We start from the raw sequence: 144,179 nt of genomic DNA on the forward strand, positions 1-144,179 counted from the left end.
TGAATAGGGGTCGACAAGAGGTTTTCGAACTTACACCATACATAGCTCAAACAGCTCATTTTTGAGCCAAAAATACCCTTTTTGAATCAGAAGAATTACCCCACAAAATAATACCATATGACATAAGCGTATGAAAATATGCAAAGTATACTACTTTTCGTGTTGAAATGTCACTTATTTCAGATACTGTTCTAATGGTAAGTAAAGCAGCATTTAGTTTCTGAACAAGATCCTGAACATGGGCTTTCCACAACAGCTTACTATCTATCCGTATGCCTAGGAACTAGAACTGTTCCGTCTCGCTTATAACATGCCCATTCTGTCTGACTAAAATGTCAGTTCTTGTTGAATTGTGAGTTAGAAACTGTAAAAACTGAGTCTTACTGTGATTTAGCATCAAATTATTTTCCACAAGCCACTAACTTATATCATGAACTACATTATTTGATAATGTTTCAATATTACACACAAGATCCTTCACTACCAAGGTGGTGTCATCAGCAAACAGAAAAATTTTTGAATCACCTTGTAATACTAGAAGGCATATCATTTATATAAATAAGAAACAGCAGTGGCCCCAGCACCGACCCTTGGGGAACACCCCATTTAACAGTGCCCCATTGGGACTGAACATCATTACCACTCTCAATATTGCGGAGGATTACCTTCTGCTTTCTGTTCTTAAAGTAGGAGGCGAACCAATTGTAAGCTACTCCCCTTACTCCATAATGTTCCAACTTCTGCAGTAATATTTTGTGGTCAACACAGTCAAAAGCCTTCGTTAAATCAAAGAAAACACCTAACGTTCGCAACCTTTTATTTAATCCGTCCAAAACCTCACAGAGAAAAGAGGCTATAGCATTTTCAGTTGTTAAGCCATTTCTAAATCCAAACTGTACATTTGACAGCAAATTATGTAAATTTAAATGCTGCAGTAACCTTGAATATACAACCCTCTCGATAACTTTAGCAAACACCGATGGCATAGAAATAGGTCTATAATTGTCAACATTATCCCTGTCTCCCGTTTTATAAAGTGGCTTCACTACTGAGTACTTTAATCGGTCAGGAAACCGACCACTCCTAAAGGAAAAGTTACAGATATGGCTAAGTACTGAGCTAACATACGTGGAACAATACTTCAGTATTCTGCTAGATACCCCGTCATATCCATGAGAGTTCTTGGTCTTTAGTGATTTAATTATTAACTCAATCTCCCTCTTGTCAGTATCATGGAGGAGCATTTCAGGTAACAGTCTCGGAACACTTTTTTCTAAGAGCGCTATATGATTCCCTGTTGGGACTAGGTTTCTATTTAGTTCACCTGCTATATTCAGAAAGTGATTATTAAGAACTGTACATATATGCGACTTATCAGTAACACGGACATCCCCACTACGCACTGATTCTATATTCTCGACCTGTCTCTGCAGACCAGCCACTTCCTTTACGACTGACCATGTGGTTTTAATGTTATCCTGAGACTTAGCTATTCTATCTGCATACCACATACTTTTTGCCTTCCAAATAACTTTTTTAAGCACCTTACAATACTGTTTGTAATGGGCTGCTGCACTTAGATTTTGACTGTTTCCAACGTTTTGATATAATTGCCACTTTGTTCTACAAGATATTCTTATCCCATTAGTCAGCCACCCAGGCTGCCTGTTTGTGCTAGTACCCTGTTTTGAACATTCTAATGGAAAGCAACTTTCAAAGAGCACGAGAAAAGTCTTGAGGAAAGCATTATATTTATCGTCTACTGTATCAGCACTATAAACATCTTGCCACTCTTGTTCCTTGATAAGGTTTACAAAAGTCTGTACAGCAACTGGATCAGCTTTCCTAAAAAGTTGGTAACTATATTTAACATGCGTTGCAGCACAAGAATCTTTTAGACTTAAAATTTGTGCATCATGATCTGAAAGGCCATTCACCTTTTTGCTAACAGAATGCCCTTCTTATAATGACGAATGAACAAAAATATTGTCTATGGTTGTTCTACTGTTCCCCTGCACTCTCATTGGAAAGAATATGGTTTGCATAAGATTATATGAATTATCACTTATACAATTAATATTGAAGTCACCACATATAACTAACTTCTTGTATTTCCTATAAAGTGAACCAAGAACCTCCTCTAGCTTTAGCAAAAATGTTGTGAAATCGGAGTCTGGGGATCTATAAATAACAGTAGCAAGAAGTTTAGCTCCACTAAATTTAACCACACCTGCACAACATTCAAACACCTTTTCAGTGCAGTACTTTGAAACATCAATTGACTCAAATGAGATACCATTTTTTACATACATGGCTACTCCCCCACACCGCAAAGAGCTCCTAGAAAAGCTGCCAGCCAACCTGTATCCTGGTAAAGGAAGCCTCTGAATTATCTCCTTATTTAAGAAGTGTTCAGATATACCAATAATTTCAGAGTCAACATCTATAAGCAGTTCACTAACTTCATCTCTAATACCTTGTATATTTTGATGAAATATACTAACTCCCTCATTAATCGGATACCCAAGCTTTGTAGAATGTGGTTTCTTTGTTAGAGAGACTTCCATTAAGCAGAAATACCTACCAGTTGACTTCAATCTAAACAAGGTTTGACCTCCATTCTACAAAATTTTTTCAAAGAGCGAACCAATTGGGGAAGGGCACCTTACAAGGCGTATCGTGTCCATCATGCATTGACATCTTTAGCACACTTTCTTGTCGTCGCATTGCAGTCCTGCCCATTCTCCATCTCATGGGAGAGGACACCTTCCTGCGTGCATTTTCCACAATTCACTATGCAGCATCGATTTCTGCATCGACAATGAACATGGACTTCTTTGCACCTGATAGCCAGCATGGTAGCCAGTCCGTAGTGGTGGGGCCACCATGTACCCTGTTTGTTGTAGTCCCCTGACCACACAGTGATTGCTCTGCTGATGATGCCTGTGCCGTTAACTCCCTGTGTATGCCAAGGGGTAGACGCCCAGCCCCCTGGGGCAGCAGGACTCCCGATAATGGCCATCCTGACAGGTGGCCTTTGCTGCAGCTAGGCGGTGCCCATGGGGAGGGCCCCTGGTTGGAGTGGGTGGCATTAGGGCAGATCACACGTGATGAAGTGTAGTCCATCATCTCTTGCTGGTGGTGAAACACCAGCAGTCTCTAAGCGATGACGAACTCGATTAAATGCACAGAAGTATGACCCCAAATCATTCCCCTCCCTGGCCACACCATGGGAGGAACATCAGGCTAAAGATGGCAGCGGATTTTATTCGCCCCGGTACCTTGTATGTTCAAGAGCTGATGAGGAAACTTTCATGACGATGAAGCCTCAGTTTTTTGTTGAGCATTTAGAGGACAAGTTCAGGGAGGTGGAGGGCTTAAATGAGATCTGTGTCAGTCTTGATCAAAACAGAGTCCTCTGCCACGTCACGGGAGTTACTCACTTCTGACATGGAGGGGAATGTTTCTGTAGCCATCGCGCCCCATAAGAGCTTAAATATGGTCCAGGGTATCACAGATACCTTCTTTTGCAGTCCAACGATGAGCTGCACGCCAATTTAGAGCAGCGAGGTGTATATTTCATCCAGTGTGTCCACTGGGGTTGGAAGGATAATCAGGTTGCCACCAGTTCCTTCAACTTGGCCTTTGAGGGTGATATGTTGCCCGAGAAGGTCAAGGTGATGGTGTACCGGTGTGATGTAAAGCCCTATATCCCTCACCCAATGCGGTGCCTTAAGTGCTGTAAGTTTGGTCATGTGTCTTCCTGCTGTACTTCCAGCATAACATGCCAAGATTGCGGACGCCCATCACATCCCAATATTCCATGTGCCCCGCCTCCCATCTATGTCAGCTGCAGAGAGCACCATTTGCCTTGCTCCCCTGACTGCAGGATTCTCCAGAAAGAAAGGAAAATCATGGAGTACAAGACCCTGGACCAACTGACCTACACTGAGACTAAGAGAAAATTTGAACATCTGCTGCCTGTGCGTATGACATCGTCTTATGCTGCCGCTACAACAGTTTTGACACCATCAGCTCCGCCAACCCAGGTCACCTCTCGGAGCCAGAAGAGTACACCTGCCCCCTTGACAGTGGGGGGCATTTCTGTCCCAGTTGCTCCTGCACCACCTACTTCAGGAGCAACACCCCCTCAACCATCAGGGACATCCGTCCCCATTTCTAAGCTGGAGGAGCGTAAGTCGTCTTCGGGTTCTCTAGTGGGAAAGATGACACCCGCCAGTGTCTGAAGATTCCAAAAGCAGCTGGCTGTAGGGCTTCATGCTCATACCCAGTCCCGGAGACTGAGCCAGTGAAGTCCTCCCAGCCAGGGAAACCCAAGGAGCAGCGAGAGATTTCCAAAATGAAAACTCCCAAGACCAAGGAAACTGTGGTGGCACCCAAACCACTGCTACCTACAAGCTCTGTGGCTGAGGATGGGGTGGAGGTTTTGGTGTCTGCTGAGGACCTAGATCTCGCCAGAACCTCAGACACAATGGATATAGACTGCTCAGGCAATAAATCAGAGGCAGCGCATGACTCTGAGGCGTAAACTGCCTCATTAAATGTTCCATGCCTTCCCAGTCTCACGATGTCATCCTCCAGTGGTGGCAGAGCTACGGCAACTGTTGCACTTTACACCTGCTACCTGCATTGCTCTCCAGGAAACATGGTTCCCAGAAATGCAGATTCCTGCCTTCCACAGATATAAGGGATATTACATGAACCATAGTGACTACAATAGTGTCAGGTGGAATTGGCATTTATGTCCTAAACTTGGTCTGTAGCTGAAGCTCTGGCTGTCAGAATAAGGATGATGTGGGAAATAACTGTCTGCAATGTATACCTTCCTCCAGATGGTGCAGTACCCCTGAATGTATTAGTTGCACTGATTGATCAACTCTCTAAACTTCTCCTACTTCTGGGAGATTTTAATGCCCATAACCCCTTGTGGGTTGGTACTACGCTCACTGGCAAGGTCAGAGATCTCAAAACTTTACTGTTGCAATTCGACCTCCTCCTCTTACATACTGGGTCCACCACACATTTCATTGTGGCTCATGGTAGTTACTCGGCCATTGATTTATCAATTTGCAGCCCAGGACTTCTCCCAGCTATCCACTGGAGAGCGCATGATGGCCTGTGTGGTAGTAGTTGTTAGTTGGTCTATGGAGGAACGTGTTAGTGGAGTGGTGATAAGAAAAAATTGTTCCTAGCAATTAATTTCAGTTTGAAAAAGGTTTTTTGTCCCTATCAGGTGGACTTTTTATGTGCAATTTTAAACCCTGGACATTAGTTTTATTTGTAAATTTATTTCCTACGGAGATTGTATAATTTTACGGGATGTAACACTCACTACTCTAACAGTCTCATTATGTGTACTATTTAAATGAACCACACAAAATTATATGCTTTTGTGTGATGAATAGTCAAATGCTGCAGGCTTTGTTTAGTGCAGTAAAACAAACTAGAAGCATTTAGACAACACTTATTTAATTGTAAAAATAAATGTTATGTAGCATAAATTAAAAATTTCAAATCATTTTTGCCTTGATCCCAGTTTAAACATCGGGCTCCCAGAGACCCCTCCTTGTGGTATGAAATGGAAAAAATTTCCCATGCTTCATGACAGAGCATATGGGAACAATGCAGGAGACCTGCACTGCCATACTAGGCAGGGTCCTAATGGAGGTGGTTTGCCATTGCCTTCCTCCAACTGTAATGGGGAGATGATGATGATGATGATGATGATGATGATGATGATGATGATGGGGACACAACAACACCCAAACATCTCGGGGCAGGTGAAAAATCCCTGACCCCGCCGGGAATCAAACCTGGGACCCAATGCTTGGGAAGTGAGAACGCTACAGTGAGACCATGAGCTGTGGAGCTCGTGGCATACGTTACAGAAAAGTCACCTCTTGAGTTACGGTTTAAATGACTTCCAGCTGTTGATACACTACCAAATACAGCAGCGGCCTCGTTTGTACTGTGCGTACAGTTACAATGCAGTGAGGCCAGTACACTGATGCTAGCAGTCAAATATGTGTTGTTATGGGTGAATACTATCGATGGCCACTTGGAGGGGTGTGTCACCATGTTTTAAGTATGTTTGTAGTTGGCTGTAGGTGTATGAACTTGCAATAGTTCCCATGTCAGTAGTGAGAGGTTGGCTGTCATCAGTATGCTCTGATGACTGACTGTGCCCTCTGGGAAGCTCTTCATAACTGTATTACGCTGTAAAAAATCATTTACACACATCTTTGTCAAATTACTTTGAAAAAATTACTTCACTACAGTCTTGACACTATCGTATAACATTTCATTGTAGTTTCTTTGGAAAGGATGTTGAATAGTTAACTGTCTACTCAGCAGAATTTAATGTAATGCTGGTGGTGAGCATTGCTTGAAAACTGAGAAACCAAAATGAAGGAGAGTTAAGGCCTAGATAGCAACAAGCTCAGTGTGCTGACCAGAATTTGCTTAGTGAGCTACAGTGCGAGAACAGAAAGATTAGGGAATGGTTCAAGAATGGACAAACCAACATTTCAATTTGTCTTTGTGACAGTAATCTCACATTTTTGCTGGTAAGTAGTGTGGGATAGGGTAAGGATGACCTGCTAACGTGGAAAACACCAAGGAACGCACAGCCACATAGTTTGTCGATTGCAAACATAATTTGATATCTAGTGGGGTTATACAACGTGATGTCCAGTCAGAGCTGGGTGCCTGGTGTGGCGGCTAGAGTCTCGCAATCTACTAACCACTGCACAATGTGAATTTCCAACACACCATCCTACAGTTGACCATCTCATAACCTTGTCAACCCGTGTCATTTCTGCGGAAATAACACTGTACGTGCATTTTTTGACCCGGAGAAAATGTAAAATACTTGCTTGAGGACTGGTATACTCCGTACTCTCTACACATGGGGCTTCTGAGGCTGCCTGCACCATTCCCTTCAGGAATTTTTAAAAGACAACTTTCAAGGTACATAAGGGTTTTGCTTGTCAACCCCATTTATCCAGGAAAATGCTGTGCCTCAGGGATCCGTCCTGAGTGTTGTCCTCCTTGCTGTCACCTTTGATACTGTTATGGCCTGTATCTCGCAGGGCGTATCGGGCTCCCTTTTCATTGATGATTTTTCGATCTATTGCATTCTCCCACAGACTGGTCTCATTGAGCAGCGTCTTCAGTGATTGTCTTTACTCACGGAGCATTGACAAAGGCTTTTGTTTTTCCACTGACAAAACGGTTTGTAGGAATTTCTGACAGTGCAATGGGTTTCTTCCACTGTCTTTACATCTTGAGCCTGTTGCTCTTCTGTCTGCTGAAACTGTGAAATTCCTGGGGCTCATGCTTGATAGGAAATTTTCTTAGTCCTCCCACATCTTACTTGGCTGCCTGCTATACCCTGTCCCTCAATGTCCCATCAACAGCACTTCCTGGGGAGTGGATTGGACCTTCCTCCTCCAGTCCAACAGATCCCTTGTCCATTCAAAACTAGGCTATTGGTGTTCTTTTTATGCATCCATCTTGCACCATCATGGCATCTGTTTGGCTGCTGAAGCATTTTACGCTAGCCCAATTGAGAGTATGAATGCAGAAGCTGCTGAATTACCACAGTCATACTGGTGTGATGTTCTCCTCAACAGGTGCACATGATGTTTGTCTGCCATGCCTGGCTACCCATCCTCTCCCCTCTTTCTTGATGATTCTTTTCACCACCAGTGTTAGGTGCATCCTTCTTCTGTTACTTCCCTTTTGGCTGCTGCTCCAGCATGCTTAAATACATGCTACCTGACACTTTACCAACCTCGGCTTCTTGCGGCAGCCTGTGTTCACTCCAGACTTCATAAGAACACTAATCCAGATTTGATCTATTGCATAAGTTTCTCAACCTTCGCACAGAACGTAGCAATAGCACATTTGTGTACACTGATGGCAGTAAGACTGACTGTGGTATCACGTGTGCCTTTGTCATTTGCATTGACAAATTTCGGTACCAGCTTCCAAAACACAGCTAAGTATTTACAGCAGAGCTCTTTGTTCTGTATCAAGCCACGCATTACATTTGGCAACACAGGCTTTTCAATTGTTATCTGCTCCAGTTCTCTCATATCCCTTCAGATCCCCAGTGCTGCACAAGGTCCATCCCTTAGTGCAACTTGTTCAAGAAAGCTTCCACTTGCTCACTCTTTATGGAGCTACTGTGATGTTTATGTGGGTACCTGGTCATGTCGGTCTGATCAGAAACGCAGCTTCTCTTGTTGCTGCCAAGGCAACAGACTACCTCAGCCTGTTAGTTCTTCCATACCGTCTGATGATCTCTGTGTTGCCATCAGTCCGCAGGTGGTACCCTTGGGCATCACCACTGGTCCCCCCTTCATGGGAACAAGCTCCAGCAAAGTCCATCTGCTTGTCATCAGCCTTTGACAGTTTGGCATTTCCTGACAGAATTCCCTTTTTTCAACCACTTATCTTCTCATTTATGTTTGCTGCCTGAGTTATTACCCATTTTAGCGAAAGCTCCACAGGCGGTTGATCCTGTCTTACCTTTAATCTATCGTAGCAATACAGCAAATGACATTTAATATTTAGTTCAGGACCTCTGTTGTCTCTATGGAAAATTTTATGCAACTTTCTCCACAAGGAATTTTTCAGTTTTAACTGTCTCTCTTCTGTAGATTCGACTTAACGTGCACTTACTTTTAACTTCTTTTTTGTCTTAGTTTTCAGATGCTCTGACATGGGCACATATGACCTTAGTTGTTCTTATGCCCTAGAATAAAACAAATAAAACAATCAAAGTGTTAAGAACATACTTGATGGGGTTTCTAAAAACAAATTCAAATTCAAATTGAATTTAATGAAGATTTCAGATGTGGAAACCTTTTGCAGCTTTGACTGGGCTCCCTTTATGAGTGCTGACAGGAAATGCACAATTGGGTTCTTTAGAAGTGAAGCAGTGTTTCTTCATGTATAAGGAACTATTGAACTCAGTGTCCATGACTTGAAGTGAAAACTGAAGTGATTTGTGTAATCTGATATAACAGAACCCTGGACATGGGACAAAAATAGTTAATGTAGCTGATGTAAATCAAATAAAGTAATTCCATTGGCACCTTTTGATCTGTATTTTCAGAACCTTCTTGCCCCTTTGTGGCCATAACTTATGGCTTAAAATCCTTTTACTATAACCATTTTTTAGGGGAAGAGTAAAGGAAAAAATATGTGAATGATGTACTTGGCTAAATGACATACATAGATAATTTAAAAGTAAAATAGTTCATAAACTGAAATAAGATATTTGTTCTATTACATTGTAGTGGTAAAATTGAGCAAATTGGAATATATTTTGCAATAAATATTTAATTATCAGTCCTTTGCCTTTTAACAACGACAGTATTGCTGAACAGCCTTGAATTCTCTGCATAACAGTTACTCTTGACACATGCACTGAAGACTAAGTTTATTATAAATCAGCATTGTACTGTAAGTGACAGTTGCATGGCATTAGATTGTTAGCCATCTGCCTCCGGGCCACCCCTCTTACAGACTTTCAGGAAAACCAAGCAGATCTATGCTGATCCATCTTACTTCTTCATCACAATTGGACTTGTAGCAATATAACTGATTTTAATTCTGAATATTGTCTTTTTAATGAATAATATAAGATGATTTGAATTACTAGCACATTAGTAAATCCACAAAACATTAATTCTTACTGCAAAAATGTGTTTAGTTCGTATAAGTTGTTAAGCTTGGATATATTCATTCAATGGTGTCATGTTTCTCTAACTAAGATTCAAGAAATTGAAATTCCTTTTCAAACTTAGTGAAGAGGCAGGACATTGAAAGACAGTAAGTACCATCATATAAAATCAGTGTCTCTGACAGGATTTAGATCTTGTTTTCCTGTCAGCTCTCTCACACTACCTGTTTGTTGTTTTACTCCTCCATTTGGCCTCCTGTCTCTCTTCTGCATTCAGATTCTCATCTGAGATCATGAAAACTTTGTACTGCCTGTCCCAATTTGTCATTGGCATTGACTGAATTTTTAAAGATGATTTCAATATTTCATTTATATTTACTGATTTAGCCTATATGACGACTGCAGGGTTGTCTTACTGACCTCCAAAGTGGGAGATAGTGCCACTTTCTTCCAAGGTTGTCTTCAGTGTGGCTATTGTGTGAGGATGAACACTGTGAGCAGCAACATACCTTCCAGCAGCAGGTCAAACATGTTCTTTTATGCAGTTCATATTGATGCTCAAGCTAACTGACTATGTGCTAGATTGCCATGTGAAATGTATATTTACGTGATGAGCCTCATATGATTGAATTTTGTTGCAAGAAGAATGAAATAGTCACCTACTGCTCCAGTGTAAACTTAGAGGTGGACTGTGGTGTGTCTTCCAAAATGTGGAGTTTCAATGGAGTAGTTAAAACACCGTAGGATAGAAGAGCTCATGTCAAAGAATTGGATAAGTAGTTCACTGTGACTTTTCATATTAGAGCACAAGCATTACACATGCACCTAAAATTAAGTAGCTTGTCCCCAAGTTGACCTGGAAAGGAAAGTTGCTACTCACCATTAAACAGAGATGCTGAGTTGGAGATAGGCACAACAAAAAGACTGTCACAAATATAACTGGTTATAGTAGTTACAGGCACTCCTTTTAGGGTATGCAGTACTGTAGTCCAATGTAACACAAATGAATATTGACAAATACTTAACACAGGTTTGTGTATGCTTTTACTTCCAGTTCCAAGAACATCTACCAGCCAGTGCAAGCAGCTGCTTTTTATGCCGTGAAGTGGTGGGAATTACAGGGACTCCCATGACTGCCCTCACCAACACCAGCAGAATTAGCTTCAGCCAGAGGCTGGCTGAAATTATACATATGAGGAATGTAGAAATTGACAGAAAAGGAATGCTCTGTGAAGCATGCTGTTCTGAAATTAATGAGATAGATGAGAAGGAAATGCGAGTAAAGCAGCTTAAGAAATTAATTATACTTCGTGTGCTCGCCAGGGACCCTGATTATGGTAAGCACTGCAGATGTTCCACAATTGAGTCACATTATCTGATTTTTAGTGTTTATGATAATTTTGTCTTGAAACAAATTATTGTGATTTCAGCACATGGGAAAGGGTGGGGAGGGGAATGGTGTGATCATTCTAGTTCAGAGTGGTTTATGGCGGTTATGGAACACTGAGAACCCTGCTATTTTGGTGGAACACCTTGCTTATTTTGAAGGTTAATAAATGTAAAAAACTGAGAATCCTGTTTTATTCAGTGATTACTTCAATTTTCAATTATAACAAACAAAATAGAGATCAGAACAAAACAAAAAATCCTTTTGCAGTTTTCCAAAAAGTTTTATTGTTCTGGTATCCTGGTTGGAGACAGTAAGAAAATTATGAAACATGTCCAGTGAAATGTTCTAAACAGCATTACTCTCCTTTGATTTTCATAGCATTTACTTGTGTGCTCCTAAATCCAGAAATTTAGGTGTAAAGAAAACAAAGTTCACAAGAGATGGCATGCAGTATGGCATCTGAACTACAGAATTCTATATACTGTGCACCTAAATGTGTTAATCATTGGCCTAGTTCTTTGCAACCTTCATCAGATACAGCTTTGAGGACTCGTGTCTTTGGCACACATTGCAACACACTTCTGTGCTATACTGTTGTTTATTACTTCCGCTATCTCTGAAGGAGCTGTGTCAGTGTGGGTTTTATCACAAATGTGTTGCTTTAAATGAGTGGTTCCTGACTGGAAACAAAATAATGCAAAGCTGTATATGTGGAATACGTACCTACTAGACGTGATGTTTCCATCGCTAACCAATCAAATTGTACTCTATACTTCACTGATTAGATCCCCCCTATTTACTTCCTCAATGTGTATGCATTGATTCCAGTCTTACTGCTCACTGCATTGGCTGTCCCATGTTGCAGGATTATTTACACATACATGAGAAGACATTACTGGATGTAGCCAAGCATTATAGACATATTGAATGTCTTCAGAGTGAAACATTATCGAGGCCTGATGAAAGAAATTTGACTTCTACTGCAATAGCACATTGAAACAACTGAATAGTGACACATAAAAATTTCTTTTGCACTCTGGGTATCAGTCTGTTTCCTTCCTAACCCAAATCTCCACAGTAGTGTACCCTGTATATTAGCCTTCTTTGCTTGCGGGTCTACTATATTTCTGTGGGATATCTGACATTGCAGTGCATTTGGACTGAAAGGCCAATATTACATCAGGCATGAATATTTATAAAAGTGTGGTGTCTGTTCCTTTGGATGTCTATTAATTAATTAATTAATTATTTATTTATTTATTTATTTAGCGTCCAATAGATCACACACGTGATACAGGATTTGTCATTTGATTACACGTAACTCATAACAACACATACACAAAATAAATGGACGAACATATACAAACAGCCAAACAAATTACATACACATAGTACATAAGTAGTGTACAAGAACTTATTACACAAAAACAAAAGTACGTGCTCATGATAAACAATCACAGACCATGAACTACGCCTTGTACACAAAATGTATTACAGATGATTAACAGATTTTTCATAAGTACCATAATTATGAAGTTGAAAACACAATTAAATTAGTTTAAATTTTTTAAAAAGTAAGTACAGGTTTCAATCCACAGTTTGAGACAGGTCTTTGCTTACTCTAGTAGCATTTTTCCATCAAGTATTTTTTTTTACTTAATGCTTTAATTATTTTTACCTTTCAATTCTTTAATTGCCTAACATGTTTCTGACTTCTAGTTTTTGCTACATAGGGAATGTGGAAGTCTTTACAATGCCTTGTATTGTGATCATGGTAGCTTGAGTTGATTTGGAGATCGCAGTTATTTTTACTGACCGTTTCCAGGCATTTAAAGATATATATCAATGGTATTGTCAGTATCTTCAGTTGTCTGAATAAGGGTCTACAGTGAGTTTGTGGTGGGCTGTGTGTCATGATACGAATAGCTCTTTTTTGCATAATAAAAATGTCATTTAGTCTTGACCTGGTTTTCTCCCCAAAAGCTTGTGCCACAGCTAGCAACTGATCGGAAATAACTAAAGTACACCGCTCTAATATATTCCTTGCTACATACCTTGGATATTATTCTTAAGGCAAAACATGCTGAGCCAAGTTCCTGAGTAATATAAAAACTGTATTCATTCCAGTTAAAATCTTGGTCAATTCGCATTCCCAGAAACTTCGTGGTGCACATTTTTTCTATTTCTTTGCTATCCAGCATAAGGCACATATTTTCCCCTTGTCACTTTCTCCCTTACTGTATAAAGTTCGTTTCCTTTCTATTTAATGTCAGCTTATTTTAATATAACCATGACTGTATGTATGAGCATTTTTTCTGCTGTAGTACACAGTGATTCTTTTTTATCACTAATTACGATACTCGTGTCATCTGCAAATAGTAGAATTTTGGCTGGGCTATCTGGAGCCTGTATGTCATTGATATAAACTAGAAATAACAATGGGCCCAGAATGCTGCCCTGAGAAACAACTATTTAAATTTGTTTTGGTTCAGATATGGGTTTAAAATTGTGAAGATTCTTGGATGACCTCAGCTCAACAACTTGTGATCTGTTTTGCAGATAGGATTCAAACCAATTTTTAACGGTACCCCTGATGCATATTGCTTCAAGTTTCCCTAGTAATATTACATTGTTCACAGTATTGAAGGCTTTGGCTAAATCTAGATTAATTCCAACAACCTGTTTATTTGACTCAAAATTTCTTACTATTTCTGTGCAATATGGCTGTTTCTGTACTGTGCCATGTTGACTGTTACTTATTAGTTTATGTTTTTCTAGATATTTTGTAACCCTGATTTTCATAAATTCCTCAAGTATTTTGGAGAAGTATGGGAGGAGAGATATAGGTTGGTAATTTTCTATTTTATGTCTGTCACCATTTTTGTGTAGAGGTATCACTTTAGAGATTTTATTTTATCCGGAAATATCTCTTCACTAAGGGACAAGTTTGCTATGTGCACTATAGGTTCGACAACACGTGGAGCAATTTTTTAATTATTGATACAGGTACATCATCCAAACCAGAGGACAATTTGGATTTCAAGCATTTAATGACTTTTAGAACTTAATGCTCGTCTGATGGGATTGCCATCATGCTGGTATTTACCATTGGAGACATCACTGTTAATTGTTGCTTAAAGTAAGGGGAATATTAACAAAATAATTGTTTACATTATTTGCCATGGCTTTTTTTCTATGGGGATATTTTCATTATTTTTAAGATGGATTTCCTGTTCTCTAGTTTGACACAATTTATTTTCATTTTTCTTTTTTTACCACATCATTCTGGACTTGTTACTAGCCTGCCTTATTAATCTATCATTACTTAATAATTTCGCTTTTGATATTACTTTGTGGTAAGTCTGTTTGTATGTTCTCACATACTCAACAAACTGCTGATCATGACATGTTTTTAACTTTAAACTTAGTAATTTCGTGGTTTCACTTGACGTTTTAATTCCGGGTGTACTCCAGGTCCCTTTGGATCCAGATGATCTGTAACTCAAAAGCTTTTTTGGGAAGCACATTTCAAAGTATGCCATAAAAGTGGAAGCAAATGTATTGTAAGCATCATTTGTGTTTGTTTGTGCCAAGACCTCTGGCCAAACTGCATTTTTAACATTATTTTTGAACTGATTACAATTTTCAGTAGAGAAAAATCGTTTGTACTCCTTTTTATTTTCCCCTCCTTGGGAGTTGCAGTGAGATTAAAGGTTAGTGCATTATGATCTGATAATCCTATATTCACATTTGTAACTGCAACTTCATGTGTGACCACATTTGAGAGGATGTTATTTATTAGGCTTTCACTGGAATCTGTTGTTCTAGTGGGAGCTGATACGTGGGGAAACAAGTTGAAGCTTTTAGTATGTCTAAAAACAAGTATTTTACTGAACTCTGGACCAATAGATTAATATTAAAGTCACCACAAAGAATTATGGCAGAGTTCTCATTTGAGAAAAATGTCGAGCATTTCTTCCAAATTCTTAAGAGAGACTTCAGTATCTCCAGATGGTGATCTGCGAATTGCTGCAACAATTACTTTCTTTTCTATGATTAATGGTTTAGCCTCATATCTTATCTTAAATTTAAGCTTGGGATTTAGATAAATGCATACACCACCACCTTTGACATTTTGCCTATAGTACTGACTGGCAAGTTTATAATGTGTGTGACCAAAAGGACTTAAACTATATCTGTACATTGTATAAGGCTCAGTCACAACTTCTGTGCATGTCTATGACAGGTGGTGTGGGCAGCCTATCAAGTTAGGCTGTGGTCTCCTGATCTCACATTTTGTGCTCGCTTACTCAGTTGTGCAGGACTCTGACACTTGTCTCACTCCTCTGTCAACACAGCTTCCCTTTCATGTCGTTTGTCCCCTAACACTGCAGTCAGGTGTCATGTGGTGTAATTATTTAATACAATGATGTATTATATTCTGTACCTTATCTTCTATACTTCTTCTCAAACTCTGTTATAATTACTTTAAAATTCAAAATTGATGCCTTTGACGCATCACATTTAAATAAATAAGTTACTATGTCACTTTTGACTTAACAAATTATTTATTCCCTTCATCATCACACTCGTGAACTACACTAAAAGATCACCTTCATTCAGTATAAAAGAGACACTCACAATAATTTTGAAGGTTCCTCTTCTGTGTCTCACAACATACATCAGTTGTTGAAATAACTCCATCGGCAGCCTATTGCTTTACAGGACAGTGTGGTGACCCCACAGAATACTTATTTTAACACATGTAGTTTGGCACCCAAAGCTGCTGCGATAGCTGTACAGTGCTGAAGGTGCATATTGTCCCCTGATGTAAGTCACCACACACAAAATAGAAATCACACTAATGAACAATATCTGTACGTTTATGTTTGACATGTTGTTTTCTATTGCTCTTTTCATAATGTGTACACAAAACTTCTTTCAAAATGGCATTCATTGATAAGAAGTCATTGATATGTGCATCTCTCCTCTGGAGTGGTACATACAAGCACAGTCTGTGAACATGGTGCCCAGTGAACACAGTCCAAAGTTTTTTAAATTTTTTTTCCTATATGCCATGAATGTGGATTTCTTTTTGTAACTATGGCTTCTGAGATTGGTTATAGCCTCAGTACATCATTGTCCATGATAAAATACGCAAATTTACCCTCAATTGCAGCCATAATTTAAGAGCATGTCACTAAAGTGAACATAAAGTACTTGAAAGATGTTTTCTCTCTGTGTGTACAATAGTATCCAGTGCAGAACAACAGCGGCTACGGTCACCAGAGGCTGGACCCAGTACTGCAGGTGCAGCGAAGTCACCTGGTGAGTAAGAGCCCGTGAGTAAGAGTAAGAGCCCACTGTGGCAGGCTTACATTCCTGCTTTGTACACTAGAGAATCAAATGTATCTGGACACCTATTAGTGGACACTAAGATTTTGTGTTCTCCTTTGAGGACTTGAACTCTTCTGGGGACACTTTGACATTTCGAAATCTCTGTGGGTGGATGCCAGCCCATTCTTCCTTGATAGCTGATACCAGACAAGGTAGAAATATTGGACACAGGGTATGGAGTGAAAATGCCATTTTTAACTAATCCCTAAGACGATCCATTGCTTTCAGGTTGGAACATCGGCAGGCAAGCCTTCTTCAGGAATGCCACTGGTTATAAGCCTTTGCCTAACAATGCTGATACATGAGAGGTACAAGTGTTGAGCTGATCAAATTGGTCGTTGTCTGTGAACTGTTCCTCTGCTGTGTATAGTACACAATACTGTCAAATATGTACTTACCCTTCTGCATTTATCATATCCTGAATAACAATAAGGGGAGAACAAGTTAAAGAGGAGAAATTGCATATTGTTACACTGCCTGCTCTGCACTGCATTGTTGGCAGTAGAGGTAATGGCAGATAATGTTCACTTAGTAGTCACCACATCCAAATTCTTCCGTCAGACACCCACAGAGTATAGCACTGTTTGTCACTCCAAATCTCGTTTCCACTCATCCACTCACCAGCAGTCATAGGTGTTTATGCTACAGTCAGTGTGACTTTATGTTGAACAGAAATATGTTGTTTCCAGAAGCTGCTCAGCCATTGTAACCAGTTTTTCTAACTCCCTGTACACAGCCATTTCCTTAGCGGGCTTCTAGCTGCACTTCAAAACTGAAGAGTGACTGCAGCAGCTAACTGCAAGCTGGTTTTTACTATTTCCTACCACAATGATAGAAGCACTTGTCCATCAGCATACTGTGTGTGCCTGGTCTTCATGTAGCATTGGTTGTTCCTTCACATTTTCACTTAACTGTCACATCGCTGACAGCTGACTTGGGCAAGTTTGGAAGGGCTGAAATTCATCCCTGTGTTAATTATTCAGGTGTAATGCAAAGAAAAGTCCATGTTCAGTGTACTCAGATCCCTGACTGATGAATTCTGCTTACAAAACAGTATTACCTGCCACTTCTTGTAATATACATGATGGCAGTATCTGTTCCCGTAAGAACAATTACCCTGGATGACCATGCAGCTTTGCTAGAAATGAAATAATTAAATGGACACCCTAGCTGAAAACAGGCGGTCATGTACTTCATTGGGGACATGTTGAAAATGTGTGTCCCGACCTGGACTCATTCCCGGGATCGTCTGTGTACATGGCAGACGCTCTATCCATTTGAGCCACCGCGGGCACGGAGGATAGTGCGTCTGCAGGGACTTATCCCTTGCACACTCCCCGTGAAATCCACATTCCCAACATATCCACACCACTACATTCGTAGTGTGCCTAACAGATGTTTGCTGATCATACTCATTACTTGTGGCAGATTAATCTACCAAGTCCCGTTCGAGTTTGGGCATATCGTGTGCGTTCGCACAAGAAGGTCAATGTCCGGGAAGCCGTATTTTAACTATATATGATGGTAGTATCTGTTCTTGAAAGAACAATTACCTTGGATGACCATGCAGCCTTGCTAGAAATGAAATGGTAATTAAATGGATCGAGCGTCTCCCATGTAAGCAGAAGATCCCGGGTTCGAGTCCCGGTCGGGCCACACATTTTCAACATTTCCCCAATGAAGCACATCACCGCCTGTTCGCAGCTAGGGTGTCCATTTAATTTCACTTCCTATAATAGTAGATCCACCTCTCATTGAATTAAAATGCTCAGTTGCACGTTACATAAGGGTGCCCAGGTATTTTGATTGGATAGTGGGTTTATAGTTCTTATCTATGTGATTTCTGCAACCCCTTAGTCAGTTCACCATTCACAATTGAATTAGAATCCAGAAATCACAATATATTTTATTATATTTATGTTTTTGAATATTGAGGACTTTGATTTGGGGCGAGTATTTACTGACTTACAGAAATACAAAGTTTACCTATATAGCTGTGGAAATATGTGTGCTGAGAATTACAGGGAGGGAAAAGGAAACAGAAAAATGGACAGGGAACAGGCAGGAGTAGGAGACGTAGTGGGGAGGTAGTGGAGATGAGTGACAAATGTAGTGATGGAGTGAGTGACAGATAGGATAAGACAATTACATGCTCCTATCCTAGAGAGGTGAGTGGGGGGAACATTGAGGTGACAGTCTGGTGAGAGGCATTGAGTGGATATCAGGCTACATGGACTACAAGCTGCAATGCCTGTAGCTTGAGACCAGAATACCAGGAGAAGCCAGGGAAGAGGCTTAATCAAACAGTGGGACTCCAATGAATGAATGAATGATGTGAGTAGAAGAAACTGAGGATGATTTGTATTTTAAAACTGAACATTTTTGTACAACCTATTAGGGTAGTAACTTAAATGGAAATATTGGGGTGTGAATCTAGTTTACAAATGGTCATAGCTGATGCGTTCAGCACTACCATAAATAATTTGATACTAACATTTTCAGGGGCTCCCTTAACCTTTCTGTGGTCAATCAGACATAAAGGTCCTGCCAAAATGTTTGTTTCAGAATCTGCACAACCATAGGAATGTTCCATTTCATTGTGTACTGTAATCTGTTGTTCAGTTTATGTACAATTAAAACCCAGAAGCTGACAGGTGATGCTAGAATGTGTTTTTTTTTCTTTGTTGGTACAGAAGTGAGTACAGTATGTTTTGTAGCAGGAGCTTCCTATCTTTGGCTTAATTGTGGATGGAAAAGACAGTGTAGATATTATTTATCTTTGTTACATTATTTGCTAGGTATATACTATTTGACATATATTTTCACTGATAACTCATTCTTGAAGAAAACTGATGTCTGTGTCTTGTAACTAAAATTAATGCATGTCTTTATTAATGAAAATCATATAAAAATCGTGACTGTAGTTGGAAATCTACCACCACAAATGTACAGATACTGTTCTTTTGATGTACTGTTTTTCTTCTTTCTCGTGAGATAGTGTACTGGAGACATTTGTTTTCTTTTCCTTATTTTGTCTTGAATGTCTCAATAGTTTCTTGGAATTAATTGTTTACAATTATTTATGGAGCTGTCTTTTGAATTACGGGGAGGGTGGTTATGAAGAATACAGTCAGCAGAAATAAGATTTCTATGATCTACTTTATAACATATGAAAGCTGATCACCTCTGAAATGAAGGTGCTGGGAGTGTATAGTAGAGTGAAAACAACTGAAGCATGTGGGATGAATGTGTCAATGCTTTTGGAGAGAATGGCTGATAATACAGTATCACTTCCTGTTCACTAGATTTGTCTCTGGTGCCAGTACCTTTGTTCATAAAATATTTCCCATCAAGACTTTCACTACAGTTTGATCCCAGACCAATCTGTTAGTCTTTCTGCCTCACCTCTCTACAGGGAGTCCAGCAGGGAGCTGCCTTGCCCCATCTGCCACCCACACTCGTGGTCATATGTCCCACCTAATGTGGATGATCCATGCACATGGAGAGAGATGTGCTCAGGTAGCCATGAACATTAGAACTTCATTGGAACACAGAAGGCACATGATAATGTTGGGCAAGTGAAACAGCTTCCTAGTGCAAGCAACATAAAAATACTCCTGATATGCTGTAAGGTTGTCACTAATATGAGCTAAGCTGAGCACTGCAAGTTGCACTGATGATGTCCTAGATTCCAATGTTGCTGTGCTCAGAGGAAAAGTGTTGACTGTAACAGCAGCCAAAAGTATGAACTGTCATCCCCATGGAGGAGATGGCAGTGGCATCCATGAGGCACACACCTGGAAGAAAAATACAGAAATTGGGCCAAGACATCAGTAAGGAGGGATGATGATGTGGAATGGTGCAGGTAGAAAGATACCAGGATGAAAGAAAGAAGTGGCACAAGGCATTTTAACACGGAGCAAAACCATTCAAACACTATGCAGAAGCACTTGAACACAGAGATGAAGGCTACCTAATGGATCACAAGACACTGGTAAAAAGCTTCCAGAGACAAAAAAGGAATTATAAAAGCACAAGAAGAGAGATGTTCCTGAGTGGACAAGAGGAAGAGTGTTTCATTGTGGCACAGATGGTACATGCCAACATGAAGCAAATGAAACAACTTTCTGATGAAGGCAAGGAAGAGAATGCCCTGATGCATGAAAAGATTGCCACTAATATGAAAACTATTCTTGAAGCTTCCAGTTGAGCACCCTGTCTGTAACAACTGACAAACACTGCTGTAGGTTGCACTGGCAATGCCAATATTGTGGGCCGCATTCTTATTAATATAGTCATGCATTCCAAAGTAGATAGTTGATGTCGAGTCTGGAACTTGGGTTGGCTAGTGAGCCACTGCACATTCCCCTACAAAGGCTATGTAGTGGAGAAATACTGTTAAGTTGTCCAGTGTTGCATGGCTCCAGGGTGGAAACCGTGCAGTGTCTGTCATTGGCAAGATCCGCTGCACTGAGGGTGAGTTTCAGTTTCAAGCCTGTTAAGATGCCAGCAACTGACATACCTCTGTTGTGTGGCATAAGGCAGAATTGTAAAGCACCAGCCAGATGCTACTCCACCCACTTCCACCTCATTCCTATTATGTCTCCTAATCCATCCTGTTCCCATACGCATCAGATTTTCTTTCTGTCTCACCTCTACAAAAAATCCACCTGAGAAATAATCTGCCTCACCTGCCACTCATTCTCCTCACTACTTGTACCCATCTGTAAGTAAAGAAAGGAGTGTTACATTGAATGTGTTTGATGTGGCATTATTACTGCACAAACAGCAAAAATGTGGTAAGTGATAAACATTTTTGCTATTACTTTCTGTGGGGTATCTGTGAGAGAAATTCATCATAATTTGAAATTATTGGTGAAGTTTTCTGCAAAACACCAAGTGCTCTCATTGCCAAATACTGGATGAATATAATGTCGGTACATGAATGCAATTAGTGAAGGTGCATAAACAAGCTTACACACAGTTCCTAAATGTTAAACGTGACACTGTGTTAACTGTGTAACATAAGATTGTATGTTTTATTAAGCAGATTTTAAAATTTGATCAATAATTATGTGAAATGATGACAATAAACATTTATTTGTCCCTGCCAGTCTTCAGATAGCAAGCGTGCAACCGGAATAAAGTTCTGGCTTTCTGGAACTCGGTAATATTGATGGTTGTTTATAATTGAGTAGATTAGATGCTCAATTATACACTGATCCGTACTTTTTCTAAAAGATATAAACAATTGATTCTGTTCTTTATCAGGTCGTGTTGAAACACACTTTATCACTAGTTTGTTTTACTTGTGCAGATAAAGTATTTTTTATATTAACACGCAAATTCTTTTTTTGTCAATCAGGCCCTGCTAAGGAGGAAGGCACGCGTCCCATCGCTCAGGTGAGTGAAAGTAGTGGATGCACGTATGAGACTGGCAGAGCAAGTGTGATTTTCACCAGTAGCATATAAAGTTTGGTTCTGTGGCATGTAATGAACCCCACACTGCTTCCTGTCCTCCTCCCAGGGTGAGGACATATTTCATCAGCTCAGGGCTTTGAACCGTTAAAATACTTCCTCCTATTCTGAGCTACTCTGCACACTACCAACTTGCTTAATCAAATAAACTCCTTTATTAATATCCTATTCATCTCCATTTCAGTCTCATTGCATCTCCCATGGCAGTCTGTTTCCTGACATCACAAACTTTGCAACTTCTTTAGCACTGTTAACTGAAATGCTATCTCAAGTCTAAATTACTTGCTAAATGAACCAAAAAATATCTCAAAGACCACTCATATACTGGCTCTTAATTTAAAACAAGTAACTCTCTTTAATTATTAATGTCAAGTCATGTGTCATTGGTTAGTGTACAGAATCTTACTGACAGCTCGACTTCATCTTCGTTCTCCTGGTGTAATGGCAGTTGTCATGATGCTGACAGTTCTAGGGGGAAGGCACATTGCTGAACAAGAATGAGACAGCAAGGAATAAACCCATGGACTGGTTGTTTGTGTTGCCATCATCATTTGTGAAAGTGGCATGGCTGGACCATGTAAAATTTGGGGATTTGTGTGGATGCTGATAACCACGCCATTGAGTGCCCCCTAACCAGGTATCATCATCATCATGATAGAATAAAACACTGAAATCATCATGAACTGTGAAGAACGATAAACTAATTATCGTTATCCCACCCTCCAGATATGCTGCATCAATCTCCACTAGATTTTGTGTGTTGTGGTTGGCAGGTGTTACTAGAGGAGGCCAAAATGCATGCGTTTTAACTCACGCAGGTTGACGTGAGGTCTCGAACAGGACAAGGAAATTAGAATTTAGAAAAACTGACTTAGCTGGTGGAATACTTAACTTTAATCCATTAATGATGAACGTCTGTCTTGATGGTACATGATTCACAATATCAATAGTAACTGATATGGGCCCCTTGCTAGGTCGTAGCAAATGAGGTAGCTGAAGGCTATGCTAAACTATCGTCTCGGCAAATGAGAGCGTATTTTGTCAGTGAACCATCACTACAAAGACGGTTGTACAGCTGGGGCGAGTGCTAGGAAGTCTCTCTAGACCTGCCGTGTGGTGGCGCTCGGTCTGCAATCACTGATAGTGGCGACACGCGGGTCCGATGTATACTACCGGACCGCGGCCGATTTAAAGGCTACCACCTAGCAAGTGTGGTGTCTGGTGGTGACACCACATTATGCACAACAGAGAAGGGTATAAAAGTTTAAAGCCATCATTTGAATTAAAAAAAAAAAAAATCACTTTGTGGTGGTGACCATTGTTCATCGGTACTATAGGCATTGTGAGATGTACACCTTTACCAAAGCGATGTGTTACACCATAGTTGATACTCATTAAACATGACAATAAATATTCCTTAAAATCGACACTTATCACTTACTGTTGTCTAAAATGCTTACTGATTGCAGTTGGGAACTGAGATTTCTCCATTTTTGAGCAAATATCACAAACACAAATGACAGGTACTCGCAATTGCAAACACATTTCAAAGTACCTTTCTAGAATGATATCAGACTCATTCTCCTTCATACATTCATGGCCTATCCAACTTCCTAAACTCTTCTGAAAATACTTTCCTGCTTGTGAAATAACTACCAAGTAAACTACTTTGAGAGGTATACTTGTCATAGTGTTTGTTATGTTTGACACGTGTTGATTTGTAATTCAATAAAACTACCTTAGTGAACTTAAGCACATGCATCACAAATTGTGCAGTGTGATTTCAAAGTAACTGTTTAGTTACTTTTGTCGTTAGGGATTTGCTTTCAGTAACATTAATATAGGTCTCTGGTATATTAAACAGAATTTAATGATCATTCTTGTGATCTTTCAGATCTTGCATTGACTTACTTGCCAGCTCCCATGACCATGGCAAACAGTCCTTTATCCAGTAAGTGGTTTTTTTTTCGTACATCTTGTTGTTTAGGACCAATATGTGGCACAAATCTTAAAGGTCGGGAATGTGTCAGATAAAATAAAATATTTAAGAAACCAAAAAAGAGGAGCCATAAGTTTATGTAAATGCAGTCAAGAATGTAACACAGGAATGGCCGCTGAGGTGCCACCTCTCCATCTCTTTCCTCCTCCTCCTCTTTCCTAATCATGACATTATTCCAATGGAATATTAGTGGCCTTCAATCCAAAAAGATGACTTGCGGCTGCTCTTGGAATCGCAGCCTCTGCTAGTTCTCTGCCTGCAGGAAACAAAATTGCATCCTCCTGACTGATTTGAGCTTTTGTATTTCTTCCCAGTCTGCTTTGACTCCCTCTCTCCAAAGATGGCATTCCATATCGTAGGAGGAGAGAGGGGAGTCATGCTGCTCATATGGAAGGACGTTCAAAGTCAACCTTTCTCCCTGACTACCCAGCTTGAAGCTATTCCTGTCCGCGTTTTACATTCCTCTCCTGAACTTTTCCATATGTACTGTTTACATCCCTCAGTCATTCGGTGTCGTGGACAATCTTCATCCAGCTTACTGGCCAACTCCCTCACCCCTTTCTGCTGCTCGTTGACTGTAATGCACACCATTCTCTTTCGAAATCTCCCAGAACCTGACAGAGAGGTGCCCTCTAGGCTGAACTTCTCAGTCACCTTAACCTCATTTGCCTTATCGTGGGAGTACCCATCTTCCTTTTATACTACATGCACTCCTACCCATATCTGGAAATCTCCTGCACTGCCCAATTTGCCCATCATCTCATCACTGTCTCTAGTACGTACTCGAGCAACCATTTACCATTTGCTATCCATTTTCTGACTCCTACGCCACATATATGCACACCCAAATGGCAACTTTCTAGGGATGACTCGAGATTTACTGTTCCCTGGCACCCTTTGAGTAACATAATTTCTCCAGTTGTGATGGCCAGGTAGAGTATCTTACAAATGCCATCATTACCACCACACAATATTCCATTCTCGCCCTTCATCTTTACTGTGCCATGTCCCAGTGCCTTTATTGACTGAGCTGTGTTGTGACTCAACTCACATGCAGAGATGTGTTCTCCATGTTTTTAACCATCATTCTATGATGGCAAACTGCATTCATTATGAACAGTTGCATGCACAGTGTCATTGCACCCTTCAGGATAGCAAAAATCTAGCTAGATTTCCTTAACTAGTTCTTCTAACAGTTCCACTACCTCATCTGTTGTATGGGCCCTGCAGGACCAAGATCCATTGGGCTGCTATTCTGCGGAGATTTCAAGCTCCACCCACTATCATTCTGCCTTCCTCCACCAGAAACAAGTGGAGGAGGCTTGGGTAGTACCCTTATTTTGGCAGATTATCGAGTGCTACAAGCTGCCTTTAGTATGAGGGGGCGAGAACTTGCTCTCACTTCCTATCGATCCTCCAACACAGTGCTGGACGATGTTTGCATTCAGATGTTGCTAAACCTTTCTTTTGTGGGCAAGCACTTGCTCTTTCTTATGTACAACTGCATCTGGGCAGAGGGCGCCGTTTGCCAGATGCCAGCATAAAGACACTGTCATTCCCATACCCATACCCAAGCCCAGTACGGAAAAATACCTTCCTTCTAGTTACTGCCCCATTTCTCCCACAAGCTGTGTTTGCAAACTGATGAAACATGTAATTCATGCCTGGCTGGTATAGTGACTAGAGTGTGGCAATTCACTGACCACTGTACTGTGCAGATTTTGATCAGGCCGTCCTGCAGCTGACCATCTCATCACTTTGTCAACGTGTGTCGCGAATGGTTTTCTGTGGATATATCAGACACTGCCAGTGTTTTTAAATTTGCAGAAAGCCTGAAACACCTTCTGAAGGATGGGTATTCTTGATCTCTCTACATGTGGCACTTCTGAGGCCACATGCCCCATGTCCTTCAGGTATTTTTAAAGTATTGATTTTTCAAGGAATGTTGGTACTGCCTTGTCAGACACCTTTACCAGGAAGTTGGTGTGCCTCAGGGTACTGTTTTGAGTGTGACCCTCTTTGCTATTGCCTTTAACCTTATTATGTCCTGTCTCCTGCAGGTCATCTCCAGCAATCTACTGTTGCTCACCTCTACCCTGTTACCCTCCCACACCTTGTCCCAGCCTCCTCCTTACCCCCACGTGATTGCCTGTTTAATCATGTGCAACTGCTCGCAGCCTGGCTTCAGCTGCCAGAGAGTGTGATCACGTGTGTGAGAGTTGCATTTGCGTGAGTATGTGAGTGTATGTTATCTATATATAACAGAGGCCTTGTTCACTGAGAGCTCACTTTCTTACAGTTTTTTTTTTTTTTTGTCGTGCCTGTGTGCCTTCCATGGTATTGTTAAATTCATTTCTGAAAATTGCGATGGCTTGGGGCATTGAGGTGCTGAGGTAGGGGTCAGTGTACACTCATCAGCAAACAAACAATTGTGCCTTATTAGACAAAAGCCTGGAAAGATCAGACCATTTGGCAATAGTGCCGTAAAAACCACACCAGGGATTGATCTCGGTGAGATGAGTGTCATTGGTGTGGTAAATGTGAGGTGTCTGATACTCAGTATTCATGCTAGTGATCGCTTACTTAACTGCATAGGTTATGGACCTGACTCTCGGAATGTTCAATTCACTGACATAAGCACACTCTTAGCCTTAGTATATTTATTGGCATTCAGATTGTAAGTGCTCACTGTCTACCATTCAAGCAACTAAGAATGGAAGACCAGTTTTACCAACAAGTTTTTTGTTTTCCACTGCCACTCATATTCTTCATTTTGCAGCTTGAAAATATATCTCTGCATGTTTTGGAATAAAGGTTAAGGCCTCAAAATTACCTGCTCTTCCCAAATCCATTCTCCATGGTGAAATGATAGAAGCATTGCACGGTAACCTGAAGGTGCAGAGTTCAAAGCTACACATTTCCATTTTTTTATTGTTTTTGCAAATTCACTAGAAAGAGAGACAGATTTTTTTGACATTTATGCAAATAATGGAATTGTGTGTCTGAGTAATGAAATAGCTGCTCTTGTTGTGTGTGGGCTTCACTCTGTTTCAGGTACATGTATTAAACTACCTGTAGCTAAAGTCATGAAAGTTATAATGTTTTATGATAGAGAAAATAACCAACAACAAAAGCAACATTTGAAGAGCTCTTCTTAAAAGACAGAATGAAACATGATACCTTGAACAGTTCATGATAAGAAATGTTACACACTACTACAACCACACTTAATACTTACCATCCTTAAATGTTTAAAGCAGTGGTTAAAATTTCCCAGAGTACTTTGACAAAGTGTGAACAAATAATGATGTACTTTTGCACCTACATATAGCCATTAAAGCTCTAATGAATGGGCAGGCAGCATTATCAAATTAGTTATCAACATTACTGGGTCAGCTACTTGTCAGAGAATATTAACTATAATCTATTAAATCTATTATGAACTACCAGAAAAAAGAATGCCAACAATTAAAAGCTTCCAGATGCATTTGAACTCGGATGCTGGCATCTTAAGTACTCACTTATGTGCCTTTACTGATGTAGATGTAGAATGGGTGCCAAGTTTGATATAATTATTTGAACACAAACCAGATCTCATGGCAAAGAATAGAAACAGTAAAACTAATGATTCACAGTATCATCCAGTTGCAGGCCTAGGTAAGCCAAGTGTTGCAACAAAACATTTGATCATATTCCATCAGATCTCATCTGTCACATGTGCCAAACTATAACTTCACTTTCCATTACAGTGCTTGTGTATAGTCCAGCACAATATCAACATTGTGAAGTGCGCTTCCACAAACATTTCTACAGCAAAAAGAGATCAAATTTCTTCACGGGGTTTACAATACTATTCAGGTTTTCATCACACAATGTTTGTCTTGTACGGGAGTGCTAGTGTACTGCATATCGTGCTTGAAAACGGGAACAGGGAGAAGGGGAAGATAAGGAAGATGATGGCGAGGTGAGTTGCAGTCTTGTGTTAGACCATCATAGCAACAATAGTTGCGGGCACAGATCAGTGGAAGATGTCATGGAAGGCCTTAGAACATCACTGAGACCCTAATTACAAGTAACAGACATAAGAAATAAATGAATACACCTTTGGTAGTCGTTACCCATGCCCTGGCTCCAACTCAAACCATTAATGTTTGCTTGACTGTGATATTCCTGTGGTGCTGCTTGTGAGTGGATGACTGTAACTGGGGTATTGTCAGAGGTGTTAGTCATCAGAAATGGCATATTAGTCCAATGCTGATTTCTCTCTTGTCATGCTGATAAATGGCAAAAATGTTAAAGGAAATTTTGTTCAAATATGTGGCCTGTCCTCAGTGTAAGCTGTGCAAGGTTAAGCAAACGTCTGCAGTATGCAGATGATTTGGCTTTCCATCCATGCTTGTCACATATCTGGCAGAGTCGTGAATTTCTATGTACCCTGTGTTGACATGACAAATATTAAGGGGTAGTAACATGCATTTTTAAAGCTATGCAAATTCACCCCAAGGGTGACTATGGGAGTGGAAGTTGCCTGAGTATTGGGAACTTTGGATAAAATATCAACCTGTGTGATTGATGAATCTTTGGAATGTCAGAAGTCTACCCCTACTGTAAACAGAATTTTAAAGAATTTTGTTGAAGGAGGCACTATCAGCAGAATGCCTGGCTCAAGATACTGAGCACACAGCAGGATAACACATAGCTTGCCTGTAAGAGCCAACTAATCCCTCCCCTAGATACGAAGCAGTTGTAGTGAGTGACCAACTTCCCAGTTCCAATGATGCAGTTAGTTGAGGGCCAAGGAAAGCTGTACTGCACGCACAATGATCCACTATAAAACAGGAACTCAGTGAGGAAATGTTACACTGGCTGGCAGCCACAGAGCTACATCTGAATGCAATGTGAAAAAATGTATTTTTTACAGATAAGTTGTCTTACCAAGACCAAACCGTAGTTTAGCAGCCGCGAGGGTCCAGACATAATGGCAAATAAGTGGTGACAACAGGTAGTACTAGCCGATTGCCAGTTTCCCGGGGGCGTCGGTTTCCCCGCCGGGGGCGTCGGTTTCCCCGCCGGGGGCGTCGGTTTCCCCGCCGGGGGCGTCGGTTTCCCCGCCGGGGGCGTCGGTTTCCCCGCCGGGGGCGTCGGTTTCCCCGCCGGGGGCGTCGGTTTCCCCGCCGGGGGCGTCGGTTTCCCCGCCGGGGGCGTCGGTTTCCCCGCCGGGGGCGTCGGTTTCCCCGCCGGGGGCGTCGGTTTCCCCGCCGGGGGCGTCGGTTTCCCCGCCGGGGGCGTCGGTTTCCCCGCCGGGGGCGTCGGTTTCCCCGCCGGGGGCGTCGGTTTCCCCGCCGGGGGCGTCGGTTTCCCCGCCGGGGGCGTCGGTTTCCCCGCCGGGGGCGTCGGTTTCCCCGCCGGGGGCGTCGGTTTCCCCGCCGGGGGCGTCGGTTTCCCCGCCGGGGGCGTCGGTTTCCCCGCCGGGGGCGTCGGTTTCCCCGCCGGGGGCGTCGGTTTCCCCGCCGGGGGCGTCGGTTTCCCCGCCGGGGGCGTCGGTTTCCCCGCCGGGGGCGTCGGTTTCCCCGCCGGGGGCGTCGGTTTCCCCGCCGGGGGCGTCGGTTTCCCCGCCGGGGGCGTCGGTTTCCCCGCCGGGGGCGTCGGTTTCCCCGCCGGGGGCGTCGGTTTCCCCGCCGGGGGCGTCGGTTTCCCCGCCGGGGGCGTCGGTTTCCCCGCCGGGGGCGTCGGTTTCCCCGCCGGGGGCGTCGGTTTCCCCGCCGGGGGCGTCGGTTTCCCCGCCGGGGGCGTCGGTTTCCCCGCCGGGGGCGTCGGTTTCCCCGCCGGGGGCGTCGGTTTCCCCGCCGGGGGCGTCGGTTTCCCCGCCGGGGGCGTCGGTTTCCCCGCCGGGGGCGTCGAATGCTTCCTCAGCAGCAGGCCGTATGCCCACATTTTGAAGAAGGTGGTGCTGCATTTAGTGTGAATGCTATATTGTGGAGGGGAATTCATGCTACAGGAGGAATATTCACTTGTGTATAGGTCTGCTCATTCAACTGCAGCTGTCCAAGATAGACATTAATGTAATGGACTGGCTGTGAGAGACTGCTGACTTGAACACAATGGAAGTTATGTATGTGTAAGTAGCATGAACACACAGAGAACTGGCTGTGAAACACACCATTTATAGCTGATGCTCTTTTGGACTGCTTTTTTTGAAGCCTCGGTGGGGTTGTTTCTTCTGACAAATGGGTCCAATGCCTCACAGATTCAGTGCCAGGGTGCATGACTGAAGTCAGAAGTAATGGGGCATTCTGGATAAAATGTTATGGACTGAGAACATTTTACTTTCTTTCCTTGTTCTTCTGTGCAGTGTTCTGCCAGTGAGAGCCAGCACAAAATCTCTTGGTGACGGAAAAATATCAAAGATGAGAGAAAGAAATTTGAGCTAGTTCTAGTTGGCATTATCCTTGTACCTGAAATAAATTTATTTTAATTTAATATTTTGAGTATTACATTCCCTTTACTTGCTCTCTGCCTACATACATGAAATGAATAAGCCAAGAGTGCCCCTTTTTAGGGCTATTTTTTGTTATGTCAAATTCATCTCTCTCCCACTCTATTGCCACCCATCAGTCTCGGCCAAAAATGTGCAAAATACATCTCTCTCTCTCTCTCTCTCTCTCTCTCTCTCTCTCTCTCTCTCTCTCTCTCTCTCTCTCAAACACACACACACACACACACACACACACACACACACACACACACACACACACACACACACACACACACACACACACACACACATCGGCAAATTGGACAAAACGTGTTTATTTCTTGTCTGAATCCTGGGCTACAGCAATGAACTTTGTCCACAGATTGTTCTTCCTTCATGTAATGGAGGAAAAATGCAACTGTGGACACTGCATCATGTAATTTCCCCATGCATCCTCCACAGCCTGACTAAACACAGCTTTGTTAGAGGCCATCTGATCTCGACTGTCGGTCATTTGTCCCAATCAGTGCTACCTAACAATAGCAAGACCGTGCACTCAATTTGCTTACTAAATCACAATCTGTCTTACATCACTGCACCCTTCGGTAAGAGTTATAGATTTGGTGAGTGGGAAGTAACTATACTGCCACTCATCTCAGACATTTCATACTTGCAGAACTGCAGTGCGAAAGGTGGGAGGTAGGGTGGGTGGGAGGGATGTAGGAGGGAAGTCAGTATGGAACTGATGTAGCAGAAAATCAGTTGTAAAGTAAGCACCACTTGGTGTTAGGCTCATACTCACCCAGTTTATGGACTGCAGTTGTTCTTGTTGTTGTTATTGTCAGTCCGAATGGGGTTTGATGCAGTTCTCCACTCTGGTCTACCTTGTGCAAGCATCCTTGGCTCTCTGTAACCATTATTAAATTCATTATCATGTGTTTAAATCTGGTAGGAGGCATACAGTAATGATTGTAACACAGTACCACATGGAATGACTTCAGTGCAGTCACCACCAGCAACTTCTGTGCAAATAACTGGTCAGAGAATTCTGTACTGCCTTCACAGAGTGAATAAAAGTACTTGTTGCTCATGAGGTACTGCAGTGCTGGAAGTTAAGCCGCGTCCTGTTAGCAACTGACACAAGCTGAGTGGACCAAAATCCATTTAGTTCACTTTCAGAGGACTAATTCCAGACCACTGCCGTAGCCCCTCAATGAGCTATGGACATATGTGGACGTGTTTAGTCAGATGTTTTTACCTATTTTTCCACTTTTTGTTTCCATTTTAATTTCTTGTATTTCCTTTGTTTTGACTGCCATTGGGACCCTAGTTGTTGGGCTGCCCCAGTCCAATTATGCTCTTACTCAAGTCACTACTCGACAAAAAATTCTTATTTGCAGTTTCCTCTTTATTGGATGTGTTCACATTAGTCACATTGTGTTGCTGCTGTCATAATATCAGCTTCCATCCCTGTTAGCCATGACCACAGAGATATGCATGGCCAAAATACAAAGTTGCTTCAAAATTGTCCACAGCAACTGCTCTAACAGCTTCCCAATTAAATGCTCGAATATACCAAAATGGGGTAATGATGCATTGCCTGTAGTTCTGTCAAACTGTGCTCTTACAGATTACTTTAAAGACTTCAGTTTTGAAATTTCCTTTCCCCTCCAAGTGATGTAGGACTTGCCTTATGCATGTCAAGGAATCCAAATTTGCACTGCAGTTGGATTTTGTGTAAATGTTACATTAGTTTCTTGTAAAAGTTGTAACAGCAGTCCCTGACAGGAATGCCTGATGTTAAGTCATCAGTACTGAGTACCACACTTGTTGATGATAGTTTTGTTGGTTAAGCTGTGTATCCAAATTGGCATATAGTTCCTTTAGTTGCTGGATATAAAATTTTCCAATTGTTTAAACTCCCACACCTTTATGCTGGTTCTTCATGCTGTCATTGTTGCTCTCTGCAGTGTTGCTATGAACATGTGCTAGGCTGTTACAGTATTTGTGATTTATGATGCCATATATCATTGCTACCAATGTCACATAGTACACTTCAAGACACCTACACTATCTTCTTTGTAAATTAGATATACTTTTCTGCATATCACCTTAACACTGTCCACAGTATGAAGTGGCTTTCACCTAGTCATTCACTATGAAACACACAAGTCTCACTTGTTCTGTGTGTACAGGTACAAATCAGTGAGGCTGATACACTGATGCCAGTTGCCACTGATGCATTTTTACAGGAGAATGCCATCAATAGCGATTTGGATGCCTACAGTGCTATATTTCAATCACATTGCAGTCTGCTGTAGCAGTGTGAACAACAAGAGCTATTCAGTGTAGTTTGGGGGCTAACTGAGCATGTGCTAATAAACACAAAATACATAGAAAATAACTATCCAAACCGTAACCAACAATGTACCTTGAACAAACTGCTTGCATCTGTAAGAAGCTCCCTAACAGGGTAGTGTGACTCAATTGAAATGAAAACTTATGTGCTGGCCACGCATGTTAAGTATCTGTGGGCATACCCTCGACACATTAAGCCTCCTTACCTCTGGGGCAGCTATTAGCATGTTGGAATCCAAAATATGAACTTTGATGAAGAATTACTCTAACACAACAACACTCTGGAACAGGTTAGTACACCCCTAAATAGACAAAGCTCATAAAATCATAATGTATTGTTGAGGCCAGTGTCCTCCAGTTTTGTAGGTATGCAGTCATTACAGTACTTGCAGATAGTTTAAAGTGTTTCGATCAGGATTCTCGGTATTCATGTGGCCTTTATGGCTTCCTATCAACATCACACTACTAATAAAAAAGAAAGTGAGTCACATAGTTGTAAGCTGCCACAACTCTGCTACACTACATGGCATGTCATTTGCGACGTGTACTACGTGAACTGCTGTGGCTCAACGCTTTGGGATCTGCTGGTTCTCAGTAACTTGAAATCCAATGGAGACACTATCAGAATTGTACATGACATAATTTCTCTATCTCCTAACTGTGACAGTCTGTAATTTTATAATGGTCTGTTATTCCTTTCCCCTTTCTTGAGGGGTGTTCATTCCAGCAAACTAAGCTGTACCATTATTTCGGTCACTGGCAGTGTCCTTACACCAGCCTCCAAACACCAATGTTGCCTTGCTTTTTGTGGGCACCTTTGTCCTTCTCTGTGACAGTGGCTGTATATGGCAGCTGTAATGAATTCAGACAATTAAAATTAAAATGTTTTGTGGTTCTTCACTTGTATCATTATGCAGTTTTCATCAATCTCACTTTTATAAAATTCCACATGTATGTACATGCCACAGCACCTGATTCCTTATCTCCATCACTATTTTAATTTAGCAACTTCTTGACATTAAAATGAGCATGTGCAGTGAGAAGACAACCACTGCCACATATCAAGATGTTTGATTTACACTCAAATTCTGTTGATGTAAAGTTATTCAGCTTCTTAATATTTTTGCAGATGCCGCAGAAGTTGAGGATGGAGGAGCTGTTGGCAGGTGAGATATTTGCTTTCTTCAGTAGCTGAATTACACATTAAAGTTACGACTTTAATATTTTATTATGTGGTACTTTATTTTTCATCTTTTTCTTTGACATTAATATTCCATTGGTGGTGTGCTAAATAATTTTTGTGAAACAGTTTTTAAAAACTCTATACTATAACTTAACACTGGATGTTAATTATGTCATACATAATTCATACTGAAAATTGGCGGTGTTATTGTAACTACGAAAGATTGGTTACAAATGTGCAGTTGCATTGAAAATGTGTACTGTGGTAAATTGTGAGGGAAATGTGGTCAAAGAGAAAAAAGACAAATTTTTAAGTACCAAATTGACATTTAGAAATTTGTCATTGTAATGTTAAGCAAACATTACAAATAGGCACACTACGATAAGTAGTAATGAATTTTGCCACCTGACTGATGTGTGAATTAGCCTGATCCATCTGGGTGCCACAGTTACTCTCAATCCCCCGCCTGCCAAGAGTGTTGTTGACTACCCGGTGACAACATGCTACTGAGTACAAGGTGGCTGACTTGTTGGTGGCTTCACAACTTGTGTACTGCATTCTCGAGACCCATCTCATACTCCTCTCGCCCCCTCTACTCCCATACCAGCTTCCCTAATTTGAAAATTTTGGAGTTCCCCTTAACTTAAGTTTCACAATCCTTCCCTCAGTACTAGCCACCCCTACACTGCCCTTTCCCGTGCCTAGCTCTGTACCTGTACCTGTACCTGTACCTGTACCTGTACCTGTACCTGTACCTGTACCTGTACCTCCTATGTTACACCCTCTGCCACCCCATCCCCTCTATGACATTTGCATTAAATCTGTCCACCACAACTCCTCACGCAGTTGGCCTGCAGGTTTATGACAATTTATCTGGTTGGCAGAGGGACAGAACGCAACAATGTAATTCCTGGCTTAGCCTTTTACTGCTTATTTCCAGATTAACCCTTTCATGGCCAATCGAACGTCTTAGGCTGATGCATAACGTTGTAGTGTTTCCTACAAGTTAAAACAACTCAGACTATACATACTGGAGACTTAAATCATCATAAATAATATAATTTGTTTCGCTGTTCACTTCAGTCTGTTGGGATAACTTTCTGGATCCACAACTGTAGAAATCATGTGGTTTTGTAGCAAAGAGCCATGTTCAAAGTGTATTTTCACTCCAAAGGAAGTATGTCAAGATCATTGAACAGAGAGCAGAGAAGATGAAATCTGAGGGTGCAAGATCAGATGAAAAGGGTGGGTGCAAAATGACTTCTCAACCCAGTTGTTCTATAGTGTTTGTTGCCAGTCTAGCAGAATGCTGGTGACTGTTACTGTGGAATAGCACCACTTCACACAGTCTTCCTGGATGTTTTTCTGGAACTATATCTGCAAGATGTCTGTTGTTGACAAAAAATACCAACAGGAAAGTTTCACCTCATGCAAGCAACTCGTAGTACACCACATGGTCACCTACATCTACATCTACATGATTACTCTGCAATTCACATTTAAGTGCTTGGCAAAGGGTTTATCCAACCACAATCATACTGTCTCTCTACCATTCCACTCCTGAACAGCGCATGGCAAAAACGAACACCTAAACCTTTCTGTTGGAGCTCTGATTTCTCTTATTTTATTTTGATGATCATTCCTACCTATGTAGATTGGTCTCAACAAAATATTTTCGCTTTCAGAAGAGAAAGTTGGTGATTGAAAATTCATAAATAGATCTCGCCGCAATGAAAAACGTCTTTGTTTTAATGACTTCCATCCCAACTCGCATATCATATCTGCTATACTCTCTCCCCTATTACGTGATAATACAAAACGAGCTGCCCTTTTTTGCACCCTTTCGATGTCCTCTGTCAATCCCACCTGGTAAGGCTCCCACACCCCGCAGCAATATTCTAACACCGTACCTCTGCACAATATCCATAACATTATCTTGTGTGGATGCTCAAATGTCTATGTGGCACTGCTATTCTGTTTGGACTAAAGCATTCCTTTCCGTTCTTTCTCTTACATTAGCATAAAAACAAAATTTCTAGTCATCAGTAACAATACAGGTTAGAAATGGCCAGTGGTATTCACCCACTAATCAAGAACAAGCAAGAGGGTAATGTACATACGGCCAACCACTGATTTATATGGTTTGGCATGTGGTACCCATATGATTTATTGTTGAACCTTCTCCTTTGTATTCAAATGCTGCACAGTGACGGAATGGTCATACTTCATCACATTTTCTGGTTCTTGAGTTCAATGATGTGCATCATCGTGGATTAATGCATCCAGATGATCTTCATCAAATGCTGAAGGTCTTTCTGAAAATGGAGGATCAATAATGTCAAAACAATCATCCTTTAAATTAGAAAATCTTTCCTTGCCATGCTCTGTCCTATGGCATTATCCCCATACATGGTGAAAACGTTACCATTGAAACCACATATTCATAAACTCCACTGTTCTCATTTTGCCGACTTAGCCATTTTAAATTAAAATGTAGCAGTGCTTTGTGTCAACATAATATTCATAGAATGACAATTTACCTAAAAGAATGTGTCCACATTAAGTGAGAACAAGGTAATGTACTTCGTAAAAATGGTGGAAAAGACAACTGTATCCTTTGATCCCTAGGCATATGAACTTGTCTTAGATCACATGTAATGCCCCCAACAACACAAAACACAATGATGGGAAAGGCTGACTTAAAGCATACATTGTGTGCTCACTCTTACATTATTGGTATCGGCTGCATAAGTAACAATAACACAGTGCACAGTGTTCACTTAAGACGTCTCTCTGTTTTTGCTCCCAACATTTAATGTTCTAATGATGTACCAACATCATAATGCATTGATGGTGGGTGGTTTAAATAAAAAATATGTACAAATGAAATGAGTTTCGTGACAAGGCTGAAGATATATCGGTACATAGGACACTGCATAGAACTGTATGGAACATTGTAGATGTAACTGTAGATGTGCTCCAAGGAAGTGTGTGGGGCCCTTGATATTGATGTTTTATATTAATGACATCACAGACATTCTTCTTCTTTTTGTTTTTCTGTTTGGGGTATCTAATGACCACATACTAATTTCAATGCTTCCTCCTTTGTTCTTCTTCCAGGTTTCCTTCGTCTTCACTATCTATCCTTTTTTCTTCCTCAGACCATTCTGACCCTGTCTTCCTCTTCTTCTTCCTGCCTTGGAATGCTTCCATTTGCAACACTTTCTTCTTGAAATCCTATCATTCTGCTGGGTCTTTTTCTTGTATTTCTTTCCAAATCTTTCCTAACTACTTGAATCTGTCCTGTTGTTGACATCTTGTCCCAAAGATGTTTAGCAATCTGCTCATGGATTTCCTAGCAGCCTGAGGATTTTTCAAATGATTCTTAATTCTAGGACTTCAAGTTTGTATAACTCATAATTCAACATTAAACATTCACTTGCATAGAGACATTCTGGTTTTACTACTGTGCTATAGTGCTGTATTTTCAAATTTTTAGACACACACACCTTGTTGTAAATGTTCGTGTTTATATCATATGCTTTCTCCATTTTACATACTATTTTGTCTACAGCTAATATTTTTGAAGCCATTGCCTTGTATCTTTCCTCCCAAATATTTAAATTTATAAACCCTCTTTATCAGTTCATTACCTGTTACTAGGATTTCTGGGTCATTTTTTTATGTTTGCCCTAAAACATTTTTCCTACAGAAACTTTTAAAGCTGCTTTGTTAGGTATTCCTTCTAAGAGGTTGATATGTATTTCTGAATTTGTTATATTTTTATAAAGAATGGCATAATCATTTGCAAATACTAGACACTGAATTTCAGTATCTCTTTTTCCTGAAGTCTCCAGTCTCATTGTGACAGCTTATGTTCTTTGCCTTTTGTTTCAATTATCTTACTATTTCCTCTAAGATGCAGTTGAGGTGGCGTGGAAACATGTTGTCACCCTGCATTTCACCTGTTATTTTGAGTGCCTTAGGTGTTTCACACCAAAACTTTACTTATGCTTCAGTGTGTGGGTGTTTCACGAATAAGGTTTGCTAGTTTAGTGTAATGCCAAGTTTTTGAGTCACTTTACCCACTGTTTACCTGTCAATCAAATGCTTTTCTAAAACCTGTAAATGTTAAAACTATGTCTTAAAATTCGTATGGACTAAAAGTTGAAATTCTGTTCTGAGCCAGATTCGATCTTTCTAAATCCACTCTGATATTCTCCCAAATGGCTGTCAAGTGTTACTTCTACCTTGTTTAGTAATATTGTTAAAAATATAATACAGCCCACTGGCAACAGATACATACCTGTGCAATTATTTAGATAATGCCTATGACTTTTTTGTGCACAGGATGGATAGGAGCCACTTTCCAGTCTTCTGGAATCTTTTCAGTTTCCCATATTTCTTCAGACATAATCTGAAGGTTAGTTGTCATTTCTGCTTGACACCAGTTATGGTTGACATGATTTTATTTCTTCTCCACTGGCTTTGTTGTTTTTCAGGGTTTTTGTTTGTTTGTTTGCTGTAGGTGGTAGATCTGCTTCCATGTTTTCATCAAATATCTGGAAATTCTAGCTAACACTTCAGTTATCTACAGTTCAAGAATTGATCAAAGTACTTTCTTAGTAATTTACATGTGTGGTTATTGCTTAGACCTATTTTACCATTTTCGTCTCTGATGTAAATACATTGGAGCATGATATCACTTTTTGAATAAAACCATGACTGTATGTATGAGAGCATTTTTTCTGCTGTAGTACACAGTGATTCTTTTTTATCACTAATTACGATACTCGTGTCATCTGCAAATAGTAGAATTTTGGCTGGGCTATCTGGAGCCTGTATGTCATTGATATAAACTAGAAATAACAATGGGCCCAGAATGCTGCCCTGAGAAACAACTATTTAAATTTGTTTTGGTTCAGATATGGGTTTAAAATTGTGAAGATTCTTGGATGACCTCAGCTCAACAACTTGTGATCTGTTTTGCAGATAGGATTCAAACCAATTTTTAACGGTACCCCTGATGCATATTGCTTCAAGTTTCCCTAGTAATATTACATTGTTCACAGTATTGAAGGCTTTGGCTAAATCTAGATTAATTCCAACAACCTGTTTATTTGACTCAAAATTTCTTACTATTGCTGTGCAATATGGCTGTTTCTGTACTGTGCCATGTTGACTGTTATTTATTAGTTTATGTTTTTCTAGATATTTTGTAACCCTGATTTTCATAAATTCCTCAAGTATTTTGGAGAAGTATGGGAGAAGAGATATAGGTTGGTAATTTTCTATTTTATGTCTGTCACCATTTTTGTGTAGAGGTATCACTTTAGGGATTTTATTTTATCCGGAAATATCTCTTCACTAAGGGACAAGTTTGCTATGTGCACTATAGGTTCGACAACACGTGGAACAATTTTTTAATTATTGATACAGGTACATCATCCAAACCAGAGGACAATTTGGATTTCAAGCATTTAATGACTTTTAGAACTTAATGCTCGTCTGATGGGATTGCCATCATGCTGGTATTTACCATTGGAGACATCACTGTTAATTGTTGCTTAAAGTAAGGGGAATATTAACAAAATAATTGTTTACATTGTTTGCCATGGCGTTTTTTCTATGGGGATACTTTCATTATTTTTAAGATGGATTTCCTGTTCTTTAGTTTGACCCAAATTTTTTTTCTTTTTTTTTTTTACCTCATCATGCTGGACTTGTTACTAGCCTGCCTTATTAATCTATCATTACTTAATAATTTTGCTTTTGATATTACTTTGCGGTAAGTCTGTTTGTATGTTCTCACATACTCAACAAACTGCTGATCATGACATGTTTTTAACTTTAAACTTAGTAATATCATGGTTTCATTTGATGTTTTAATTCCGGATGTACTCCAGGTCCCTTTGGATCCAGATGATCTGTAACTCAAAAGCTTTTTTGGGAAGCACATTTCAAAGTATGCCATAAAAGTGGAAGCAAATGTATTGTAAGCATCTTTTGTGTTTGTTTGTGCCAAGACCTCTGGCCAAACTGCATTTTTAATATTATTTTTGAACTGATTACAATTTTCAGTAGAGAAAAATCGTTTGTACTCCTTTTTATTTTCCCCTCCCTGGGAGTTGCAGTGAGATTAAAGGTTAGTGCATTATGATCTGATAATCCTATATTCACATTTGTAACTGCAACTTCATGTGTGACCACATTTGAGAGGATGTTATTTATTAGGCTTTCACTGGAATCTGTTGTTCTAGTGGGAGCTGATACGTGGGGAAACAAGTTGAAGCTTTTAGTATGTCTAAAAACAAGTATTTTACTGAACTCTGGACCAATTGATTAATATTAAAGTCACCACAAAGAATTATGGCAGAGTTCTCATTTGAGAAAAATGTCTAGCATTTCTTCCAAATTCTTAAGAGAGACTTCAGTATCTCCAGATGGTGATCTGCGAATTGCTGCAACAATTACTTTCTTTTCTATGATTAATGGTTTAGCCTCATATCTTATCTTAAATTTAAGCTTGGGATTTAGATAAATGCATACACCACCACCTTTGACATTTTGCCTATAGTACTGACTGGCAAGTTTATAATGTGTGTGACCAAAAGGACTTAAACTATATCTGTACATTGTATAAGGCTCAGTCACAACTTCTGTGCATGTCTATGACAGGTGGTGTGGGCAGCCTATCAAGTTAGGCTGTGGTCTCCTGATCTCACATTTTGTGCTCGCTTACTCAGTTGTGCAGGACTCTTGACACTTGTCTCACTCCTCTGTCAACACAGCTTCCCTTTCATGTCGTTTGTCCCCTAACACTGCAGTCAGGTGTCATGTGGTGTAATTATTTAATACAATGATGTCTTATATTCTGTACCTTATCTTCTATACTTCTTCTCAAACTCTGTTATAATTACTTTAAAATTCAAAATTGATGCCTTTGACGCATCACATTTAAATAAATAACTTACTATGTCACTTTTGACTTAACAAATTATTTATTCCCTTCATCATCACACTCGTGAACTACACTAAAAGATCACCTTCATTCAGTATAAAAGAGACACTCACAATAATTTTGAAGGTTCCTCTTCTGTGTCTTACAACATACATCAGTTGTTGAAATAACTCCGTCGGCAGCCTATTGCTTTACAGGACAGTGTGGTGACCCCACAGAATACTTATTTTAACACATGTAGTTTGGCACCCAAAGCTGCTGCGATAGCTGTACAGTGCTGAAGGTGCATATTGTCCCCTGATGTAAGTCACCACACACAAAATAGAAATCACACTAATGAACAATATCTGTACGTTTATGTTTGACATGTTTTCTATTGCTCTTTTCATAATGTGTACACAAAACTTCTTTCAAAATGGCATTCATTGATAAGAAGTCATTGATATGTGCATCTCTCCTCTGGAGTGGTACGTACAAGCACAGTCTGTGAACATGGTGCCCAGTGAACACAGTCCAAAGTTTTTTAAAATTTTTTTTTCCTATATGCCATGAATGTGGATTTCTTTTTGTAACTATGGCTTCTGAGATTGGTTATAGCCTCAGTACATCATTGTCCATGATAAAATACGCAAATTTACCCTCAATTGCAGCCATAATTTAAGAGAATGTCCCTAAAGTGAACATAAAGTGCTTGAAAGATGTTTTCCTCTCTGTGTGTACAATAGTATCCAGTGCAGAACCACAGCGGCTGCGGATACCCAAGCCTGGAACCAGTACTGGGGCTGAGGACATACGTGCAGTGAAGTCACCTGGTGAGTAAGAGTAAATTTACACGTAATTGCAGCCTTAACTAAAGCAGTACATAAAGTACTTAAGACGTTTTACTCTCTGTGTGTACAATAGTAGGCAGTGCAGAACAGCAGCAGCTACGGTCACCAGAGGCTGGACCCAGTACTGCAGGTGCAGCGAAGTCACCTGGTGAGTAAGAGTAAGAGCCCACTGTGGCAGGCTTACATTCCTGCTCTGTACACTAGAGAATCAAATGTATCTGGACACCTATTAGTGGACATTAAGATTTTGTGTTCTCCTTTGAGGACTTGAACTCTTCTGGGGACACTTTGACATTTCGAAATCTCTGTTGGTGGATGCCAGCCCATTCTTCCTTGATAGCTGATACCAGACAAGGTAGAAATATTGGACGCAGGGTATGGAGTGAAAATGCCATTTTTAACTAATCCCTAAGACGATCCATCGCTTTCAGGTTGGAACATCGGCAGGCAAGCCTTCTTCAAGAATGCCACTGGTTATAAGCCTTTGCCTAACAATGCTGATCCATGAGAGGTGCAAGTGTTGAGCTGATCAAATCGGTCGTTGTCTGTGAACTGTTCCTCTGCTGTGTATAGTACACAATACTGTCAAATATGTACTTACCCTTCTGCATTTATCATATCCTGAAGTACAATAAGGTGGTGGTGGTGGTGGTGGTTAGTGTTTAACGTCCCGTCGACAACGAGGTCATTAGAGACGGAGCGCAAGCTTGGGTTAGGGAAGGATTGGGAAGGAAATCGGCCGTGCCCTTTCAAAGGAACCATCCCAGCATTTGCCTGAAACGATTTAGGGAAATCACGGAAAACCTAAATCAGGATGGCCGGAGACGGGATTGAACCGCCGTCCTCCCGAATGCGAGTCCAGTGTGCTAACCACTGCGCCACCTCGCTCGGTACAATAAGGGGAGAACAAGTTAAAGAGGAGAAATTGCATATTGTTACACTGCCTGCTCTGCACTGCATTGTTGGCAGTATAGTTAATGGCGGATAATGTTCACTGAGTAGTCACTCCATTCAAATTCTTCCGTCAGATACCCACGGAGTATAGCACTGTTTGTCACTCCAAATCTCGTTTCCACTCATCCACTCAACAGCAGTCATGGGTTTTTATGCTACAGTCAGTGTGACTTTATGTTGAACAGAAATGTTGTTTCCAGAAGCTGCTCAGCCACTGTAACCAGTTTTTCTAACTCCCTGTACACAGCCATTTCCTTAGCGGGCTCCTAGCTGCACTTCAAAACTGAAGAGTGACTGCAGCAGCTAACTGCAAGCTGGTTTTTACTATTTCCTACTACAATGATAGAAGCACTTGTCCATCAGCATAATCTGTGTGCCTGGACTTCATGTAGCATTGGTTGTTCCTTCACATTTACACTTAACTGTCACATCGCTGACAGCTGACTTGGGCAAGTTTGGAAGGGCTAAAATTCATCCCTGTGTTAATTATTCAGGTGTAATGCAAAGAAAAGTCCATGTTCAGTGTACTCAGATCCCTGACTGATGAATTCTGATTACAAAACAGTATTACCTGCCACTTCCTATAATATATATGACGGCAGTATCTGTTGCCGAAAGAACAATTGCCATGGATAACCATGCAGCTTTGCTAGAAATGAAATGATGATTAAATGGATGGAGCGTCTGCCATGTAAGCAGGAGATCCCGGGTTCGAGTCCCGGTCGGGCCACACATTTTCAACATTTCCCCAATGAAGTACATCACCGCCTGTTTGCAGCTAGGGTGTCCATTTAATTATCATTTCACTTCCTATAATAGTAGCTCCACCTCTCATTGAATTAAAATGCTCAGTTGCCCGTTACATAAGGGTGCCCAGGTATTTTGATTGGATAGTGGGTTTATAGTTCTTATCTATGTGATTTCTGCAACCCCTTAGTCAGTTCACCATTCACAATTGAATTAGAATCCAGAAATCACAATATATTTTATTATATTTATGTTTTTGAATATTGAGGACTTTGATTTGGGGCGAGTATTTACTGACTTACAGAAATACAAAGTTTACCTATATAGCTGTGGAAATATGTGTGCTGAGAATTACAGGGAGGGAAAAGGAAACAGAAAAATGGACAGGGAACAAGCAGGAGTAGGAGACGTAGTGGGGAGGTAGTGGAGATGAGTGACAAATGTAGTGATGGAGTGAGTGACAGATAGGATAAGACAATTACATGCTCCTATCCTAGAGAGGTGAGTGGGGGGAACATTGAGGTGACAGTCTGGTGAGAGGCATTGAGTGGATATCAGGCTACATGGACTACAAGCTGCAATGCCTGTAGCTTGAGACCAGAATACCAGGAGAAGCCAGGGAAGAGGCTTAATCAAACAGTGGGACTCCAATGAATGAATGAATGAATGAATGATGTGAGTAGAAGAAACAGAGGATGATTTGTATTTCAAAACTGAACCTTTTTGTACAACCTATTAGGGTAGTAACTTAAATGGAAATATTGGGGTGTGAATCTAGTTTATAAATGGTCATAGCTGATGCATTCAGCACTACCATAAGTTATTTGATTCTAACATTTTCAGGGGCTCCCTTAACCTTTCTGTGGTCAATCAGACATAAAGGTCCTGCCAAAATGTTTGTTTCAGAATCTGCACAACCATAGGAATGTTCCATTTCATTGTGTACTGTAATCTGTTGTTCAGTTTATGTACAATTAAAACCCAGAAGCTGACAGGTGATGCTAGAATGTGTTTTTTTTTCTTTGTTGGTACAGAAGTGAGTACAGTATGTTTTGTAGCAGGAGCTTCCTATCTTTGGCTTAATTGTGGATGGCAAAGACAGTGTAGATATTATTTATCTTTGTTACATTATTTGCTAGGTATATACTATTTGACATGTATCTTCACTGATAACCCATTCTTGAAGAAAACTGATGTCTGTGTCTTGTAACTAAAATTAATGCATGTCTTTATTAATGAAAATCATATAAAAATCGTGACTGTAGTTGGAAATCTACCACCACAAATGTACAGATACTGTTCTTTTGATGTACTGTTTTTCTTCTTTCTCGTGAGATAGTGTACTGGAGACATTTGTTTTCTTTTCCTTATTTTGTCTTGAATGTCTCAATAGTTTCTTGGAATTAATTGTTTGCAATTATTTATGGAGCTGTCTTTTGAATTACGGGCAGGGTGGTTATGAAGAATACAGTCAGCAGAAATAAGATTTCTATGATCTACTTTATAACATATGAAAGCTGATCACCTCTGAAATGAAGGTGCTGGGAGTGTATAGTAGAGTGAAAACAACTGAAGCATGTGGGATGAATGTGTCAATGCTTTTGGAGAGAATGGCTGATAATACAGTATCACTTCCTGTTCACTAGATTTGTCTCTGGTGCCAGTACCTTTGTTCATAAAATATTTCCCATCAAGACTTTCACTACAGTTTGATCCCAGACCAATCTGTTCATCTTTCTGCCTCACCTCTCTACAGGGAGTCCAGCAGGGAGCTGCCTTGCCCCATCTGCCACCCACACTCGTGGTCATATGTCCCACCTAATGTGGATGATCCATGCACATGGAGAGAGATGTGCTCAGGTAGCCATGAACATTAGAACTTCATTGGAACACAGAAGACACATGATAATGTTGGGCAAGTGAAACAGCTTCCTAGTGCAAGCAACATAAAAATACTCCTGATATGCTGTAAGGTTGTCACTAATATGAGCTAAGCTGAGCACTGCAAGTTGCACTGATGATGTCCTAGATTCCAATGTTGCTGTGCTCAGAGGAAAAGTGTTGACTGTAACAGCAGCCAAAAGTATGAACTGTCATCCCCATGGAGGAGATGGCAGTGGCATCCATGAGGCACACACCTGGAAGAAAAATACAGAAATTGGGCCAAGACATCAGTAAGGAGGGATGATGATGTGGAATGGTGCAGGTAGAAAGATACCAGGATGAAAGAAAGAAGTGGCACAAGGCATTTTAACACGGAGCAAAACCATTCAAACACTATGCAGAAGCACTTGAACACAGAGATGAAGGCTACCTAATGGATCACAAGACACTGGTAAAAAGCTTCCAGAGACAAAAAAGGAATTATAAAAGCACAAGAAGAGAGATGTTCCTGAGTGGACAAGAGGAAGAGTGTTTCATTGTGGCACAGATGGTACATGCCAACATGAAGCAAATGAAACAACTTTCTGATGAAGGCAAGGAAGAGAATGCCCTGATGCATGAAAAGATTGCCACTAATATGAAAACTATTCTTGAAGCTTCCAGTTGAGCACCCTGTCTGTAACAACTGACAAACACTGCTGTAGGTTGCACTGGCAATGCCAATATTGTGGGCCGCATTCTTATTAATATAGTCATGCATTCCAAAGTAGATAGTTGATGTCGAGTCTGGAACTTGGGTTGGCTAGTGAGCCACTGCACATTCCCCTACAAAGGCTATGTAGTGGAGAAATACTGTTAAGTTGTCCAGTGTTGCATGGCTCCAGGGTGGAAACCGTGCAGTGTCTGTCATTGGCAAGATCCGCTGCACTGAGGGTGAGTTTCAGTTTCAAGCCTGTTAAGATGCCAGCAACTGACATACCTCTGTTGTGTGGCATAAGGCAGAATTGTAAAGCACCAGCCAGATGCTACTCCACCCACTTCCACCTCATTCCTATTATGTCTCCTAATCCATCCTGTTCCCATACGCATCAGATTTTCTTTCTGTCTCACCTCTACAAAAAATCCACCTGAGAAATAATCTGCCTCACCTGCCACTCATTCTCCTCACTACTTGTACCCATCTGTAAGTAAAGAAAGGAGTGTTACATTGAATGTGTTTGATGTGGCATTATTACTGCACAAACAGCAAAAATGTGGTAAGTGATAAACATTTTTGCTATTACTTTCTGTGGGGTATCTGTGAGAGAAATTCATCATAATTTGTAATTATTGGTGAAGTTTTCTGCAAAACACCAAGTGCTCTCATTGCCAAATACTGGATGAATATAATGTCGGTACATGAATGCAATTAGTGAAGGTGCATAAACAAGCTTACACACAGTTCCTAAATGTTAAACGTGACACTGTGTTAACTGTGTAACATAAGATTGTATGTTTTATTAAGCAGATTTTAAAATTTGATCAATAATTATGTGAAATGATGACAATAAACATTTATTTGTCCCTGCCAGTCTTCAGATAGCAAGCGTGCAACCGGAATAAAGTTCTGGCTTTCTGGAACTCGGTAATATTGATGGTTGTTTATAATTGAGTAGATTAGATGCTCAATTATACACTGATCCGTACTTTTTCTAAAAGATATAAACAATTGATTCTGTTCTTTATCAGGTCGTGTTGAAACACACTTTATCACTAGTTTGTTTTACTTGTGCAGATAAAGTATTTTTTATATTAACACGCAAATTCTTTTTTTGTCAATCAGGCCCTGCTAAGGAGGAAGGCACGCGTCCCATCGCTCAGGTGAGTGAAAGTAGTGGATGCACGTATTAGACTGGCAGAGCAAGTGTGATTTTCACCAGTAGCATATAAAGTTTGGTTCTGTGGCATGTAATGAACCCCACACTGCTTCCTGTCCTCCTCCCAGGGTGAGGACATATTTCATCAGCTCAGGGCTTTGAACCGTTAAAATACTTCCTCCTATTCTGAGCTACTCTGCACACTACCAACTTGCTTAATCAAATAAACTCCTTTATTAATATCCTATTCATCTCCATTTCAGTCTCATTGCATCTCCCATGGCAGTCTGTTTCCTGACATCACAAACTTTGCAACTTCTTTAGCACTGTTAACTGAAATGCTATCTCAAGTCTAAATTACTTGCTAAATGAACCAAAAAATATCTCAAAGACCACTCATATACTGGCTCTTAATTTAAAACAAGTAACTCTCTTTAATTATTAATGTCAAGTCATGTGTCATTGGTTAGTGTACAGAATCTTACTGACAGCTCGACTTCATCTTCGTTCTCCTGATGTAATGGCAGTTGTCATGATGCTGACAGTTCTAGGGGGAAGGCACATTGCTGAACAAGAATGAGACAGCAAGGAATAAACCCATGGACTGGTTGTTTGTGTTGCCATCATCATTTGTGAAAGTGGCATGGCCGGACCATGTAAAATTTGGGGATTTGTGTGGATGCTGATAACCACGCCATTGAGTGCCCCCTAACCAGGTATCATCATCATCATGATAGAATAAAACACTGAAATCATCATGAACTGTGAAGAACGATAAACTAATTATCGTTATCCCACCCTCCAGATATGCTGCATCAATCTCCACTAGATTTTGTGTGTTGTGGTTGGCAGGTGTTACTAGAGGAGGCCAAAATGCATGCGTTTTAACTCACGCAGGTTGACGTGAGGTCTGGAACAGGACAAGGAAATTAGAATTTAGAAAAACTGACTTAGCTGGTGGAATACTTAACTTTAATCCATTAATGATGAACGTCTGTCTTGATGGTACATGATTCACAATATCAATAGTAACTGATATGGGCCCCTTGCTAGGTCGTAGCAAATGAGGTAGCTGAAGGCTATGCTAAACTATCGTCTCGGCAAATGAGAGCGTATTTTGTCAGTGAACCATCACTACAAAGACGGTTGTACAGCTGGGGCGAGTGCTAGGAAGTCTCTCTAGACCTGCCGTGTGGTGGCGCTCGGTCTGCAATCACTGATAGTGGCGACACGCGGGTCCGATGTATACTACCGGACCGCGGCCGATTTAAAGGCTACCACCTAGCAAGTGTGGTGTCTGGTGGTGACACCACATTATGCACAACAGAGAAGGGTATAAAAGTTTAAAGCCATCATTTGAATTAAAAAAAAAAAAAAATCACTTTGTGGTGGTGACCATTGTTCATCGGTACTATAGGCATTGTGAGATGTACACCTTTACCAAAGCGATGTGTTACACCATAGTTGATACTCATTAAACATGACAATAAATATTCCTTAAAATCGACACTTATCACTTACTGTTGTCTAAAATGCTTACTGATTGCAGTTGGGAACTGAGATTTCTCCATTTTTGAGCAAATATCACAAACACAAATGACAGGTACTCGCAATTGCAAACACATTTCAAAGTACCTTTCTAGAATGATATCAGACTCATTCTCCTTCATACATTCATGGCCTATCCAACTTCCTAAACTCTTCTGAAAATACTTTCCTGCTTGTGAAATAACTACCAAGTAAACTACTTTGAGAGGTATACTTGTCATAGTGTTTGTTATGTTTGACACGTGTTGATTAGTAATTCAATAAAACTACCTTAGTGTACTTAAGCACATGCATCACAAATTGTGCAGTGTGATTTCAAAGTAACTGTTTAGTTACTTTTGTTGTTAGGGATTTGCTTTCAGTAACATTAATATAGGTCTCTGGTATATTAAACAGAATTTAATGATCATTCTTGTGATCTTTCAGATCTTGCATTGACTTACTTGCCAGCTCCCATGACCATGGCAAACAGTCCTTTATCCAGTAAGTGGTTTTTTTTTTCATACATCTTGTTGTTTAGGACCAATATGTGGCACAAATCTTAAAGGTCGGGAATGTGTCAGATAAAATAAAATGTTTAAGAAACCAAAAAAGAGGAGCCATAAGTTTATGTAAATGCAGTCAAGAATGTAACACAGGAATGGCCGCTGAGGTGCCACCTCTCCATCTCTTTCCTCCTCCTCCTCTTTCCTAATCATGACATTATTCCAATGGAATATTAGTGGCCTTCAATCCAAAAAGATGACTTGCGGCTGCTCTTGGAATCGCAGCCTCTGCTAGTTCTCTGCCTGCAGGAAACAAAATTGCATCCTCCTGACTGATTTGAGCTTTTGTATTTCTTCCCAGTCTGCTTTGACTCCCTCTCTCCAAAGATGGCATTCCATATCGTAGGAGGAGAGAGGGGAGTCATGCTGCTCATATGGAAGGACGTTCAAAGTCAACCTTTCTCCCTGACTACCCAGCTTGAAGCTATTCCTGTCCGCGTTTTACATTCCTCTCCTGAACTTTTCCATATGTACTGTTTACATCCCTCAGTCATTCGGTGTCGTGGACACTCTTCATCCAGCTTACTGGCCAACTCCCTCACCCCTTTCTGCTGCTCGTTGACTGTAATGCACACCATTCTCTTTGGAAATCTCCCAGAACCTGACAGAGAGGTGCCCTCTAGGCTGAACTTCAGTCACCTTAACCTCATTTGCCTTATCGTGGGAGTACCCATCTTCCTTTTATACTACATGCACTCCTACCCATATCTGGAAATCTCCTGCACTGCCCAATTTGCCCATCATCTCATCACTGTCTCTAGTACGTACTCGAGCAACCATTTACCATTTGCTATCCATTTTCTGACTCCTACGCCACATATATGCACACCCAAATGGCAACTTTCTAGGGATGACTCGAGATTTACTGTTCCCTGGCACCCTTTGAGTAACATAATTTCTCCAGTTGTGATGGCCAGGTAGAGTATCTTACAAATGCCATCATTACCACCACACAATATTCCATTCTCGCCCTTCATCTTTACTGTGCCATGTCCCAGTGCCTTTATTGACTGAGCTGTGTTGTGACTCAACTCACATGCAGAGATGTGTTCTCCATGTTTTTAACCATCATTCTATGATGGCAAACTGCATTCATTATGAACAGTTGCATGCACAGTGTCATTGCACCCTTCAGGATAGCAAAAATCTAGCTAGATTTCCTTAACTAGTTCTTCTAACAGTTCCACTACCTCATCTGTTGTATGGGCCCTGCAGGACCAAGATCCATTGGGCTGCTATTCTGCGGAGATTTCAAGCTCCACCCACTATCATTCTGCCTTCCTCCACCAGAAACAAGTGGAGGAGGCTTGGGTAGTACCCTTATTTTGGCAGATTATCGAGTGCTACAAGCTGCCTTTAGTATGAGGGGGCGAGAACTTGCTCTCACTTCCTATCGATCCTCCAACACAGTGCTGGACGATGTTTGCATTCAGATGTTGCTAAACCTTTCTTTTGTGGGCAAGCACTTGCTCTTTCTTATGTACAACTGCATCTGGGCAGAGGGCGCCGTTTGCCAGATGCCAGCATAAAGACACTGTCATTCCCATACCCATACCCAAGCCCAGTACGGAAAAATACCTTCCTTCTAGTTACTGCCCCATTTCTCCCACAAGCTGTGTTTGCAAACTGATGAAACATGTAATTCATGCCTGGCTGGTATAGTGACTAGAGTGTGGCAATTCACTGACCACTGTACTGTGCAGATTTTGATCAGGCCGTCCTGCAGCTGACCATCTCATCACTTTGTCAACGTGTGTCGCGAATGGTTTTCTGTGGATATATCAGACACTGCCAGTGTTTTTAAATTTGCAGAAAGCCTGAAACACCTTCTGAAGGATGGGTATTCTTGATCTCTCTACATGTGGCACTTCTGAGGCCACATGCCCCATGTCCTTCAGGTATTTTTAAAGTATTGATTTTTCAAGGAATGTTGGTACTGCCTTGTCAGACACCTTTACCAGGAAGTTGGTGTGCCTCAGGGTACTGTTTTGAGTGTGACCCTCTTTGCTATTGCCTTTAACCTTATTATGTCCTGTCTCCTGCAGGTCATCTCCAGCAATCTACTGTTGCTCACCTCTACCCTGTTACCCTCCCACACCTTGTCCCAGCCTCCTCCTTACCCCCACGTGATTGCCTGTTTAATCATGTGCAACTGCTCGCAGCCTGGCTTCAGCTGCCAGAGAGTGTGATCACGTGTGTGAGAGTTGCATTTGCGTGAGTATGTGAGTGTATGTTATCTATATATAACAGAGGCCTTGTTCACTGAGAGCTCACTTTCTTACAGTTTTTTTTTTTTTTTTGTCGTGCCTGTGTGCCTTCCATGGTATTGTTAAATTCATTTCTGAAAATTGCGATGGCTTGGGGCATTGAGGTGCTGAGGTAGGGGTCAGTGTACACTCATCAGCAAACAAACAATTGTGCCTTATTAGACAAAAGCCTGGAAAGATCAGACCATTTGGCAATAGTGCCGTAAAAACCACACCAGGGATTGATCTCGGTGAGATGAGTGTCATTGGTGTGGTAAATGTGAGGTGTCTGATACTCAGTATTCATGTATGCCCCATATGCTAGTGATCGCTTACTTAACTGCATAGGTTATGGACCTGACTCTCGGAATGTTCAATTCACTGACATAAGCACACTCTTAGCCTTAGTATATTTATTGGCATTCAGATTGTAAGTGCTCACTGTCTACCATTCAAGCAACTAAGAATGGAAGACCAGTTTTACCAACAAGTTTTTTGTTTTCCACTGCCACTCATATTCTTCATTTTGCAGCTTGAAAATATATCTCTGCATGTTTTGGAATAAAGGTTAAGGCCTCAAAATTACCTGCTCTTCCCAAATCCATTCTCCATGGTGAAATGATAGAAGCATTGCACGGTAACCTGAAGGTGCAGAGTTCAAAGCTACACATTTCCATTTTTTTATTGTTTTTGCAAATTCACTAGAAAGAGAGACAGATTTTTTTGACATTTATGCAAATAATGGAATTGTGTGTCTGAGTAATGAAATAGCTGCTCTTGTTGTGTGTGGGCTTCACTCTGTTTCAGGTACATGTATTAAACTACCTGTAGCTAAAGTCATGAAAGTTATAATGTTTTATGATAGAGAAAATAACCAACAACAAAAGCAACATTTGAAGAGCTCTTCTTAAAAGACAGAATGAAACATGATACCTTGAACAGTTCATGATAAGAAATGTTACACACTACTACAACCACACTTAATACTTACCATCCTTAAATGTTTAAAGCAGTGGTTAAAATTTCCCAGAGTACTTTGACAAAGTGTGAACAAATAATGATGTACTTTTGCACCTACATACAGCCATTAAAGCTCTAATGAATGGGCAGGCAGCATTATCAAATTAGTTATCAACATTACTGGGTCAGCTACTTGTCAGAGAATATTAACTATAATCTATTAGATCTATTATGAACTACCAGAAAAAAGAATGCCAACAATTAAAAGCTTCCAGATGCATTTGAACTCGGATGCTGGCATCTTAAGTACTCACTTATGTGCCTTTACTGATGTAGATGTAGAATGGGTGCCAAGTTTGATATAATTATTTGAACACAAACCAGACCTCATGGCAAAGAATAGAAACAGTAAAACTAATGATTCACAGTATCATCCAGTTGCAGGCCTAGGTAAGCCAAGTGTTGCAACAAAACATTTGATCATATTCCATCAGATCTCATCTGTCACATGTGCCAAACTATAACTTCACTTTCCATTACAGTGCTTGTGTATAGTCCAGCACAATATCAACATTGTGAAGTGCGCTTCCACAAACATTTCTACAGCAAAAAGAGATCAAATTTCTTCACGGGGTTTACAATACTATTCAGGTTTTCATCACACAATGTTTGTCTTGTATGGGAGTCCTAGTGTACTGCATATCGTGCTTGAAAACGGGAACAGGGAGAAGGGGAAGATAAGGAAGATGATGGCGAGGTGAGTTGCAGTCTTGTGTTAGACCATCATAGCAACAATAGTTGCGGGCACAGATCAGTGGAAGATGTCATGGAAGGCCTTAGAACATCACTGAGACCCTAATTACAAGTAACAGACATAAGAAATAAATGAATACACCTTTGGTTGTCGTTACTCATGCCCTGGTTCCAACTCAAACCATTAATGTTTGCTTGACTGTGATATTCCTGTGGTGCTGCTTGTGAGTGGATGACTGTAACTGAGGTATTGTCAGAGGTGTTAGTCATCAGAAATGGCATATTAGTCCAATGCTGATTTCTCTCTTGTCATGCTGATAATTGGCAAAAATGTTTAAGGAAATTTTGTTCAAATATGTGGCCTGTCCTCAGTGTAAGCTGTGCAAGGTTAAGCAAACGTCTGCAGTATGCAGATGATTTGGCTTTCCATCCATGCTTGTCACATATCTGGCAGAGTCGTGAATTTCTATGTACCCTGTGTTGACATGACAAATATTAAGGGGTAGTAACATGCATTTTTAAAGCTATGCAAATTCACCCCAAGGGTGACTATGGGAGTGGAAGTTGCCTGAGTATTGGGAACTTTGGATAAAATATCAACCTGTGTGATTGATGAATCTTTGGAATGTCAGAAGTCTACCCCTACTGTAAACAGAATTTTAAAGAATTTTGTTGAAGGAGGCACTATCAGCAGACCCCCCTGCGGGTCCAAGGATTAGAATAGGCCCGCGGTATTCCTGCCTGTCGTAAGAGGCGACTAAAAGGAGTCCATCCCCCTCACGGGGGTAGTTCGCGCCTCCGTCCGGAGACGGACGGTTCCACGACCTATCATCGTGGTCCTTTTGGTTTTTTCACTTCTCGTTTCTTCCTTCCTTTTGTTGGTTCCTTTCTTTGCTCTTCTCCACCTCACTGTCTTCCTTACTCTTTCCCTTGCCTTCTCCTTGCCTTCTCATTGCCTTTTTCTCCTTGCCTTCTCATGGCCTTCTTCTCCTTGCCTTCTCAGGTCTCCGCCTCGGCGTTTGAGACAGTCTGTCCTCTTTCTCCCTCTCTCTCTTCTTTTTCCTCTTCTTCCTTCCTCCCTGTGCGTGCCTGAAGGCCGACCCACGCGTTCGCATGCGTAGCCGGTGACGGGGTAACGCGTAAGTCCCCGCCCTGGGTAGACATGTAAGGCACGCGCGTACCCCCTGGTAAAGGCCAGGCCCGGGGAGGGGTGATTGCCTGAGCTGATACCTTCTGACCATGCCGATTGGTCCCTCCGTCTGTTTCTCGGGAGGTGTGACCTGAGGTGTAAACATTCACCTAAGGCGGGAGTGCCCTCTGAGAGGGTCCCCACAAGGAAGGAGCGCGCCATCGGAGACGCTGGCAATCATGGGGGATTCCTTCGCAATGGATTCTACTCCATCGCTTTCGACTTCGACCCACAAACGGAAACGTGACCAGCCAACAGTGACAAAAGTACAACCGCCTGCCCCACAGTTCCTAGTAGTTTCTCGAACTGAGGACGGAAAGGATTTTTCCTCTGTCAACTCTTTCGTTATTCAGAAGGGCGTAGATACCATAGCCGGATCTGTCAAATCCTGTACCAGGTTGCGTAACGGCACCTTATTACTAGAAACTGAGAATGCCTTTCAGGCACAAAAACTGCTTCGGGCCACCCTCCTGTACACGTTCCCTGTCCGGGTGGAGGCCCACCGAACTTTGAATTCGTCTCGTGGTGTGGTCTATACTGGCTCCCTCGACGGATTGACTGACAAGGAGCTTCAATCATTCCTCGCTGAGCAGGGCGTGACGGCTGTCCATAGGGTCATGAAAAAGGTCAACAATGACCTTGTACCGACCCGGACAATTTTCTTGACCTTCGATAGTGTTAAGCTGCCATCGCGCATCAAGGCGGGCTACGAGGTTATTTCTGTTCGCCCCTATATCCCGACACCTACGCGCTGCTACCAGTGTCAGCGTTTCAATCACACTCGACAGTCTTGTTCCAATGCGGCTAAATGTGTCACCTGTGGCAGGGATGCCCATGAGGGTGACTGTCCACCTCCGTCTCCTCGTTGTGTGAACTGTCAGGGTGACCATGCAGCATCCTCCCGCGACTGTCCTGTCTATAAGGAAGAACGCTGTATCCAGGAAATTCGGGTCAAAGAGAAAGTGTCCACCTCTGCTGCTCACAAGCTATTGGCTACTAGGAAGCCCATGCTGCTCCCAGCGGGGAAATACAGTACTGTCCTCGCCTCTCCTCGGACTACCCGGGAGGTAGCAACCCAGACATGCGATCTGACCTTCAGCACCACGGTCGTCCGTTCGGCCAGTGCTAAGATCGCGCGGTCGACGTCTCCTCTTCCTCCCATCACCCCACAGACACGAGCACCTTCTTCAGCTTCTGCTAAGACGAAGACACCGAAGTCAGATGCACGGGCCTTCAAGAAGGAACCATCCCGTGCAGACTTCCTTCGTACCTCGACCTCACAGCCTTCGACCGGTACTTCCACTACACGTCCTTCCAAAAAGGCGCATAGGAAGCACAGTTCTCCTTCCCCGCCACGGCGCATTTCTTCTCTTGCGCCACCCAGCGGCTGCCGCCCCAGGCCGTCATCCGTTTCGCCTGGCCGCACCGCTGGTCGCCGTACATCTGGCCGTTCACTGGCGGAGGAAGCTCCCCCTCCCGGCCATCCTCCCGAGATGGCCGATGACCCTATAGACCCAATGGACGATGACTGTCCGCCTACTGATAGCGGCGGCAGTGCTCGCTCGAAGCCAGGCCCTAAGCGGCCTTCGAGGTGACCACTTCTCTCATCTTCCTTTTCTTACGATGGCACTTATTCACTGGAATATTCGCAGCATTCGCTCCAACCGAGAGGACTTGAAGTTGCTGCTCCGCTTGCACCGTCCGCTTGTCGTAGCCCTCCAGGAAACGAAGCTACGCCCATGAGATCAAATTGCCTTGGCACACTACACCTCTGTGCGTTTTGACCTACCCCCTGTGGTAGGTATCCCAGCTCATGGAGGGGTTATGTTGCTGGTCCGGGATGATATTTACTACGATCCCATCACGTTGCACACCGGCCTGCAGGCAGTTGCCATCCGCATTACTCTCCCCACTTTTACGTTTTCCTTTTGTACCGTTTACACTCCATCGTCATCTGCCGTTACCAGGGCAGACGTGATGCAACTTATTGCTCAGCTACCTGCACCATTTTTGTTAACTGGAGACTTCAATGCCCACCATCCCCTTTGGGGCTCTCCAGCATCCTGCCCGAGGGGCTCCTTGTTAGCAGACCTTTTCAACCAGCTCAATCTTGTCTGCCTCAATACTGGCGCCCCTACTTTTCTTTCGGACACATCTGAAACCTATTCCCATTTAGACCTCTCTATATGTACTCCCCAACTTGCACGCCGGTTTGAGTGGTATGCACTTTCTGATACATATTCGAGTGACCACTTCCCGTGTGTTATCCATCTCCTGCAGCATACCCCCTCTCCGTGCTTCTCTAATTGGACCATCTCCAAGGCAGACTGGGGGCTCTTCTCTTCCAGGGCGACCTTTCAGGATCAAACCTTTACAAGCTGCGATCGTCAGGTCGCACACCTCACGGAAGTCATTCTCGCTGCTGCTGAATATTCCATCCCTCACCCTCTTTCTTCTCCACGTCGCGTACCGGTCCCCTGGTGGACCGCAGCATGTAGAGACGCTTTACGTGCCCGTCGACGTGCTTTACGCACTTTTAAACGCCACCCTACAGTGGCGAATTGTATCAATTATAAACGATTACGTGCTCAGTGTCGTCGTATTATCAAAGAAAGCAAGAAAGCCAGCTGGGCTGCTTTCACAAGCACCTTCAACAGTTTTACTCCTTCTTCTGTTGTCTGGGGTAGCCTGCGCCGGCTATCTGGCACTAAGGTCCACTCACCAGTTTCTGGCTTGAAGGTCGCGAATGACGTCCTTGTGGCCCCTGAGGCTGTCTCCAATGCCTTCGGCCGCTTTTTCGCAGAGGTTTCGAGCTCCGCTCATTACCACCCTGCCTTCCTCCCCCGCAAACAGGCAGAGGAGGCTAGGCCACTTAACTTCCGCTCCTCGAATTGTGAAAGTTATAATGCCCCATTCACCATGCGGGAACTCGAAAACGCACTTGGCCGATCACGGTCCTCTGCTCCAGGGCCTGATTCTATTCATATTCAGATGCTGAAGAACCTTTCTCCTGCGGGTAAAGGTTTTCTTCTTCGTACATACAATCGCATCTGGATTGAGGGACATGTTCCCGCATGCTGGCGCGAGTCTATTGTTGTCCCGATTCCTAAGCCGGGGAAGGACAAGCACTTGCCTTCCAGTTATCGACCCATCTCGCTTACCAGCTGTGTCTGTAAAGTGATGGAGCGAATGGTTAACTCTAGATTGGTTTGGCTGCTCGAGTCTCGACGCCTACTTACCAATGTACAATGTGGATTTCGTAGGCGCCGCTCTGCTGTTGACCATCTGGTTACCTTGTCGACCTTCATTATGAATAACTTCTTGCGGAAGCGCCCGACCGCGGCTGTGTTCTTTGATTTGGAGAAGGCTTACGACACCTGTTGGAAGGCGGGCATCCTCCGCACCATGCATACATGGGGCCTTCGCTGTCGCCTCCCTCTTTTTATTCGTTCCTTTTTAATGGATCGACAGTTCAGGGTACGTGTGGGTTCTGTCCTGTCTGACACCTTTCGCCAGGAGAATGGGGTGCCACAGGGCTAAGTTTTGAGCGTCGCTCTCTTCGCCATCGCGATCAATCCAATAATGGATTGCCTCCCAGCTGATGTATCAGGCTCCCTTTTCGTGGACGATTTTACCATCTATTGCAGCGCGCAGTGTACACGTGTCCTGGAGCGCTGTCTTCAGCATTCTCTTGACCGTCTTTACTCCTGGAGTGTCGCCAATGGCTTCCGTTTTTCTGCCGAGAAGACGGTCTGTATTAACTTCTGGCGATACAAAGAGTTTCTCCCACCGTCCTTAAGACTCGGTCCCGTTGCTCTCCCAATCGTGGAGACAACCAAATTTTTAGGCCTTACATTTGACAGGAAACTTAGCTGGTCTCCACATGTGTCATATTTGGCTGCCCGTTGTACCCGTTCTTTAAATGTCCTCCGTGTTCTCAGTGGTCTGTCGTGGGGAGCGGATCGAACCGTCCTACTTCGTCTATATCGGTCGATCGTCCGCTCCAAGCTGGATTATGGGAGCTTCGTATACTCCTCTGCACGGCCATCCATCTTACGCCGCCTCAACTCCATACAACATCGGGGTTTACGACTTGCGATCGGAGCATTTTATACAAGTCCCGTAGAGAGTCTTCATGCTGACGCTGGCGAATTGCCACTCACTTACCGGCTACTGTCAATGCCCGACCATCCGTCTTATCGTTCCTTTTTTGACGACTCTCTTGACCGTCAATACGGGTTGTATGTCTCTGCCCTGCTACCCCCTGGCGTTCGCTTTCGTCGCCTCCTTCAACACCTTACTTTTTCCCTCCCTGCAACCTTTCGAGTGGGCGAGAGCCGCACGCCACCTTGGCTCCAGGCTCAGGTCCGCGTTCACCTTGACCTCAGCTCACTCCCAAAAGAGGTCACTCCCAGTTCGGTCTACCACTCCCGTTTTTTGGAACTTTGTTCGAAGTTCATCGACATGACTTTCATTTATACAGATGGCTCTAAGACCAATGACGGGGTCGGGTGTTCCTTTATTGTCGAGGCACAAAGTTTCAAATACCGGCTCCATGGCCATTGTTCGGTCTTCACAGCTGAGCTCTTTGCCCTCTACCAGGCTGTTCTTTACATCTGCCGCCACCGACATTCTGCTTATGTCATCTGCTCAGATTCCCTGAGCGCCATCCAGAGCCTCAGTGATCCGTACCCAGTTCACCCCTTCGTACACCGGATCCAACGCTCTCTTCAGCAGCTGGCGGACGTCGGTTCTCCAGTTAGCTTTATGTGGGTTCCTGGCCATGTCGGTATCCCTGGGAACGAAGCTGCAGATGCCGCGGCCAAGGCTGCGGTCCTCCAGCCTCGGACAGCTTCTTGTTGTGTCCCTTCGTCCGATTTTAGCAGGGTGATTTGTCGGCGCATCTTATCTCTGTGGCATGCCGATTGGGCTGCACTTACCGACAACAAGCTTCGGGCCTTAAAACCTCTTCCCGTGGCTTGGACGTCCTCCTCACGCCCTTCTCGGCGGGAGGAGGTCGTTTTAGCCCGGTTAAGAATTGGACACTGCCGGTTCAGCCATCGCCATCTGCTGACGGCTGCGCCGGCGCCGTTCTGCCCATGTGGGCACTTGCTGACGGTTAGACACATTTTAATGTCCTGTCCAGATTTTAACACACTGCGCCTCGATCTTAACCTGCCAAATACTTTCGATGCCATTTTAGCGGATGACCCACGAGCAGCTGCTCGTGTTCTTCGTTTTATCAATTTGACAAACCTCGCTAAGGACATTTGATGATGCTGTTTTTTAATCCTATGCCTGTCAGTCTGTCTTTTATCGTGTTTTCCCTTTTAGTTGTTGTGGTCAACTTGTGCCTCGCGGTGGATTCTTAGAGTAGTCAGGGCGCTAATGACCATTGAAGTTGTGCGCCCTAAAACCACAAAAAAAAAAAAAAAAAAAAAAACAACTATCAGCAGAATTCCTGGCTCAAGACACTGAGCACACAGCAGGATAACACATAGCTTGCCTGTAAGAGCCAACTAATCCCTCCCCTAGATACGAAGCAGTTGTAGTGAGTGACCAACTTCCCAGTTCCAATGATGCAGTTAGTTGAGGGCAAGGAAAGCTGTACTGCACGCACAATGATCCACTATAAAACAGGAACTCAGTGAGGAAATGTTACACTGGCTGGCAGCCACAGAGCAACATCTGAATGCAATGTGAAAAAATGTATTTTTTCACAGATAAGTTGTCTTACCAAGACCAAACAGTAGTTTAGCAGCCGCGAGGGTCCAGACATAAAGGCAAATAAGTGGTGACAACAGGTAGTACTAGCCGATTGTCGGTTTCCCCGCCGGGGGCGTCGGTTTCCCCGCCGGGGGCGTCGGTTTCCCCGCCGGGGGCGTCGGTTTCCCCGCCGGGGGCGTCGGTTTCCCCGCCGGGGGCGTCGGTTTCCCCGCCGGGGGCGTCGGTTTCCCCGCCGGGGGCGTCGGTTTCCCCGCCGGGGGCGTCGGTTTCCCCGCCGGGGGCGTCGGTTTCCCCGCCGGGGGCGTCGGTTTCCCCGCCGGGGGCGTCGGTTTTCCCCCCGGGGGCGTCGGTTTTCCCGCCGGGGGCGTCGGTTTCCCCGCCGGGGGCGTCGGTTTCCCCGCCGGGGGCGTCGGTTTCCCCGCCGGGGGCGTCGGTTTCCCCGCCGGGGGCGTCGGTTTCCCCGCCGGGGGCGTCGGTTTCCCCGCCGGGGGCGTCGGTTTCCCCGCCGGGGGCGTCGGTTTCCCCGCCGGGGGCGTCGGTTTCCCCGCCTCAGTAGCAGTCCGTATGCCCACATTTTTAAGAAAGTGGTGCTGCATTTAGTGTGAATGCAATATTGTGGAGGGGAATTCATGCTACAGGAGGAATATTCACTTGTGTATAGGTCTGCTCATTCAACTGCAGCTGTCCAAGATAGACATTAATGTAATGGACTGGCTGTGAGAGACTGCTCACTTGAACACAATGGAAGTTATGTGTGTGTAAGTAGCACGAACACACAGAGAACTGGCTGTGAAACACACCATTTATAGCTGATGCTCTTTTGGACTGCTTTTTTTGAAGCCTCGGTGGGGTTGTTTCTTCTGACAAATGGGTCCAATGCCTCACAGATTCAGTGCCAGGGTGCATGACTGAAGTCAGAAATAATGAGGCATTCTGGATAAAATGTTATGGACTGAGAACATTTTACATTCTTTCCTTGTTCTTCTGTGCAGTGTTCTGCCAGTGAGAGCCAGCACAAAATCTCTTGGTGACGGAAAAACATCAAAGATGAGAGAAGGAAATTTGAGCTAGTTCTAGTTGGCATTATCCTTGTACCTGAAATAAATTTATTTTAATTTATTATTTTGAGTATTACATTCTCTTTACTTGCTCTCTGCCTACATACATGAAATGAATAAACCAAGAGTGCCCCTTTTTAGGGCTATTTTTTGTTATGTCAAATTCATCTCTCTCCCACTCTATTGCCACCCATCAGCCTCGGCCAAAAATGTGCAAAATACATCTCTCTCTCACTCTCACTCTCACTCTCACTCTCACTCTCACTCTCTCACTCTCTCACTCTCTCACTCTCTCACTCTCTCACTCTCACACTCACACTCACACTCACACTCACACTCACACTCACACTCACTCTCTCTCTCTCTCTCTCTCTCTCTCTCTCTCTCTCTCTCTCTCTCTCTCTCTCTCTCTCTCTCTCTCTCTCTCTCTCTCTCACACACACACACACACACACACACACACACACACACACACACACACACACACACACACACACACACACATAGGCAAATTGGACAAAACGTGTTTATTTCTTGTCTGAATCCTGGGCTACAGCAATGAACTTTGTCCACAGATTGTTCTTCCTTCATGTAATGGAGGAAAAATGCAACTGTGGACACTGCATCATGTAATTTCCCCATGCATCCTCCACAGCCTGACTAAACACAGCTTTGTTAGAGGCCATCTGATCTCGACTGTCGGTCATTTGTCCCAATCAGTGCTACCTAACAATAGCAAGACCGTGCACTCAATTTGCTTACTAAATCACAATCTGTCTTACATCACTGCACCCTTCGGTAAGAGTTATAGATTTGGTGAGTGGGAAGTAACTATACTGCCACTCATCTCAGACATTTCATACTTGCAGAACTGCAGTGCGAAAGGTGGGAGGTAGGGTGGGTGGGAGGGAGGTAGGAGGGACGTCAGTATGGAACTGATGTAGCAGAAAATCAGTTGTAAAGTAAGCACCACTTGGTGTTAGGCTCATACTCACCCAGTTTATGGACTGCAGTTGTTCTTGTTGTTGTTATTGTCAGTCCAAATGGGGGTTTGATGCAGTTCTCCACTCTGGTCTACCTTGTGCAAGCATCCTTGGCTCTCTGTAACCATTATTAAATTCATTATCATGTGTTTAAATCTGGTAGAAGGCATACAGTAATGATTGTAACACAGTACCACATGGAATGACTTCAGTGCAGTCACCACCAGCAACTTCTGTGCAAATGACTGGTCAGAGAATTCTGTACTGCCTTCACAGAGTGAATAAAAGTACTTGTTTCTCAAAGGTGCTGCAGTGCTGGAATTTAAGCCGCATCCTGTTAGCAACTGACACAAGCTGAGTGGACCAAAATCCATTTAGTTCACTTTCAGAGGACTAATTCCAGACCACTGCTGTAGCCCCTCAATGAGCTATGGACATTTGTGGACGTGTTTAGTCAGATGTTTTTACCTATTTTTCCACTTTTTGTTTCCATTTTAATTTCTTGTATTTCCTTTCTTTTGACTGCCATTGGGACCCTAGTTGTTGGGCTGCCCCAGTCCAATTATGCTCTTACTCAAGTCACTACTCGACAAAAAATTCTTATTTGCAGTTTCCTCTTTATTGGATGTGTTCACATTAGTCACATTGTGTTGCTGCTGTCATAATATCAGCTTCCATCCCTGTTAGCCATGACCACAGAGATATGCATGGCCAAAATACAAAGTTGCTTCAAAATTGTCCACAGCAACTGCTCTAACAGCTTCCCAATTAAATGCTCGAATATACCAAAATGGGATAATGATGCATTGCCTGTAGTTCTGTCAAACTGTGCTCTTACAGATTACTTTAAAGACTTCAGTTTTGAAATTTCCTTTCCCCTCCAAGTGATGTAGGACTTGCCTTATGCATGTCAAGGAATCCAAATTTGCACTGCAGTTGGATTTTGTGTAAATGTTACATTAGTTTCTTGTAAAAGTTGTAACAGCAGTCCCTGACAGGAATGCCTGATGTTAAGTCATCAGTACTGAGTACCACACTTGTTGATGATAGTTTTGTTGGTTAAGCTGTGTATCCAAATTGGCATATAGTTCCTTTAGTTGCTGGATATAAAATTTTCCAATTGTTTAAACTCCCACACCTTTATGCTGGTTCTTCATGCTGTCATTGTTGCTCTCTGCAGTGTTGCTATGAATATGTGCTAGGCTGTTACAGTATTTGTGATTTATGATGCCGTATATCATTGCTACCAATGTCACATAGTACACTTCAAGACACCTACACTATCTTCTTTGTAAATTAGATATACTTTTCTGCATATCACCTTAACACTGTCCACAGTATGAAGTGGCTTTCACCTAGTCATTCACTATGAAACACACAAGTCTCACTTGTTCTGTGTGTACAGGTACAAATCAGTGAGGCTGATACACTGATGCCAGTTGCCACTGATGCATTTTTACAGGAGAATGCCATCAATAGCGATTTGGATGCCTACAGTGCTATATTTCAATCACATTGCAGTCTGCTGTAGCAGTGTGAACAACAAGAGCTATTCAGTGTAGTTTGGGGGCTAACTGAGCATGTGCTAATAAACACAAAATACATAGAAAATAACTATCCAAACCGTAACCAACAATGTACCTTGAACAAACTGCTTGCATCTGTAAGAAGCTCCCTAACAGGGTAGTGTGACTCAATTGAAATGAAAACTTATGTGCTGGCCACGCATGTTAAGTATCTGTGGGCATACCCTCGACACATTAAGCCTCCTTACCTCTGGGGCAGCTATTAGCATGTTGGAATCCAAAATATGAACTTTGATGAAGAATTACTCTAACACAACAACACTCTGGAACAGGTTAGTACACCCCTAAATAGACAAAGCTCATAAAATCATAATGTATTGTTGAGGCCAGTGTCCTCCAGTTTTGTAGGTATGCAGTCATTACAGTACTTGCAGATAGTTTAAAGTGTTTCGATCAGGATTCTCGGTATTCATGTGGCCTTTATGGCTTCCTATCAACATCACACTACTAATACAAAAGAAAGTGAGTCACATAGTTGTAAGCTGCCACAACTCTGCTACACTACATGGCATGTCATTTGCGACGTGTACTACGTGAACTGCTGTGGCTCAACGCTTTGGAATCTGCTGGTTCTCAGTAACTTGAAATCCAATGGAGACACTATCAGAATTGTACATGACATAATTTCTCTATCTCCTAACTGTGACAGTCTGTAATTTTATAATGGTCTGTTATTCCTTTCCCCTTTCATGAGGGGTGTTCATTCCAGCAAACTAAGCTGTACCATTATTTCGGTCACTGGCAGTGTCCTTACACCAGCCTCCAAACACCAATGTTGCCTTGCTTTTTGTGGGCACCTTTGTCCTTCTCTGTGACAGTGGCTGTATATGGCAGCTGTAATGAATTCAGACAATTAAAATTAAAATATTTTGTGGTTCTTCACTTGGATCATTATGCAGTTTTCATCAATCTCACTTTTATAAAATTCCACATGTATGTACATGCCACAGCACCTGATTCCTTATCTCCATCACTATTTTAATTTAGCAACTTCTTGACATTAAAATGAGCATGTGCAGTGAGAAGACAACCACTGCCACATATCAAGATGTTTGATTTACACTCAAATTCTGTTGATGTAAAGTTATTCAGCTTCTTAATATTTTTGCAGATGCCGCAGAAGTTGAGGATGGAGGAGCTGTTGGCAGGTGAGATATTTGCTTTCTTCAGTAGCTTAATTACACATTAAAGTTACGACTTTAATATTTTATTATGTGGTACTTTATTTTTCATCTTTTTCTTTGACATTAATATTCCATTGGTGATGTGCTAAATAATTTTTGTGAAACAGTTTTTAAAAACTCTATACTATAACTTAACACTGGATGTTAATTATGTCATACATAATTCATACTGAAAATTGGCGGTGTTATTGTAACTATGAAAGATTGGTTACAAATGTGCAGTTGCATTGAAAATGTGTACTGTGGTAAATTGTGAGGGAAATGTGGTCAAAGAGAAAAAAGACAAATTTTTAAGTACCAAATTGACATTTAGAAATTTGTCATTGTAATGTTAAGCAAACATTACAAATAGGCACACTACGATAAGTAGTAATGAATTTTGCCACCTGACTGATGTGTGAAATAGCCTGATCCATCTGGGTGCCACAGTTACTCTCAATCCCCCGCCTGCCAAGAGTGTTGTTGACTACCCGGTGACAACATGCTACTGAGTACAAGGTGGCTGACTTGTTGGTGGCTTCACAACTTGTGTACTGCATTCTCGAGGCCCATCTCATACTCCTCTTGCCCCCTCTACTCCCATACCAGCTTCCCTAATTTGAAAATTTTGGAGTTCCCCTTAACTTAAGTTTCACAATCCTTCCCTCAGTACTAGCCACCCCTACACTGCCCTTTCCCGTGCCTAGCTCTGTACCTGTACCTGTACCTGTACCTGTACCTGTACCTCCTCTGTTACACCCTCTGCCACCCCATCCCCTCTATGACATTTGCATTAAATCTGTCCACCACAACTCCTCACGCAGTTGGCCTGCAGGTTTATGACAATTTATCTGGTTGGCAGAGGGACAGAACGCAACAATGTAATTCCTGGCTTAGCCTTTTACTGCTTATTTCCAGATTAACCCTTTCATGGCCAATCGAACGTCTTAGGCTGATGCATAACGTTGTAGTGTTTCCTACAAGTTAAAACAACTCAGACTATACATACTGGAGACTTAAATCATCATAAATAATATAATTTGTTTCGCTGTTCACTTCAGTCTGTTGGGATAACTTTCTGGATCCACAACTGTAGAAATCATGTGGTTTTGTAGCAAAGAGCCATGTTCAAAGTGTATTTTCACTCCAAAGGAAGTATGTCAAGATCATTGAACAGAGAGCAGAGAAGATGAAATCTGAGGGTGCAAGATCAGATGAAAAGGGTGGGTGCAAAATGACTTCTCAACCCAGTTGTTCTATAGTGTTTGTTGCCAGTCTAGCAGAATGCTGGTGACTGTTACTGTGGAATAGCACCACTTCACACAGTCTTCCTGGATGTTTTTCTGGAACTATATCTGCAAGATGTCTGTTGTTGACAAAAAATACCAACAGGAAAGTTTCACCTCATGCAAGCAACTCGTAGTACACCACATGGTCACCTACATCTACATGATTACTCTGCAATTCACATTTAAGTGCTTGGCAAAGGGTTTATCCAACCACAATCATACTGTCTCTCTACCATTCCACTCCTGAACAGCGCATGGCAAAAACGAACACCGAAACCTTTCTGTTGGAGCTCTGATTTCTCTTATTTTATTTTGATGATCATTCCTACCTATGTAGATTGGTCTCAACAAAATATTTTCGCTTTCAGAAGAGAAAGTTGGTGATTGAAAATTCATAAATAGATCTCGCCGCAATGAAAAACGTCTTTGTTTTAATGACTTCCATCCCAACTCGCATATCATATCTGCTATACTCTCTCCCCTATTACGTGATAATACAAAACGAGCTGCCCTTTTTTGCACCCTTTCGATGTCCTCCGTCAATCCCACCTGGTAAGGCTCCCACACCCCGCAGCAATATTCTAACACCGTACCTCTGCACAATATCCATAACATTATCTTGTGTGGATGCTCAAATGTCTATGTGGCACTGCTGCTCTGTTTGGACTAAAGCATTCCTTTCCGTTCTTTCTCTTACATTAGCATAAAAACAAAATTTCTAGTCATCAGTAACAATACAGGTTAGAAATGGCCAGTGGTATTCACCCACTAATCAAGAACAAGCAAGAGGGTAATGTACATACGGCCAACCACTGATTTATATGGTTTGGCATGTGGTACCCGTATGATTTATTGTTGAACCTTCTCCTTTGTATTCAAATGCTGCACAGTGACGGAATGGTCATACTTCATCACATTTTCTGGTTCTTGAGTTCAATGATGTGCATCATCGTGGATTAATGCATCCAGATGATCTTCATCAAATGCTGAAGGTCTTTCTGAAAATGGAGGATCAATAATGTCAAAACAATCATCCTTTAAATTAGAAAATCTTTCCTTGCCATGCTCTGTCCTATGGCATTATCCCCATACATGGTGAAAACGTTACCATTGAAACCACATATTCATAAACTCCACTGTTCTCATTTTGCCGACTTAGCCATTTTAAATTAAAATGTAGCAGTGCTTTGTGTCAACATAATATTCATAGAATGACAATTTACCTAAAAGAATGTGTCCACATTAAGTGAGAACAAGGTAATGTACTTCGTAAAAATGGTGGAAAGGACAACTGTATCCTTTGATCCCTAGGCATATGAACTTGTCTTAGATCACATGTAATGCCCCCAACAACACAAAACACAATGATGGGAAAGGCTGACTTAAAGCATACATTGTGTGCTCACTCTTACATTATTGGTATCGGCTGCATAAGTAACAATAACACAGTGCACAGTGTTCACTTAAGACGTCTCTCTGTTTTTGCTCCCAACATTTAATGTTCTAATGATGTACCAACATCATAATGCATTGATGGTGGGTGGTTTAAATAAAAAATATGTACAAATGAAATGAGTTTCGTGACAAGGCTGAAGATATATCGGTACATAGGACACTGCATAGAACTGTATGGAACATTGTAGATGTAACTGTAGATGTGCTCCAAGGAAGTGTGTGGGGCCCTTGATATTGATGTTTTATATTAATGACATCACAGACATCCTTCTTCTTTTTGTTTTTCTGTTTAGGGTATCTAATGACCACATACTAATTTCAATGCTTCCTCCTTTGTTCTTCTTCCAGGTTTCCTTCGTCTTCACTATCTATCCTTTTTTCTTCCTCAGACCATTCTGACCCTGTCTTCCTCTTCTTCTTCCTGCCTTGGAATGCTTCCATTTGCAACACTTTCTTCTTGAAATCCTATCATTCTGCTGGGTCTTTTTCTTGTATTTCTTTCCAAATCTTTCCTAACTACTTGAATCTGTCCTGTTGTTGACATCTTGTCCCAAAGATGCTTAACAATCTGCTCATGGATTTCCTAGCAGCCTGAGTATTTTTCAAATGATTCTTAATTCTAGGACTTGAAGTTTGTATAACTCATAATTCAACATTAAACATTCACTTGCATAGAGACATTCTGGTTTTACTACTGTGCTGTAGTGCTGTATTTTCAAATTTTTAGACACACACACCTTGTTGTAAATGTTCATGTTTATATCATATGCTTTCTCCATTTTACATACTATTTTGTCTACAGCTAATATTTTTGAAGCCATTGCCTTGTATCTTTCCTCCCAAATATTTAAATTTATAAACCCTCTTTATCAGTTCATTACCTGTTACTAGGATTTCTGGGTCATTTTTTTATGTTTGCCCTAAAACATTTTTCCTACAGAAACTTTTAAAGCTGCTTTGTTAGGTATTCCTTCTAAGAGGTTGATATGTATTTCTGAATTTGTTATATTTTTATAAAGAATGGCATAATCATTTGCAAATACTAGACACTGAATTTCAGTATCTCTTTTTCCTGAAGTCTCCAGTCTCATTGTGACAGCTTATGTTCTTTGCCTTTTGTTTCAATTATCTTACTATTTCCTCTAAGATGCAGTTGAGGTGGCGTGGAAACATGTTGTCACCCTGCATTTCACCTGTTATTTTGAGTGCCTTAGGTGTTTCACACCAAAACTTTACTTATGCTTCAGTGTGTGGGTGTTTCACGAATAAGGTTTGCTAGTTTAGTGTAATGCCAAGTTTTTGAGTCACTTTACCCACTGTTTACCTGTCAATCAAATGCTTTTCTAAAACCTGTAAATGTTAAAACTATGTCTTAAAATTCGTATGGACTAAAAGTTGAAATTCTGTTCTGAGCCAGATTCGATCTTTCTAAATCCACTCTGATATTCTCCCAAATGGCTGTCAAGTGTTACTTCTACCTTGTTTAGTAATATTGTTAAAAATATAATACAGCCCACTGGCAACAGATACATACCTGTGCAATTATTTAGATAATGCCTATGACTTTTTTGTGCACAGGATGGATAGGAGCCACTTTCCAGTCTTCTGGAATCTTTTCAGTTTCCCATATTTCTTCAGACATAATCTGAAGGTTAGTTGTCATTTCTGCTTGACACCAGTTATGGTTGACATGATTTTATTTCTTCTCCACTGGCTTTGTTGTTTTTCAGGGTTTTTGTTTGTTTGTTTGCTGTAGGTGGTAGATCTGCTTCCATGTTTTCATCAAATATCTGGAAATTCTAGCTAACACTTCAGTTATCTACAGTTCAAGAATTGATCAAAGTACTTTCTTAGTAATTTACATGTGTGGTTATTGCTTAGACCTATTTTACCATTTTCGTCTCTGATGTAAATACATTGGAGCATGATATCACTTTTTGAATAAAACCATGACTGTATGTATGAGAGCATTTTTTCTGCTGTAGTACACAGTGATTCTTTTTTATCACTAATTACGATACTCGTGTCATCTGCAAATAGTAGAATTTTGGCTGGGCTGTCTGGAGCCTGTATGTCATTGATATAAACTAGAAATAACAATGGGCCCAGAATGCTGCCCTGAGAAACAACTATTTAAATTTGTTTTGGTTCAGATATGGGTTTAAAATTGTGAAGATTCTTGGATGACCTCAGCTCAACAACTTGTGATCTGTTTTGCAGATAGGATTCAAACCAATTTTTAACGGTACCCCTGATGCATATTGCTTCAAGTTTCCCTAGTAATATTACATTGTTCACAGTATTGAAGGCTTTGGCTAAATCTAGATTAATTCCAACAACCTGTTTATTTGACTCAAAATTTCTTACTATTGCTGTGCAATATGGCTGTTTCTGTACTGTGCCATGTTGACTGTTATTTATTAGTTTATGTTTTTCTAGATATTTTGTAACCCTGATTTTCATAAATTCCTCAAGTATTTTGGAGAAGTATGGGAGAAGAGATATAGGTTGGTAATTTTCTATTTTATGTCTGTCACCATTTTTGTGTAGAGGTATCACTTTAGAGATTTTATTTTATCCGGAAATATCTCTTCACTAAGGGACAAGTTTGCTATGTGCACTATAGGTTCGACAACACGTGGAACAATTTTTTAATTATTGATACAGGTACATCATCCAAACCAGAGGACAATTTGGATTTCAAGCATTTAATGACTTTTAGAACTTAATGCTCGTCTGATGGGATTGCCATCATGCTGGTATTTACCATTGGAGACATCACTGTTAATTGTTGCTTAAAGTAAGGGGAATATTAACAAAATAATTGTTTACGTTGTTTGCCATGGCGTTTTTTCTATGGGGATACTTTCATTATTTTTAAGATGGATTTCCTGTTCTTTAGTTTGACCCAAATTTTTTTTCTTTTTTTTTTTTACCTCATCATGCTGGACTTGTTACTAGCCTGCCTTATTAATCTATCATTACTTAATAATTTTGCTTTTGATATTACTTTGCGGTAAGTCTGTTTGTATGTTCTCACATACTCAACAAACTGCTGATCATGACATGTTTTTAACTTTAAACTTAGTAATATCATGGTTTCACTTGATGTTTTAATTCCGGATGTACTCCAGGTCCCTTTGGATCCAGATGATCTGTAACTCAAAAGCTTTTTTGGGATGCACATTTCAAAGTATGCCATAAAAGTGGAAGCAAATGTATTGTAAGCATCTTTTGTGTTTGTTTGTGCCAAGACCTCTGGCCAAACTGCATTTTTAACATTATTTTTGAACTGATTACAATTTTCAGTAGAGAAAAATCGTTTGTACTCCTTTTTATTTTCCCCTCCTTGGGAGTTGCAGTGAGATTAAAGGTTAGTGCATTATGATCTGATAATCCTATATTCACATTTGTAACTGCAACTTCATGTGTGACCACATTTGAGAGGATGTTATTTATTAGGCTTTCACTGGAATCTGTTGTTCTAGTGGGAGCTGATACGTGGGGAAACAAGTTGAAGCTTTTAGTATGTCTAAAAACAAGTATTTTACTGAACTCTGGACCAATAGATTAATATTAAAGTCACCACAAAGAATTATGGCAGAGTTCTCATTTGAGAAAAATGTCGAGCATTTCTTCCAAATTCTTAAGAGAGACTTCAGTATCTCCAGATGGTGATCTGCGAATTGCTGCAACAATTACTTTCTTTTCTATGATTAATGGTTTAGCCTCATATCTTATCTTAAATTTAAGCTTGGGATTTAGATAAATGCATACACCACCACCTTTGACATTTTGCCTATAGTACTGACTGGCAAGTTTATAATGTGTGTGACCAAAAGGACTTAAACTATATCTGTACATTGTATAAGGCTCAGTCACAACTTCTGTGCATGTCTATGACAGGTGGTGTGGGCAGCCTATCAAGTTAGGCTGTGGTCTCCTGATCTCACATTTTGTGCTCGCTTACTCAGTTGTGCAGGACTCTGACACTTGTCTCACTCCTCTGTCAACACAGCTTCCCTTTCATGTCGTTTGTCCCCTAACACTGCAGTCAGGTGTCATGTGGTGTTATTATTTAATACAATGATGTATTATATTCTGTACCTTATCTTCTATACTTCTTCTCAAACTCTGTTATAATTACTTTAAAATTCAAAATTGATGCCTTTGACGTATCACATTTAAATAAATAACTTACTATGTCACTTTTGACTTAACAAATTATTTATTCCCTTCATCATCACACTCGTGAACTACACTAAAAGATCACCTTCATTCAGTATAAAAGAGACACTCACAATAATTTTGAAGGTTCCTCTTCTGTGTCTCACAACATACATCAGTTGTTGAAATAACTCCATCGGCAGCCTATTGCTTTACAGGACACTGTGGTGACCCCACAGAATACTTATTTTAACACATGTAGTTTGGCACCCAAAGCTGCTGCGATAGCTGTACAGTGCTGAAGGTGCATATTGTCCCCTGATGTAAGTCACCACACACAAAATAGAAATAACACTAATGAACAATATCTGTACGTTTATGTTTGACATGTTGTTTTCTATTGCTCTTTTCATAATGTGTACACAAAACTTCTTTCAAAATGGCATTCATTGATAAGAAGTCATTGATATGTGCATCTCTCCTCTGGAGTGGTACATACAAGCACAGTCTGTGAACATGGTGCCCAGTGAACACAGTCCAAAGTTTTTTAAATTTTTTTTCCTATATGCCATGAATGTGGATTTCTTTTTGTAACTATGGCTTCTGAGATTGGTTATAGCCTCAGTACATCATTGTCCATGATAAAATACGCAAATTTACCCTCAATTGCAGCCATAATTTAAGAGCATGTCACTAAAGTGAACATAAAGTACTTGAAAGATGTTTTCTCTCTGTGTGTACAATAGTATCCAGTGCAGAACAACAGCGGCTACGGTCACCAGAGGCTGGACCCAGTACTGCAGGTGCAGCGAAGTCACCTGGTGAGTAAGAGTAAGAGCCCACTGTGGCAGGCTTACATTCCTGCTCTGTACACTAGAGAATCAAATGTATCTGGACACCTATTAGTGGACATTAAGATTTTGTGTTCTCCTTTGAGGACTTGAACTCTTCTGGGGACACTTTGACATTTCGAAATCTCTATGGGTGGATGCCAGCCCATTCTTCCTTGATAGCTGATACCAGACAAGGTAGAAATATTGGACACAGGGTATGGAGTGAAAATGCCATTTTTAACTAATCCCTAAGACGATCCATTGCTTTCAGGTTGGAACATCGGCAGGCAAGCCTTCTTCAGGAATGCCACTGGTTATAAGCCTTTGCCTAACAATGCTGATACATGAGAGGTACAAGTGTTGAGCTGATCAAATTGGTCGTTGTCTGTGAACTGTTCCTCTGCTGTGTATAGTACACAATACTGTCAAATATGTACTTACCCTTCTGCATTTATCATATCCTGAAGTACAATAAGGTGGTGGTGGTGGTGGTGGTTAGTGTTTAACGTCCCGTCGACAACGAGGTCATTAGAGACGGAGCGCAAGCTCGGGTTAGGGAAGGATTGGGAAGGAAATCGGCCGTGCCCTTTCAAAGGAACCATCCCAGCATTTGCCTGAAATGATTTAGGGAAATCACGGAAAACCTAAATCAGGATGGCCGGAGACGGGATTGAACCGCCGTCCTCCCGAATGCGAGTCCAGTGTGCTAACCACTGCGCCACCTCGCTCGGTACAATAAGGGGAGAACAAGTTAAAGAGGAGAAATTGCATATTGTTACACTGCCTGCTCTGCACTGCATTGTTGGCAGTATAGTTAATGGCGGATAATGTTCACTGAGTAGTCACTCCATTCAAATTCTTCCGTCAGATACCCACGGAGTATAGCACTGTTTGTCACTCCAAATCTCGTTTCCACTCATCCACTCAACAGCAGTCATGGGTTTTTATGCTACAGTCAGTGTGACTTTATGTTGAACAGAAATGTTGTTTCCAGAAGCTGCTCAGCCACTGTAACCAGTTTTTCTAACTCCCTGTACACAGCCATTTCCTTAGCGGGCTCCTAGCTGCACTTCAAAACTGAAGAGTGACTGCAGCAGCTAACTGCAAGCTGGTTTTTACTATTTCCTACCACAATGATAGAAGCACTTGTCCATCAGCATACTCTGTGTGCCTGGACTTCATGTAGCATTGGTTGTTCCTTCACATTTACACTTAACTGTCACATCGCTGACAGCTGACTTGGGCAAGGTTGGAAGGGCTAAAATTCATCCCTGTGTTAATTATTCAGGTGTAATGCAAAGAAAAGTCCATGTTCAGTGTACTCAGATCCCTGACTGATGAATTCTGCTTACAAAACAGTATTACCTGCCACTTCCTATAATATATATGACGGCAGTATCTGTTGCCGAAAGAACAATTGCCATGGATAACCATGCAGCTTTGCTAGAAATGAAATGATGATTAAATGGATGGAGCGTCTGCCATGTAAGCAGGAGATCCCGGGTTCGAGTCCCGGTCGGGCCACACATTTTCAACATTTCCCCAATGAAGTACATCACCGCCTGTTTGCAGCTAGGGTGTCCATTTAATTATCATTTCACTTCCTATAATAGTAGCTCCACCTCTCATTGAATTAAAATGCTCAGTTGCCCGTTACATAAGGGTGCCCAGGTATTTTGATTGGATAGTGGGTTTATAGTTCTTATCTATGTGATTTCTGCAACCCCTTAGTCAGTTCACCATTCACAATTGAATTAGAATCCAGAAATCACAATATATTTTATTATATTTATGTTTTTGAATATTGAGGACTTTGATTTGGGGCGAGTATTTACTGACTTACAGAAATACAAAGTTTACCTATATAGCTGTGGAAATATGTGTGCTGAGAATTACAGGGAGGGAAAAGGAAACAGAAAAATGGACAGGGAACAAGCAGGAGTAGGAGACGTAGTGGGGAGGTAGTGGAGATGAGTGACAAATGTAGTGATGGAGTGAGTGACAGATAGGATAAGACAATTACATGCTCCTATCCTAGAGAGGTGAGTGGGGGGAACATTGAGGTGACAGTCTGGTGAGAGGCATTGAGTGGATATCAGGCTACATGGACTACAAGCTGCAATGCCTGTAGCTTGAGACCAGAATACCAGGAGAAGCCAGGGAAGAGGCTTAATCAAACAGTGGGACTCCAATGAATGAATGAATGAATGAATGAATGAATGAATGATGTGAGTAGAAGAAACAGAGGATGATTTGTATTTCAAAACTGAACCTTTTTGTACAACCTATTAGGGAAGTAACTTAAATGGAAATATTGGGGTGTGAATCTAGTTTATAAATGGTCATAGCTGATGCATTCAGCACTACCATAAGTTATTTGATACTAACATTTTCAGGGGCTCCCTTAACCTTTCTGTGGTCAATCAGACATAAAGGTCCTGCCAAAATGTTTGTTTCAGAATCTGCACAACCATAGGAATGTTCCATTTCATTGTGTACTGTAATCTGTTGTTCAGTTTATGTACAATTAAAACCCAGAAGCTGACAGGTGATGCTAGAATGTGTTTTTTTCTTTGTTGGTACAGAAGTGAGTACAGTATGTTTTGTAGAAGGAGCTTCCTATCTTTGGCTTAATTGTGGATGGCAAAGACAGTGTAGATATTATTTATCTTTGTTACATTATTTGCTAGGTATATACTATTTGACATATATTTTCACTGATAACTCATTCTTGAAGAAAACTGATGTCTGTGTCTTGTGACTAAAATTAATGCATGTCTTTATTAATGAAAATCATATAAAAATCGTGACTGTAGTTGGAAATCTACCACCACAAATGTACAGATACTGTTCTTTTGATGTACTGTTTTTCTTCTTTCTCATGAGATAGTGTACTGGAGACATTTGTTTTCTTTTCCTTATTTTGTCTTGAATGTCTCATTAGTTTCTTGGAATTAATTGTTTACAATTATTTATGGAGCTGTCTTTTGAATTACGGGGAGGGTGGTTATGTAGAATACAGTCAGCAGAAATAAGATTTCTATGATCTACTTTATAACATATGAAAGCTGATCACCTCTGAAATGAAGGTGCTGGGAGTGTATAGTAGAGTGAAAACAACTGAAGCATGTGGGATGAATGTGTCAATGCTTTTGGAGAGAATGGCTGATAATACAGTATCACTTCCTGTTCACTAGATTTGTCTCTGGTGCCAGTACCTTTGTTCATAAAATATTTCCCATCAAGACTTTCACTACAGTTTGATCCCAGACCAATCTGTTCGTCTTTCTGCCTCACCTCTCTACAGGGAGTCCAGCAGGGAACTGCCTTGCCCCATCTGCCACCCACACTCGTGGTCATATGTCCCACCTAATGTGGATGATCCATGCACAAGGAGAGAGATATGCTCAGGTAGCCATGAACATTAGAACTTCATTGGAACACAGAAGGCACATGATAATGTTGGGCAAGTGAAACAGCTTCCTAGTGCAAGCAACATAAAAATACTCCTGATATGCTGTAAGGTTGTCACTAATATGAGCTAAGCTGAGCACTGCAAGTTGCACTGATGATGTCCTAGATTCCAATGTTGCTGTGCTCAGAGGAAAAGTGTTGACTGTAACAGCAGCCAAAAGTATGAACTGTCATCCCCATGGAGGAGATGGCAGTGGCATCCATGAGGCACACACCTGGAAGAAAAATACAGAAATTGGGCCAAGACATCAGTAAGGAGGGATGATGATGTGGAATGGTGCAGGTAGAAAGATACCAGGATGAAAGAAAGAAGTGGCACAAGGCATTTTAACACGGAGCAAAACCATTCAAACACTATGCAGAAGCACTTGAACACAGAGATGAAGGCTACCTAATGGATCACAAGACACTGGTAAAAATCTTCCAGAGACAAAAAGTTAATTATAAAAGCACAAGAAGAGAGATGTTCCTGAGTGGACAAGAGGAAGAGTGTTTCATTGCGGCACAGATGGTACATGCCAACATGAAGCAAATGAAACAACTTTCTGATGAAGGCAAGGAAGAGAATGCCCTGATGCATGAAAAGATTGCCACTAATATGAAAACTATTCTTGAAGCTTCCAGTTGAGCACTCTGTCTGTAACAACTGACAAACACTGCTGTAGGTTGCACTGGCAATGCCAATATTGTGGGCCGCATTCTTATTAATATAGTCATGCATTCCAAAGTAGATAGTTGATGTCGAGTTTGCAACTTGGGTTGGCTGGTGAGCCACTGTACATTCCCCTACAAAGGCTATGTAGCGGAGAAATACTGTTAAGTTGTCCAGTGTCGCATGGCTCCAGGGCGGAAACCGTGCAGTGTCTGTCATTGGCAAGATCCGCTGCACTGAGGGTGAGTTTCAGTTTCAAGCCTGTTAAGATGCCAGCAACTGACATACCTCTGTTGTGTGGCATAAGGCATGATTGTAAAGCACCAGCCAGATGCTACACAACCCACTTCCACCTCATTCCTATTATGTCTCCTAATCCATCCTGTTCCCATATGCATCAGATTTTCTTTCTGTCTCACCTCTACAAAAAATCCACCTGAGAAATAATCTGCCTCACCTGCCACTCATTCTCCTCACTACTTGTACCCATCTGTAAGTAAAGAAAGGAGTGTTACATTGAATGTGTTTGATGTGGCATTATTACTGCACAAACAGCAAAAATGTGGCAAGTGATAAACATTTTTGCTATTACTTTCTGTGGGGTATCTGTGAGAGAAATTCATCATAATTTGAAATTATTGGTGAAGTTTTCTGCAAAACACCAAGTGCTCTCATTGCCAAATACTGGATGAATATAATGTCGGTACATGAATGCAATTAGTGAAGGTGCATAAACAAGCTTACACACAGTTCCTAAATGTTAAACGTGACACTGTGTTAACTGTGTAACATAAGATTGTATGTTTTATTAAGCAGATTTTAAAATTTGATCAATAATTATGTGAAATGATGACAATAAACATTTATTTGTCCCTGCCAGTCTTCAGATAGCAAGCGTGCAACCGGAATAAAGTTCTGGCTTTCTGGAACTCGGTAATATTGATGGTTGTTTATAATTGAGTAGATTAGATGCTCAATTATACACTGATCCGTACTTTTTCTAAAAGATATAAACAATTGATTCTGTTCTTTATCAGGTCGTGTTGAAACACACTTTATCACTAGTTTGTTTTACTTGTGCAGATAAAGTATTTTTTATATTAACACGCAAATTCTTTTTTTGTCAATCAGGCCCTGCTAAGGAGGAAGGCACGCGTCCCATCGCTCAGGTGAGTGAAAGTAGTGGATGCACGTATTAGACTGGCAGAGCAAGTGTGATTTTCACCAGTAGCATATAAAGTTTGGTTCTGTGGCATGTAATGAACCCCACACTGCTTCCTGTCCTCCTCCCAGGGTGAGGACATATTTCATCAGCTCAGGGCTTTGAACCGTTAAAATACTTCCTCCTATTCTGAGCTACTCTGCACACTACCAACTTGCTTAATCAAATAAACTCCTTTATTAATATCCTATTCATCTCCATTTCAGTCTCATTGCATCTCCCATGGCAGTCTGTTTCCTGACATCACAAACTTTGCAACTTCTTTAGCACTGTTAACTGAAATGCTATCTCAAGTCTAAATTACTTGCTAAATGAACCAAAAAATATCTCAAAGACCACTCATATACTGGCTCTTAATTTAAAACAAGTAACTCTCTTTAATTATTAATGTCAAGTCATGTGTCATTGGTTAGTGTACAGAATCTTACTGACAGCTCGACTTCATCTTCGTTCTCCTGGTGTAATGGCAGTTGTCATGATGCTGACAGTTCTAGGGGGAAGGCACATTGCTGAACAAGAATGAGACAGCAAGGAATAAACCCATGGACTGGTTGTTTGTGTTGCCATCATCATTTGTGAAAGCGGCATGGCTGGACCATGTAAAAATTTGGGGATTCGTGTGGATGCTGATAACCACGCCATTGAGTGCCCCCTAACCAGGTATCATCATCATCATGATAGAATAAAACACTGCATTCATCATGAACTGTGAAGAACGATAGACTAATTATCGTTATCCCACCCTGCAGATATGCTGCATCAATCTCCACTAGATTTTGTGTGTTGTGGTTGGCAGGTGTTACTAGAGGAGGCCAAAATGCATGCGTTTTAACTCACGCAGGCTGGCGTGAGGTCTGGAACAGGACAAGGAAATTAGAATTTAGAAAAACTGACTTAGCTGGTGGAATACTTAACTTTAATCCATTAATGATGAACGTCTGTCTTGATGGTACATGATTCACAATATCAATAGTAACTGATATGGGCCCCTTGCTAGGTCGTAGCAAATGAGGTAGCTGAAGGCTATGCTAAACTATCGTCTCGGCAAATGAGAGCGTATTTTGTCAGTGAACCATCACTACAAAGACGGTTGTACAGCTGGGGCGAGTGCTAGGAAGTCTCTCTAGACCTGCCGTGTGGTGGCGCTCGGTCTGCAATCACTGATAGTGGCGACACGTGGGTCCGGCGAATACTACCGGACCGCGGCCGATTTAAAGGCTACCACCTAGCAAGTGTGGTGTCTGGTGGTGACACCACATTATGCACAACAGAGAAGGGTATAAAAGTTTAAAGCCATCATTTGAATTTAAAAAAAAAAATAATCACTTTGTGGTGGTGACCATTGTTCATCGGTACTATAGTTATTGTGAAATGTACACCTTTACTAAAGCGATGTGTTACACCATAGTTGATACTCATTAAACATGACAATAAATATTCCTTAAAATCGACGCTTACCACTTACTGTTGTCTAAAATGCTTACTGATTGCAGTTGGGAACTGAGATTTCTCCATTTTTGAGCAAATATCACAAACACAAATGACAGGTACTCGGAATCGCAAACACGTTTCAAAATACCTTTCTAGAATTATATCAGACTCATTCTCCTCCATACATTCATGACCTGTCAAACTTCCTAAACTCTTCTGAAAATACTTTCCTGCTTGTGAAATAACTACCAAGTGAACTACTTTGAGAGGTATACTTGTCATAGTGTTTGTTATGTTTGACAGATGTTGATTAGTAATTCAATAAAACTACCTTAGTGTACTTGAGCACGTGCATCACAAATTGTGCTGTGTGATTTCAAAGTAACTGTTTAGTTACTTTTGTTGTTAGGGATTTGCTTTCAGTAACATTAATATAGGTCTCTGGTACATTAAACAGAATTGAATGATCATTCTTGTGATCTTTCAGATCTTGCATTGACTTACTTCCAGCTCCCATTACCATGGCAAACAGTCCTTTATCCAGTAAGTGGTTTTTTTTCATACATCTTGTTGTTTAGGACCAATATGTGGCACAAATCTTAAAGGTCAGGAATGTGTCAGATAAAATAAAATGTTTAAGAAACCAAAAAAGAGGAGCCATAAGTTTATGTAAATGCAGTCAAGAATGTAACACAGGAATGGCCGCTGAGGTGCCACCTCTCCATTTCTTCCCTCCTCCTCTTTCCTAATCATGACATTATTCCAATGGAATATTGGTGGCCTTTGATCCAAAAAGATGACTTGTGGCTGCTCTTGGAATCGCAGCCTCTGCTAGTTCTCTGCCTGCAGGAAACAAAATTGCATCCTCCTGACTGATTTGAGCTTTTGTATTTCTTCCCAGTCTGCTTTGACTCCCTCTCTCCAAAGATGGCATTCCATATCGTAGGAGGAGAGAGGGGAGTCATGCTGCTCATATGGAAGGACGTTCAAAGTCAACATTTCTCCCTGACTACCCAGCTTGAAGCTATTCCTGTCCGCGTTTTACTTCCTCTCCTGAACTTTTCCATATGTACTGTTTACATCCCTCAGTCATTCGGTGTCGTGGACACTCTTCATCCAGCTTACTGGCCAACTCCCTCACCCCTTTCTGCTGCTCGTTGACTGTAATGCACACCATTCCCTTTGGAAATCTCCCAGAACCTGACAGAGAGGTGCCCTCTAGGCTGAACTTCTCAGTCACCTTAACCTCATTTGCCTTATCGTGGGAGTACCCCTCTTCCTTTTATACTACATGCACTCCTACCCATATCTGGAAATCTCCTGCACTGCCCAATTTGCCCATCATCTCATCACTGTCTCTAGTACGTACTCGAGCAACCATTTACCATTTGCTATCCATTTTCTGACTCCTACGCCACATATATGCACACCCAAATGGCAACTTTCTAGGGATGGCTCGAGATTTACTGTTCCCTGGTACCCTTTGAGTAACATAATTTCTCCAGTTGTGATGGCCAGGTAGAATATCTTACAAATGCCATCATTACCACCACACAATATTCCATTCTTGCCCTTCATCTTTACTGTGCCATGTCCCAGTGCCTTGATTGACTGAGCTGTGTTGTGACTCAACTCACATGCAGAGATGTGTTCTCCATGTTTTTAACCATCATTCTATGATGGCAAACTGCATTCATTATGAACAGTTGCATGCACAGTGTCATTGCACCCTTCAGGATAGCAAAAATCTAGCTAGATTTCCTTAACTAGTTCTTCTAACAGTTCCACTACCTCATCTGTTGTATGGGCCCTGCAGGACAAAGATCCATTGGGCTGCTATTCTGCTGAGATTTCAAGCTCCACCCACTATCATTCTGCCTTCCTCCACCAGAAACAAGTGGAGGAGGCTTGGGTAGTACCCTTATTTTGGCAGATTATCGAGTGCTACAAGCTGCCTTTTGTACGAGGGGGCGAGAACTTGCTCTCACTTCCTATCGATCCTCCAACACAGTGCTGGACGATGTTTGCATTCAGATGTTGCTAAACCTTTCTTTTGTGGGCAAGCACTTGCTCTTTCTTATGTACAACTGCATCTGGGCAGAGGGCGCCGTTTGCCAGATGCCAGCATAAAGACACTCATTCCCATACCCATACCCAAGCCCAGTAAGGAAAAATACCTTTCTTCTAGGTACTGCCCCATTTCTCCCACAAGCTGTGTTTGCAAACTGATGAAACATGTAATTCATGCCTGGCTGGTATAGTGACTAGAGTGTGGCAATTCACTGACCACTGTACTGTGCGGATTTTGATCAGGCCGTCCTGCAGCTGACCATCTCATCACTTTGTCAACGTGTGTCGCGAATGGTTTTCTGTGGATATATCAGACACTGCCAGTGTTTTTAAATTTGCAGAAAGCCTGAAACACCTTCTGAAGGATGGGTATTCTTGATCTCTCTACATGTGGCACTTCTGAGGCCACATGCCCCATGTCCTTCAGGTATTTTTAAAGTATTGATTTTTCAAGGAATGTTGGTACTGCCTTGTCAGACACCTTTACCAGGAAGTTGGTGTGCCTCAGGGTACTGTTTTGAGTGTGACCCTCTTTGCTATTGCCTTTAACCTTATTATGTCCTGTCTCCTGCAGGTCATCTCCAGCAGTCTACTGTTGCCCACCCCTACCCTGTTACCCTCCCACACCCTGTCCCAGCCTCCTCCTTACCCCCACATGATTGCCTGTCTCATCATGTGCAACTGCTTGCAGCCTGGCTTCAGCTGCCAGAGAGTGTGATCACGTGTGTGAGAGTTGCATTTGCGTGAGTATGTGAGTGTATGTTATCTATATATAACAGAGGCCTTGTTCACTGAGAGCTCACTTTCTTACAGTTTTTTTTTTTTTTTTGTCGTGCCTGTGTGCTTTCTATGGTATTGTTAAATTCATTTCTGAAAATTGCGATGGCTTGGGGCATTGAGGTGCTGAGGTAGGGGTCAGTGTACACTCATCAGCAAACAAACAATTGTGCCTTATTAGACAAAAGCCAGGAAAGATCAGACCATTTGGCAATAGTGCCGTAAAAACCAGACCAGGGATTGATCTTGGGGAGATGAGTGTCATTGGTGTGGTAAATGTGAGGTGTCTGATACTCAGTATTCATGTATGCCCCATATGCTAGTGATCGCTTACTTAACTGCATAGGTTATGGACCTGACTCTCAGAAGGTTCAAATCACTGACATAAGCACACTCTTAGCCTTAGTATATTTATTGGCATTCAGATTCTAAGTGTTCACTGTCTACCATTCAAGCAACTAAGAATGGAAGACCAGTTTTACAAACAAGTTTTTTGTATTCCACTGCCACTCATATTCTTCATTTTGCAGCTTGAAAATATATCTCTGCATGTTTTGGAATGAAGGTTAAGGCCTCAAAATTACCTGCTCTTCCCAAATCCATTCTCCATGGTGAAATGAGAGAAGCATTGCATGGTAACTTGAAGGTGCAGAGTTCAAAGTTACACATTTCCATTTTTTAATTGTTTTTGCAAATTCGCTAGAAAGAGAGACAGATTTTTTGGACATTTATGCAAATAATGGAATTGTGTGTCTGAGTAATGAAACAGCTGCTCTTGTTGCGTATGGGCTTCACTCTGTTTCAGATACATTTATTAAACTACCTGTAGCTAAAGTCATGAAAGTTATAATGTTTTATGATAGAGAAAATAACCAACAACAAAAGCAACATTTGAAGAGCTCTTCTTAAAAGACAGAATGAAACATGATACCTTGAACAGTTCATGATAAGAAATGTTACACACTACTACAACCACACTTAATACTTACCATCCTTAAATGTTTAAAGCAGTGGTTAAAATTTCCCAGAGTACTTTGACAAAGTGTGAACAAATAATGATGTACTTTTGCACCTACATACAGCCATTAAAGCTCTAATGAATGGGCAGGCAGCATTATCAAATTAGTTATCAACATTACTGGGTCAGCTACTTGTCAGAGAATATTAACTATAATCTATTAGATCTATTATGAACTACCAGAAAAAAGAATGCCAACAATTAAAAGCTTCCAGATGCATTTGAACTCGGATGCTGGCATCTTAAGTACTCACTTATGTGCCTTTACTGATGTAGATGTAGAATGGGTGCCAAGTTTGATATAATTATTTGAACACAAACCAGATCTCATGGCAAAGAATAGAAACAGTAAAACTAATGATTCACAGTATCATCCAGTTGCAGGCCTAGGTAAGCCAAGTGTTGCAACAAAACATTTGATCATATTCCATCAGATCTCATCTGTCACATGTGCCAAACTATAACTTCACTTTCCATTACAGTGCTTGTATATAGTCCAGCACAATATCAACATTGTGAAGTGCACTTCCACAAACATTTCTACAGCATAAAGAGATCAAATTTCTTCACGGGGTTTACAATACTATTCAGGTTTTCATCACACAATGTTTGTCTTATATGGGAGTCCTAGTGTACTGCATATCGTGCTCGAAAAAGGGAATGGGGAGAAGGGGAAGATAAGGAAGATGATGGCGAGGTGAGTTGCAGTCTTGTGTTAGACCATCATAGCAGCAATAGTTGCGGGCACAGATCAGCGCAATTTCCCTAAATCGCTCCAGGCAAATGACGAGATGGTTCCTATGAAAGGGCACAGCCGACTTCCTTCCCCATCCTTCCCTAAACTGATGAGACCGATGACCTCGCAGTTTGGTCTCTTCCCTCAAAACAGCCCAGCCAGCACAGATCAGTGGAAGATGTCATGGAAGGTCTTAGAACATCACTGAGACCCTAATTACAAGTAACAGACATAAGAAATAAATGAATACACCTTTGGTTGTTGTTACCCATGCCCTGGCTCCAACTCAAACCATTAATGTTTGCTTGACTGTGATGTTCCTGTGGTGCTGCTTGTGAGTGGATGACTGTTACTGAGGTATTGTCAGAGGTGTTAGTCATCAGAAATGGCACATTAGTCAAATGCTGATTCCTCTCTTGTCATGCTGATAAATGGCAAAAATGTTTAAGGACATTTTGTTCAAATATGTGGCCTGTCCTCAGTGTAAGCTGTGCAGGGTTCAGCAAACGTCTGCAGTATGCAGATGATTTGGCTTTCCATCCATTCTTGTCACATATCTGGCAGAGTCGTGAATTTCTATGTATCCTGTGTTGACATGACAAATGTTAAGGGGTAGTAACGTGCATTTTTAAAGCTATACAAATTCACCCCAAGGGTGACTATGGGAATGGAAGTTGCCTGAGTATTGGGAACTTTGGATAAAATATCAACCTGTGTGATTGATGAATCTTTGGAATGTCAGAAGTCTACCCCTACTGTAAACAGAATTTTAAAGAATTTTGTTGAAGGAGGCACTATCAGCAGAATGCCTGGCTCAAGATACTGAGCACACAGCAGGATAACACATAGCTTGCCTGTAAGAGCCAACTAATCCCTCCCCTAGATACGAAGCAGTTGTAGTGAGTGACCAACTTCCCAGTTCCAATGATGCAGTTAGTTGAGGGCCAAGGAAAGCTGTACTGCACGCACAATGATCCACTATAAAACAGGAACTCAGTGAGGAAATGTGTTACACTGGATGGCAGCCACAGAGCTCCATCTGAATGCAATGTGTAAAAATGTACTTTTCACAGATAAGTTGTCTTACCAAGACCAAACAGTACTTTAGCAGCCGTGAGGGTCCAGACATAATGGCAAATAAGTGGTGACAACAGGTAGTACTAGCCGATTGTCAGTTTCCTGGGGGCGTTGGTTTCCCCCGTAGGGGGCGTTGGTTTCCCCCGTAGGGGGCGTTGGTTTCCCCCGTAGGGGGCGTTGGTTTCCCCCGAGAGGAGCATGAATGCTTCCTCAGTAGAGGGCCGTATGCCCACATTTTGAAGAAAGTGGTGCTGCATTTAGTGTGAATGCTATATTGTGGAGGGGATCTCATGCTACAGGAAGAATATTCACATGTGTATAGGTATGCTCATTCAACTGCAGCTGTCCAAGATAGACATTAATGTAATGGACTGGCTGTGAGAGACTGCTCACTTGAACACAATGGAAATTATGTGTGTGTAAGTAGCAGGAACACACAGAGAACTGGCTGTGAAACACACCATTTATGGCTGATGCTCTTTTGGACTGCTTTTTTTGAAGCCTCGGTGGGGTTGCCTCTTCTGACAAATGGGCCCAATGCCTCACAGATTCATTGCCAGGGTGAATGACTGAAGTCAGAAATAATGGGGCATTCTGGATAAAATGTTATGGACTGAGAACATTTTACTTCCTTTCCTTGTTCTGCTGTGCAGTGTTCTGCCAGTGAGAGCCAGCACAAAATCTCTTGGTGACGGAAAAATATCAAAGATGAGAGAAGGAAATTTGAGCTAGTTCTAGTTGGCATTATCCTTGTACCTGAAATAAATTTATTTTAATTTAATATTTTGAGTATTACATTCTCTTTACTTGCTCTCTGCCTATATACATTAAATGAATAAATCAAGAGTGCCCCTTTTTAGGGCTATTTTTTGTTATGTCAAATTGATCTCTCTCCCACTCTATTGCCACCTATCAGACTCGGCCAAAAATGTGCAAAATACCTCTCTCTCTCTCTCTCTCTCGCTCTCTCTCTCTCTCACTCACACACACACACACACACACACACACACACACACACACACACACTCAGGCAAATTACAAATTGGAAAGTCTCTCATGACCAAATAAGAAAACAGGGCATTTATTTGATGGAGTACATGTGTTTCCTCATGCTGTATGTAGAATGAGAAACAATATGACATTTAATTTCTGTTGGACAAAACGTGTTTATTTCTTGTCTGAATCCTGGGCTACAGCAATGAACTTTGTCCACGGATTGTTCTTCCTTCATGTAATGGAGGAAAAATGCAACTGTGGACACTGCATCATGTAATTTCCCCATGCATCCTCCACAGCCTGACTAAACACAGCTTTTGTTAGAGGCCATCTGATCTCGACTGTCAGTCATTTGTCCCAATCAGTGCTACCTAACAATAGCAAGACCGTGCACTCAATTTGCTTACTAAATCACAATCTGCTTACATCACTGCACCCTTCAGTAAGAGTGATAGATTTGGTTAGTGGGAAGTAACTATACTGCCAGTCATCTCAGACATTTCATACTTGCAGAACTGCAGTGCGAAAGGAGGGAGGTAGGGTGGGTGGGAGGGAGGTAGGAGGGAAGTCAGTATGGAACTGATGTAGCAGAAAATCAGTTTGTAAAGTAAGCACCACTTGGTGTTAGGCTCATACTCACTCAGTTTATGGACTGCAGTTGTTCTTGTTCTTGTTCTTGTTGTTGTTGTCAGTCCGAATGGGGTTTGATGCAGTTCTCCACTCTGGTCTACCTTGTGCAAGCATCCTTGGCTCTCGGTAACCATTATTAAATTCATTATCATGTGTTTAAATCTGGTAGGAGGCATATAGTAATGATTGTAACACAGTACCACATGGAATGACTTCAGTGCAGTCACCACCAGCAACTTCTGTGCAAATGACTGGTCAGAGAATTCTGTACTGCCTTCACAGAGTGAATAAAAGTACTTGTTTCTCAAAGGTGCTGCAGTGCTGGAATTTAAGCCGCATCCTGTTAGCAACTGACACAAGCTGAGTGGACCAAAATCCATTTAGTTCACTTTCAGAGGACTAATTCCAGACCCTGCTGTAGCCCCTCAATGAGCTATGGACATTTGTGGCCGTGTTTAGTCAGATGTTTTTACCTATTTTTCCACTTTTTGTTTCCATTTTAATTTCTTGTATTTCCTTTCTTTTGACTGCCATTGGGACCCTAGTTGTTGGGCTGCCCCAGTCCAATTATGCTCTTACTCAAGTCACTACTCGACAAAAAATTCTTATTTGCAGTTTCCTCTTTATTGGATGTGTTCACATTAGTCACATTGTGTTGCTGCTGTCATAATATCAGCTTCCATCCCTGTTAGCCATGACCACAGAGATATGCATGGCCAAAATACAAAGTTGCTTCAAAATTGTCCACAGCAACTGCTCTAACAGCTTCCCAATTAAATGTTCGAATATACCAAAATGGGATAATGATGCATTGCCTGTAGTTCTGTCAAACTGTGCTCTTACAGATTACTTTAAAGACTTCAGTTTTGAAATTTCCTTTCCCCTCCAAGTGATGTAGGACTTGCCTTATGCATGTCGAGGAATCCAATTTTGCACTGCAGTTGGATTTTGTGTAAATGTTACATTAGTTTCTTGTAAAAGTTGTAACAGCAGTCCCTGACAGGAATGCCTGATGTTAAGTCATCAGTACTGAGTACCACACTTGTTGATGATAGTTTTGTTGGTTAAGCTGTGTATCCAAATTGGCATATAGTTCCTTTAGTTGCTGGATATAAAATTTTCCAATTGTTTAAACTCCCACACCTTTACGCTGGTTCTTCATGCTGTCATTGTTGCTCTCTGCAGTGTTACTATGAACATGTGCTAGGCTGTTACAGTATTTGTGATTTATGATGCCGTATATCATTGCTACCAATGTCACATAGTACACTTCAAGACACCTACACTATCTTCTTTGTAAATTAGATATACTTTTCTGCATATCACCTTAACACTGTCCACAGTATGAAGTGGCTTCCACCTAGTCATTCACTATGAAACACACAAGTCTCACTTGTTCTGTGTGTGCAGGTACAAATCAGTGAGGCTGATACACTGATGCCAGTTGCCACTGATGCATTTTTACGGGAGAATGCCATCAATAGCGATTTGGATGCCTACAGTGCCATATTTCAATCACATTGCAGTCTGCTGTAGCAGTGTGAACAACAAGAGCTATTCAGTGTAGTTTGGGGGCTAACTGAGCATGTGCTAATAAACACAAAATACATAGAAAATAACTATCCAAACCGTAACCAACAATGTACCTTGAACAAACTGCTTGCATCTGTAAGAAGCTCCCTAACAGGGTAGTGTGACTCAATTGAAATGAAAACTTATGTGCTGGCCACGCATGTTAAGTATCTGTGGGCATACCCTCGACACATTAAGCCTCCTTACCTCTGGGGCAGCTATTAGCATGTTGGAATCCAAAATATGAACTTTGATGAAGAATTACTCTAACACAACAACACTCTGGAACAGGTTAGTACACCCCTAAATAGACAAAGCTCATAAAATCATAATGTATTGTTGAGGCCAGTGTCCTCCAGTTTTGTAGGTATGCAGTCATTACAGTACTTGCAGATAGTTTAAAGTGTTTCGATCAGGATTCTCGGTATTCATGTGGCCTTTATGGCTTCCTATCAACATCACACTACTAATACAAAAGAAAGTGAGTCACATAGTTGTAAGCTGCCACAACTCTGCTACACTACATGGCATGTCATTTGCGACGTGTACTACGTGAACTGCTGTGGCTCAACGCTTTGGAATCTGCTGGTTCTCAGTAACTTGAAATCCAATGGAGACACTATCAGAATTGTACATGACATAATTTCTCTATCTCCTAACTGTGACAGTCTGTAATTTTATAATGGTCTGTTATTCCTTTCCCCTTTCATGAGGGGTGTTCATTCCAGCAAACTAAGCTGTACCATTATTTCGGTCACTGGCAGTGTCCTTACACCAGCCTCCAAACACCAATGTTGCCTTGCTTTTTGTGGGCACCTTTGCCCTTCTCTGTGACAGTGGCTGTATATGGCAGCTGTAATGAATTCAGACAATTAAAATTAAAATATTTTGTGGTTCTTCACTTGGATCATTATGCAGTTTTCAACAATCTCACTTTTATAAAATTCCACATGTATGTACATGCCACAGCACCTGATTCCTTATCTCCATCACTATTTTAATTTAGCAACTTCTTGACATTAAAATGAGCATGTGCAGTGAGAAGACAACCACTGCCACATATCAAGATGTTTGATTTACACTCAAATTCTGTTGATGTAAAGTTATTCAGCTTCTTAATATTTTTGCAGATGCCGCAGAAGTTGAGGATGGAGGAGCTGTTGGCAGGTGAGATATTTGCTTTCTTCAGTAGCTTAATTACACATTAAAGTTACGACTTTAATATTTTATTATGTGGTACTTTATTTTTCATCTTTTTCCTTGACATTAATATTCCATTGGTGGTGTGCTAAATAATTTTTGTGAAACAGTTTTCAAAAACTCTATACTATAACTTAACACTGGATGTTAATTATGTCATACATAATTCATACTGAAAATTGGCGGTGTTATTCTAACTACGAAAGATTGGTTACAAATATGCAGTTGCATTGAAAATGTGTACTGTGGTAAATTGTGAGGGAAATGTGGTCAAAGAGAAAAAAGACAAATTTTTAAGTACCAAATTGACATTTAGAAATTTGTCATTGTAATGTTAAGCAAACATTACAAATAGGCACACTACGATAAGTAGTAATGAATTTTGCCACCTGACTGATGTGTGAAATAGCCTGATCCATCTGGGTGCCACAGTTACTCTCAATCCCCCGCCTGCCAAGAGTGTTGTTGACTACCCGGTGACAACATGCTACTGAGTACAAGGTGGCTGACTTGTTGGTGGCTTCACAACTTGTGTACTGCATTCTCGAGACCCATCTCATACTCCTCTCGCCCCCTCTACTCCCATACCAGCTTCCCTAATTTGAAAATTTTGGAGTTCCCCTTAACTTAAGTTTCACAATCCTTCCCTCAGTACTAGCCACCCCTACACTGCCCTTTCCCGTGCCTAGCTCTGTACCTGTACCTGTACCTGTACCTGTACCTCCTCTGTTACACCCTCTGCCACCCCATCCCCTCTATGACATTTGCATTAAATCTGTCCACCACAACTCCTCACGCAGTTGGCCTGCAGGTTTATGACAATTTATCTGGTTGGCAGAGGGACAGAACGCAACAATGTAATTCCTGGCTTAGCCTTTTACTGCTTATTTCCAGATTAACCCTTTCATGGCCAATCGAACGTCTTAGGCTGATGCATAACACTGTAGTGTTTCCTACAAGTTAAAACAACTCAGACTATACATACTGGAGACTTAAATCATCATAAATAATATAATTTGTTTCGCTGTTCACTTCAGTCTGTTGGGATAACTTTCTGGATCCACAACTGTAGAAATCATGTGGTTTTGTAGCAAAGAGCCATGTTCAAAGAGTATTTTGACCCTAAAGGAAGTATGTCAAGATCACTGAACAGAGAGCATAGAAGATGAAATCTGAGGGTGCAAGATCAGATGAAAAGGGTGGGTGCAAAATGACTTCTCAACCCAGTTGTTCTATAGTGTTTGTTGCCAGTCTAGCAGAATGCTGGTGACTGTTACTGTGGAATAGCACCACTTCACACAGTCTTCCTGGATGTTTTTCTGGAACTATATCTGCAAGATGTCTGTTGTTGACAAAAAATACCAACAGGAAAGTTGCACCTCATGCAAGCAACTCGTAGTACACCACATGGTCACCTACATCTACATCTACATGATTACTCTGCAATTCACATTTAAGTGCTTGGCAAAGGGTTCATCCAACCGCAATCATACTATCTCTCTACCATTCCACTCCTGAACCGCGCATGGCAAAAACGAACACCTAAATCTTTCTATTGGAGCTCTGATTTCTCTTCTTTTATCTTGATGATCGTTCCTACCTATGTAGATTGGTCTCAACAAAATATTTTCGCTTTCAGAAGAGAAAGTTGGTGATTGAAAATTCATAAATAGATCTCGCCGCAATGAAAAACGTCTTTGTTTTAATGACTTCCATCCCAACTCGCACATCATGTCTGCTATACTCTCTCCCCTATTATGTGATAATACAAAACGAGCTGCCCTTTTTTGCACCCTTTCGATGTCCTCCGTCGATCCCACCTGGTAAGGCTCCCACACCCTGCAGCAATATTCTAACACCGTACCTCTGCACAATATCCATAACATTATCTTGTGTGGATGCTCAAATGTCTATGTGGCACTGCTATTCTGTTTGGACTAAAGCATTCCTTTCCGTTCTTTCTCTTACATTAGCATAAAAACAAAATTTCTAGTCATCAGTAACAATACAGGTTAGAAATGGTCAGTGGTATTCACCTACTAATCAAGAACAAGCAAGAGGGTGGGTAATGTACATACGGCCAACCACTGATTTATATGGTTTGGCATGTGGTACCCGTATGATTTATTGTTGAACCTTCTCCTTCGTATTGAAATGCTGCACAGTGACGGAATGGTCATACTTCATCACATTTTCTGGTTCTTGAGTTCAATGATGTGCATCATCATGGATTAATGCATCCAGATGATCTTCATCAAATGTTGAAGGTCTTTCTGAAAATGGAGGGTCAGTAATGTCAAAACAATCATCCTTTAAATTATAAAATCTTTCCTTGCCGTGCTCTGTCCCATGGCATTATCCCCATACATAGTGAAAACGTTACCATTGAAACCACATATTCATAAACTCCACTGTTCTCATTTTGCCAACTTAGCCATTATAAATTAAAATGTAGCAGTGCTTTGTGTCAACATAATATTCATAGAATGACAATTTACCTAAAAGAATGTGTCCACATTAAGTGAGAACAAGGTAATGTACTTCGTAAAAATAGTGGAAAAGACAACTGTATCCTTTGATCCCTAGGCATATGAACTTGTCTTAGATCACATGTAATGCCCCCAACAACACAAAACACAATGATGGGAAAGGCTGACTTAAAGCATACATTGTGTGCTCACTCTTACATTATTGGTATCGGCTGCATAAGTAACCATAACACAGTGCACAGTGTTCACTTAAGACGTCTCTCTGTTTTTGCTCCCAACATTTAATGTTCTAATGATGTACCAACATCATAATGCATTGATGGTGGGTGGTTTAAATAAAAAATATGTACAAATGAAATGAGTTTCGTGACAAGGCTGAAGATATATCGGTACATAGGACACTGCATAGAACTGTATGGAACATTGTAGATGTAACTGTAGATGTGCTCCAAGGAAGTGTGTGGGGCCCTTGATATTGATGTTTTATATTAATGACATCACAGACATCCTTCTTCTTTTTGTTTTTCTGTTTAGGGTATCTAATGACCACATACTAATTTCAATGCTTCCTCCTTTGTTCTTCTTCCAGGTTTCCTTCGTCTTCACTATCTATCCTTTTTTCTTCCTGAGACCATTCTGACCCTGTCTTCCTCTTCTTCTTCCTGCCTTGGAATGCTTCCATTTGCAACACTCTCTTCTTGCAATCCTATCATTCTGCTGGGTCTTTTTCTTGTATTTCTTTCGAAATCTTTCCTAACTACTTGAATCTGTCCTGTTGTTGACATCTTGTCCCAAAGATGCTTAACAATCTGTTTGGTTAACCTGTTGCTGTTCACTCTGTATAAATGTCCAAAAAATAATAGTCAGCTCTTCTGCAGCATTTCAATTGTTTTTCCTATGCTGTAATATACTTCATTACTTCTTAATATTCATACTCATGGATTTCCTAGCAGTCTGAGTACTTTTCAAATGATTCTTAATTCTAGGACTTGAAGTTTGTATAACTCATAATTCAACATTAAACATTCACTTGCATAGAGACATTCTGGTTTTACTACTGTGCTGTAGTGCTGTATTTTCAAATTTTTAGACACACACATCTTGTTGTAAATGTTCATGTTTATATCATATGCTTTCTCCATTTTACATTCTATTTTGACTACAGCAAATATTTTTGAAGCCATTGCCTTGAATCTTTCTACCCAAATATTTAAATTTATAAACCCTCTTTATCTGTTCATTATCTGTTACTAGGATTTTTCCTACAGAAACTTTTAAAGCTGCTTTGTTATGTATTCCATCTAAGAGGTTGATTTGTATTTCTGAATTTGTTATATTTTTATAAAGAATGGCATAATCATTTGCAAATACTAGACACTGAATTTCAGTATCTCTTTTTCCTGAAGTCTCCAGTCTCATTGTGACAGCTTATGTTCTTTGCCTTTTGTTTCAATTATCTTACTATTTCCTCTAAGATGCAGTTGAGGTGGTGTGGAAACATGTTGTCACCCTGCATTTCACCTGTTATTTTGAGTGCCTTAGGTGTTTCACACCAAAACTTTACTTATGCTTCAGTGTGTGGGTGTTTCACGAATAAGGTTTGCTAGTTTAGTGTAATGCCAAGTTTTTGAGTCACTTTACCCACTGTTTACCTGTCAATCAAATGCTTTTCTAAAACCTGTAAATGTTAAAACTATGTCTTAAAATTCGTATGGACTAAAAGTTGAAATTCTGTTCTGAGCCAGATTCGATCTTTCTAAATCCACTCTGATATTCTCCCAAATGGCTGTCAAGTGTTACTTCTACCTTGTTTAGTAATATTGTTAAAAATATAATACAGCCCACTGGCAACAGATATATACCTGTGCAATTATTTAGATAATGCCTATGACTTTTTTGTGCACAGGATGGATAGGAGCCACTTTCCAGTCTTCTGGAATCTTTTGTTTCCCATATTTCTTCAGACATAATCTGAAGGTTAGTTGTCATTTCTGCTTGACACCAGTTATGGTTGAGATGATTTTATTTCTTCTCCACTGGCTTTGTTGTTTTTCAGGGTTTTTGTTTGTTTGTTTGCTGTAGGTGGTAGCTCTGCTTCCATGTTTTCATCAAATATCTGGAAATTCTAGCTAACACTTCAGTTATCTACAGTTCAAGAATTGATCAAAGTACTTTCTTAGTAATTTACATGTGTGGTTATTGCTTAGACCTATTTTACCATTTTTGTCTCTGATGTAAATACATTGGAGCATGATAGCCCTTTTTGAATAAAACCATGACTGTATGTATGAGAGCATTTTTTCTGCTGTAGTACACAGTGATTCTTTTTTATCACTAATTATGATACTCGTGTCATCTTTAAATAGTAGAATTTTGGCTGGGCTGTCTGGAGCCTGTATGTCATTGATATAAACTAGAAATAACAGTGGGCCCAGAATGCTGCCCTGAGAAACAACTATTTAAATTTGTTTTGGTTCAGATATGGGTTTAAAATTGTGAAGATTGTTGGATGACCTCAGCTCAACAATTCTTCTTGCGATATTTCAGAGAAATGGCTATTCGCAACAGCAGATTAAGAAAGCCCTGCAAATAAAAACTGCAGAAAAATCACAGGAAAATAATGAGGAAGTGGAAAGTGAAGTGAAATCTACAGCCTTTCTCCCATACATGGGTGATATTTCTTCTAAAATTGCTAGAATCTTGAAGAAACATAAAGTGGATGTGATATTCCGCCCACCCGCTAAGACTGCAGCCTTGTTGGGATCTGTTATGGATGATCTGCTCTTGCAAAAGGTGGGAGTTTATGAAATCCCTTGTGAGTGTGGAAAATGTTACATAGGGCTACCACATGCACTGTACAGGAACGATGCGTCGAACACCTGCGGTACACACGTGTTCTTCAGTCCAACAAATCGGCAGTTACTGAACATTGCATTTCTACTGGCCATGCCATGGATTATATAGATGTTAAGATTTTAACTACTGCTTCATCTTTCTGGGACTCAGTTGTTAAGGAAGCTGTAGAAATACAACTAGCCGACAACCTGCTAAACCATGACGAAGGATTTCATCTTGACAATGCTTGGAAACCACTTATTTCACACCTTTGTTCAGAAAGAATTTCTGCATCTTCACTTCTGACAGATGTTACCTCTTTTAAAAATTAATTATTTATTTACAAGCACGGTGGATTCGCAGCAGCACTATTTTGTTTGCACTCTGTGCTTATATGTTTATCTTTGCTATATAAATCTTAACTTTGACTAGTGCAGTAGTGGCGACTTTGATATCTTTGACGCATGCGCTTTTAATCCTCAGCAGCTTTGTATCACATGACTCTCCATATAAATAGGCATGCGCAAATGCTATGAACTCAGTCTCCGACTCGCCTTGAAGACTGCTGGGAGGTTTCTAGCTTAAATATTACAAGAAGAATTGTCGCTGTCCCGAAAGATGATGGAACAATTTAGTTGTTTACAGTTCAAGAGTTGATAAAAGTACTTTATTAGTAATTTACAGGTGTGGTTATTGCTTGGACTTATTTTACCATTTTCATCTGTGATGTAAATACATTGGAGCATGGCAGCCCTTTATAGAATTTTTAAATGTCTGACACAGAGTTTGGAACGATAACAAAGATTCTCCAACTCATCTTTCCTGCAGACATTATTGGTATTGTAGTAGTAGTAGTAGTAGTAGTAGTTGTTGTTGTTGTTGTTGTTGTTGTTGTTGTTTTTTAACAGTCATAGAACACACACACACACACCCTAAAAGACCACTTTCATTCATTCAGTATAAAAGAGAGAATTGTTATAATTCCAACATTCCTCTTCTGTGTCTCACTGCATGTATAATTTATTGAAATAACTTCCCTTTGGAAGCCTATGCATCAGCAGGACAATGTGGTGACCCACGGAGTACCTATTTACACAGCCAAGCACATAGTTTCTCACTGAAAGCTGCTGTTAAAACTCTCCAGTGCTGAAGGTGCATATTGTTCCATGTCGAAAATTCACCATATAGAAAATGAAAATAAATCTAATGAACAATATGACAGGTTGTTTTATGTTATTATTTTCATACTGTATTAATGACATTTTTTAAAATGTCATTCATTAAGAAGGCATCACTCCTTTGAAGTGGTATGTACAAGCATATTCCATGAAAGTTGTGTGCTAATTGACACTGTCTAAAAGTTTCCTTTTTACACAGACCATGAATGTGGCTTTCTGTTTCTTTGTAATGTCTTCTGAGATTGATTAGAGGCTCAGTATGTCAACAGTGTGTGTTAAAATTAACATATGTTCCAGTCATTGCAGCCATAATGTGGAATTGTAGAAGGAGCACATCACTAAAGCAGTAAATAAAGTTATTAAGAGATGCTTTCCTCTTTGTGTGTACAGTTGCAGCTGCTGGAAGACGGCGGCAACTCGAGGAAGATGCCGTACCCAGTAAAGAAGCGAGAGCTGGAGGTGCCAGGCACTCAGTGGGTGAGTAGTAGTGAGAGCCCACAGTGGGAGGCTTGTGAATCAAATGTATCAGGACAACTATTAGTGGACATTAAGATGGAGTGTGTCCACCCTTCTCCTTTACGGTGGCTTGAACTCTTCTGTTTGTACTTCCATTGAGATGTCTGAACCTCTGTGAAGGAATGGCAGCCCATTCTTCCTCGAGAGCTAAACCCAAAGAAGGTAGAGATGTTGGACATCAGGTTTGGAATGATGTCACCATTATGACTCGTCCCGAAGATGATCCGTTGCTTTCAGGTTGGAACATTGGCACCCAAGTTCACTTCAGGAATGTCATTGTCCATAAACCTTCGCCTCACAATGCTGCTCAGTGACAGGCGGCATTGTTGAGCTGATTGTCAGTCTTTGTGTCTGAACACTTCCTTTGCTGTAGACAGTACACTACCGTCAAATACATAATTGTCCTTCTGAATTTAGCATTTTTTAAAGTGCAATAAGAGGACAAGAAGTTAACAATGAGGAATTGCATACTGTAACACTGCCTCCTCTTCACATGATTGTTGGTACTAAAGATGATGGCAGGTAAAGTTCAGCCAGCATTCAGCTAACCCAAATCCTTCAGTCACATTGCCATGGAATATAGAATGATTTGTCACTTCACTCCTAGTCCCCTGCTTCCAGTTGTCCACTGTCCAGTGGACATTGCTCATTACGTGACCTTCAGTATTGTTTAGTGTTGACAACAGGAGTGTGCGGTTTTGAGAAACTGCTCAGCCATTGCTACCAGGACTGCGGAGAGTGAGGGGTGGCCATGGGGCAAGGCACATGAGCCCCACCTAAAAATATAGCAAACCAATTTTATTAGCAATGTAATGTAAGTGGAGTGGCTCCAAATGTTTGTATAAGTTAAACGTGTGTGTGTGTGTGTGTGTGTGTGTGTGTGTGTGTGTGTGTGTGTGTGTGTGTGTGTGTGTGTGTGTGTGTTTTTCTCATGCCACCAGTTGGTAGCTTGGTAACACTGCCCCCCCACCCCTCCGGGGGCACGCCATTCCTTGGTGGGTTCATTCTTGGCTACCATGGGGCCCCAGGCTTTGCAGTACCTTTTCCCTTTTGTGTTGTATGTCAATCATCTTGCTGTTCTTTTTCCCCTTGGGGAACATGTCTGGGGTATTCTTGGGAATGTCCAGCATTCTGTCACTGATGTACAAACATCTCACCTTTGTCTTCCGCTCCATTTTCCTTTCTCTGTTCCCCTTCTCTTGTTCCTCCGCTTCTGTGTTCGAGGGTCCTCTTTTTCTCTTCTTGCTCCCTGTGTGCTCCTAAAGGCTGGCCCATGCATCTGTGCATAACAGGTAACTGGGTGACTCATAATTCCCAGCCCCGTGTTGACAGGTCGGATTCTCTCGTTCCTCCTGCTGTAGGCCAGTCTCAGGGTGGGGTGTGTGCTTGAGCAGTAAACTTTCCAAATTGCCATACATTCCAAACCCAATGTGCTGCTACCAATGTCATCATTTTAACCACTCTATAACATCTTGTCAACACCAGCCACATGTCACCTGTGGTAGGGATGCGCACGAGGGTGATCGTCCACCTCTATCTCCCTGCTGTATCAACTGCAAATGCGGCCATGCGAATTCATCTTAGGAGTGACCAGTGAATCTTGGTGTGCACGTTGTTCAAGAGATCCAGTTGAAGGAAAAGGTGCCTTATCCAGTTACTGGGTAGTCACAAACCGTGTGTTCTCCTGTCTGGCATCTATTTCTGTTTTTGTTACCCCTTACTCCATGAAAGACGTGGCCAGGCTGACATACAACCTCCAATTCAACTCTGAGGACATGAAATTGCCCAGTGTCAAGGTAGCATCGCCACCCCTCCGTCATGCTTTGCAAGAAACTGTCGAACTCTTGCCTCAAGGGTCCAAGCAACCAGCTACACAACCTGTAGGCCGGAAAGGCCAGAAGGAGTACTCCCATGAAGACTTACTCTGTCCCTCCAGCCAAACAACACTGGAGTCATCAACTGGGAGGGCTCAAAGAAGTCCTCCAAAGGCAAACAGTCCTCCTTTTGCCACCCTGAAGATCCTCTTTGATGATGTCGGCACGTAATACCTTAGCCCGGCCAGCCACCATGATGCAGATGTTAACTAAAAACTGTTTTTCGGCACTGGACTCCACAGACAGCCCGCACAAGCGATCTGATGTTTCTGTCTGACTCCATGGAGCAGGATCCTCCTGTGTCTGCACTCTGTAGTAGCACCTCTTCCTAGGCTGTCACTCAGCATCTGCCGAGGTGACACCCCAACGTCTGTTCATCATGACTGTTCTCCAATGAAACATTCACCACCTTCAGTCCCACAATGAGGATTTGCGACTGCTTTTAGTGTTGAAGCACCCCCTTGTACTCTGCTTTCAGGAAACGAAATTGTGCCCTCATGACCGCTTTGAGCTTTCAAATTTCTTACTGATTTGCTTTGATCTTCCCTGTTGTAACCATGACTGGAATGGCTGCAGGTATGCTGTCAATGAAAGTGCAGTGGTACCGAATGGGAGCAGTCTGCAAACAAACAAGACAGATGAACAGGAAAGGAAAAACAGACGCAACGACAGATGACTGAGCAAGATACTGAGACACAAAGACCAACAACAAGCAATAAGCAACGGTGTCACAAGTGAAAACCTCATAAATCGACAAAGGCCACTCGTACATGGAAAGGACAACTGAGGTGTTCATGATGGCCAACCCAGAGGCCATGGCAGCTGAGGGAGATGCCGATCCACCTGGGGGCGGGGAGGGCTGGTGTCAGGCTGGCAGGGAGGCAACAATTGGGGCAGTGGTGGTGACTCAAGGACCACATGTGTACCTGAAGGAGGTAGTGGTTGAGGAGTTGGTGCGGGAGTCCCGCAGGGGAACGTGGGCGGAGCTGGTTATGATTGCGGCACTCCAACCCTTTCAGCGTGTGCACTGATGTCACATACCACCCATGGGTTGCGATGACTGGCAGGTGTCCAACCCGCCTTGCTCCTGTAAACGCAGGCCCACACTACTGTGCTGGGGCCGTAATGCTGAGAGGGACAAGAGCAGGGGCAGGAAGAGGATGGCATCAGCAAATGCAGCAGGGTCTGTGGCTGTCACCCATGGAGGATTTCCTCTGAACTACGTCCGTCAATTGGCGTGGTGTGATAGGTGCTCAAGAACAGGGTGAGGGCCGATGTGGTTGGAGATGTTCAGACTGCCTTTGTCAGCTGTATAAACGTGTGGCCAAGCCTCTCTGCTGCACCATTGGAGGATATGTTTGATACCATTGGCCCTCAGTGGTGAGAACCTGGGCCAGGGCCACGAGTGTGGCCTCCTTGGCGGTGGCCGCCACACGGTCAACATATGGGTATTTGGAGTAGGTGTCAATGATAAGTAACCACACAGACCCCAAAAACGGGCACTCAGAATCAAGATGGGTGCGATGCCATGGCTGGTGAGGTACAAGCCAGGGTGCAAATGACTGGTGACGCGCACGCAAAGTGCACCCACGGATGAGCCTGTCAACATCATCATTGATGTCTGGCCAATGCATGTGTGAACGAGCCAAAAATTTCATGTGGGACATACCCCAGTGCCCACAGTGTAACAAACTGAGCACTTGATGCCACAAATCTGGAGGGATGTCCACCTGATGGGATCAGACGCCATGGCTAACAGGAGGACATCATCGACCGTGGAGAGACTGTGGTACAGTGGGTGCCAGGGGCTGAAGTTGGTCCACATCCAATGAGTAATATAGATGGGCTACCAGTGGACCGCATAGCGGAGGACCTGCCACAAGACAGGGTCTCAGCATGTAGCTGTGGCAATGTGAGCAGCCATAAGAAGCAGAGCATTCAGCATGTCCTGGTGGGTGGAATCAATGTGGAAACAGAGGACCATCTGTTCGTCAAACACAATTTCAGGACCTGCTGGGAGATGTGACAAAGCGTCTGCATTAGCATCATAGGCGGTTGGCTTATACTGGATGGTGTAAGTGTAATTCCATAAAAATAATGCCCAGTGCTGGATACGATGAGCCGTCCACTCTGGAATGTGGGAGTGGAGCCCAAAAAGCATAACTAAGGGTTTATGGTCTGTTAGGAAAGTTAACTTTGCTCCAAAGAGATAGTTGTGAAACTTTTGGACGCCGAACACTATTGCCAGGGCCTCCTTCCAATCTGGGAGTAGTTGTGTTGTGCTGGGGTAAACATCTTAGGATCATAAGTGATGGGCTGTTCAGAGCCATTGACATTCTGATGCATGAGGGGGGGGCCCCAATGCCGTATGCTGATGCATCAGCTGCCACAACCAAGGGGTGGTCCGTAAAGAAGGAAGTAAGGCAAGGGGCAGAGTTAAGCATCACCTTTAAACAGAGAAAAGCCTGGTCACAATCAAAATGTACCCCTTTGTGACACAAGTGAATTAGGGGTTGAGCTACAGAGGCAGTCTGGGGTAAGAGCTTCAAGTGACAAGTAACCTTGCCCAAAAACACCTGGAGTTCAGATAAGTCCTTGGGATGAGGGGGGGCCTTCAATGGCCACAACATTGACCTGAAGGGCAAATGCCATCTTTGCTAAGCCAGTGGCCTAAGTATTCCACTTCTGGTTGAAAGAAAAACATCACATGTCTAGCTGACAGCGTAAACCTGCAGACTGCTGAGTGTGAAGTAAGGCACTGAGGTTTTGCAAGTGTTCCTGGCGGGAATGACCTGTACCCAAGACGTCATTCAGACAATTCCTGCAGGGCTGCCTAAGCTGCTCCAGGAACTGCTGGAAAATGGCTGGCACCGAATAGTCAACAAATGGTAGGTGCTTGTACTTGTACAATCAGAAAGGCATGTTGATAATCATGATGTTCCAGGAATTGGCATCTGAGGGTAACTGGTGGTATGCCTCAGCCAGGTCGATCTTTGAAAAGTTCTCTCCCTCGGCAAACTTGGTGAGAAGGTCTTCCTGTCAGGGAATGGGGTAAGTGTCTATGAGGGACTGAGCATTGACAGTAGCGCAATGTCCCCACTCAGCCGAAGGGACCCATTGGGTTTCTGTATGACCACCAAAGGTTTCGCCCAGGCACTACAAGTCACAGGCTCCAGAATGCCAGTAACCTGGAGCCGATACAGTTCCTACTTGACCGGAAGGGGTGGGGCCCAGAAAAAGTGAGGCTGCACTTCCAGCCGAAGTGTGATGTGTGCCTGAAAATCTGAATCACATCAGAGATCAGTGACAAACAATGGCACAGAAGCTGAGCACAGATTGCCCAGGTCCTGAAAAAGAACAGCTGTGGAAACGACCTCAACTTCATCAGAAATTGAGAAGTTAAACAGTTGAAATGCATCCAGGTCAACAATATTCGAAGCCAATGGATAGTAGACGACAAATAGGGTAAGGAGCTGGGGAACGTGTTTGTAAATTGCCTGGACAATGAACTGCCCATGAAGGGGAATTGAACCATCTCTGGAGGTGACCAACTGCCGAGAGGTAGGTGACAACTCAAGAGAACCCAGTCGCATGTATGTTGCCATATTAATCATGGAGACAGTGGCCACAGTGTTGACCTGAAAATGTCATCCTCCGTGAAAAGGCTGAATGTGAGGAAAAGCTAAAAGCTACCGCACCGATGGGTCATCCAGTGGGACAATCGATTGCAGAGCATGTATGGTATGTTGAAGCCCAGGAGGGGCAGGACTGAAGCGGGTCGAGCAACTGCGACAAGCCGATTGGATGTGGCCCTCGTTGTCACACAGCATACACGTTTTTGAGTAGTGGGAAGATTCAGCTCGAGAATGTGTGGTAAAGGACTGTGGGCAAGATGGAAGTGGACCGCCCGACCGGCGACTGGAGACACAGATGCCATAGACACATCAGGCAAAGAGGAGTCCCAACATAACTGGCCTCTGTTGGCTGGGTCACAACAACTCACGAGGGTGGTTGTGGCATTGGCCGTGAAGGAAAGTGCGGTGGAACTGAAAGGGAGCAGCCCGTGAACAAACAAAATGGGGGAATGGGACAGGAAGGACAAGCATGACGACAGATGACAGAGAAAGACACCAAGAACAACAAGCAATAAGCAACGGGGTCACAAGTGAAAACCTCACAAAATCAACAATGTTCACTGGTACATGGAAGTAAGCCAAGTAAACGTGATGTCTGTAAGCCAGATATCGAGAGACTTAGGCGGATATCGGACTGCTTCATTGAGTGAGAGGCAGGCACTTAAATACATGATAGGGTATGTCACTATTGGCCGCTACCTTCCCCACTTTTGCTGCTTGGTGACTTTAATGCAAATCATCCCTTTTGGGGTTCCCCAGGACCTGTCAGAGAGGTGCCATCTTGGCTGACCTGCTTAACGAACTTAACCTCTCCTGTGCCTTAATACTGGAGCACCCACTTCCCTGTCCAACTCCTCGCACACCTATTCCCATTTGGACCTATCCTTCTACACTGCCCAGCTTCCCCATCACAGCTTTCTAGGGCTAACTGCCAGCTTTACTCCTCCCTTCCTCCCTGGCAACCTTCAAGGAATGAGATTTCCCAGTTTTGATGACTAGGTCGAATATCCCACATTTGTGGGATATGTTATCCTTACTGGGATATGTTATCCTTACTGCTGAAGAACGTTCCATCCCCCACACTTCCTCTCTACCATGTCGTGTCCCAGTCCCTTAATGGACTGAGGCATGCTGCGATGCAGTTTGCACATGTAGATGTGCTCTCCACATTTTTAACCCCCACCCTAGTCTGGAAAACTTCATTCATTATAAACACATGCGTGCAAAGAGTCATCTTGTTCTTCAGGATACCAAAAGAGCTAGCTGGATTTCATTCACTAGTTCTTTTATCAGTACCACACATTGCTGTGTCATGTGGGCCAACATCAGACGGCTCTCTGGAACAAAGATCCATTCCCAGTTTTCTGGTTTAACAGTAGCTGATGATCTCATTGTGGACGCTATTGCTATCTTCAACACCTTGGGATGCCATTTTGCAGAAGTTTCCAGCTCTTCCTACCACCACCCTACCTTTCTCCATCAGAAACAATTGGAGGGGGCTCAGGTGAGACACTTCCCTTCTCGGAATCATGAGTGAGTGCTACAAACCTGTCTTCACTATGACAGAGCTAGATCATACTCTCAGCTCATCCTGATCCTCCACCTCAGGGCCAGACACCATCCACATTCAGATGTTGCAGCACCTTTCTCTTGTGGGCAAGTGCTTTCCACTAAAAACCTCCCTTCTGGCTATCCCCCCCCCCCCACCCCACCCCCATATATCGTACCAGATGCATTTTCAAGGTGATGGAATTTGGATGATTCATGACTGGCTCGTGTGGTGGCTTGAATCTCACAATTTACTGATGGATGCTCAGTGTGGATTTAGAGTGTGGCGTTCTGCAGTTGACCATCTCATTACGTTGTCCACCCATTTTATGAATGGTTTTCTGTGAAAATCCTAGACTGGGCTGTGTTTTTTGATTTGGAGAAGGCCTAAAACACCTGCTAGAGAACTGGTATCCTCTGTACTCATAAAATGTTGGGCTTCCGTAGGCACCAACCCTGATTTCTTCAGGTATTTTTACAAGACTGAGTTTTCAAGTTGCATGTGGGTTCTGCCTTGTTGGACATCTTTATCCAGGAAAATGGTGTGCCTCAGTATTCCACCCTGAGTGTCATCCTCTTTCTTATCACCATTAACCCTGCAATGGCCCGTATCCCGCCAGGCATCTCCAGTTCTCTTTTTGTAGACGACTTTGCCATCTATTGCAGTTCTCCATAGACCTGTCTCACTGAGCAGTGTCTTCAGCACTGTCTTGATAGTCTTTACTACTGGAGCATTGACAATGGCTTACGCTTTTCCCCTGATAAAACCATCTGTATGAATTTCTGGCAGCAAAAATGATTTCTCCCACCATCTCTACACCTTCGTCCTGTTGCTCTTCCATTCATTGAAACTACAAAATTTTTGAGGCTCATGATCAATAGGAAACTCTATTGATCCTCCCATGTGTCTTACCTGGCAGCCCGCAGCTGTACGAGGTTCCCCAGTCTCCTACATGTCCTCAATGATACTTCGTGGGGTGCCGATCAAACCACTCTCCTCAGTTTGTTGCGGACCCTTGTCCATTCAAAATGCGACTATGGGTGCTTTGTTTAGGAGTTTGCACACCCATCCCTCTTATGCTGTCTCAACACTATCCACCATCATGGCGTCTGTTTGGCCAAGGACACCTTTTACACCAGCCCAGTTTAGGGTCTGTATGCTGACAATGTTGAACTACAACTGTCCTACTGTCATTACTTTCTCCTCAGCAATTATGCATGCCATTTGTCTGCCAAGCATGGCCACTCTGCCTATGCATCCTTCTTCAATGATACCTTTGATCATCAGTACGGGACTCGTCCCTCTTCTGTTACCTCCTGGAGTCCACTTTCGCCACATGCTATGGCGATTTAACTTCACACTACCGGCAACTTTCCTAGTGGGTATGAACTGTTCATCACCTTTCCTTTGCAAAGTGGCCCATGTTAATCTCGGCCTTCCTTCATTTCCAAAGAACCCTACTCCAGCCTTGATCTGTTGCCTTCAGTTTCATGACCTTTGAATGGAATGTCGCTATAGTACTTTTGTATACACTGATGGGTCTCAGACTAATCATGGGGTCAGGTATGCCTTCGTCATTGGCACCCGTGTCTTTTGATATCGGCTGCCGGCACACTCCTCAGTATTTACAGCCAAACTTTTTGCCTTGTATCAGGCCACGGATTACATAGGGGACACAGCCTTCACAATTGTGTCCTTCACTCAGACTCACTCACTGCCTTCCAAAGTCTATGCGCACTGTACACTGCTCATCTCTTAGTGCAGCAGTTCCAGGTAAACTGTCACTTGCTCACTATTGGTGGAACCAGTGTCATGTTCCTGTGGGTCCCTGGTCATGTCAGTCTGCCAGGAAACAAGGTTGCTGATGCTGCTGCCAAGGTTGCAGTCCTTGTACCTCAGCCTGCAATTACCTATATTCTTTCCAATGATCTCTGTATTGCCACCTGTCAGGAGGTGCTGTCCCTTTGGCATTGTCAGTGTTCATCCCTTCACAAGAATAAGCTTTGGCTTATTAAGCCTCTGCCAGTGCCTTGAATGACTGCCGTGGAGATTATTTTAATTGGGCTGCATATTGGGCACAGCCTTTTTAGCCATTGTCATTTGCTAAGTGGAGCTACCCCACCACTTTGTTCTCATCACCCCCAAATTTTAACTGTCCACTACTTCCTGCTGGAATGCCCTTTTTAACAATTTACATTCCAGCCTGGGTTTGCCATCTGATTTATCAGCCATTTTAGAGAATGATGCGAGAGCTGTCAACTGCGTTTTACTTTTCATCCGCCGAAGCACTATGACGAAGGCCAATTAATTTTTAGTTTCGGACCTCCATTTCTGTATGTTTTTTTTTTTTTTTTTTTTTTTTTTTTTTTTTTTGCCTTGTTTCCATGTGCCTGGTTTTAGCTGTCTCCTGTTCTGTCAATTGGGACAGATGTGAAGTTGTTTAACTTCTCTCTGTGTTCGTGGTCTATAGTCTTGACTTGGGCGCGCATGACCCCAGTTGTTTTTTGTGTCCTAAAGCCAAATGAAACAAACAAAACAAAACTGCTTGGTGAGTAGATTTTTTTCCTATCCAATTACATTATGTTGTAAAAATGGATTATTTTTTGTTGTTATACTAATTCAATTTAATTTTTATCTTACAGAAAGTTTGACATGAAACATAGCATAGTCAGGAATTATTGGTGATACAGAAAAAATACTCATTGAGATAGAATGTAGAGTAAATGTAATTTCTTACTAAACACTAAACTTATCTTAACATCTTGTTCTCTTGATTTATCTCTGGTGCCAGTGCCTTGCTCATAAAATATTTCCCATCAGTACTTTCACTACAGTCTGTTCCCAGACCAATCTGTTTGTGTTCCTGCCTCACCTCTTTACAGGGAGTCCAGCAGGGAACTCTCTTGCCCCATCTACCACCCACACTCGTGGTCATACATTTCACCTATTGTGGATCTATGCACAAGGAGAGAAATGTGCTGAGTTTGTCACAAACATAAGAACCTCATTGCTACAAAGAAGACGCATGATGATGTTGGGCAAGTGCAACAGATTTCCAGTGAAAGCAAGCTAAAAACAGTGCTGATACACTTTCAGGTTCTCACTAATATGATACGAACTCTGTAAGGTGTAAGTTGAGCACTGCAAGCTACGCTGGTGATGTCCTAGATTCCAATGATGTTGCACTCAGAGGAAAAATTGATACTGTCACAACAGCAAAAATATGACAACTCTCATCCCCATGGAGGAGATAACAATGCCATCCAGGAGGCACACCTGGAAGAAAAATACAGGAAATGGCTAGGACATCATTAGGGAGGAACGGTGTGGTGGAACGGTGCAGGCAGAAAAACATGAGAATGAAGGAATGAAGTGACACAAGACAGAGACAAGTTAGAACAAGTAATTATAAGGCAAATAATCACAGAACATGGGAGAATAATTGTGCAGAGTCATCTGCAACCCAAAGGAAATGTGAAGAATGTTTTTTGAACATAGAGCAAAACCATTCAACCACTGTCAAGAAGCACTTGAACACAGAGATGAACTCTACCTAATGAAACACAAGACACTGGTAAGAAGTTTCCAGAGACAAAAAAGTAATAAAAAAAGCCAAAAAGAGAGATGTTCCTGAATAGCCAAAATGAATAGTTTTTCATTGCGACACAGATTGCACATGCCAACATGCAGCAAATGAAACAGCTCTCTGGTGAAGGCAAGGTAGAGAACGCCCTGATCCACTAAAAGATGTCGCTAAAATGAAAACTATTCTTTAAGCTTTCACTTGAGCCCTCTGTCTGTAATAAGTCAGAAACACTCCTGTAGGCACCTACAGTGTAGGTTGGACTGGCAATGCCAATATTGTGGGCTGCATTCTTGTTAATATAGTCATGGCACTCAGAAGCACATACTTGATATCGAGTCTGGAACTTTGAATGGCAAGTGAGCCACTGTGAATTGACCTACAAAGTCTGTGCAATGGAGAAATGCAGTAAAGCCCAGTGTCACATGGCTCAAATGTGGAAACTATGCAGTGGCTGTCATGGGAAAGATGAGCTGCACTGAGTGTGAGTTTCAGTTTCAGCCCTGTTAGCATGCCAGCAACTGAAAGCCCTCCATTGTGGGGCATAAGGCGGGATTGTGAAGCACCAGCCAGATGCTACACCACACATTTCAACCTCATTCCTGTTATGTCTCCTTCTCCATTCTGTTGCCATACTCATCATCTTTCCTTTCTGACTCACTTCTACAAAGAATCCTCCTGAGAAGTACCCCACCTCATCTGCCACTCATTCTCCTGGCTACTTGTACCCATCTGTAAGTAAAGAAAGGCGTGTTACATTGTATGCATTTGATGTGGCAATTTTAAAGTAGAACAATGAAAATATAGTAATTGGTAAGCATTTTTGCTATTGCTTTCTGTGGGATCTCTCTGAGAAAGATTCATGATAATTTGAAATTATGGGTGAAGTTTTTTGGAAGTCACTAAGTGCTCTCATTGTCAAATACCAGATGAATATAATGTCGGTATATGCCTGCAATGAGTGAAGCTGCATATACAGGCATAGACACAGTTCCTAACTGTTAAACTTGCCACAGTGTGTTAACCATGTAACATAAGATTATATGTTTTAAGTAACAGATCATTACAGCATTTTAAATTTTGATCAGCAATTATGTGAAGTGTTGACAATGAAAGTTTATTTTCCCCTGATTGTCTTCAGATAGCAGCCTGCAACTTCACTAACTGAGTTCCAGAAAGACAGGGTTTTTTAATGTTCACTGTTGTACATAATTGAGTAGATTAGATGCTCAGTTATTCACTGATTAGTAGGCACTCTACAAGACTGAAATAATTGATTCTGTTCATCATCATTCCATGTTGAAACACTATTAGTTAATCAATTATTTGTTTTACTTTTGCAGATAGAGTTTTTTATATTAACTCAAAATGTTTTCTGTCAATCAGGTACAATTCAAAGCGTTCTATCTTCTATTGCTGAGGAGAGTGAAAGTGGAAAGAGCACCGGTACAACTGATGGAGCCATGGTATGTTTCACCAGTAGCAGAAAGTTCGATTTTGTGGCCTGTAATTAACACCACACTACTTCCTGGCCTCCTTTCAGGTGCTCACAAAGTTCATTACATTTGGCCTTTTAGCCATTACAATACTTCCTCCTCTTCTGTACTGCCACGCACTCTACACACTTACTTAAATAAAAAAAAACTACTTCCTTCATATCCTACTCATTTCCATTTCATTCTCATTACATCTCCCATGCCAGTTTGTTTCCTGACACCACAAACATCACAACTTCTTTTCCAATGGAAACTGAAATGCTATCTCAAGTCTAAATTATCTGCTGAATGATCCAAAACATTTCTCAAAGACCAATCATATACTGGCTCTTAATTTAAAACAAGTAACTCTCTTTAATAATTAATGTCAAGTCGTGTGTCATTGGTTAGTATGCAGAATCTTAATGACAGCTCAACTTCATCTTTGTTCTCCTGTGTAATGGTAGTTGTCACAGTGCTCACAGATTTAGGGGGAATCCACAATGCTGAACCAGAATGAAACAGCAAGGAATTAACCCAAGGAGAGATATCATCAGTAGGGAGTAAACCACTCAAATCATCATGTACTGTGAAGAACGACAAAGCAACTATTGTCATCTCACCCTGCAGAAATCCTACATCAATCTGCACCAGTTCTCATGTGCAGCACAGAAAGCTCCTAAAGTGTATAAAAGTTTAAAGCCGCCATTTGAACTAAAAAAGACTTTATGGTGGTGACCACTATTCATCAGTACTATAGACATGGTGAGGTAAACAATTTACCAAATCAATAGGTCATATCATAGTTGTTACTCATTAAATATGACAATTAACATTCTTTCAGAATGACAACTACCACTTACTGTTGTCTAAAATACTTACTTATTGCTGTTTGGAAGTGAGTTTTTCTCATTTTTGAGCAAATATCATAAACACAAGTGATAAGTGACTCATTCTCCTCCATATAATCATGGCATGACAAACTTCCTGAAGTCTTCTGATAATACTTTCCTGGTTGCTAAATAAGTACCAAGAGACTACTTCGGGAGATCTACTTGTCTTAGTGGTTGTTGTGTTTGACACGTGTTGGTTAGTAATTCAATGGAACTACCTTAATGTACTTAAACACATGTGTCACAAATTGTGCAGTGTGATGTAAAAGTAACTGTTTAGCTATTTTTGTCCTTTGGGATTTGCTGTCAGTGATATTAAGATAGGTCTTGGTACCTGAAACAAAATCAAATGATAACTCTTGTGATGGTGTTTCAGATCTTGCATTGACCGTGGCAAACAGTCTTTCGTCCAGTAAGTGCTTTAATTTTCATACACCTTGTTTTCTAGGACCAATATTTGGTACAAATCTTAAAGGTCATGGAATATGCCAGATAAAATAAAATGTTTAAGAAACCAAAAAAGAGGAGCTATAAGTTTATGTAAATGCAATCAAGAATGTAACACAGGAATCAGCTTAATTTTTCAAGGAAATCCTCAACACGATAGGAAACTCTTCAATTTTGATTTGAAACTACATGGATTACTGCTAAGAGGTTTGAATTCCTGTGGTAACTTACTGCAAATGGATGCCGCAGTGTACTGCACGCCTTTCTGCTCAAGAGTCAAGAAAGTGTGCCCCATAGGCAGATTGGATTTCTTCCTAGTGTTAACTGAGTGAAAGCTGCTAATTCTTGGGAGTAAGCTGACACTGTTAACAAGAAACGACAGCAAAGAATGTGTGTTTATTGAGAGGCCTATGTCAGATTACCCAGACTAATTAACATGGGTCAGCAGGAGTAACATGAGCTTATACAACTTAATGCCTGAACCACCCATTTCTGAGCCGAAACATCCTTTGGGAAATGGAAGAATTACCCCAAAATATACCACCATACCTCATAAGTGAATGATAATAAACAAAGTATACTAATTTTTGTGTCACACTGTCATTTACTTCATATACCATTCAAATAGTAAAAATGCCAGCATTAAGTCTTTGAACAAGATCCTGAACACGAGTTTTCCACAACAGTTCACTATCCATCTGAACATATAGAAATCTGAACTATTACGTTTCACTAATCATACAGCCATTCTGTGAAATTAAAATGGCTGGTTTTGTTGAATTTTTTGTTAGAAATTGTAAAAACTTATTTTTGCTGTGATTTAGCATTAGTTTATTTTCTACAAGCCATGAACCTATATCTCAAACTGCACTACTTGAAACAATACCAACATTCCACAAAACATTCTTTACTACCAAGCTAGTGTCATCAGCAAACAGAGGGCATACCATTTATATAAATTAGGAACAATAGATATAATACAGAAAACGCACACCACCCTTACGAGGTATGTTGGCCTCAATGAATGTGTTTTGTGACAGCTGAATTCGCTCCCAAAGATAACATGTAAATATATAAACACGGAGCCATAAACTTTGTTCATTAAACATTATACTAGTACAGACGACAGTTTTGTATTGGTGATTGAACAGCAGGTGGATGATCCGTGAAAATTCGAGAAGCGCTTTGAGTCTCATGATGTTACATATTCCCTCCAGTGAGTGGATGCCCAATGGTGCACTAAATTTTCTCACAATACATTGAGAACATCCGAAATATCCTAGCAATTACAGTAAAATATGCATTTTTAAAGTTTTTAATGATGTATGTTGAGAAGATGTTCTCTCCCAGGAGTTGAATAAGGTTAGGCTTGAAACCTATTCAGTACCCTCATCCTCAGGACATTGTAATGTGCAAACTATACAAAGGAAAAGGGAGGGTGAACTGATACTTCTTAAATTCTATGGATATTTATACCAGTATCAGTGTGACTTTAGGCTGCACATGGATACAGACAAAGCAAGCTCCTGGGAACTATTGAAATCCCTCAAGGTTGGCAGCAGAAAAAGCATCATTACTCATTTAAGAGACAGTTTTTCCAAGTTCCTATTTTTATTGCAGGTGAAAGTTAGGTAAATTCTAAGAACATTGAAAAAGTATCATCCCTTTGTTCCACTAGATGATGATAGAGCTGTGTAGGTCAAACAGAGGTAAGGCCAAAAATGTCTTAAATTCTGTAGTCATTGTGAGGTGTTAAATAACTTCATCAAATCAGCAGATTCCCTGGACATTTTATCTTATGAGCCTAAATATAAAGTCCCTCCAGCACATAGACATAAACTTCACAGAGCCCTATTAAGTATGGTGTAGCCATTTGTTCCCTTCTTGTGCTAAGTTCATCCTTGCTACTTTTCACATATGCTGCAGATGCTCTCCTATTATGGTGCCCAGAATGATACTTCTGCTTAATTCCAAAATTGCACCTCCCCTGGCTTAAAGAATGTTTCTTCCTACTTGGTGTGCAGATTTTGACTGAATATGCATGCTGTTTCATTCAAGTTTGGCACAGAACTTTTCTTGAACAAATTTGGCACAGTGCAAATTTCTTATCACCTATAATCTTCTTACTTTTATAACTTTTTGGCTTTCTGGAATACACACAGGACATCTTGTGACTGAAATATGTTATTTGAAATGAAAAGAAAACAGTGACTGACAAACAGAAAAAGCCTGTTTGTATAAAGTTCATGGATAAACTTTTTATTTATTTATTTTTTCTCCTGTGAATAGTTCATCTGAGGAACACATTCCAATTTTAGATCCTCACGGTTTGTTATTTCCTTTTCTTCCATTATGATTTCATTTGTTCACTATATTCTGTCTCTTTGCAGACCATTTTGAACCAGTCTTTTTAGCTACCCTGCCTCGGAATAATTTTATTTTCAATACTTCTTCCTGAAAGATTTCTCTGTTAGCATCTTCTGTCCTTATATAGTTTTTTCTAACTTTTTTTTTTTTTTACTTCACTGACCCAGCTATTTCTGTACTGCTTATCCCACAGCTATTTAAAAATCTTATTTGTAAATCTACTGTCTTGTGTTTGTGATGAAGCAAGCTGGGATAGTTTTACTCCCATTCTTGTTTTGCCATCTGCCTCCTTAAAATTCATTTTGTCACTTTTGAATTAAGTACTATTAACATATGTCAATATAATCTGCATTTTCATAAGAGAGAAACATTGGCCCTCAGTTTTAAAGAACTTAACATCAGATCAAATTTTGTGCTTAATTTTATGTATGTAATTGAATTCCCAGTTTATTTTGACTATTCCTTGTCGGTATCTTCAATTATTAGGTGAAATCAGTAATTGTTTCATAACTTAAATTCTGTTGTTGATGTATAAACAAATCTAAATTCTGTACTAATTATAAACATTTGGGAGACAAAATACTAGTAATCTTAAAGTATCTATTTGGCTCTATTCAGAAACATGTTAGCAAAATTATCTGTTATTTAATCCCAAAGTAATTAATAGCTTTGTCCAAAGTATTGTTTGCATACATTAATTTGTCAATTTGATTATTTAAACAAATAATTCTGTCTAACTCTTGTAGTAGAAGAAACTGTTAAAAAGACGGAATTTTTCGATGTAATCAGTCAATTTAACGAGTTAAGATTTAATTGTAATCTCTGTAAATTAAACTTCAAACAATGTGTAGTTTCAGTACCTATCATTGTGGTAATGTATAAGGGCCTGATTTCTGGTCCTGAGACAGTCAGTCCAGGGCCAAGTTTGAGACGTGGAACCTGTGTTGGTTAGAGCGACAATAATGTATCAACTTAACAGTGAACCTATCTATTTGGACCACATCAGTTTTAAAGGATTTTCTAGCATTCTTAACATCCCCCCCCTCCTCCCCCCTCATGCTGTAGAAATCCTTAAGCCACTTCTACTGGCTATTTCCTCAAGGAAATTCGTTTGTGTTACAGCAGATGCCACATTTTCGGCAGGTATAACAAAATCACCTCCAAATTGATTTCGACCCTTTTTCTTCCTCCTCCTAATCTTATTGGAAAAATGCTGAGTTCAATACATCCTTTGTAAGAAATTCTTACAATTTTCCCTAATACAGTATTAAAATGATGGGTACAGGCCGTCACCTTGTGGTACATGTGTTTTTATTTTGAAGGCTGTGAAATTTCTCCCATAAGATTTACTTTACAGAGTGGTATCTGTAAGTGTTTCATGGATTAGGTTTGTCAGTTTAGACCTTATACCAAATCCTCAAATTATTTTATCTGTAGTTTTTCTGTCAACATAATCAAAAACCTTCTTGTTATCCACAAACATAATACAATATCTTTTGAATTTAGTAATTGGTGATGAATTAGTGACTTGAGATTAAATATTTGATCTGATCATGACCTTCCCTTCATCTAAAGCAAGCTTGATATTCACATTAATGGCTGTCTAGTGTTGTTTTTTATTCTGCTTGATAAAATTTTGGAAAATACTTAGCTGCTACTGACAGTAGAGAGGTTACTATGTAGTTGTTTCCATCCTGTTTATTATCTTTCTTATGCAGTGGATGTATCAAGGTAACTTTCCACTCCTCTGGGATATTTTTTTTTATGTTTTTCAGATTTCATCAAAGAGTAAATTTAGCTAATTTGCCTTATTTGGCAAGGACCATATCAAAAGTTCAGCTAAAATACAATCTTCTCCACAATCTTTCTTATTTCTGAGGGTGTTAATTCCTTCTTCAGTTTGTTGTATAGCTTGTGGTAAATCTTCTTCACAATTTTCATTACTAACTGAGATTTGAAAGTCATGAAAGATCTTGAAAGCATTATTTAACCCAATTTGGCCGTTTTTATTTTAGAAACATATTTGCGGTTTGAAACCTCTTCAATTTGTTCTTCACAGTTTGATATAAAAAACAGGGGATTTATTTCTGTCTATTTGCAAAAGTTTCTCTTTCTCAAAGCTTTATTTGGTATTTCTGATTAATCTGGTAGTTTTCTTTCTTTGTTGTTTAGATTGATCATGATCTAGAATTTTCTTTCAGCATTTTTGCCTTATTCATCTTTTATCCATCTCTGGTATGGTTTCTTTGCATATTTCATTCCACCACATTTTACCTTTATTTTTTATCATTGAATTATTTTTGGTGCTGTGAATATCTTTTTGCAAGCTGCCATGCTTAGTCACTTTAATTTCATGTTGATAGCCTTAAACTGATTCCTTAGTTAGTGAGTCTATCTGCATTATGTTTTAGTAACCTTTGTGAGTTTCTTTGTTCTTTGTTAGACAGAAGTTTTACTTCAAAGTCACCTTTCCTTACTACTTTCAAATTCATAACTTCCATTGTACTTCTTTGTGAAATAGGTACATGACCTAACTGATTTTTTTTCTGACATTTTGTTGTGAGATATCCATGTTTTAGCTTCCCCTGGGAGCTTCCTGAGGTGGGTTGACATCAATTTCAAGAGACAGCTTTGACACAAAATGATTGACCTCAAATGTGTTGGTTCTTCTGTGAGGTGGGTGATATACTACTTGATTTATGAATTTCTTTACTTTCTGTTCATTTCATTGCTATCATGATTTTGGCTTCAAGCCCTTAATGAGCACAGAAAAATATGTGGCAGACAGGTGAAAAACATATTCTTTGAGCCACAGAATTGACAAAACATTCGTTACATGTGCTGTTTCTCCGAATATGTTAAGAAATCACTGGGCAGTTTGAGGCCAGTTTGGTTTCAACATTGTAGTAGTTACAATAAAAATATCTCCCTCCATCATTTGGACAATTCTCATTTGTCTGAGGAGGTCCATTAGCAGTTCGTCTCCTTCTTAAATTACTTTCAGTTACATTTGTGGAAATTCTAAAAGGCCTTGAATTTTTGTGGTGGTTCTTCATTTACAGACTGCATATCAATGTAGTCTGGCAGCCTTGGCAGAATTGCCAAAGCCTAACCCCTCCTCTTGTCCAGGCCAAGTAGGAGTGTCGTAAATATTGCAAGAAAATTTTGATATTTAGATAAACATCTCTTAGCCCGTACCTCAAAATGTCTAATGGAGAAGCCTTGTCAGTGTTTAGTTCTGTGCTTCCAGGAGTCCTGCTGAGTTTTCAACATTTTATGCACAATATTTCGATGACATATTGTGCAGGCTCTTTCAGGTACTGCAAGTCTGGAGTTACACGAAATTGGTGCTAGGTATTCAATCTCTCAAGGAACCATTTATTGTATGTCATGCACCAGTGTATATAACAGAGTTTGATTGCTGGTACCCACTGTGCAATTTCATGCTTTTTGTTGGTTGGGGCCCTCACTGATATTCTGTAACATGCAAATACTGTGTGTTTTTCAGCGGCTCCTATCTCATACCCTTCTAATAGATCTAGATGCACACACATCCCACACATCCTCCCTCCACCAACTCCACCTACTGAAGTCCAGCTAGAAACATTACCTATCCCTTCAGTGGTGGGCAACCTGTGAAACACGTCATGTGATCTAAATGCTAGGCCACAGCCAACCACTGTACTGCATTCTAGGAGGGCAAGACAAACAAGCAGTTACTGTCTGCATAAATGGCACACCACCAAACCCAATGCACTGCTACCAGTGTCATCATTATGACCACAGTCAAATTTCATGGCGACGCCCAGCCAACTGTGTAACTTGGCTACCTTGCCCTCTCTGCTGCACAAGTTGCAATGGTGATCATGCCACCTCCTTCCGAGATTATCGCGTGTATCTCAATGACTGGGTGTCCAGGAGATCTGGATCAAGGAAAAAGATGCCTTACCAGATCACTCGCAAATTGTTGGCTAGTCAGTGACCCTGTGTTCTACCATCAGGCAGTTACAGTACCATTGCTGTTACATCTCACTCCATGAAGGATGTGGACATCCAGATGTGTGATGCGAAATACAGCACTGTGGTTGTTGAATCACCCAGTGTCATAGCAGCTGTGTCGTCGTCGTCGTCCTACTCCTACTCCTACTCCTACTCCTCCTCACCAGCTGTGCAAGAAGCCTCAAACTTTTGTCTCATGGGACAAAGTCACCTGCTACACAACTGAAAGCCCAGGAGGGATGGAATGAATACTCCCACAAAGACTTTCTATGTCCCTTCAGCCAACAAACATTTCAGTCTTCCTATGCCAACCAGAAAGGATCCAAGAAATCAAACAAAGGCAAACAATGTGCTTCTGTATTGGCTCACAGTTCCTCCTCGATGGTGTGGCCAAATGATAACCTTTGCTGACTGACCACCTTGTAGCTGGTATGCATCTCCAGGCGTCTTTCTGCTCTGGACCTCAAGGACAGACAGAATGAGAATGCCAACACCTCTGTAGATCTTACAGAGGCTGATTCTCCAGACCTTCTGCCCTGTAGCAGTGAGCCTTCAAAAGCTGCCACTCAATAGTCATTGAGGTGACACCCCTGCATTTTTCCCTTCTCCCCTCTCCTAATCATGACAATCCACCAATGGAATGTTTGCTGCCTTTGATCCAACAAAGAGGATTTATGGCTGCTCTTGTAATCACAGCCTCTGCTTGTTCTCTGCCTCCAGGAAACAAAATTGAATCCTCATGACCTGCTTTGAGCTCTCGCACGTATTTCCAGTCTACTGTGACATCCCCCTAACCTCACAGCATCATCCAAGGACCGATTCAATGTAATTGGGTGGAGTGATACTGCTCATCAAGGATGATGTTCATAGTCTTCTTGGAAACCCAGCTTCAAGCTATTCCAGTCTGCATTTTACTTCCTATCCTAAACTTTTCCATATGTACTGTTTGCATACCTCACTCAGTCTGTGTCGCTGGACAGTCTTCATGCTTACTGGCCAACTCCCTCACCCCTTTTGGCTGCTCGTTGACTGTAATGCACACCATTCCCTTTGGGACTCTCCCAGAACCTGTTGGAGAGGTGCCTCTTGGCTGACCTTCTCAGTCACCATAACCTCATTTGCTTTATTGTTGGAGTATCCACCTGCCTTTCACACTCCATGCACTCCTACCCCCATCTGGACCTCTTGTGCACTGCCCAATTTACCCATCATCTCATCATTGTCTTTGTTATGCACTCAAGCGACCATTTCCCATTAGCTATCCATTTTCTGACTCCTACCCCACCTACGTGCCAACCCAAATGGCAGCTTTCTAAGGATTTCTAGAGATTTGCTGTTCCCTGGCACCTTTCAGGAAATATTGTTTCCCCAGTTGTGATGCCCAAGTAGAAAATCTTAAAAATTCTATCATTAACACCACACAATGTTCCATTCTCACACTTCATCTTTACTGTGCTGTGTCCCAGACCCTTGTTTGACTGAGCCATGTTGTGACTCAACTCATATGCAGAGATGTGCTCTACATGTTTTTAACATTCTATGAAAGCAAACTGCAGACATTGCAAACTGTTGCTTGAACAGTGTCGTCACACCCTTCAGGATAGCAAGAAATTGGCTGGATTAAATTAACTAGTTCTTTTAACTGTTCCACTCCCTCTTCTGTTGTGTTGCAACCTCAGGTTGCTCTCTGGGACCAAGAATCAATTTCAAATTTCTGTCCTGGTAGCAGCAGATATAGGCATAATAAACCCTATCACTATCTCTATGATCTGTAATTTTATAATGGTCTGTTATTCACTTCCCCTTCCATGATCCTTCAGACTACTCCACCAGGTCATATTTGAGGGGTGTTCTTTCCAGCAAACTATTCTGTACTTCTATTTCAGTCACTGGCATTATCCTTGCACCAGCCTTCATGGATCTAGCAGCTGTAGTCTACATTCCCACCATGTTGACTTGTGTTTTGTGGGCTCCTTAGTCCTGCACTGTGGCAGTGGCTGTAAGTGGCAGCTGGCAGCTCTAGTGAATTCAGACAGTTATGCTCAATTGAAATAGAAATATTTTGTGATTCTTCATTTGTATTATTATGCAGTTTTCGTCAATTGCACTTTAATAAAATTTCACATGTATCTACTTGTCACTGCACCTGATTCGTAATCTGTCATTATATAATTTACCAACTTACTAACACTGAGATGAGCATGTGCAGTGAGATAACATACCACTGACACATTTGAAGGTGTTTCATTTATGCTTAAATTCAGTTCATGTAAAGTTATTCAGCTTTTTAATTTCTTTTTGCAGGAACAGGAAGAGGTACACCCAGAGGAGGTACTGGCAGGTGAGATTTTTGCTTTATTCAGTAGCTTAATTACATGCTAAAGTTATCGCTTTAATATTTTCTTATATGGTATTTTTTTCCATATTTTTCTTGCTAAGGTATTTCAGTGAAACAGTTGTTCAAAATTTTATACTTGAATTTGACACTGGATGTTAATTACATGGTACATAATTCATACTGAAAATTGGCAGTGCCTTTGTAACTACAAAAGATTGGTCACAAATGTGCAGTTGTGTTTAAAATGTATGCGGTGGTAGGTTGTGAGGGAAATGTGATGAAAGAGAAAGAAGACAAATTTCTAAGTACCAAATTGACATTTTAAAATAAGTCATTGTAAAGGTGAGCTAACATTACAAATTGGCACACTACAATAATTAGCAATGTTAAGATCACAGTCCCCTTATTCCGTAGTCGTGGCTCATATTAAAATTATCACCTTGAGATAAATATATTTATGTATAAAACAATCACTCAGCATAGTTGAGCTTCTTAAAGAGGAAAATTGCCAATCTTATTGGGGACTGGATCAAGTTAACCACATTCATGTCCAGTGATTTGAAAACTCATCATCATGTCTCGAAATGAAGAATATTGTCCCTGTAATCCTTCTTCTCTCCTGAATCAGTATTTTGCAACCTCACTGATGTGACGTGTGAAATAGCCTGGGTGCCCCAGTTATCCCTAACCTGCCATGAGGGTTATTGACTACGCATTGACAATATGCTACTGAGTACAAAATGCCTGACTTGGTTGTAGCTTCACAAACTGTGTACTGCATACTCGATACCCATCTCCAATTCTGTCACCCCGTCCACTCCCATATCAACTTCCCTAATTTAAACATATGGGAGTTCCCCTTAACTCATCCTTAAGTTCCACAATCCTCCCTCCCTCATTACTCATTACCCGTGTGCTGCCTTCCTCAAGCATAGCTCCGTCCATATCCCCGTATCTGTCCCTGTGCCTTCTATATTACATCCTGTGCCACCCCACCCCATCCCCTCACTGACATTCTCACTCAATGTGTCCACCACAACTCCGCACAGAGTTGTCCTGCAGGTTTAAGAAAATCTATCTGATTGAGAAAGGGACGGAGTGTGGCAAATGTTATTCAAGGCTTAGCCTTTCACTACTTATTTCCATAGTAACTCTTTCATGACAAACAGAACATCTTAGGCTGGTGCATAAGACTGTAATGTTTTCTGCAAGTTCAAAAAACACACACTATACATAATGGAGACTTAAGTCATCATAAATAATATAGTCTGCTCCACTAATCACTGCAGTCTGCCAATGTTTGGGTAACTTTCTTAATCCACAACAGTAGAAATCACGTGGTTTTGTAGCATTGCTGCCTTGTTTAGACAAAAGCATTCCATTCTATTCCTTCCCTTAAATTAGCACAAAGACACATTTTCTAGTCATCAGTAATGGTGCAGGATAGGAATGATCAGTGGTGTTCACACACTAATCGATGACAAGCAAGTGGATGATGCACATAAGGCCAACCAGTAATTTTTCTGATTTGGCTTGTGGTTCTCATATTCTTCATAGTTGAACCTTCTCCATTGCATTCAAATGCTCCACAATGAGGGAATGAGCATGAGGGACACAATTGTGGGGGTAGGGGATGTTTTAAAACCAATTTCCATCAATTGACTTAAGAGTGTGCTTTTATTTTGCACAATAATGCCATTGGCTTCATAGCCATTCTTGAATGCCTGTTGAAATGTTAATATGTATGTCATGCTGTGTTGTTCTGTTATTGAAAAAAAAACATGTTTCTAACTTTATAGACCCATTTATAGTTTTCAACTGTGCACAATATCAGCCACATCACATATCTTTCAGACATACTCATATCCTGCAATAGAACACACCTTACAAGACCAAAAGTATATTTTTTCAGTAACTCACAGACTGGTCAAACAATCTTAATTTTTCAACATGATCTTCAGAATGGGTATAAAGTTGAAATCATGACTGTGTAAACAAATGAACAAGTAATATTCAAATCATGGAAATTTCTTTAAAAAGAAAGGTAAATGAGATACTGGTAGTCAGTGAGACAGTGTCAGTAAAAGAGGAGGAGAGATTTGTGAAGATAGAATCAGTGGGAGGAAAAGAGATAGGAGCCTGTGTAGACAAAAAGGAAGACTTAGGGACACCATAAATCAGCTTCTTGGTATACATGAACACACAAGTGTGGGAGAGAGAAAATTTTGGTCTGAGGTCTTACACTCTAGTGTATAAGGAAAAACAACTAACTTGGATGCCCCAGAATTATTTTTGAGCTGTTAAGGAGTTGTGGAGTCAGTGAACTTATCAAAGAAAGACAAAAACAGACAGTGTAATTGAGAGAGGTGACATTGTCAGTGGGATATACTGTAAATCAGTGGGAGAAAAATGAGACAGTGGGGGAGAGCCATATACATAGACAGTGACAGTGACAGTGAGGGGGAGGTGGTGAGCATGAAGGCTTCACTAGAGGGAGAGACCGGATGAATGAATTTAGGTAATTGCGTGTTAAAACAGTGGGAATATGTTCACATTGCAAAAACGTTTGGTGAGGAAGGCAAAATGTAGACTGAGGCAGCTGGTTCCTTACTCTACTGTCAGTATTTTAAAGAGGAAAATATTCATCTTACATGTGCTCCAATAGGGGCATTTTACCAGTTGTTTGCCCTATGGTACTATGTGTTGCATGAGATACTGCTGGTGGAACTAGAGTTTGTTTTTTTGTTGTTGGTGATGTAGTAGGTTGAATCAGAGAATGTGGTAGTTTAAAAAAGCGTATTGTTGAGACACTATTGAGTGCACTACCTTCGGTTGCATGTTGCATGGAAAGTTAACCTGTATTGTGGAACATGTGGACACTGAAGTGCATAATCTTCTCATTGAGTAGAGGACAGGGATGTAATAAACATTACTTATCAATAATACAGTGTCTGATAATGCTTCATTTTCTGTACAAAAGGTAATGTTCATCACTCTGATTTTAGATGCTTTTGCTTCATCTGTATTTCTTCCCACAGGAACAAAGCATCAGGTAAATTAGAATCTTGTGTAAAATTTTCTTATTTCATTTCAGGCATAAAAATACATAAGTGTTTTTCTATGAGAGTGTTGATAGAGAAAAATTCAGGATGGAATGTAACAGTATTATGGGAAGGGAGGTTGCTACTCACCATATAGCAGAGATGCTGAGTTGCAGATAGGCACAACAAAAAGACTGCCATTAAGACCTTCATCAACAATAGTCTCTCTGTTGCGTCTATCTGCGACTCAGCATCTCCGCTACATGGTGAGTAGCAACATTCCTTTTCATAGTATGGAAAGACAGGCTTCCTAATTACAGAACTGACACTGAAAACTAAATTTGCTACCTCCAATAGGTATTTTTTTCTTTTTTTCAAAGCACATTTTCTGAATCCATGCTACTGGTACCAACACACATTTTCAGTCAGAATTAGATTTTGCTATTATCTACAGATTTGAATAACATTTAAAAATGTATTTGCAATTTCCACTGTAATTAATTATGATAATTTCACAGAAAGAAAACAGTAGCATGCCCATGTGATGAGCCCTTGCTAAGTTCACACTCTTGTCAAACAGTGTAAGTTAATTGGATAGATAAAAACATCTAATCACCCATCACATTCTTTCGTGTGTGTGTGTGTGTGTGTGTGTGTGTGTGTTTCTGCTGCTGCTTGGCAAGTAGATTTTTTAATCTATCAAATAATTAAATTGTAAAGAAGAAATAGCTCATTTAAAATTAAACACGAAATAGAATTAGACGCAACTGAGGTGAATGACTCATAAAACTGAAGAAGTGAATTGAAACAAAGAATATTATGAAAAAGAGTCGCTACTCACTATATAGTAGAGTTAAAATGAAGGATGTCAAGTTGGGCAGCATGCTTAGCAGCAGGGTATCAACTTGTTTCTTGCCACAGTTTGTATGTGGCCATTTATGTGGACAGACAGTTTGTTTGTTGTCATGCCCACATATAATGCAGCACAATGGCTGCATCTTAGCTTATATAGCACATGACTGGTTTCACAGGTAGCGCTGCCTTCAATGGGGTAAGTGACCTTTGTGACCAGGCTGGCGTAGGTGTTGGTGTTGGTGTTGGTGTTGGTGGTGGTGGTGGTGGTGGTGGTGGTGGTGGTGGTGGGATGTATGGGACAGGTCTTGCATCTAGGTCTATTACAGGGATATGAGTGATTAAGTATGGGTTAAAAGTTCTTCCTAAACACCCAGAATCCTAAAACCCCTCCCCTCATTCAGATTCATTGAAGACATCTTTGTGATCTGGAGCGAGAGTGAGGACACCCTATACGCATTCCTCCAGAACCTCAACAGCTTCTCCTCCTTTGCTTCACCAGGACCTTCTCAAGCCAACAAGCCACCTTCGTAGGTGTTGATGTACACTTCAAAGATGGCTACATCACTGTTTGTGCCTATATCAAACTAACTAACTGCAAGTAATACCTTCATTTTGACAACTACCACCCAGTCCATACCAAGAAGTCCCTCCCATAGCCTATCCACCCATGGTTGCCACATCTGCAGTGATGAGGGGCCCCCCTCGAAATATACCGGGGGTCTCAATGAAGTGTTCAGACAATAATTATCCTCCAAACCTTGTACAAAAACAAATCTTCTGTGTCTTATCTTTGCAGTTTCCCATGACCCCCAAAGTCACACAATCTGGCCACAGAGGATTATTCCCCTCGTAACTCAGTACCACCCAGGACTGGAACAACTGAATTACATCCTCTGCCAGGGTTCCTACAAACTGTCATTGTGCTCTGAAATCAGAAATGTCCTGCCTACTATCCTTCACACCCGTCCCACAGTGGTATTCCTCTGTCCACCAAACCTACACAATATACTCGTCCATCCCAGCACAATCCCTGCTCACAAACCCTTACTTCACGGCTCATATCACTGTAATAGAAGTAAATGCAAGACCTGTCCCATACATCTTTCCACCACCACCACTCCAGTCTGGTCACAAACATCTTATATCCCACCAAAGGCAGGGATATGTGGGAAACCAGTCATGTGATATACAAGCTGAGCTGCAACCAATTTGCTGATTTCAGCATGGGAATGACAAGAAACAAGCTGTTTTTCTGCAAGAATGACCAGTGATAAACTGTGGCCAGGAACTCTCCCTGCAGTATATCCAACGTTCCTGTAACCCTCCTTGCTTTAACCTTCATTAGTCAAATTTCTCACCCATTCAGACCCTTCCTTGTCTCCATTCCAGTGCTACTCATATCACCAACACAAGAAGTCTTCTGAACTCCTTTTGTAGAAATAACTTCCAGGATTTTGCTTTTTTGTGGGTGGCAAAGTCAGTGAAGATATTACTTATCTTTATGACATTATTTGCTAGGTATATACTATTAGACATATATTTTCACTAATAACTTATTCTTGAAGAGAAGTGATGTCTGTGTCTTGTAACTAGTGTGTTCAGAAAAATTAGTGTTTTGATCACTCCTTTTATATTCAAAGCTACGTTTTTACATTTATAATAGCTACCACAGCTAAGGCTAAGTATCTATGGCTGGATGACATGGCTGGCATTGCAGTAATAGAGCTTACAAAACAACTTTGCTAATTAATGCAAGTATCTATTAAACCTGACTCTGTCAAAATCCTGACTGTAGTTGGAGATTAGCCATCACAAATGTACAGATACCGTTTTTCGATGTACTATTTTTCTTCCTCCTCATGAGATGGTGTACTGGAGACAATTGCGTTGTTTTCCTTATTTTGTCTTCGCTGTCTTAGTAGTTTCTTGGCATAATTTAAGTGTTTACAATTATTTATGGAGCTGTGTTTTGAATACTGGGAGAGAGGGGGATTTATGAAGAATAGTCAGCAAGAATAAGGTTTCTATGCTTTACTTTATGACATATGAGAGCTGATTACCTCTGAAATTAAGAGGCTAGGAGAAAATAGTGCAGTAGAAACAACTGAAACACATAGGAGAAATGTGCACACGCATTTGGAGAGAATTTCTAATAAGTATCCAAAGATAATGTACGTACAGTATCACTGTCCCTTTGCTCTTAATATATTTCCCATTAAGACTTTCACTACAGTCTTTTCCCAGACCAATGTGTTTGTCTTCCTGCCTCACCTCTCTACAGGGAGTCCAGTAGGGAACTGCATTGCCCCATCTGCCACCCACTCTCATGGTCATTCATCCCACCTATTGTGGATGATCCATGCACAAGGTGAGAAATGTGCTCAGGTTGTCATGAACATCAGAACTTCATTGCAACACAGAAGGCACATTATAATGTTGGGCATGTTAAATGGCTTCCTAGTGCAAAAAAACATCACAATAGTCCTGTTATGCTGTAAGGTTGTCACTAATATGAGCTAAGCTGAGCACTGCAAGCTGCACTGATGATGTCCTAGATTCCAATGTTGCTGTGCTCAGAGGAATAGTTGTGAATGTTAAAGCAAGGCAAGGTAAAGAATGCCCTGATCCAATGAAAGATGTTTGATAATATGAGAACATTTCTTGAAACTCTAGTTCAGCACTCTGTTTGTAACAACTGATAGGCACTGTTGTAGGTATCTAAAGAGTAGGTTGCACTAATGATGCCAATATTGTGGGCTGCATTCTTACTAATATAGACATGGCACTCAGAATTAGATAGACGATGTCAAGTCTGGGACTTGGGTTGGCTGGTGAGCCATTGTGCAGTGGTCTATGAAGGCTGTGAAGAGCACAGGAATACTGGAAAATTGTCCAGTGTCATGTGGTCCCTATACAGAAACTATGCAATGGCTGTCACGGGCAAGATGATCTGCTCTGAGTTTGTTTCAGGTTTATTAACATGCGAGCAACAGGCAGCGCTCTGTTGAATGTCTCAAGACAGCATTGTGAAGTACCAGTCAAATGGTACACTTCCACCTCATTCCTATGATGTCTTCTACTCCATCCTGTTCCCATACTCATAAAATTTCTTCCTGCCTCACCTTTACGAAGAATGAACCTGAGAAACAACCCACATCATCTGCTACACAGTCTCCTGGCTATGTGTATCCATCTGTAAGTAAAGAAAGGAGGATTACATTGTATGTGTTTGATGTGCAATTTTACTGCATGAACAGCAAAAATGTGGTAGGTGATAACATTTTTGCTGTTACCTTATGTGGGGTATCCCTGAGAAAAGTTAATGATAATTTGAAATTCTTGGTGAAGTTTTCTGCAAGTCACCAAGTGCTCTCATAGTCAAATACTGTATGAGTAGAACGTCAGCATACGCTTGCAGTGAGTGAGGCTGCATATACAGTCATACACACAGTTCCTAACCGTTAAACTTGCCACAGTGAGTTAACCCTGTAACATAAAATTGTATATTTTAATAAGCAGATTACTACAGGATTTTACATCATAAAATTTCGTCAATAATTATTTGAAATGTTGACAATAAAAGTTTATTTGCCCCTGGCAGTATTCAGATAGCCAGCTTGCAACTGGAATAAAGTTCCGGCTTTGTGGAACTCGGTTAGTAATTTTCACTGTCGTACATAATTGACTGGATTAGATGCTCAGTTATTCACTGATCACTAGGCACTCTAAAAGATAGAAATAATTGATTCTGTTCTTTGTAATGTCATGTTGAAACAGTCTTCATTTATTAACTGTTTGTTTGACTTTTGCAGATTAAGTATTTTTTATATTAACACACAATTTCCTTTTTTGTCAATCAGGCCCTGTTGCCGACGAAGCCCCACGTCCTATAGCTCAGGTGAGTGAAAGTAGAGGAAGCACAACTGAGACTGTCAGAGAGAGGGTGAGTTTCACCAGCAGCAAAGAAGTTTAGCTTTTTGGCATGTAATGAACCCCCCCCCCCCCCTCCCCACTGTTTCCTGGCCTCATTCCAGGGTGCTCACAGTTTTCATTAGCCCATGGGTTTTAGCCCTTCTGTGGGCTGCCCTGCACACCCCATTTTAATTAATCAACTCCTTTCTACATATCCTATATATCTTCACTTCATACTTATTATTTTTTTCACTCCAATCTTTCCTGACACCACAACCTTCGCAACTCCATTTGCACTGGTAACTCAGGTCTATTATTACAATGTAATTACCTACTGAACAGTCACAAAAATTTTTCAAAGAATACTCGCATCCTGGCTAATGACAGTAATGGGTGCAACAGATCTAGGGCATGGCACTTCACTGGACAAGAATGAGATAGCATGGAATGAACCAGTCAAATCAGCAGGTACATTGAAGCCTGATGAAGGAACTATCATTGTCACACTCTGCAGAAATTGTTCATGTATTTGCAGCAGATTTCACGCAAGAGAAAAAATTCTGAAAGTGAATAAAAGTTTAAACCCACTATTTGACCTGGAATATGACTTTCTGGCAGTAACCATCATTCATTGGTACTATAGACATTGAGAAATATGTAACATTAACCAAGAGATCGGTTACACCACAGTTGATATTCAGTAAACATGATAATTACCACCTACAGTTGTCTAAAATATTTAGTTATTGCAGTTACATGCCAATTACCTTTTTAAACTGATAATGGAGTCACTCTTCTTGCTATTATCATAGCCAGATGAACTTGAAAAAAATCTAATTAGAATACTATCTGAACCATTAAATAGATTTTTCGTGCACTTCATAGAGAGGTCTTCTTTTCTTTGGGTATCATATGTTTAACTTGTGTCGCTTAGTAATTCAATAAACCTAACATCATATTTGATAGCTCATATATCACAGGTTGTGCTGGGAGAAGTAAAAGACATTTAATAAACATACATTTGTCAAAAATTCAGAGCAGGCTGAGAGCTAGAGCAGAGAGCTATCACAGTCAACTAGGAATGAGCAGCCAAATTCCCCAAGTGGAGTTAGCTAATGACTATGCACCAAGGTAAATGTCGACAGTTTACACTGGTAACTAACAGGTTTTAAACTTAATGTATTTAGAATTGGTAATAAGGATGCAACATTTAAGCGAGTAGTTAGTCATAATGAGCAGGAACCTCAGACTCTATAAATGTACCTTATCCTCCTGAGCTCAATAAATTCACCGAATTGAACAGACTACTGGTTCCTGCCCAAATTGTGGCACTCTGACATCGAGCATGTCAGATGAGCAACTTCGCTTCACTCGAGTGACTGGTAGGGGCAGCAGACTGCCAGTCAACTCAGACGCCGTGCGACAACAGAGGTGCCACCATAGCAAAAGGCAAACATGCCTCTGCTCTGGACACAGGGAACAAGAACACATTTCCTGCCAAAGCTACCCTGCCAACACACATCAATGGGAACAGAATTCTGCACAAATAAAGCTTCACACAAGAAGGGGCAGGAAGTAGAAAATGTGAACAAAACGCACAAGTGACTAGCAATGTAATTGACATTGTTTAAAATTTCTGTTATTCAGAATTGAAAATATCAGCACCTGCTGATAAGATAACTCAAGTGTACACATGTACCAAGATCACTTTGCCTCTGACATAGATCACGTTACAATTGATTCCCTTCATGAGACTTACAACAGGGAATACTCTTACACTTGCATGACATATTACCTGGAACACAAATTGTAATTAATAACACTGACTGATGAGCATGCACTCAGTCACTCATAGGTGCATTAATGTAACAGATGCAATTTTAGATAACACAAATATAAAAGAACCACACTTTACTCCACTCAGTTGTGAAGGAGCCATACATTGCAGGATTCCAGCCAGGGTATTATTGCATCCTACACACTCAGGTGATCATTGAGGAGCCATAAAATTTAAGCTTGCAGAGTAAGCCAGTTACTTGCCAATCTGGTTGCTTGCAATGTCCGTATGTCTTCATGCAGCTCACCGCTATCTGGCCTTATGACTGATTCAACCTTCAGCAGCATCTCGGGACCTGCACCGGACAGTGGGAGTCTGCCAAAAGCAACAACTTGCCAGCCACATGTCCACACGCCAATCGTTCTTCAGGACCCACCAAACCAACACACATGTGCAAGTGTTGCTACGACTCAGACATGATTTAATCCTTCTGTCTTCCACAGTTTGTTCAAGAAAGTCGGTGTCAGTTTTCACAAAGCGTAATATGAATGGCCACCTTGAAAACATTTTGTGCTCTACCATTTGATACTCCTTCACATACATAATCCAACACAGTTCTGTCTCTTAAAGCACTGGATGATCAGTTCTTATGGAGATAGTCCTCGCCTTCTGAATGTACAGAGAAACTTTTGCTCCCAGCAACTTGTCGATCTTGCCAGGTGACCAAAATTCTAGATCGATAAGTTTTATATGTGTCAAATCCAACACACTGTTTAATTTTGCTGAAGGTAACTGACATCTTGTCTTGATCCCAGACAGAAGGTGAAATGAAGAGGTTTATACAGAAGTCAACTTAAACAGAGACGTGCTGCTTTGTTTCTGATATGATTCCACCTGTTCCTTGAATGTATACTCTACTGTGCCATCCGTGAAGTCAGAGGCACTACTATCTATCAACCATGTTGTCACTGTTGTAAGCAGCACTTGTTTGTCTCGGATGATTATAAGTGAGCAGTAATGCAATGTACTTGATGGATGTATACCATTTTTTTGTGTTTCATGTCACTAGGACAATCCTTCCTTGTTCCATCTTGTGTGTTTTATTTCTGTGTGTAGCAATGTGTGGTGCCCTTTTTGACAAGCATGACGGCATACATAAGTGCAACTAGAAGCCCTACAATCACCCTTTGAACAATTGTTGAACAATTTGTTCGGCATCACTATAGGTTTGTGTTCACTACACGTGGCTTGCCTGAATTTGCTGCACTTCTGCAAAGCTTGAGTCAAGTGACGCATGACATACGCAACACTAGCAGCGACTAGATTCATCTCAAACACCCTAAGTGCTTGACATTGCAGGTGGTCCGCTGTTTGTTCCCATATGTGCTGTGTCATGGTAGTACTGTAGCCTTGATAATTTCAGATTTGCATTTATTTTTGAGAAAAGCACATCTCCATTCTAATGTCAGAAAGCTATTGAAACTCAGGCGGGTTTTAAATTTTGTTGTTACAGACTGGTCAACTTTTTTCTATAAAGAGCAGTGATGTAATTACATCTTGAAAGGATACATTTAGTTGTAATGCCATCAGCACATGAATATTGCTTGAAGTAGTGCATTAAGTTCACTTGCACCTTCCCCAGTTGCTGACAGAAATGGTAACAGCTTCTTCAGATGTGCTGATGCAATCAGTCTAGGGTTATTGTATGTGTTGCAAACTGTATCAAATGGTTATTTAGCAGTGTCCTGTAATTCATAATTATTTACAACAAGACTCAAAAATGTCACTAAAATGCCTGCACTACTTTACATTCTGATTCCCTCTAGGCAGACAATAGCCATACCCCCCACCCCCTTCCCAAGGGGGTTACGGTTCCTTCGTGTTAGTTCATGCGTGGTGCACATGTGGCTCTGAGCTAATGCAGCCTATTCTTCCTTACTGTCCGCATTTGTCACCCTGCCCTCCCTCCCTATCCTTGCTCACTCCCAGTTACCCTCTCCTACCCCTTTCTTGGTGCTCTGATTCATCTTGACATGGCTATCCACCTGGTTTCCTTTATTGTTTACAATTTGCTTTCCTCTGCCTGTTCATTCATGTTTCTTGGTTTTTACGTCCCCAATTGAGTTTTACCTCCACTTCAAAATTTCCTGTTTTTGTTTAATGTGAGCCGTTTGGGGAACAACTCGCTCCCTGGCATCTGCGGTGTGGATTCCTCTTGCCTTCCCCCTGTTGCCCCCTTCAACCCAGCTAGGTCACCAGCACACATAGCCAGTCTGTGTGATGGGTCTGTTATGTACCCATCTGGCTGAGATCCCTGACAACACAGGAATCACTCTCCTGATTCCTGAATTGTTCACTCCCCATGTATGCCAAGGAGTGGTTGCTTGTCTTCTTGGAGCATCAGAACTCCCACCTATAGCCACCGTGGTAGATGGCCCTTGGTTTGGGTGGGTGGCACCCTTCGGGAGAGCCCATGGTCAGAATGGCTGGTATTTGGGGGATGCTTGATGCATGAAGCGTATGGAGCTGCAAAGATCTGGCCGATCTCAAACGGCTGCTTCTTTGAATGGTGAACAAACATTGAATGGTGCTTCATGTTACCCAGCAACCTCTGCTTCCCTGGCTACACCATGGGAGGATGGCCAGGCTAGCCATCTTTGTATGATACACTTCCCCCATTACCTCATCTGTACGAGGACAGACAGGGACACATTCATTGCCACAATGCCATTGTTTTTGTGGAAAATATTGAGGAAAACTTTCTTGATCAGAGCATCTTCTGCCACCCAATCGGCAGCTCTTTGCACCTGTGATCATATTGGCAATGTCCCAGTTTCTTTTATCCCTCACTAATCTCTGAATATGGTGTAGAGAGTGATTTTTCATTGGGATCTCACCCTGCAAAAGGATTAGGAACTCTGGGCTAATCTGGAGAGGTGTGAATTTGGTTTGGCATGTGGAGAAGGGCCACAAAGACAACCGCATCCATACTGGTGCCTTCATTCTAGCTTTTTTGGGGGATACTCTCCCAGAGAAAGTCAAGGTTATGTGCCGAAGTTGTGATGTGAAGCCATACACCCCACCACCTATGCGGTGCTTCTGGTGGCTGCAATTTGGGCATATGTTTTCCTGGTGAATGGTAGACCCTCTGTACACTCACTGTGGACAACCATTCCATGAGGGAAGCCCCTGTGTTCTGACACCTGTGTGTGACAAATGTACTGAAAGCCACTCCCCTCACTCGCCAAATTTGCCCGGCGTATAAGAGAGGAAGGAGATCCAAGAATACAAGTCATCGAATCGCCTGTCTTATACTGAGGGTTACCAAAAGTATGAGATACTCCATCCAGTGTCACTATCTTCAACTTATCTCTCTTTTACTTCATTTCCTCCTCCTACCTCTCCCTTGCCCAGCCCCATCCACCTATCCCCTCTCCCTCCCCCTACCCATGCAGTTGCCACAACCTCCTGTCTGGGTCTGCTCCCTCTCTCCAGCTGAAGAAGTGCGCCCCTTCTCTGGCACCTGCCAGTGATTGGGCTCCCTTACAAGGCCCCTTTGCCCAGCTCAGTTCAGGCTGGAAGACTCCTACCATCACTCACAGTGCGTTTGTTCATCCAAAGGTCACCCGCTCTCTTTCAGTCACCTGTACTCCCTCTGTGCTCTACCCTCCTCCAGCTCTGAAATAGGAATAGGAGGAGGAGAAAACGGACAGGAAGAAACATAAATCATAAGACAAGGTGCCCCCACCCCCCAACCACTGTCCCCAGTAATGCCACCTCCTGCCTTGCAACCTGTGCCTGAGATCTTATCTTATTTACGGATGTCATCTCACCCTTGTAGGTGAAGGCCACTGACCAAGTGACATGGTATCCACATTTTTTTTTTGTGTAATCTGGATTCTGGCCACACAGTCATCCACTGAAATTGCCAAAGTTACTATCCTCACCTACCAGAAATGCAACCTTCTGTCGGAACTGTACTGGCCCCAGGGAAGCATCTGGTGGGATCTGCACTTTGGTTCACTCCAATGTCGTAGTCACCGGATCCCACTAAGTACCTACCTGGAAGCTATAGTGTTTAGAGTGCATATGTCTCTGGCAATCACCATTTGCAGTGTCGACCTCCCTCCAGGTACAATAATTCCTTACTTTGCACTGTCTACCTTAATCCAGCAATTCACACCCCGTTTCTCATCCTTGGGGCTTCAATAGCCACCACCCAGTGTGGGAGAGTGACACTTCAATGGGTAGGGGTCTCCTAATTGACCAGCTTATTATGGACCTGAATTTGTGTCTCCTCAATGAGGGATCCCCTACCCAATTCAATGCTCTTAATGGCACCTTTACCACTATCAATCTCACGATCACCTCTCCTGCTCTCATTGCTTCCCTACATTTGTCAGCCCATGATGATGTTTGTGACAGTGACCACTTTCCAGTGGTTCTATTGTTCCCCTGCTGCCGCCAGGCAGACAGGCCCCCAAGTTACGAATTCCGCAGGGCCAATTGCCCTTTGTATACATCTGCTGTGCACCTCTACACCTCCCTGTCGAATTGCATTGATGCGGTCTGCAAGGCATCTCTGCCACTGTTCTTCACACTGCTGCCGCCCCCCCCCCCCCATCAACATGTCCCCTCATCGTTGATGGGTACTTTGGTGGGCCAAGGATGTCACAGTCACTGTCTATAACTGCTGACATGCACTGCAGCATTTTAAGCAACACATTTCAAAGACGAACCTCTTCGCTTTTAAGTGTGTTCATGCGAAGGCTCATTACCTTATTAAGTAGTGTAAAAAGGAATGCTGGGAGAAATATGTGCCCCTCCGGGGACATACGCCTCTTCATTGCAGGTTCAGTCCAAGCTCCGTACTGTTCTTGGCTGCCAGCGACAGTCAGTATTCCATTGCCTTAACCTTAACGGTGATTTGTGCACTGATCCATCGGTCCTCACAGAACACCTTGCTACACGACACTTTGGGACGGTATTGGCATCATCTTCCTGTCCTCCTACATTTCTCCAGCAGAAATGCAGTGTTCACTATGCCCCCCCCCCCCCCCCCCCCCCGCCAACCAATCTGTTCATAACACACAACACTAAGTGAGTGCTATAGTCAAGCAGGCTCTTACCTCTTCATGGGACATGGCAGCTGGCCCATATTCTGTCCACAACCAGATGGTCTATTATCTTCAACTGCATTAGGTTCACAGCTGCTTTTCTGTCACAATGATGAAACATTATAGTTCTCCTTGTCCTTAAGGCCAGAAAGAACCCAATGGCCTCGACAGCTACCACCCAATTAACCAGACAAATGTACTACGTAAACTTCTCGAGAGGATAGTTAGCTACACATTATGTTGTGTACTAGAATCTCCGGGCCTTTTGTCCCTATATCTCTGTGGCTTCCAAGTGAAATGATCTCCAACTGATCATTTACTTGGGTTGGAAAAAGTTACGCAACAGGCTTTTACTCACCACCAGTGCCTAGTTGTGGTCTTCTTTTTACCTACATGTGGCACACAACATGGCTTGGTGCCATCACATTTTAGTTACCAACCATGACTGAGGCTTCCATGTGCCCCTTCAGATTTTTATCCATGAGTTTTCCTCTGAGCGGCTCTTCCGGTTCCAAGTTGGAACTTCCCTCAGCACCCCTGGAATTCTGCAGAATGGTATCCCACATGGTTCTGTGGTAAGTGTCACACTCTTCCTCCTAGCAGTCCACGGGCTTGTGACCCCTATTGGGCCTCTGGTTACTCTGGCATTGTACGTCGATGATTTTTGCATATGATGCAGCTCCCAGTAAGTAGCATCTGGTGAGTGTCTGCTCTAAGATGCCATCCCATGGGCCTCTGCATGGGCCACCTCCTATTGGTTCCAGGATTCTACCAAAAAAATGTGGGTAATGCATTTTTATCGCTGATTCACAGTACACCCCAACTCAGAATTTTATTTAGGTGAACAGCTTCTCGATGTTGTAGCACAGTCCTGTTTCTTGGGCCTTACTTTTGATAACCAGCTGACATGGCTGCCCTTCATTTGCCACCTAAATACTGTATGTATATGGAAGCTTAATGCTCTCCACCTCCTGGCCCTTGCATCTTGGGGTGCAGACTGTGTCACTTTTCTCCATCTTTACTGTGGCCTGGTCTTCTCCAGACTGTTGTGGTGGTCAGGTTTATGGCTCAGCAGCTCCTTCCACTTTGAAACTGCTTGACCCTCTTCACCATTGTGGGGTTCATCTGGCTATTGCTGGCTTTCTCAGTAGTCCCATTGATAGTCTCCTCACAGAAGTGGGGATTCCCCCTCTACACACATGACTGAGCAAACTACTACTTTCTTAATCAGTCATCATTCGCCAATTCCCTGACCATCCGATGTATCCTGTACTCTTCGCCATTGAGGACTGTCTCCCTCCTGACACCCGTTCTTGTGTGGGATTGCTGGTTGGCATGCGTATCACTTCCTTATGTCGGGATCCCCGTCTCCACTCGCTGTAATGTACTTCACATCTTTCCTCCCATACCCCTCCCACCCATGGATGGTAACTAGACCATGAATTATGACTGATCTATTCCAGGGTCCTAAGATTCGTGTCAACTCTTTAATTCTCCACCGTCTTGTATGTGCCATCCTTGGAGTGTTCTAGGGTGCCACAATTTTTCACACTGATAGTTCTAAGGCAGTAGATAAGGTGGGATACACTTTCATGTCTCCTACTGCCTTAGAACACCATTTTTTGTCAGGATCAATTAGTGTGTTCACAGCAGAGTTTCTGGAAATTCACAGAGCCCTCCTTTTTTATCTCAGGCCTCCCTCCACAGTGTTTTAATCTGTTCAGATCCAACGAGCAGCCTGCTGGCCATCGACCTCATCCTTCGGTCTCTGCTATACGTGCCCTTCTCTTGGCCCACGAGTGTGCCACCTGTTCAGATGTCTTTCTCTGGGTTCCAAGTCATTTGAGCAACCCAGGGAATGGACTGGCTGACCGTTTGGCTAGAGAAGCAGATACTTACTGCCATTTCCTTCCATTATTCCAACTGTGGATATGCAGATCTATGCAAAATCTCTCTTTACCCAAAATCTGAATGACATCTGGTGTGCTACTGCACATAGTAATAACTTCCCACAATCAAGTAGTCTTCCCCCTGTGGGTGTGCGGTAAGAATAGGCCCGAGGTATTCCTGCCTGTCGTGAGAGGCGACTAAAAGGAGTTTCAACCATTTCGGCCTTCCATGTGATGGTCCCCCTTGGGGTTTGACCTCCATTTTCCAAATTCTACAGAAGTACGAGCCTTTTGGGGAAGGACACCTTACGTGGTGTATCACTGGTCCTCAGTGCACTAAGACCTTGGCACTCAGCATTGTAACTGCATTGTAACCACACCCACTATTCCTCAAATTTGGCCTAAACACCTGATGGGTTGCACAAGTTATGCCCATAGTGCGTCCCCATTTGCACCTACGATCATGATGGACTTTCCATGGCACCCGAAATCCAGCACGGTAGCCAGCCCATTGTGGTGGGGTCGTCATGTACCCTCTAGGTTGTAGCCCCCTGACAACACAGGGATCGTACTGCCGATACCTGAACTGCACCCTCCCCACGTCGGCCAAGGAGTAGATGCCCGTCTCCTTGGGGCATCAGGACTCCCAGCAATGGTCATCCTGCCAGGTGGCCATTGTTGAGGCTGGGTGGCGCCCGTGGGGAGAGCCCCTGGTTGGAGTGGGTGGTATTGGGGCGGATGTTTTGTAGATGAAATGTCAAAATGTATCAGGTCGATCTGCGGCCGAGTCTTTTGAAAAGAAAGGTACTGTCTCTGGTTCTGGTACTCCTGCCCTTTCCCCCTTGGCCACTCCCTGGGAGGAAGGACAGGCTCGCCGGCTTGGGGCGATATACTTCCCCCGCTATTTAGTCTGTTCTCGGACGGATGGGGGTGGACGTTCGCCACCTCCAAGCCCATATTCTTTGTCCAGCACATCTAGGACATCTTTGGGGAAATCGAGGCTCTCAGTAAAATGCGTTCGGGGTCCGTTCATATAAAGACCACCTCCGCCACACAGTCGGCGGCACTCCAGCATGTGACTGACTAGGGGACGTCCCAGTATCCATTGTCCCGCATCTGGCACTGAATAGGATGCAGGGGGTTATTTTTCATGAGGACCTCCTGCTGCAATCTGATGAGGAGCTCAGGGCCAACCTGGAGTGCTGAGGCGTGCATTTCGTGCGGCGAGTCCAGCGCGGCCCCAAAGACTGTTGCATCGACACCGGGGCCTTTATCCTCGCATTCGAGGGGGACATTCTCCCGGAGAAGGTAAAGGTGATGTGCTACCGGTGCGACGTGCCACCTTACGTCCCACCTCCTATGCGCTGCTTTCGGTGTTTGCACTTTGGGCACATGTCGTCACGGTGTGAGGCTGAGCCCCTTTGTGGCGATTGTGGACGTCCTCTTCGTGAGGAACATACATGCACTCCACCACCTCGGTGCATCAATTGTCCTGGCATCCACTCACCTAGATCTATAGACTGCCCCGCGTATCAGATGGAGAAGAAGATTCAAGAATTAAAAACTTTGGATCATCTCTCTTTTTCTGAGGCCAGGAAGAAGTATGACCACCTCCATCCCGTGACGTTGGCAATATCGTTGGCCTCAGTCGTGTTGCCTCCTTGCACAGTATCCTCACCCCTATCCTGTCCCCCCTCCACCTACTCACCCCATCTGGGGTTTATGCCTCCGCCTCCCAAATCCCTCCCTTCCAAATCCTCCTCCCTCGTGGCCCCTGCCCCCTCTGCCCCAGGGGCCACCCTTCCTCCTCCTCCTCCTCCTCCTCCTCCCCCTCCACCACCTGAGAAGCGATCCTCTTCTCAGGCGTCCATCGGGCAAATGTTCCAGACCCCGGCTTCCAAGGTCCGGCATTCCAAAATGGAGCCCGCGCGTGAGGACCTTCTTCGGGTCCAGCATACCATCCCCGTGCCTCATCAGACTTCCAAGAAGGCCTCCAAGAAGAAGTCTTTATCCCCCTCTCCACCCCGGCGCGTTTCGTCTGACGCTCCATCCATGAGTCGCTGCTCCCAGCCGTCCTCAGTTTGGCCGGGACGCTCTGCTGCCAGGCGCTCAGCTGGCCTCTCGTCGGCGAATGATACTGCCCCTCCTACGCAACCCAGGACAGCGGCCGCAGCTGGCGACGACTCGATGGAACAGGATCCGCCTCCCGCCGGTTGTAGCGTTGTTCCCTCATAACCTGGCCCTCTGCGGCCGTCGAGGTGACCAGCTCTTCCCCCGTTTCATTCCCCCTTTTTTCTGACTAGCGATGGCTTTGTTACATTGGAACATAAGAGGTATTCGATCTAATCGGGAGGAATTACAACTGCTCCTCTGCCTGCACTGTCCGCTCGTCCTTGGTCTCCTGGAAACCAAGTTGCGCCCAACTGACCGTATTGCTTTTACCCACTATACCTCGGAGTGCTATGACCTCACCCCTGTGGACGGTATTCCAGCTCATGGTGGGGTCATGTTGCTCGTTCGGGACGATGTCTATTACCATCCCATCCCATTGACCACCCCACTCCAAGCAATAGCTGTCCATATTACTCTTTGTGCCTTTACTTTTTCTGTTTGCACTGTCTACACTCCATCGTCATCCGCAGTTAGTCGGGCTGACATGATGCACCTGATTGTTCAGCTTCCTCCGCCGTTTTTATTGTTTGGCGACTTCAATGCCCATCGTCCCCTTTGGGGCTCTGCTGCATCCTGTCAGAGAAGCTCCCTCTTGGCGGATGTCTTCAACCATCTCAATCTTGTCTGCCTCAATACTGGCGCCCCGACTTTCCTCTCGGACTCTACTCATACCTACTCCCACTTGGACCTCTAGATCTGTTCTACCACTCTTGCCTGTCGATTCGAGTGGTATGTCCTTTCTGACACCAATTTGAGCGACCACTTCCCCTGTGTCGTTCGTCTCCTGCACCACACCCCATCCCCACGTCCTTCGAGCAGGAACATACCAAAAGCTGACTGGGGACTTTACTCCTCCCTGGCGACCTTTCCGGACCACGATTTTCTCAGTTGTGACAGTCAGGTTGAATACTTCACGGCTGTTATCATCAATGCTGCCGAACGTTCCAATCCTCGTACTACCTCTTCTTCACGTCACGTGCTGGACGACATGCTTTACGCACCTTTCGCCGCCATCCTACGTTGGCGAATTGTATTGGATACTAACGACTCCGAGCGCAATGCCGTAGAGTCATCAAAGACAGCAAAAAAGCTTGTTGGGCCTCTTTCATCAGCTCCTTTAACAGTTTTACTCCCTCTTCTATCGTCTGGGGTGGCCTGCGCCGGCTGTCGGGCATTAAGGCCCACTCCTCGGTACCTGGCCTGACCTCAGGTAATGAGGTCCTTGTTGATCCTGTGGCTGTCTCCAACGCCTTCGGCCACTTTTTCGCGGAGGTTTCAAGCTCCGCCCATTACCACCCTGCCTTCCTTCCCAGGAAAGAGGCAGAAGAGGCTCGGCGACCTTCCTTTCACTCGCTGAATCTGGAAACTTATAGTGCCCCCTTTACTATGCGGGAACTCGAACGTGCACTTGCACTGTCCCGTTGCTCAGCTCCGGGGCCAGATGCCATTCACGTTCAGATGCTGGCACACCTTTCTCCGGCAGGCAAAAGCTTCCTTCTTCGTACCTACAATCGCGTCTGGACCGAAGGTCAAGTCCCCATGCGTTGGCGTGACACCATCGTTGTTCCTATACCCAAACCTGGGAAGGATAGACACCTTCCTTCTAGTTACCGCCCCATTTCTCTTACAAGCTGTGTCTGTAACGTGATGGAGCGCATGGTTAACGCTCGGTTAGTTTGGATTCTTGAATCTCGACTGCTACTTACCAATGTTCAATGCGGCTTTCGTCACCGCCGCTCCGCTGTTGACCTTGTCGACATTCATCATGAACAACTTGTTGCGAAAGCGCCAAACGGTAGCTGTGTTCTTCGATTTGGAGAAGGCTTATGATACCTGTTGGAGAGGAGGTATCCTCTGCACTATGCACAGGTGGGGTCTACGCGGTCGCCTGCCCCTTTTTATTGATTCCTTTTTAACAGATCGAAAGTTAAGTGTACGTGTGGGTTCCGTATTGTCCGACGTCTTCCTCCAGGAGAACGGAGTGCCTCAGGGCTCCATCTTGAGTGTAGCCCTTTTTGCCATCGCGATCAATCCAATTATGGATTGCATTGCACCTAATGTCTCAGGCTCTCTCTTTGTCGATGACTTCGCTATCTACTGCAGTGCCCAGAGAACATGCCTCCTGGAGCGCTGCCTTCAGCGTTGTCTAGACAGCCTATACTCATGGAGTGTGGCAAATGGCTTCCGTTTCTCTGAAGAGAAGACGGTTTGTATCAATTTTTGGCGATATAGAGCGTTCCTTCTGCCGTCCTTACATCTCGGTCCCGTTGTTCTCCCTTTCGTGGAAACAACTAAGTTTCTAGGGCTCACATTGGACAGGAAACTTCGTTGGTCTCCACACGTCTCTTATTTGGCTGCCCATTGTACACGTTCCTTAATGTCCTCAGAGTGCTTAGTGATTCATCTTGGGGAGCGGATCGCACTGTCCTGCTTCACTTGTATTGGCCCATAGTCCGATCAAAGCTGGATTATGGGAGCCTCGTCTACTTGTCTGCTCGGCCATCCCTCTTACGCCGTCTCAACTCCATCCACCATCGGGGGTTACGTCTTGCGACCGGAGCCTTCTACACTAGTCCCGTCGAGAGTCTTTATGCTGAAGCTGCCGAATTACCATTGACCTACCGGCGCGACGTACTGCTTTGTCAGTATCCCTGCCAGCTGTTGTCAATGCCCGACCAGCCCTCTTATCAGTCCTCCTTCGCCGATTCTCTCGACCGTCAGTATGGGTTGTATCTGTCTGCCCTGCTGCCCCCTGGAGTCCGCTTCCATCACCTGCTTCGACAATTGGGTTTTGCCCTCCCTACCACCTTCAGAGAGGGTGAGAGCCCGACACCACCTTGGCTCCAGGCTCTGGTCATATTTATCTCGACCTCAGCTCAGTCCTGAAGGAGGGTACTCCGGCTGATGTGTATTGCTCACAGTTTGTCGAACTTCGTGCACGACTTGCTGGTCACACCTTTATTTACACCGATGGCTCCAAAACTGACGATGGTGTCGGCTGTGCCTTTGTCGTTGGGGCCGCCACCTTTAAATACTGGCTCCTCGACCAATTTTCCAGCTTTACGGCCGAGCTTTTTGCTCTCCATCAGGCCGTTCAGTATGCCCGCCGCCACCACCATTCATCGTATACACTCTGCTCTGATTTCCTCATTGCTCTTAAGAGCCTTGGAGCTCCCTATCCGGTCCATCTTTTGGTGCAACGGATCCAGCAGTCCCTCCATTCTTTCGCTGATGAGGGTCTCCTGTCAGTTTTCTGTGGGTTCCCGGACATGTAGGAGTGCCTGGGAATGAGGCTGCAGTCCTCCTGCCTCGGCCAGCCTCCCATTGCGTCCCGTTATCTGACGTTCATGGGGTTGTTTGTAAGAGGCTTGTGTCGTTGTGGTGGGATGCTTGGTCATTCCTCCAAGGAAACAAGCTCCGGGCAGTAAAACCGCTCCCAACTGCTTGGACATCCTCCTCCCGACCATCTCGGCGAGAAGAGGTCCTTCCGACTAGGTTGTGGATTGGGCATTGCCGGCTTAGCCACCGCTACCTGATCTCTGGTGACCCAGCCCCGCAGTGCCCTTGTGGTCAAGCATTAACAGTGCGCCATGTTTTATTGTCGTGTCCCCGATTTTGTCAATCTTGTGTTGTCCTGTCCCTGCCATCTACTTTACCGGATATTTTAGCTGATGACGCTCGAGCAGCTGCTCGTGTTCTGCTTTTTATAACTTTGACTGGCTTGTCCAAAGACATCTAACTTTTATACGTCTTTTATCTTCATCTTTGTCAGGACTTTCTGGTGTCCCCCCCCCCTCCCCTTGAGTTTTACTAGATTCCATGTGCTCTAACAACTGTGACTGGGCGCTAATGACCTAAGTAGTTGAGCGCCCTTAAACCCCACCAAAAAAAAAAAAAAAAAAACCGTGGATTACGTTTAGTATCTACAGCTTTTTACACCAGCCCTGTGGAAAGCCTTTATGCTGAGACTGCTGAACCTCCGCTGTCCAATTGGCGAGCAGTCCTTCTGAGTCTTTATGCTAGCCATTTGTCTTCCATGCCTGCTAATCCAGTCCATGACATTTTCTTCGACGCCTCCTTTGATGTAGGGTATGCAGGCCACCCTTCCTCCATACTACCACCGGGAGTCCGCTTCAGTCAACTGCTCCATTCTCTTTCCTTCCGCTTTCCTAAAACTTTCTTGAGAACTGGGGGTACAGCACCACCTTGGCTCCATCCCCAGACCTGCTTGCTCCGTGATCTTTGTCAGTTTCTGAAGGATGGTACCCCTTCACTTGTTTATTGTCGGGCATTTTCTGCTCAATGTGCACAAATGAAGGATGCCACATTTATTTACACTGATGGATCAAATACATCATTTTGTGTAGGGAGTGCCTATATTGTTGGCGACACCCCAAATCGATTTCGGCTTCCCGATCAGTGTTCCGTTTATACTGCGGAGCTTTACACTGTTCTCCAGGCTGTCCAATAAATCCGTCACCATCAGCGGATACAGTATGTTATGTGTACAGATTCTCTCAGCTCTCTGCTCAGTCTCCAAGCTCTCTACCCTGTCCACCCACTGGTCCACCAGATTCAGGACTGCATCCACTTGCTCCCTTTGGGGGCGTCTCGGTGGTGTTCCTCTGGATCCCAGGACATGTTGGTATCTGTGGAAATGAGGCGGCCGATATAGCAGCCAAGGCTGCAGTCTCTCTTCTTCGGCCAGCTATTCACACGATTCCCTTCACCGATCTATGGAGTGTTTTATGTCATCGTGTTGTTCTTTTATGGCATGCACATTGGTCAACACTTCCCCATAATTGCGGGACATGAAAGCTCTTCCCTGTGCTTAAACCTCTTCCTCCCGAATGCGTCGTCGGGAGGAGGTAATATTAACTAGACTCCAGATAGGGCACTGTGTTTTTAGCCATCGACATCTTTTAAGCGGTGATCCTCCCCCACTCTGTCCCCACTGCTCTCAGCTGTGGACAGTAAGACACCTTTTACTCAAGTGCCCCTATTTTACTCTGTTACGCGCCCGTCTACAGCTGTCGCCTGAAATATCGTCAATTTTAGCAGATAACGCGCTCAGCTGATCGCGTTCTTGAGTTTATTAGTGCCAGTGAGATGACGTCGGTCATTTGAAGCCCTTTTTGGGGACAACCAAACCCTTTCTCTAGTGGTTTTTCATGCTGTACTCCTGCTTTTAGTTTCTCCAATTTTTTGAGTTTCGCTCCCTTAGCTGCTGGTTCCATTTTCGTATTTTACTTTTACCTAAGTCACAGATTGGGCGCTAATGACCATAGCAGTTTTGCGCCCTAAAACAAAACAAAAAAAAAACGAAAAGCCAACTGAGGAAAATACAGGCGGCGGAAATGAGATCTTAAAGGAGTATTAAAGATGGTGTGAGGGTGGATACAATCCGAAATTAAGATATTAGGGAAGACTAAATATAGGATCAATATGTAATAAAACATTTAAAAAGATACAAAACCAGACTTTACACAGGTAATGTAGGAGTACACGCTGAGCGGCAGAAGAGTTGGAGGACAGCCCAGGAGATTGTGGAGACAACTGTAAAACCAGAGCGGGCAAGAATCCCTGACTCATAAAATGAAAATGAAGAAGAAGAAGAAGAAGAAGAAGAAGAAGAAAGGAAGAAACTGCAGCAAACTACCCCTAAGAGAATAATGAGCAAAAAGGATCATACAGACTCGAGGTCGGAAATCCTGTACAGTACATTACAGCACTCAACATGCTGAGACAAGACAACCGTTAGAGAACCTGTCCAATGTGGCTCCCACAGGCCTCTAAGCAAGTGTGGACATGATTAAGCTGCATCAGACACAAATTTTCAAATGTCCATTTACTAGTTCTCTTAACTGTTCCACACCCTCTTCTGTTGTGTGGGCCAACCTCAGATGGCTCTCTGAGACCAAGAATCAATTTCAAATTCCTGGTAGCAGCAGATATAGGCATAATAAACCCTATCACTATCTCTATGATCTGTAATTTTATAATGGTCTGTTATTCACTTCCCCTTCCATGATCCTTCAGACTACTCCACCAGGTCATATTTGAGGGGTGTTCTTTCCAGCAAACTATTCTGTACTTCTATTTCAGTCACTGGCATTATCCTTGCACCAGCCTTCATGGATCTAGCAGCTGTAGTCTACATTCCCACCATGTTGACTTGTGTTTTGTGGGCTCCTTAGTCCTGCACTGTGGCAGTGGCTGTAAGTGGCAGCTGGCAGCTCTAGTGAATTCAGACAGTTATGCTCAATTGAAATAGAAATATTTTGTGATTCTTCATTTGTATTATTATGCAGTTTTCGTCAATTGCACTTTAATAAAATTTCACATGTATCTACTTGTCACTGCACCTGATTCGTAATCTGTCATTATATAATTTACCAACTTACTAACACTGAGATGAGCATGTGCAGTGAGATAACATACCACTGACACATTTGAAGGTGTTTCATTTATGCTTAAATTCAGTTCATGTAAAGTTATTCAGCTTTTTAATTTCTTTTTGCAGGAACAGGAAGAGGTACACCCAGAGGAGGTACTGGCAGGTGAGATTTTTGCTTTATTCAGTAGCTTAATTACATGCTAAAGTTATCGCTTTAATATTTTCTTATATGGTATTTTTTTCCATATTTTTCTTGC

At 42.1% G+C, this 144,179-nt stretch overlaps 2 protein-coding genes across 2 annotated transcripts; both read right to left on the minus strand.

The window, feature by feature from the left end:
• Positions 1-6,102: 6,102 nt before the first annotated feature.
• Positions 6,103-29,913, minus strand: LOC126440166 (uncharacterized). Its single transcript, XM_050090608.1, has 2 exons — positions 29,029-29,913; positions 6,103-6,237 (listed from the first exon to the last, which is right to left on the minus strand). Exons 1-2 carry the CDS (start codon positions 29,911-29,913, stop codon positions 6,103-6,105), a joined length of 1,020 nt encoding a protein of 339 aa, XP_049946565.1.
• Positions 29,914-33,580: 3,667 nt separating this feature from the next.
• Positions 33,581-64,031, minus strand: LOC126440167 (uncharacterized). Its single transcript, XM_050090609.1, has 3 exons — positions 64,011-64,031; positions 60,324-60,743; positions 33,581-33,664 (listed from the first exon to the last, which is right to left on the minus strand). The coding sequence occupies exons 1-3, from the start codon at positions 64,029-64,031 to the stop codon at positions 33,581-33,583; spliced, it is 525 nt and encodes a 174-aa protein (XP_049946566.1).
• Positions 64,032-144,179: the final 80,148 nt, after the last annotated feature.

The sequence above is a fragment of the Schistocerca serialis genome, unplaced genomic scaffold, assembly GCF_023864345.2.
Source record: "Schistocerca serialis cubense isolate TAMUIC-IGC-003099 unplaced genomic scaffold, iqSchSeri2.2 HiC_scaffold_1353, whole genome shotgun sequence".
In the NCBI taxonomy this organism is placed as follows: Eukaryota; Metazoa; Arthropoda; class Insecta; order Orthoptera; family Acrididae; genus Schistocerca; species Schistocerca serialis.

Coding starts and splice junctions, on each gene's coding strand:
- LOC126440166 (XM_050090608.1), bottom strand. CDS start 29,913: ATGTGGGCATACGGCCTGCTGCTGAGGAAGCATTCGACGCCCCCGGCG. Junction 6,238..29,028: donor CGGGGAAACCGACGCCCCCG/GCGGGGAAACCG, acceptor GATTTTTTACAG/CGTAATACAGTTATGAAGAG.
- LOC126440167 (XM_050090609.1), bottom strand. CDS start 64,031: ATGCTAATAGCTGCCCCAGAG. Junction 60,744..64,010: donor TGCTAATAGCTGCCCCAGAG/GTAAGGAGGCTT, acceptor ACTGCTACTGAG/GCGGGGAAACCGACGCCCCC. Junction 33,665..60,323: donor CGGGGAAACCGACGCCCCCG/GCGGGGAAACCG, acceptor AATTCATTACAG/CTGCCATATACAGCCACTGT.